Source organism: Carettochelys insculpta, chromosome 22 (genome assembly GCF_033958435.1).
Source record: "Carettochelys insculpta isolate YL-2023 chromosome 22, ASM3395843v1, whole genome shotgun sequence".
NCBI lineage: Eukaryota > Metazoa > Chordata > Testudines > Carettochelyidae > Carettochelys > Carettochelys insculpta.
In genome coordinates this window covers 7,557,681-7,658,806 of record NC_134158.1, presented here as the reverse complement: position 1 = coordinate 7,658,806, position 101,126 = coordinate 7,557,681, and the positions used below count along the sequence as shown (strand labels likewise).

The following is a 101,126-nucleotide window of genomic DNA, read 5'->3' as shown; positions in this document are numbered from 1 at the left end:
GGCCAAGACTTCGGTGGTGTTGGGGTCCGGTCAGAGGAGGGGCTGAGGGCTGGGAGTTGGGAGGTCTCAGGGAGTTGACCGGGGCAGCCACAGTGGGAAGGTGGCGCGGGTGGGTTACCATGGCTGAACTTTGAATAAAGGGCAGCCTCCTGAGATGGAGCAGGTCTGTATCTGTAACTTCCAAGGCGCAGCATGTTAACGTGGGAAGTGCATATCTGGTAACCTTGGGGGCTGGGCTGTGGGGTGAGGGTCATGCTGCTCAGCCCTGGCATCTCCGTTGGGGGCCTGGGGGGGACAGCCCATGCAGCAGCCCAGCCCTGGAGGGAGCAAGAGGGGCTGGGGCCAGGCCATGACACTGGGCTGAGGCCCAGGGTGAGTTTGGTGGGGAGGGGACTGGCCTCAGCTTTGAGGTGGGGGGCGGCTCTTGGGGCCAGGTTCATCCCCAGGCTGAACTGGGGGCCCTGGCACTAGCTATGGGGTGGGGAAGGACATAGGGGCCGGCCCTGCCCCCAATTCCCTGGGGGAGCGGTGCTGTGGGGGCCAGGGCCAGGCCAAGGCACTAAGCTGAGCTCCAGCTCTGGGGTGTGGGGCCCTCTCCAGCTTCAGGGGGTGGGAGGTGTTAAGGCCGGTGCTGGGCAGCAGTGCTGGGACCAGCCTGCCACAGCCTGAACTCCTGGGGGCCAACAGCCCTGAGGGGATGGAACGCTCAGGGAAAAGGGCGGGAAAAACCGGTTCGTTCCGGTTCCAACAGTCAGCGCCCGACCACCCCGCACAGCTGCACCAAAATGCAAAATCCCCTGACCCCAGGAGGCAACTGCCACGTGCAAAGCCCCCCTTGAATCCAAGGAAGAGACACTTGGCTCTCTCCCTGGGGGTAACCCCAAGGTCTCCCTTTTCCTGAGGAGATTGCTTGGAAACAAAGAACAGGAGTGGGCTGCCGAGTGAGAGCTGACCTTGCTTTCGGCAGCCATCACACAGACACGCCTCCAGCACACAGAATTGAAATTATTGCCTTACGAATGTAATTTATTCAGCAAACACAAGATGGAGCAATACCAAGCCAGTAAACAGGCGTACTTCGCTGCTGGATATAATAAAACAACTGAAACCATTCTGGCTGGAGCACAAAGAATTACTTCTCTGGTACTCAGCTTAGAAGTTACAGTGTACAGAGGAAAAATACATCAACCAGCCTAGGAAGTGCCACGCCAAATCCAAAACAATATAAGCTGATTGTACTTAACTAAACATTTCCTTTGTGCTTCCATATCTATGCTCTAATTAGGAGATGGACAGGGTATTTACAGGCTTTACTCATCCTGCGTTAGCATCTTGTCTGAGTCTTTCTGCTTCAGCCCAGCACAAAAGACTCTCCTTCAGCAGGCCCCTGCTTCAATTCAAAAATCCCCGTCTTTCTCCATTGGCTCTCCTGCCAGCTCCCCACAGAGAAACCGCTGAGGGCTTAACTCTTTACCAGCATTCTTTATGTCATGTTGAAAACGGGACAGGCTTTGAGTCCTTAGTGTCCTGTAGCATTTCCATATACAGACATTTTGTCTTGTGGGTGAGGGAGAAGTGGTGGATGCAGTATTCCTGGACCTTAGTAAGGCATTTGATACAGTCTCGCACGATCTTCTTATCAATAAACTAGGTAAATACAACGAGATGGGGCTACTATAAGGTAAGTGCATAGTTGGCTGAATAACCATTCTCAGAGAGTAGCTAGTAATGGTTTACAATCATGCTGGAAGGGCATAAGAAGTGGGGTTCCACAGGGATCTGTTTTGGGACCAGTTCTGTTCAATATTTACATCAGTGATTTACATATGGGCGTAGAGAGTACGCTTATTCAGTTTGCAGATGATACCAAGCTGGGAGGGGTTGCAATTGCTCTGGAGGACAGGACAGGACAGGGTCAGGATTAAAACAGAGCTGGACAAACTGGAGAAATGATTTGAGGTAAACCAGATGAAATTTAATAAGGACAAATGCAAAGTACTCCACTTAGGAAGGCACAATCAGCTTCATACGTATAAATCCTATTCTTCTTCCTCTCTCCATTTCCCCGTTCCCTCCGAACCCTGTCATCCCCCCCAGCCAATCCTGGGGTGTGTCCCTCCCCCGCCCTCTCTCCTCCCCTCTCTTTTCAGTTCCACTTCCACATTTTCATCCCTCACCTTCTGCCGCCCCCTTCTTCTTCAGTGTCACCACAAGCTGCCACATGCAGAGCAAAGGGCCAGGAGAACAGAAAGTCCCCCGACGGCCATGGCCTCCACAGCTACCACAGAGGACATACGAGACGATGCCATTTGTTCCATCTGCCTGGGATACCTGCGCCAGCCAGTGACTATAGCCTGTGGGCACGACTACTGCCGAGCCTGCCTCACCCGGTACTGTGCGGAAAGGGGCGCAGAGAGATGCCTACCCTGTCCCCACTTCCAGACAGGGGAGTTCGAGCCCAACGCCCGGCTGAACAACATCCTACAAAAGCTCGAGGAGTTGGGGCTAAAGGCAGGGAAGGGGCCAAAGGAGGATCAGTAAAAGAGACATGAGAAACGCCTCACACTCTTCTGGGAGGAGGATGGAGAAGCCTTTTGCTTGGTGTGTGAGAAATCCCCGGAGCAAAAGTCCCATTCGGTGGTTCTCATCGAGGAGGCTGCCCAGGAGTACAAGGTGGGAAATGCTCTACACTTTGCTTCATTACATCCCAGCAGGACCCAGGTTTATCCCCCTCCTGAGCACAAGGATGGACATTCACAGCTGGCTGCTTCCAGTTCTCTCGGGGCCTGGTTTCCAGGGGGCGAGCACTGGGGCTGTGGGCAGTGGGGTGGTTACCAGAGGGCGAGCACTGGGGCTGTGGGCAGTGGGGTGGTTTCCAGAGGGGGGAGCACTGGGGCTGTGGGCAGTGGGGTGGTTACCAGAGGGCGAGCACTGGGGCTGTGGGCAGTGGGGTGGTTACCAGAGGGTGAGCACTGGGGCTGTGGGCAGTGGGGTGGTTTCCAGAGGGCGAGCACTGGGGCTGTGGGCAGTGGGGTGGTTACCAGAGGGGCGAGCACTGGGGCTGTGGGCAGTGGGGTGGTTACCAGAGGGGCGAGCACTGGGGCTGTGGGCAGTGGGGTGGTTTCCAGGGGGCGAGCACTGGGGCTGTGGGCAGTGGGGTGGTTTCCAGAGGGGCGGGCAGTGGGCTGGTTTCCAGAGGGGCGAGCACGGGGCTGTGGGCAGTGGGGTGGTTACCAGAGGGGCAAGCACTGGGGCTGTGGGCAGTGGGCTGGTTTCCAGAGGGGCGAGCACTGGGGCTGTGGGCAGTGGGCTGGTTTCCAGAGGGGTGAGCACTGGGGCTGTGGGCAGTGGGGTGGTTACCAGAGGGGCGAGCACTGGGGCTGTGGGCAGTGGGGTGGTTACCAGAGGGGCGAGCACTGGGGCTGTGGGCAGTGGGGTGGTTACCAGAGGGGCGAGCACCGTGCGCAATGAGACACTATCCAGACCTTTTCTTGCCCCATCTTGGCCATCTTGCTGTAAAAGGGTTTTACCACCAGATTACAAAGGGAGACATCTGAATTGGAATTCATTTGCAATTTTGACACCTTTGGGGGGCGGGGGGGGAGTTTAACAGGGGCCTTGATTTCCTTCTGCATCACAAAACTAAACAGCAGAAATGCAGCATTTTAAAGACTAACAAAATGATTTATCTGGTGATGAGATTTTGTGGGACAGACCCACTTCATCAGGTCAATCTCATTTCTAACACAGACGGACGTCTCGAAGTACAGAGTTCCAACATAAATTACAATAAAAACTGACAAATCAGGTATATAGGACTTCACCCCCTCCTCCAGGAAAAAATAGATTAGCCAATACTCAGCCAGTTCCTCGCTCACAACCCCCAGGCAATCCCCAGTGCAGAAATCACTAGATACATAAACACAGCGTTTCTCAAACTGTTCCGAGGAACACTGGTGTTCCGCCCTGTGTGAATAGGTGTTTTGTGACAATATTTCAGTGCTAGTGACACATGTCCTTCTAAAATGTAAACTAAGAAATTATGCATGTGTCAAAAATACTAAGGCATTTTAATAGTATTTAGATTAGATTTATTAACATTTATTATGCATTCATAATAATGTAGTTATTACACTACTCACGCTGAAACAGAGATGCAAAAACACTCTTCCCATTTAAAAAAACAGTCAGACGTGACTTATTTTTATTTTGCAGAAGGTTTCTGAAAAAATAACAAATTTATAAAAAGAAAATATTTAAAAATAATTATCCATATCTAATTTGTTTTGTGTTTCTTTTTCATAAAAAATGTTTTTTAAGTATAAAGGAAGATTGGTCGTTTTTTGAACAATATTGTCCTTTCAGTTTCTGTGGAAAAGAATGACATTCATTGTCCTTCTTTCGGCTGTCATGTTGATGTTTTTTCCAGTTTGTACTTAATTTTTAATTTTTATCCTTAATTATAGTGTTGCTGCCTATGCTATCAGAAGGACATTAGTTGTTCATTCAAGAGATTTTCTCTTGCTATTTTTTGTTTTTTATAAACTAAAAGATGTAAAAAAACCCTCCTTTATATCAAATTTTGAGTATTGCCTGCAGTAATTTTCTGGTATCAAATACCATCCCCCTCCCCCTCCCAGCATATATGTGTTCTGTCAGTATATTCCAAACCCAAAAGTGTTCCATGGCCAAATTATGTTGGGAAACGCTGATATATATGTTATAGCTCCATCTATCTCTGTACATCTGTATCTCCGTATAGAGGTGCAGATCTCCTGTATTCTCATTTCTGTTCAGGCTTGAAGAGGTGTCCCTTACCCTTCTATGAAAGCTCATTACCTAACCAATAAAACTGTTAGTCTTTCAGGTGCTACAAAACTGCTTTTTGTGCGGCTAGAGAGTAACACAGCTCCCTCTCTGAAACTGATGGCTGTTTATCGCACAGGATGCCCCTGCAGGAGAAGCTCCGGGGGGCCCTGGGCCCTCTCAGGGAGCAGCTGGAGGAGGCCCTGGCGCTGACATCCAAAGAGGAGAATAAAACCGTGGAGTGGCAGGTGGGTGTCTGGGTTTATCTGCCCTGAGCCCTTCCCCCCGCAGTGTTCCCAGGGACAGGGGCTGTGGAGCTCCAGGATGAGGTAAGGAACCTGCTCCGGTTGGGCGGCCCGTGACCCAGGCGTGCTGCCAGCAGGATGAGGCTGTGTACTTGTGGGGATCTGAGCACAGCAGCTCCCTGGCCCCTCTGCAGTAGCGCACACTTACCCCGTGCTCTCCCTTAGCGGTAAATTCTCAGTGGTGGGTGCAGCATTTTCACTATCACAGGGATCCTGTTTCCCGCCTGCAGCTGGCAGGATTCAGAGGCCTGTGAAATTACTTCACAGCATCTCTGCAGCCTGGAGCAAATGGGCTGTTCCCTCCCGCTCCGTCCTCCAAAGCCCTTACAATGTGTCTGCCCCACTCCCATATCAGACACTGGAGCTGGGCACTGAGCAGAGGGGTTCCCCCAGGGGTGAGGTCCAACACCTCTCAGCGGCTGGGCTAGGGGCTGAGCTCTTGTGCACATGGAACCAGAGGCGGGAGTGGAGCTCTGTGGAGAATCCGCCCCACGGCTGCGCCTGCCCGGCACCAACATGCAGCTGGGGCTGTGCACCCGTCATTGCACCTGAGCCGGCCAGATCAAAGCTCGCGGGATGTGTCTGTATGTGGTGCTGTGACACCTCCATGGCAGGTGGACACCCCTGAGCCAGCAGATCCAGGGTCCGTCTGTGTACAGCCAGGCAGAGCCCGGCCACCTCACAGCCTCTGGTGCCCCCCTGTGGCCACCCCATCCCGGTCACCTGCTGCTGTGCCTGTGACCTGCCCTGAGCTGTTGGTAGCCGGGGGATGAACCCACAGGGGAAATGGCTGTGGGTTAGGGTTAGCACAGGGCGAGTGAGGCAGACACTGGCTGGGCACTGGGCACATGGGAACAGAACACGTGGCCAGGCTGGGTGAGGCCACAGCCAGCTCTGACAATACACTGGGAGCCCAACACCCATGAGAGCCCCAGGCTGGCACCCAAAGGGCTGTTGGCACCTGCCCCTCGGTCCTGCCCATCGCAGGGCTGGGCAGGGTTGTCAGAGAAGGAGCATCACCCACACCCTGCTGCAATGGGTCCCCTGGGTGTGTGCAGCAGTGCCGACCCCTTTTGCACATCCTGCATCCCACTCATGTAGTGAGAATACCTATGATCTCTTGCAAAGCTTGTTGCTTAGCGGCATCTTCCACTTTTCAGACAGTGGTGAATCTCCGAAGTCAAATCTCTCTGGATCTATCGTTGGGGCCGGAGTACCACACTGAGGCCTTACCACCGATTCGGGCTCAAAAAGGTCTGCTATCTTTTGTCCTTGCTTCACAACAATGTCATGACTTGTTTCATTAGCAGTCAGTACAGTCACCTTCTCCTGGGCTTCAGTGGGTAACACTGTGATTCCTCTGGGAACCAGCCTTCCTTCAGGCAGACCTCCTTCAATTGGCTGCTCTCCCCTCGGCTAGAGTTCCTCCACCGCTTGTCAGCCAGGTACTCCGGGCGAGCACCTCTCGCTCTGTCGTTGCAGGCACTACTAAGGGAGTTGTGCCCGCGTACCTCAGAGCACCCACTGGTAGTGCAGGTGACTCCTGTTTCGCATCCTCAATCTTCTTGTCTGCTTCAGCACAAATTGTATGAATCATCAGGGTGGTCAGGTATTGGTCCCCAGCCCGTCACCTGCAGTATTCCGCCAGTACCTTAAAGAGACTGGAGCTGGTGCCTATTAGTACAGACACATCATGGATCCCCTTGGGGTCAGGGCATATTAAGGCTGCTGTGTCTACCTCCTGTTTTACCCTGGCCACCTCCTCCAGGAACTCAAGGTGCACTATGATATATCCCGCATTCATGCTGAGTCCACACAGACCTAGACCCATCAGTGGTTGAATAGGCAGGTGCCCAAGCCTTTGTTGGTAGAATGACTGGAATATAAAAGTCATTTGAGATCTTGTATCCAGCACAGCTCTACATTCCATCCTTTCTATATTCACAGTGACCTCCGCTCGTGGCCCTATCAGTCCTTGTGAGATTGTCATGGGTCTGTCTCTTCTAGCGGAGCCTCCAGTTCCTGTGAGCTTAGGCAGCTCTTTTTCCTAACTCTGTGGCCGTTTCCCAACTAATCCTCAGCTTCCCATAAACTAAGCCGAAATTTTCCTCATTTTGGCAATTGGCAGCACTGTGCCCATCTTGACAACACTGGTAGCAGAAAAACTCTCCTCTCCTCCTCCGCCTGGGTGGGGTGGTGGCTCCAGATATCGACATCTCCATCACCACAGCCTGTGGCTTCTCATCCATGTAAATCCTAGCCTAGTCAATCATGCTTTGCAACTCAGCCATCTGTCCTGTCAGGACCTGAATTTGTTGAGCAAGGTCTTCTCTGGTGTTCACCATCAGTAAACTGGCTGTTGGTTGGGGTGCTGTGCCGGCTGGCTCAAGCACTTGGACTTCCAAAAACTCACTGGCAGCTTCCCTAGTTTCCTCCTCTCTGACCTCTTTAATCAGCTGGGAGTAGCTTGGGGGGTGCTCCCGTTGTTCTCTTAACCCGAGATGACGTAGAATCGGGCTGTAATACTGAGTTCCTCTTACAATTTGAGCCAGTCTGGCCTGGTCCATCTGCTCCACAGTAACTGCTCCCCTAATGATATCTCTGTAGCAGTCTCTCCAGCCTTTGGTATAGACCGAAAGCTTCTCTCCCTGGTGTTGCTTAGCATTAAGGAAGGTACAATAACTGTCTTCAGGGTTCTCCACACTCCCAAAGGCAGGAGTGGGGCAGCTAGACAATCCTTTACACTGGCCTGAGGTTTAGTGGGTTTCAAAGTGCAAATGACATCTAACGCTGGGCCCCGAGACTCTCTATTAAACATCTTTGCTTCTCTCTGTCTGGTACAGGCCACTGCTCTAGCATTTCAGTGGTGTGTTCTGGCCAGGGTTCAAACTCCTCTTCCCCAGGAAATCATCTGAGCTTACAATAGAAGCTCTCCATGACATGGGGTAGCACACACTGTCCCAGTGTCTGCCCCATCCAGATCGATGCTCCAGTGCTGACAAGATGAGACCCGGGGTCCCCCGCAAGATGCCTTAGATTGAGTGTCCTCCCTCCCGTGCAGGTCGACACCAGTTAGCCATCACATGAATACGCAAGTAGACATCTGTGGTGCCTTCTTCTGGGTGGTGTCTGCTTTCATAACCAACCCTCAAGTAACTGTCCCAGCTCAATTGCATTGAGCAATGTCCTTGGCCTCTCAGGCTCACCAGTCCAATACTGTAAACAGCCAATCCACACACCCAGCTTTCTCTTCACCCCCAATTCAAATGCCCCACTCACAACTCGGTCCAGTGTGTGTGGGCTCTGACACGTCCCCTCATGGAACCTGAGGCAATGCCGCCTTTGCGCTGGTCAGGCGTTCTGCTTGCTCCTTGCCAGCTGCCACACTGACCAGCCGCCCCAGCCACCCACTGCTCCTACCAGCCATCTGCCAGTCACACTGTCCACTGTGGGTTTGGCCTGAAGCACAACTGAGATTTCAGCTCTTAGTGGCTTTAGCTGCCATCCTGGGATTTCAGCTCACACCATCTACCAAAGTTGAGTCTCATACAAGATAGAAACACGAGCATCCAGCTCTACTTTTTAATAGATGAAGAGTACAAATCAAACCAGGCTTATAGCTAGATGGCCAAAACCCAAGCAGGGACAAAACATTAAACTTGCTGATCCAACCCATATCCCTCCTCTTTTGCTTTACAATGCTTTAAACCAGGGGAGTCCTGTGTAAAACATGTCTTATCCAGTTATGAGGACTGCCCTGTCCCCCACAAGGACTTGGGGCATTGGTGAGATTTCACAATTCTTATACTGAGTGTAGCATAAATTGTGATTTTGCAGCAGTGTGTTTACAAAAGACAAAATCTCACTGCTCCTTGCTACCCATCAGGCTTTGTTTGCAAGGTACCACATATCCACACCATTGCATTCCCATGCAAACGATCTCTGGGAGACACATTCCTCCCAGTCTTCAGCAGCATTGAGTTCCTTCTGGCACATTCCTCACATCTGTAAGATGGGAGGAGCTCGAGGGCAAGAGCTCTGGCTGGAGCTGGATAGTGTGTGTAGGACGAGTGCAAGATTTCCACCCTATCCCTCTGGTATGGCCTCTTCCCCTTTTCCCTCCTTCCCCACCCAGTCACCCACCCACAGACACTCACCAATTGCCCAGAAACGGGACCCAGCACATGGAGAAGAGGATGGTGATAGGCACTGAGACCCAGGAGGCAGTGTCCTGAAGCTCTCTGCCCCTCACCCAAGGAGAGGCCCACAGAGAGCCTCAAGACAAAACCCATCCCTTGTTTTTAAACTTTCCCTCCCAGGTCAGGTTTTGTAACTCGCATTTCCCCTGTTCTAATTCTCATAAGTGCCTGAACCGTTTTTGCTGAAATTCTCCAGTAATGCTCAGCCTGAGGCAGACACCCAGCAGGGAGATTTTTCAACCTAAAGGTAAACGTTTGTGAGGATTGTCAGAAATCGAAAACAAGGTCTAATAATGAGCACTGCGAAGCAACCCAGCAAGCATCACTGCCTGTAACCCTGGCTGGCCCTGGGAGTCAGGCTTTTCAACAGCAAACTCTAAAGTACTTTCACAGGAGGATGAACATTCTAATCCCATACTTCAGAAGGGGAAACTGAGGCACAGAGGGGTTAATGGCCTGTCTTCAGCGTTCCCTGGGCTTTCTTGATTTGGTGGAGGCTTTCTTTCCCTCACACACAGGAGCTGGAAGCCTTACAGATGTGGTGCCCAACATGCCAGCCACTGGCCACAGGTGGCTACTTGGCCAGTGGCATGTGGCTAGCTGGCTAGAACAATAAATATAATTTCAGAGTAATGTGAGGTGTAGAATAAGTGGGAGTGGCTATTGCTTCCGAACTGGTTGAACTGGGGCCTGAGCGCTTGATGATTTTAAATACCATGTCTCTTATGTCACTGGAAAAGCAATGAAGGGTCCCGTGGCACCTTATAGACTAACGGAAATGTATGAGCATCAGCTTTCTGCATCTGACGAAGTGGGTCTTCGCCCGTGCAAGCTTATGCTCATACATTTCTGTTAGTCTATGAGGTGCCACAGGACCCCTCGTTGCTTTTGCAGATTCAGACTAACACGGCTCCCCCTCTTATGTTACTGATTCTTAGAGAGCAGGAGAAACAGGGAAAAGCTGAGCGAAAGCTGCCCAAAGGAGCGGGTTGGCACCATGTTTGTCGCTGGCTGTCACTGCAGAGCAGGTTTCTTTAAGAGGGCTTTGGTCCCTGCTGCTTAGTCACTGTGTGAGAAGGGCTCCTCCCATCCTAACCCCACAGGCTGTGTTGTTACTTTCATTTCTGAAGCTGCTGGGTGCAGCAGAAATAGCAGGAAGCCCGTTCAGCTACAGACAGACAGAAACGAGGAGGACAGAGTCCCATTCCTTGGCTGTGTGACCCCTGTGCCGAATGGACAAAGCCGCCTCAGCAAAGCAGAAAACCCAGGAACTTTCCCCAGGGGATGTCTGTGGATGAATGAAAACCTGAGATCACACCTGGGCCCTGACCCTGCTTGGAAGTGGCCCTGCAGGGTACAGAAGGTAGGGGGCCTCTGTCCCTGCACACAGAAACCTTCTGTTAAGTCTTTTTACACAGAAGTGTTGTGTCTTTAGGATAGGTCCTAGAAATCAGTAAGGTAAAGAGAAGTCTTGCCCCACTGCAGCCTGCCTTTTCCTTTTGTCTTTTTTTTGCTCGATTGCTTCCCCTGCTGAGAGAATGAGGTTTGAATGGATGAGTTGTGGAAGGCCAGCACCTCCAGGGACTTGCAAGCGTTGGAGAGAGGGCGACCATCCATCCCGTACTGGGCTGGACACCAAAAAGGCCTCCCAACTTATTTTTAAAAAGGGCCTAATTGTCCCGTACTTCGGCCATCCGCCCTGACCTTTTGCGCCAGCAGCTGTGCAAAGGCAACTGCTGAGTCTTGGGGAAGTGGGAGGAGTGTGGGTGGGTGTGGCTTCCCTGGGGCTCTCAGGCAGGGCCGGTGGCTGCCACTTCCCCAGGGCTCCTGGGGGTGCTGGCAGCTGCCGCCTCCTTCCCGGCTTCCCAGGGATTCACAGAGCTGCCCCTCCCCCCACATCTGCATGTCATGTATTTGGGACAGGGAGAGATGGTCGCTCTAGCTGGGGAAGGGGTGAAAGCCAGATCGAAAACCAATGAGAAGAGCAGTGGGACCTGTGACGCAGCCCCACTGAGAGAAGACTGGACGTAGGGACGCCTTGGGAGTCACCAGCAGGCGCCTGCTTTTGGAAGCAGCACACTCGCTGAGGGTGAAGGAGACACCACCCAGAAGAGGACACCGCAGATGTCGACTTGCATACGCATGTGATGGGTAACTGGTGTCGACCTGCACGGGAGGGGGGACACTCAATCTACAGCATCTTGCGGGGGACCCCGGGTCTCATCTTGTCAGCACTGGAGCATCGAACTGGATCGGCCGGAACCTGGCTCCACCCCTCCCCCATCTAACTCACCTGACCAGTGCAGGCAGGGGGGAGCAACTATTGGTAACAGCACCAAGACTGAGTGTGTGTGTGTGTGTGAGTGTTTGTGCAATATCTCATCTCCGCAGGATACGTGCTGATTGCTATGTGGTTATGACCAATGAACGTGATGTTTTGCCGTTTCCCCCAAAGAGATCCCGTGCAGGACTTCTCAGTACAACACTGGCACCGCCTCCCGCTCACACACTGTCTGGTTTGTTGTTTCTCCTCTTCCCCAGCCCCAGTGACAATGACGGAGACGGTTCCCTCCTTCTCCCCCGGCTCCGCGGGGAGCTCTGCTCTGTGCGGCTACCTCGCCCTCTGCCTCGCACTGCAGGTTCCCAGGCTGGACTCAGGTAGGCGCTCCGACCTCCTCACTGGGTTTGCTGCCTCCTCTCACACAGAGCCCAGCTGCCCTGCAGCTCCCGGCCCGTACAGAGAGCTAACCATACCGCCCCTTCCTGGGACACCCCCACCCCCCGGCACACCTGCTGCTCAGGTCACACCTGGAATATTCCTTGGCAAATAGATGAAACTCTGAGTGAAAACTACCATGGACTTCAGTGGGGCCTGGGTTGTTCCCCTGGATTTGTTGTCCTTTTTCTCTTGATTTAATCGAGCTCCAGTCACCTCTCTGCCCCTTCTGCTGGTGGGAGAGCTTCCCCTGTGCTCCGCCTGCCAGCTAGCACAGTCACTGACGAGAGCCAGCTTTGAGACAGAGCTACAGTTACGGGTGTATTGCCTGCCCTTCCAGAGCATCGAGTTCGGTAGCACTCGGTGCTGAAAACCAGGACAGGCTGATTGTCCTTACACCCTTACCCCTGCGCACTGCCTGCCTCCTCCCCAGAGCTGGGCACGGGGAGTTCCGGGCCGGCCCCCTGCTGCGAGGGGTAGCGGGAATGAGTGGGGAGATACGTGTGACGGGGCTGTGAGGAGATGTGCATCTGAGCTGCCCCTGGAGTGCGGTGAAACGAGAGAGGCCCCAGTGCACTGCGAGGGATTCTGCACCCCTCAGGGCAGCACGGCGCTCTGTGGCTACGTCCCTAGCAGGGCTCAGGGGCTGTCTGTGGTTACTGATGGGTAAGGGAGCGACTTGTGCCAGAGGGGATGCTGGGAGTGGGAGTGAGGGGGCTGCTGAAGGGGGTGAAGGGCTTGTAATGTGGGGCTGTGGGAGGGCAGCCCCTCAGTTCAGTGGGCATGAGGGGGGGTAGATCCTCACCAGTGGAGCTCCCTCAAAACAAGGGTTGCCGCAGCCAGGAGCAGGCGTGTGACTCTCTACACAGGTCCTTTTTCTACGACATTCAGTCTCAGCAGGCGACATCCCAGGTTTATTGCAGAGCAGGGACATGTCCCGTCTGGGAAAGGGCTGGTTGGTGAGGCACTGATGCCCTCCAGTGTCACCGTTGCTGAGAGGTACGTGGGTTCTGCAGGATGGACATTCTCACCTGTCCGTCATTTGCACTGACTGTCACTTACACCAAACTGTCCCTTAGGGCAGCTTTTCCGCCGCACAGCCCTGGCTGAGCTGTGTGTGAGTTTGCTCCCAGCTTGCTGCCTGACTGTTTATCCTGGTGCATGCTGGGAGAGCTTGGGCAGCTCTGGCAGGGATCAGAGCGCCTGGGGCCCTGCACACATCCTGCAGCACCAGTAGCCCAGCGGTCCCTGTTCTGTGGGGTAGTTTATAGCACAGACCTGGGGGGTGGGGAACACCCAGGGCAGTGACACCAACGCCACTGGGGGTCCTGGGAGCGTCACCACCTCGGAGGTACAAAAAGCCCAGAATATCTGCATGCTTCGTGTCCAGTGCCTGTTCCCCCCACCCAGAGCACATCCCCCCCGCCCCCGCCCCACATAGCGATGGCACAACACGGGCTTCTGTTCCTAGGGCTGCCTCAGGCACCATCCTCACCAAGCAGGGCCTGGTGCCAGGTCTGCCCCCACATCCCCAGCGGTGAGTCCCACAGCCGGTACCTGATCAGTGTGACTGGGCTGCCCCAAGCTCCCCATCTCACTCACTGCCCACAAGCTTCCCTATCCTAAGAGCTCCCAGACACTCTGGAGCCAGAGCTCCCTGTGTGTATGCACCACCCCCGGCAGCTCCCCTGCTACAGCCATTGACACACCCAGGGTTGCAGTGGGCTGGGCAGGCTCACAGAATTCCCAGGACAGTCACCTGAGGAAAGGGACCATCCTGAGAAACCTGGGCAGGTGCCAACCCAGGTCCTGCCCACACAGGCCCGTAACACTCAGCCGAATTGGGTACAGGCAGCCACATGCCAGCCCTCACCACTGGCAGGGAGTCAGAGCTGCCAGCTGCCACGTCCTGAACAGTGTTAACTCAGTCGTGTGGCCACACACCATGCTTAGAGCCCCAGGGAACTGGCCCAGGCCCAGAACAGCTGCGTGTGGCAGGTTCCTGGGTCCCAGCAAACCCATCTCTAGGTTTCTGGGCAGATACTGACATCCTGTAGCCCTTCCCAATGCCCCTTGTTCCCAAAGCCCTGGGCTTGTTCAAGTCCTTCCTCTTCTGGGTCCCAGGCAGCTTTCCTCTTGCCCGGCTCATTTTCTGCCTTGGCGACCTGGAGACTTTCATTTCCCATCTGCAGGAACCAGCAATGGGGCTGCCACTCTACAGGCTGGCTCCAAACTCCCCACTGCCCTTAGGCACCTTGGACATGGGTGGGGTGACGCTGCCTCCCAACACACGCTTCTCGGGCTTCTGGGCTGAGCTGGCTCCTTCTGCTGCCGGCCAGTCAGTAGTGCTGGAGCCTGGCTGCTTTCTCCCCCAGCTGAGTGTTACTTCCCTGGGCAGTGCACCGCCTCCTGCTAATGGCTGAACTTCAGCTGCATGCAGGAGGCTCTGCGCTGAGCAGGGCAGGGCAGTTCAGCAGGGGTGGGGCGGGGGGTGACGGAACATGCTGGACAATTCACCCCTTTTCTAGAAACAGTGGGGACACTTAAGACCTGAGCACAGGCCTGTCCCACGACCAATGGAACTGGAAGGGACCTGGAGAGGTCATTGAGTCCAGTCCCCTGCCCTCATGGCAGGACCAAGCACCCTATAGATCATCCCTACTGGATATTTATCCAACCTGCTGTTAAATATCTCCAGTGATGGAGATTCTGCAGCCTGCCAAGGCAATTTATTCCAGTGTTTAACCACCCTGGCAAAAAGCTTTTCCTAATGTCCAGCCTGAACCTCCTCCAACCTATTTTTCTCTCTCCTCCTTGTAACGTCCTTTTAAATACTTGAAAGCTGCTGTCATGTCCCCTCCCAGCCTTCTCTTTTCCAAACTAATCAAGCCCAATTCTTCTCATTTTTTCTCAGAGGTCATATTTTCTGGAGCTTTAATCGTTTTTGTTCCTCTTCTCTGGACCATCTCCGTTAGCACAGCCTGCCCGTAACTGCACTGCTGGGGATGCAGACAGTCACTCCCCGCCAGTCACTGGGCTTTGGGCTCCTTAGGGGCTCAGAGAGGTTTGGGTGGAGCTGGGGGACAGTTTGAGTTTCTGTGTCACGTTTACTGCTTAGTTTCAATGTGTCACCGCTTCCCCTGCCCCCTTCAGCCCCGTGGCTGAGCCTCGGCAGGGGGGGCCTCAGGTCCCCCTCTCTCCCGTATGTGAGTTGGGGCAGGAATTAGGAGGTGGTCTCCCTGCCCTCCACCCCCAGTGAGGACTGGAACCACTGGGCTGTGGGGACTGATTTGGGGCTCCTTCAATGTGTCTGGCTGATGACACCCCCATGCCCTGGGCCCAAGCCGGGGAGTGAGACTGGCTCTGCAGCCCAGTGGGTCTGGCCCCACATGGGAGCCAGCATCCAGCTCCTTGCCCCAGTGACCCTTTAATTACTAATTCACAACTCCACTGGGGGCGGGGCCCAGGGCTGGAAGAGACAAAGATCTCTGGCAGACTACTATTGGGAAAGAAGGAGTCAGCAACAGCAACTCCCGTGGAGTTCTCCCCCTTACAAAATGTGCGGAACATGAGCTTGTCATCACGAACACCCTGTTCCGGCAGAAAAACAAATTTAGGACCTCACAGCAACATCCTCGATTGAAGCACCATCACCTCGTAGACCAGGTCATCGTCTGCGCTCAGGATGGGCCTCATGTGCTTCCCACACGTGCAATGACTAATGCGGATGACTGGGCTGATTACCACCTTGTTCAATCCACAGGGACAATTAGGATTGTCACCAAATGGAGAAGTCAGAGGAAACAGATCCGACGGGGCTCGAAAGACCCCATCAGATGAAGTGACTTCCACATAGCGCTTCAAAAGAAGCGACCGACAGCACACCCTGAAGATGTAGAAGAACACTGTTGTCAATTGAAAAATGCTGTAATTGTAGCTTATGGAGAACCCATTGGCTACCAGGCCAAGAAGCATCAGAAGTGGTTTGATGAGAACAATGTGGAAAATGAACACCTGATTGAGGCTAAAAGGAAAGCCTTTAGGGCCTGGCAAAGCGACATCAATTGCACAAGAAAGGGGAAAAAATAACTTTAAACAGGTCTGGAGACCCAAGTCAGAGAAAAGATCATCTCTGTCTTATAGCTTATTACCTGAAACAGAAACAGCTGCACAGGGTCAGAATTTGCTGTAGTATGTACTTAAGTGAATTCAAACAAGTTATTTGTTTTTCTATTTAGTAACTTACTTGGATCTGTTTTCATTTGCTTCCTATCAGGCCCCGTGTAAATAATTGTTTCCTGGGGGGAGCAACCACTATGCATATCTCTCTTTCATTGAGAAAGGGAGCTTACCTGCTGAACTGTCAGTGTCTTTTACCCAGAGAAAGCTGCATTTATTTGGGGGTTTGATTCCTTTTAGGGGTTGGTTTGGGGGGTGTTGAGCCCTTGATCTGAATCTTTCCAGAACTCAGGTGGCTCAAGTGTGTGTTGCTTTGCCAGGAGGTGGCAACTCCAACTTTGTGCCTTGTCTGTGGGAGACCAGAGGATCTGGCCCAGTGGGACAGGGTTGTTGGGAGCCCCAGAAAGCAAGTAGGTGGACATCAGTGTCCGGATCATAATAGGGAACAATCCCAAGGGGACTTCTGTGATACAACCTGTCACACTGGGATCTTGGGTTACAAACGGACAGAGCCTGTTACTCAAGAGAGCAGAAGCTTAGAGCAGTGGTTCTCAAAGCAGGGTCCACGGACCACTAGCTGTCCAGGACAATCTTGCAGGTGAGTCATGGGCTTGGGACTCATTTCCCACCATGCAGTGTGGAGCTTCACCCTGGCTGCCCAGCCCCGTGGTCACCCTTCCATGTTACAGCGGTATAGCTGTGTTTTTACGCGTCAGAAGATGAATAGGAGCAATTTAGTGTGTAAGGTATTTAGAAATGCACAAATGCATTTTGTCGTCCTGAGTGTCTGGCTGGTGGTCCATGGAAAGGTTTGTGTTCAGCGGGGTGGGCTGTGAGCCAAGACAATTGAGAACCACTGTCTTCGGGAAAGGTCCGACAGACTTTGGACCCTTCTCCTTACCCGAGAGTCTCTTGTCCCAGATAAGAATCCAGAATAAGAATGTAATGGGACCAGATCTTCAATGGGTTTATGGTAACGTCTTCTTCGAGGAGTGTCCCCATGGCTGCCCCACGTAGTTACTGTAGTACTGATGCGCCAGGGTTGGAGATTTACTGCAGCAGTTCCCTTGGCAGGCTGCAGCTGTGCAGTGACTGACAGGCGCCAAGCGTGACACCTACTGCACACGCACAACCCACCAACCCCTCAGTTCTTTCTCTGCTGCCGTTGGCACTGGCCGGAACCCATTGCTGTTCCCTTGAAATCCATTTCTCTATCGTAGTTAGTTTACTGGTTTTATAGTTACAGGCAGAGTTCAGTTAATTAGTATTACTTGTTACTCTACACCAGGTGTGTCCAACCCGCAGGCCGCATGCAGCCCTGGACAGCTAGTAATGCAGCCCCACAAGATCGTAAACTTTTAACATTATTATATGATTTATATACATTCACTGTATTATATATTTTATATGCAGCCGAAGACAATTCCTCTTCACTCAGTGCGGCCCAGGCAAGCCAAAAGGTTGGACACCCATGGTCTACACTAAAAAAACACAAAACAAAACACTTTTGCTTGAGGTTGTCATTTGGCAACATGCCCAGATCTGGAGGCTTTAAAAGCTGCGCGACATGTAGATTGTCCATGCTGGTTTCGGATGGACATTCTCAATGTGTGAGGGAGCTTGGGAGAAGGACACTGCACCTCCAGAGGTCCCCACTTCAGACAGGCCACGGCCAGAACAAGGAAGGCTAGAGCGCTCCACCTGAAACTCTCATTGAAAACTCTACGAGGCCTGTATCAGACCCTGAACGTTTCCTCCCACCTCTAGAGCGTTCTCCTAGGGCTTCGCTGGAATCACCCGTCCCACTTGATAAGCCTTCACCAAACCAGCTCCAGGTTCCTCAATGGCCAACAAGAGGCCGTCAGAATCAAGGGACAAATTGCCTCATCAGAAGTCATCCTACTGAGATAAACATACCCTGGTACCAGCGTATATCACTGGGCCAGGAGACTCTGGGCACCTCTGGCACTGAGGTTACCCAAGCAGCTACAGCCCAGGCTAAAACTAGCTCTAAGCATTTGGCACAATCAGCAGTGCCAGCACTAAAAACTCTGGCACCACCAAGCAGACCATTGGCAATGACTAGAACCATTTTGGCCCTGAGCACGCGGGCAGCACCAATGCTCCTAGAGGTTTCTATGCCCCCTTTGTCAGCACCAGAACTGCAGAGCAAATCACCTGGAAAGCCAGACACGGCACCAACGGTACCTACCATAACACCAAGAGCTACGTTTCCTCCTCACAGTGGTGGCAGCTGACCTCCCAGCCTTGGGGGTACGAGGCTTCTCCTCTGCTGTACACGGTGTGCCTTGTCTCCTGTATCGACTAGAGCATAACAGTTTCTTAGTACCACGGTGGGAGGGTTGGGAGCAGGGGTGGAGCACTGCCTAGTGCCAGAAGTAACCAGCTGCCAGTGTCCACCCTGAGCCATCTCCTCCTCCACCAGTGGTGTGTCAGCAGTCCTGTGTAGTGGGACAGCTACCTCAGCTGTCTCCACATGAATACTGCCCAGGAATTGCTCGTGGATTCAGATAGTCTTCAACCTAGTCACCTCCTCCTGTAGCTCTCCCACCTGCCGCCTGAGGGATTCCACCAGCAGGCACCTTTCACACTGGATGGTCCCCCCAAGCCTGGATATCAGTAAGTGGGAATTGCTAGCCACAGTCTGTGGAAAATGACACCAGGATCTGGGTAGAGGCGTCCATGGTCAGGCAGTCAGTGTGGCTACAGGCAGAGGAGACAGTAGTAGTGCTGGCACAGGTGTTGCGAGTCTTCCTGGCCATCATAGGCCTCCCTCTGTCAAACTCCCTCTTAAACTCCCCTGTCTGCAGCCCCCTATTCGCTTCACTCCTCTGGTCGCTCTGCCTTGACGATGTGCCGACCTACTCCGGGTCCCGTGGATGCGCGTGGGGTGTGATATAGCTGGGGGAGTCGGGTGGCCCGGGACCGACCACCCCACCTTTATAGCAGCCTGATATAGTGTAGCAGCAATATGTAATTCAGTGTATCCACTTTAAAACCTAGGTTTCCACAGTATTATGAGTAACAGGAACAATAACACTCCGATTGTGAGCACCACAATGCCCTGTGGCTGTTCTAAGTCCCAATAATTCTCGATACAGACCCAGCTAGTCCAGCTAGTGGTATTTACCGATAGTGATTTATTCATTTATTCGTAACTACTATTACTTAACACTTGTTATATCTATATATATATATATATATACATATATAGTTATTTATTTGGCATAGGCTAAACACTAGGGCTACGTCTACACGTGCACCCAACATCGAAATAGCTTATTTCGACGTTGCGACATCGAAATAGGCTATTTCGATGAATAACGTCTACACGTCCTCCAGGGCTGGCAACGTCGATGTTCAACTTCGACGTTGCTCAGCCCAACATCGAAACAGGCACAGCGAGGGAACGTCTACACGCCCAAGTAGCACACATCGAAATAAGGGAGCCAGGCACAGCTGCAGACAGGGTCACGGGGCGGACTCAACAGCAAGTCGCTCCCTTAAAGGGCCCCTCCCAGACACACTTTCATTAAACAGTGCAAGATACACAGAGCCAACAACTAGTTGCAGACCCTGTATATGCAGCACGGACCCCCAGCTGCAGCAGCAGCAGCCAGAAGCCCTGGGCTAAGGGCTGCTGCCCACGGTGACCACAGAGCCCCGCAAGGGCTGGAGAGAGAGTATCTCTCAACCCCCCAGCTGATGGCCGCCATGGAGGACCCCGCTATTTCGATGTTGCGGGACGCGGATCGTCTACACGTCCCTACTTCGATGTTGAACGTCGAAGTAGGGCGCTATTCCCATCCCCTCATGGGGTTAGCGACTTCGACGTCTCGCCGCCTAACGTCGATTTCAACTTTGAAATAGCGCCCAACACGTGTAGCCGCGACGGGCGCTATTTCGAAGTTACTGCCGCTACTTCGAAGTAGCGTGCACGTGTAGACGCAGCTTAGGTTACATATAGCTGTATATAATTACATGTGACTTACCAATAACATCCAATGCTCCCACATCTCACCAACAACTACGTTACAGCAGCCCTTCAAGTCAGAGATACGGCTGGGTTGGGACCTTTCGTGGTGGTGACGTCCGGGTGATCAGGCCGGGGTCTGCTTTCTGGACTGGAAGTTGCTAGCTTCCGCCTTGTGTCCAGGAGCCCACACCCTTATAACTGCTAAATCACCTTTAATACTGTTTCTTACTTGGGGGTTCGATACCTGGCCAATTAAAGCGTTTGTTACCTAATTTGGGCTTTCTATCCTCCCGGCCTGTCAGAACGTGTTACGAGATTTCCTCTGTCCTTGGTCTTTTTCTGAACCTCCCCTGGGACCCTCTGACGTTGTACAACCAAGATGTTCTCTTTGGGGGGCTTCCAGCTACTAGCCCCAGCTGTTCTCTTTGGGGGCTTGCTATCTGCTTGTCAGGATGTTCTCTTTGGGGACTCTCCAACTACTTGTCAACTTTCTGATTTCTTTCTCCTGGCCTGACTTCAGACCTTCCCGCCGTTGTATGATAGCGTTCCAAGATGGAGTGTATGGTCATTCTGCCTTGTGAGTGAGGCCCGGCCACCAGGTGCTCGTGCTCCCACATGCCTCAGTGTTTCCCTCCAGGTCATACATGTTCTCTCATGGTGGCTATCACCCCACAACCTACTCGGGGCCTACCTTTTCGAAAACTGACTCCAGCTAGAACGTTAACAACAGTTGTATCCCTCCTCGTCTGGGAAGCTCACCTCCCAGAACACACTGCCCCAGGCCTGTGGACTCCAGAGGACTCTAGGATCCACATAAATCTCCTGGTGCGCAGAGCATGCCAGCATTTCTTATCCCTTACGTCTTAAAAAAAGATGGTACAGGTGTTAACCAACAACATTTCTAAAGTGTTTTACATCAACAGACAGAGCGGAGCCTGATCCTTCCCACTGTGCATGGAGATAACCTGACTTTGACCATGGTGCATCCCGTACCACGTTACTCTCTTTGCCAACTACCTTCTAGGCAAGGTGAAAACTCTTGTTGATAATCTCAGCTGTAGTTTCCACTTCTTCCGGTGGGGGATCAACGCAAGCTATCTCAAACCTGTGTTGAAGAGGTGGGGATACCCCACCACAGACCTGCTTGCATCCTGCTACAATGCCAAATGCTGCCTCGGCTGCTTGAGAGCAGGATTGGGCCTGGGCTCCCGAGGGGATGCCTTCTCCATTCTATGGGCAGCCCCATTGTTCTACGCATTTTCTCCAATCCCACTCATTCTCTGCAACCTTCTAAAAATAAGGCAGGAGGCAGGCAAAGTTATCCCCAGAACTCCCACCTGGCCCAGACAGCCCTGATACTCTTACATTCTAGAAATAGACCATTCTGGAGGTTCCTTCCAGTCACTGCTCTGCTCCTCTTCCCAGCATCCAATCCACAGATTCCAGAGGAGCACAAGTTATACCTCATGGCTTGGCTCCTAGATGGCTCATTACACAGTTCATTCTCACCCGAGATGCAGCAAATTCTTCTCAACTCTTGTAGAGAACCTATGAGAAAAAACCTATAATCAGAAATGACTTTGCTTCACTACCTAGCACACTTCTCGACATCTCTCTCCTGCGTTTACTTCAATATCAGAAATCCTACAGTACCTCCTCCATCTAAAGAAGTCAGGCCTCTCCCTCAGCTCTGTAAAAGTTCATTTAGCAATATCAGAGCATGAGACCCTCCAAGCACCAGCTCTTCCATTTTTAAGCACTGAGCTGTTAAATTCCTGAAGGGACTACAGAATACCTTCCCACCTATTAGATCCCCCACCTCAGCATGGGAACTAAATCTTGTTCTAATAGCTCTCACGGGAAAGCCATTTGAACCACTGGCAATGTGCTCCCTTTTCCACCTGTCAGTGAAGACGGAGGTTCTCATGTCAATCCCTTTCATGCGTAGGAGCTGTTTCCACACTAGCATTAATCTGACATTTTAAAGTTGAACTTGGTGTTACGCCTTATTGGGTGGTCGATGCAAGAATGTCAGCCTTAGCTCTCCTTAAAATTGACCTCATGGCTTTTGCAGTGAAGAGAGTCCAATTTTAAAATCAAGCTAAGTGCCTTAAAATTGACTTTATGCTGCAGTATAGACATAGTCATAGATGAGAAAAATCAAATGCCACGCACTCTCCCGTTGACTCTGGTAGCCCACCAAAATGAGAAGAGTCAGCAGAGTCAACAGGAGAGCCTCAGCCGTTCACTTACCACTGTAGAATCATAGAACACTAGGACTGGAAGGAATCTTGAGAGGTCATCGAGTCCAGCCCCCTGCCCTCATGGCAGGACCAAGTACTGTCTAGACTATCCCTGATAGACATTTATCTAAGCTGTTCTTAAATATCTCCACAGATGGAGATTCCACAACCTCCCCAGGCAATTTATTCCAGTGTTTGACCACCCTGACAGTTAGGAACTTTTTCCTAATGTCCAACCAAAACCTCCCTTGCTGCAGTTTAAGCCCAGTTTAAGCTGCCTTGCTTCTTGTTGTATCCTCAGAGGCCAAGATGAACAAGTTTTCTCCCTCCTCATTATGACACCCTTTTAGATACCTGAGAACCGCTATCATGTCCCCCCTCAATCGTCTCTTTTCCAAACTAAACAAGCCCAATTCTTTCAGCCTTTCTTCATAGGTCATGTTCTCTAGACCTTTGATCATTCTTGTTGCTCTTTTCTGGACCCTTTCCAACTTCTCCACATCTTTCTTGAAATGCAGTGCCCAGAACTGGACACAATACTCCAACTGAGGCCTGACCAGCACAGAGTAGAACGGAAGAATGATTTCTTGTGTCTTGTTCACAACACACCTGTTAATGCATCCCAGAATCATGTTTGCCTATTTTGCAACAGCATCACACTGTTGACTCATATTTAAGTTATGGTCCACTATCACCCCTAGATCCCTTTCTGTCATATTCCTTCCTAGACAGTCGCTTCCCGTTCTGTATGTGTGAAACTGATTGTTCCTTTCGAAATGGAGCACTTTGCATTTGTCTTTATTGAACTTCATCCTGTTTACCTCAGACCATTTCTCCAATTTGTCCAGATCATTTTGAATTTTGACCCTATCCTCCACAGCAGCTTCAACCCCTCCTAGCTTGGTATCATCTGCAAACTTTAATAAACCTATTTTCTATGCCAATATCTAAATTGTTGATGAAGATATTGAACAGAACTGGTCCCAATACAGACCCCTGCAGAACCCCACTTGTTATACCTTTCCAGCAGGATTGAGAGCCATTAATAACTACTCTCTGAGTAAGGTTACCCAGCCAGATTTGCACCCACCTTATAGTTGCCCCACCTAAGTCCTATTTGCCTAGTTTATTGATAAGACTATCATGCGAGACCGCACCAAATGTCTTAATAAAGTCGAGGTACACCACATCTACCGCGTCTCCCTTATCCACAAGGCTCATATTCCTATCAAAGAAAGGTGTCAGATTGGTTTGACATGATTTGTTCTTTGCAAATCCATGCTGGCTGTTCCCTATCAGCTTACCACATTCCAAGTGTTTGCAGATGATTTTCTTAATTACTTGTTCCATTATCTTTCCTGGCACAGAAGTTAAACTGACTGGTCTCTATTTCCCCTTTTTATAAATGGGCACTATATTTGCCCTTTTCCAGTCTTTCGGAATCTCTCCTATCTCCCATGATTTTCCAAAGATGATAGCTAATGACTCAGATTCTGCCTCCCTCAGCTCCTTGAGTATTCTAGGATGCATTTCATCAGGCCTTGGTGACCTGCAGATGAGTAAATTTTCTAAGTGATTTTTAACTTGTCCTTTTTTAATTTTATCTTCTAACCCTACCCCTTTCCCACTAGCATTCACTATGTTAGGCATTCCTTCTTCAGACCTCTCGGTGAAGACCAAAACAAAGCAGTCATTAAGCATCTCTGCCATTTCCAAGTTTCCTGTTACTGTTGCTCCCCCATCACTGAGCAATGGGCCTACCCTATCCTTGGTCTTCCTCTTGCTTTTAATGTATTTTTTAAAAGTCTTCTTATTTCCCTTTATGCTTGGAGCTAATTTGAGCTCATTTTGTGCCTTTGCCTTTCTAATCTTGCCCCTGCTTTCCTGTGCTGTTTGCCCTTCGTAATTTGTGCTAGTTTCCATTTTTTATATGATTCCATTTTGATTTTGAGACATGCAAGGTCTCCTGGTGAAGCCAAGGTGATCTTTTGCCACATTTTCTATCTTTGCTACGCAGTGGAATAGCTTGGTTTTGGGCCCTTAATAATTTCCCTTTGAAAAACTACCAACTCTCCTTCATTGCTTTTCTCCTCAGTCTTGCATTCTATGGGATCCTACCTACCAGCTCTCTGAGTTTACCAAAATCCGCCTTCCTGAAATCCATTGTCTCTATTTTGCTGTTCTCCTTTCTACCCTTCCTTAAATTGAGAACTCTCTGATTTCATGATCACTCTCATCCAAGCTGCCTTCCACTTTCACATTCTCAATCAGTTCCTCCCTATTTGTTAAAATCAAATCTGGTACGTCTTCATCAGCTATATTGTGTGTGCAGCTGAAGTTGTGTAACGTACGCTAACGGCCGATGGTAGTATAGACATGGCCTCACTGTGGCTGTGTCGACACGGACTGAAAACTTTGAAAAGGCCATGCTAATGGCCATATCGAAGAATATTAATGACATGCTGAAATGAATATTCAGTGCCTCATCAGCATGCCGCCAGCACCGGCACTTAAAAGTGCCATGGTTTGCTTGCGCATGGCTTCTTTACACTGAGGTCCTTTTCGAAATGACCCTGCGAACGTTGAAATCCCCTTATTCCTATCATTTGCCCCCAGACTCTCGCTGATTTTATTTCCATTGTATATTTCACAGCACGATTCACAGTGATTGCACCTGACCGTCCAGTCGTTGCCTTTGTAGGCGTGGAGGCCGTCCTGCCCTGCCACCTCTCCCCCAGCATGAGCGCTGAGACCATGGAGGTGAGATGGTTCCGATCCAGGTATTCACCAGTTGTGCACCTCTACAGTGAGGGGCAGGATCAGTACGGAGAACAGATGCTGGAATATCAAGGGAGAACTGAGATCTTGAAAGACGACATCACCAGTGGGAGAGTTTCCCTGAGAATACGCAACATACGACCATCAGATGATGGGCGGTACACCTGTTTTTTTCAGTCCAGTGACTCTTATGAAGAAGCTTTATTGGAACTGCAGGTGGCAGGTCAGTAACTTGTTCTGATACTTTGACATCTGCAACCGGGTAATAAGTGGATTCAGAGGGTTCATTGTGAGATGACACCTGATTTTTCTCATCCTGGGGCAGTAGCTCTGGTCAAGTTTGATTCTAGTTTATTGTTTAATATCCATTTTTTCTCAATTTTCTAAGCTCCGGTTGTGTGCTCGATTATCCTAAAAACTGCTGTGACTCATTGGAGTCGGGTGGGGTTAGTGGCCCAAAGGTGAGGTCATTTGAGCAAGGGGTTAAAGAGACACACAAATACCTCCAACAGTCAGGTGGCATGAATATGTTGGGGTAATTACAACTGTTTTGTGTGCACTTGGGGCTCAAGCAGTGGCTGTGATCCCACCCGCCCTGACAGATTGATCTGGGCTCACCTCTGGCCCGTTGAGGGTAACAGATGTTGATACACAGAGCCCTGGTCTGTGTGCGGGACAATTGAGACATTCCCACCCCCAGGACAGGTAGAGGCAGGAGGCCTGAGCCCTGCAGGTGCTGTCAGAGAGATCAGGAGAGGCACAGCTAGTTCTGTAACCAGGACATGAGGTTTAGAGCCGGTGAAGCGAACAGCTGCCTTATGCTCAAACACTGAGTTTGGTCCACACGAACCATCTCTGACTTCCCAACTGTTCTCATTCCATCACCCTTGTTCTGTGGGTGGCCTGGGCTGTCACCTTCACACACCCAGGTGATCACTGCCATGTCTGACCCCAGGGTTCTGTCAGTCTCCATGGCAAGGAGTCTGTTCTCTGCTCCTGACACAACCTGCTGTAATAAGGGTGGGGCGACAACGCACTGACCTCAGGGCACATCTGTGTCCCAGCTGTACATGGCTCCTAAGGTGGCAGCTGCTGCTGGAGGACAAAGGTGAGGAGGCAGGGAGGGAAAGTGAGTGACGGGAAGAGGCGTCAGCCACACCCAGCAGGAGGCAGCTCAGGTGACCCTGGTGCCTGCTTCCCCCTCACGCCTGCTGCACAGATTGGCACCCAGCAGCTGGGAGAGCTTCATCCTGCCCCCCAACATGGATCAGGGCAGGGAGCAGTAGCCAGGGCAACAGGTAGCAGAGATAAAGAGGAGGAAGGGGCAGGAGGCAGACTGACCCCAGCCTGCTCCTCCCCTCTACGTCCACCCCAGGCCCTCAGACAGCCTCACAATCCCAGCTGGCAAGTTCCCAGGCAGGGGAGGGGGCACTGCATGAGCACCCACAGCAGCTGCAGGGGTGTAATTAGCCACATGCAGCTTATTCTGTGTTATCTCCCCGCGGCCCCCGCAGCAGCAGGAGCAGCAGCTGCCACTGCCAGCAGCTAAATGAGCCGCAAATGGCTCTTAAAGGACAACATGGAGGTCAGAGGGAGCTGCTCAGCTGTCTAACCCAGTCAGCTTTGAGGTGTGGCACCTCAGGTGAGCGCCTCATTTTCCTCACTCTCGTTATGGCCCTGGGATTGCCTGCTGCTCTGCCCTGCTTCGGGGCAGCCACTGGTGTACTGTTTGACAGCTGAGCCATGCGAAAGGGAGCTGGACCTCATTAACGGATGCCCCATCCTGCCCTAGGGCCAGGGCTTATACCCAGTCTGCAGCCCTGCTGAAAAGCACTGAACTTACAGACCACGGAGACTTAAGTTGGGTGCTGTGACCTTCCCCCCGGCTCAGACCACTCCATGCACACACATGGGATACTTACAACTTGGAAAACGACGCCTTCTGAGAGCATCTAGTACGAAATGCATCGTGATTGTGCCATCCTGTCATAATCGTACTGTGGCCAACACAGGCGCAGGGTCAAGAAATGTCACGTCCGTCACCAAACGTTCTGCCAGTGACGGAGAAGTGCTGTGGTAGCTTCGGCAATGCATTTTCACAGCACGCGCCCTCTGGCAGCAGGAGGCATGCACAGCTGGTGCTTTCGCATCAGTCATTCAAGCAGTGCAATGGGGGTAACTATCCCACTGTGCTCGTCATCACCCTCTGTAGCTAAGCGGAGTGAGACGGCCGAGTCGGTCGCAGAGTATCCGTGGTGTGGTGCCAACATCACATGATGCATTTTTTGCCTCAGCGGTCCATGGGCTCTGGACTGCAATTCAGGGCATTTCTGAATGGCCCCAGTTTACTGAGTGTCTCCCATCTCGGCCGGAAGGGATGGAACCTGCATTGCTCTGCTCTGCTGAGGCCACTCTTGTGGACAGTCATGCAGTATGTCCTGAGCACCACATCTGAGCAGGAATCAGAGCTGCCAATGTTGTGCGTGCCAGTGTAAGAAACACCAGATTACTGTTGGCGTTCGAGGAGCAGCAGTGCTGAATGGGCCGGCGTTTTGGGGTTCGGGGAACAAGCACTCAGTGGTGGGGTCACACTGCTGTGCACTTTTGGGATGATGGGCAGTGGTTGCTGAACTTTCAGATGGGGAAAGCCACCTTGCTGGAGCTGTGTGCGGAGCTCTCCCCAGAACTGCAGCGCAAGGGCACCAGAGCCGTGTCTACACGTGCACGCTACTTCGAAGTAGCGGCACTAACTTAGAAATAGCGCCCGTCATGGCTACACGTGTTGGGCGCTATTTCGATGTTAACATCGACGTTAGGCGGCGAGACGTCGAAGCCGCTAACCCCATGAGGGGATGGGAATAGCGCCCTACTTCGAAGTTGAACATCGAAGTAGGGCACGTGTAGCCGATCCGCGTCCCGCAACATCAAAATAGCGGGGTCCGCCATGGCGGCCATCAGCTGAGGGGTTGAGAGATGCTCTCTCTCCAGCCCCTGCAGGGCTCTATGGTCACCGTGTTCAGCAGCCCTTAGCCCAGGGCTTCTGGCTGCTGCTGCTGCAGCTGGGGATCCATGCTGCATGCACAGGGTCTGCAACCAGTTGTCGGCTCTGTGGATCTTGTGTTGTTTAGTGCAAGTGTGTCTGGGAGGGGCCCTTTAAGGGAGCAGCTTGCTGTTGAGTCCGCCCTGTGACCCTGTCTGCAGCTGTGCCTGGCACCCTTATTTCGATGTGTGCTACTTTGGCATGTAGACGTTCCCTCGCAGCGCCTATTTTGATGTGGTGCTGCGCAACATCGATGTTGAACGTCGACGTTGCCAGCCGTGGAGGACGTGTAGACGTTATTCATCGAAATAGCCTATTTCGATGTCGCTACATCGAAATAAGCTCCTTCGATGTCGGCTTCACGTGTAGACGTAGCCCAGAAGGCCAAGGCTATGAATACAACACAGTAGAGCACAAAGCAAAGATGAAGGAGCTGAGGCAGGTATTCCAAAAGGCACAGGGGGAAACCATGTCTCCAGTGCTGCACCAAAGACCTGCCACTTCTATTAGGGGCTAGGCGCCATCCTCAGCAGTGGCCCCGCTTCCACCTGCAAGTGCCTTGTTCTTACTTTGGTGGGGCTGGAGACATCGGACACCAAGCTCAAAACATGGTGACAAGGTCATGGTCAAGGAGGCGGAGGACGATTTGGAGCACACAGCAGGGTTGCCAGTGACATGGCAAGAAAGCTTCTCTTTTTCAGAGATTCAGCCAGTCCAGCAGGTTGTCTCTGGTGTGCATGATGCAGGAAAGGAAAGCCCTGGCAACTGATCTTCTGAGGTCGTGCCGCTCCATTCTGTGCTGTTCAGCTCTTCTTTGGTCTGTGTATTGTAGAAGTGGATGAAGGGATACAAATCTGCAAGATTAGCTGTATTTCAGTGGGCTCCATATTTCCCAGTGAAGCGAAGAAGTGTGGTACAGGAGTATGTTAATTCACACTGAGATTTCACAGGAACCCTCTAGAGATATGTACCAGCAGGTGAATTTTTCTGAAGGGATTGATGCTGTGTGTGAACTAATCATCACACTTTTTGGTACTGTTTCCTGTGCTAATGCTGACGAGGCCTTTCGGGGGATTCCTTTTCACACTGGCAGCACACCAGCACCAGCTAAGGAAATGACCGAGGCGTAGCGAGGAGGACGTGTTCCAGGCAGTGCTCCAGTCGTCAGGAGCAGAGAAAAGGGAAGGCAGGAAGTGGAGTGAAAGGGAAAGGCAGGAGAGAAAATAAGGAGGACATCCTAAAGGGACAGGAGTGAGCCATTAATGTGATGGAGGAGCAAATGGAGATGCTGAAATCCCTACTCACACTTCAGTTGGAGCATGTGCATGCTTGCCTTCCCCTGCTGCCAACGCAAAATGACTCTCCGTGCCCTCCACTAATTCTGCTCACACATTCCTTCCAGCTTCCTGCATCTCTCTGTGCCCTGTTCACCCCATCCATTTGCACAACTTTCAGAAGGACATCTGGACTTACGCAGAGCTCTGAGAGTCTCCACTGCCCTTCCCTGTTATCTCCCTTCCCACCAATCCTTCTGTGTGTGTTAATTGTTGTTTAGTAAAAGCAGTCTCTGCAGAAGAATGAATCTTCATTTGCATCCTACTTGAAGTCATTGATGCTGGTAGAAATACCACAGAAGTAGTTTAATCTAGAATGTTGAGACCAAACAAGATAACTGAAATGAGTTAATCATGGCAGTGTGATGTATAATACATATTACTGTTGTTCATTGCTCAAATATTGCTTCAAAACCTCCCTGATTCCCCCAGTCCTTCCTTGTGCCCCTCTACTAGCAGTTGTCTCTGTTACTCCGATTCAGCACTCGTACGATTTGTGTCAGTGCTCCACCCCAGGGAAACTTTTTACCCTTGCCTTCACAAATATTATGGTGCACACAACAGTCTGCCATGACCATGGGAATATTTTCCTCATTTATGGCTAAACTGCCACAAAGGCAGCACCAGCACACCCTTGATCTGCCAAAGGCTCATTCCAGGTCATGCTGCAGCTGATAGCCTTAGTGTCAAATCCTTGTCTACTGCTGTCCAGGTTTTCCATGTAAGGCTTCATGAGCCTTGGTAGAATGGGGAAGGCTCAGTTTCCCAGGCTCCTATAGGCCTGTCGGCATTCATCACTGGAATCATCTGGTGCAGAAAGAATGTACTTGTTTTTCAGTCACTTTCTGTATGGACCAGCATTCTTGATGACACAGTTTACAGGGTAAACATCTCTGATCCTGCACACTCTGGTCTGGCAACATCTATGGTCCAGCATAGTTTTAATTAGCCAGATGCCCACTTCTCCTGGCTGTGGCCAAGTTTCCAGCAGTCCCATAAAGTTTGTTGACAGCCACCAGTCCTGACTCCCAGTGCCCTTTGCTGTTACTTAGCTCTACTTTTCCTCTAAATGTCTTTTAAGAGCCCAGGAAGCAGTGGAAGTGTTGGTAATGCTGCTAGACAACATTGATCCCCTATGGTTTGGCAAATTCTCTGGTTTAGCACCAGTCAGGTCCTGAGGGTGCCTGACTAGAGAGATTCAACCTGCAGTGTACAGTAATCTCCTTGTTTGCTTCGATTCTATTCTCCCTTATTTATCTGTGTAGTCAAGTAAGCATCGATGAACATCCCTCCCCATCAGCCTTGGAGTGAGGACACGTCCCCTGCTACCATGTGTCTGTAAAGGTTAATTCCCTTAATGAGAATTGAGCAGTCACTGGAGCTCAAGCCGTCTGGGAAGGGCAGAACATAAGTATCAGGGGCTTGGGCCCATAGGCAGGATGGAAGAGTCTGTTGCCTGTTGTCATGGCTGAGGCTGAGGCCAAGCAAACACAGGCCTCTTGACATAAGATGGGTAAGTGGCCACCCACCTTTATCCTGTGGGTATCCTCCATCTTCCCAGGCTGCCCAGCTATTGGCAGTCCCAGCAGCTCTTCAGTGTCCTTGTTGGTTGGCAGCCCTGGCAGTGACTTTCAATCCTCAGTGCTACAGAGGACCCTCTTGGGCACAAGTCCCTGCAGAGAACGGGAGGCATCTGTCTCCTTTGCTGGGTCCTGCCCCAGTGAAGTGAAGGCCCATCTTTTAAACCTCCTGTCCCGCCGCTCTTCTTCCAGTGGGGTGAGCATGGCTTTCCTGGCTCCACACACCAAGGGGGTATGTTGCAGTTCTTTTCTCTCTGGCCTAGCAGACGGCCATATCCCCTATGCTATGAGTCACTTTCATAACTGATGCTCTGTGTGACTTCTGTGGGTCAGGCTTTTTGTTTATTTCTGTTTTGCTTTTGTTCTGGTTTTGATGAGAATGCATGTTGTATTTTGTTATTTACATGCAGCTTCAATGAAGTGCATGTTTTTGCATCATTTACATGCATATGTTTTGTTCATTATGTGTTTATATTTTATATAAAAACAATCAAAACTGAGTTTTTAAAACAGAATCCTGACAAGAGAAGGCTCCAGACAGCCGCCCCTTCTCTCCCACCCCATGGAGGATCTTCAGTGTTAAATTGCCAAACAGTGTAAGGCCTTCTCTGCATAGCAGCCACAATCAAAATAACAATCACTTTGACTTCACAGACTGGGTTAAATTGACGCCTCTTTTTCCACATTAAGTTCATTTCATTTCAGTGTAGCTCATCAGTAAAGGTGTGGCCTGCTGTAGAAGGCATTACCTTAACCCTGGATTCTTCTTCGAGTGTCCCCGTGGGTGCTCCACAATAGGTGACGGGCTTGCCCGGCGCCGCAGATCGGATCTTCCAAGCAGTTTCTGCCGGACCGCGCATGCGCTGGCGCGCACCGCTCCCTTGGGCGCTCCTGGCCACGTGCGCGATCCGGTCCCCGCCAGTTCCTCTTTACCGCCGTCGGCTGCAGACGGAATCCGACTAGGCTAAGACCAAATAGCGTATTCAACGACTTTATCTGTTTTCTTTCAAAGTTTTTCAGGTACTTAGGCTACTACGAGTTAGCCGGTTGTTATTTTGCAAAAAAAAAAAAAAAAGAACAAACAACAACAAACAAACTACGAGCGGGACAGCTTCAGTCCAGTCCCAGTAACAAGCGCCGGAGGCCAGGAGCTACGGCCATCAGGCCTCCTGCTGAGGCAGGCCATCGGACGGGGAAAACAGCACAAAGAAGGTGCTAAGTACCCACTTAATAAAACTCAAAGACTCACCAACAATGTCCTCTTCAGGCTTTAAAAAAATGTGAGTCCTGCCGAGAGGCAATGCCAGTGTCCGATGGGCACAGCCTATGCATAAGGTGCCTGGGGGAGTCCCATGTGGCACAAAAATGCGCCTTCTGTGCAAAATTAACGACCAGAGCACGGAGAGACAGGGAGATGCGCATTAAAATGCTGCTTCTTGATAAGGCCCTCCAGCCAGACGTGCCGGAGCGGCCACAGCAGGAGGGACCCTCCGGGGCCCTTAAAAGGAAAGCTGCCTCCCTCACTCCATCAGCGCAGAAACGGAGGAAAGTCTCTCCAGCCCGATCCCTGCCGGCAGCAACAGTGAGCGGGACGGGAGGAGCACGCAGCCCCCAGCCGCAGCAACAGCTGATCGGCGGCGGCACGGAGAGCCACGTGGAGACGGCTCAGCCTCCGATGATCAGCCAGCCGCCCCGCACCGCAGGCAGGGCGGCGGCTAAACAAGCGCCGGCACCGGCGGCACTGCAGGCAGCGGCACCGACCCCGGCGGAACCAGCGGTGCAGAGCGCGCGGGCACGTAGCCTGCAGGCGCAGAAGGACACCGCACGTGCGGCACCGCCTTCGAGCGTGCCTAGCACGGTGCCGACGGGGCCGGGATCCCCCGTGCGTCAGGGGGCGGAGTCACCTCCTCCAGGGAGGGGGAAGGCTGCACACAAGAGGAGGCATTGCAGCCCCTCTCCGGACAGGGTTGTGGAGCTGCTTTCTCACAGCCCTCCGCTTACGTTGCAGACTCCAACCAGAAGGCAGGGGTCCCCCCTAGCCTACCCAGAGCCCCCTTCTCCATTTTTGCAACCAGCCTCACCCTGGATGGCACCACCTTCACCCTTCCTGGGGTTTGAACCACTGGACTATTATGCGAAGTCGCTCTCTCCAGTGTCTCGGCGATCTCCCTCCCCCAGATGCAGAGGGTATGCACCAAGGGAGTGGTCTAGGTCACCTTCCCAAGAACAGTGCCTATACTGCCATGGTCGCCCCTACCACGCGGGGCATACACACCATCGGCAATCTACTAGGGACAGATCCCCACAAACTATCTCGTACCCCCGAGGGCAATCGCGACCGGGGACAGAGACTCAAGCATCTCAAGGGGGACTGGTCATGGAACCCCGAGATTTTCCCTCGCAAACCTCTAGCGAGAGGGTGTACCATCACCAGCAGGAACCGGAAGGGTCCAGAGAGATGTACCCCAGCGGTTCCTCACTCTCTTCCCCGGACGAGGCTACGGACCTGGGGGACGTCCATCCTACGGACGATCTCAAACAGTTTCAGGAGCTGTTTAAGAGGGTGGCCTTCACGCAAGGCATCCAGACAACAGAGGTGCAAGAGAAACACCATAAGCTCCTCAAAAATTTGAGACCTCCGGCCTCTTCCAGAGTAGCAATACCGCTTGATGAAGCGATCTTAGAGTCCACCACTACGATATGGCAGACCCCTGCAACTATTCCGCCTGTCCAAAAGAGAGCGGATAAGAAATACTTCGTGCCGGCGAAGGGCATGGAGTTCCTGTTTAGCCACCCACAGCCAAACTCCCTGGTGGTGGAGTCCTCGCAACAAAGATCAAAAACATCTCAATTTAAAACAGGGGGAACGGACAAAGACGCCAAAAAGCTAGAGCTGTTCGGCAGAAAGGTCTACTCCTCCTCCACTTTAACGTTGCGAATGGCAAATTACGCAGCGCACTTAGCGAACCATAATTTTGACAACTATTCCAGGTTAACGTCCCTCATGGACTCGCTTCCAGAGGACAAAAAGCCGGTCCTCAAGGCCATAGTGCAAGAAGGCTACGCGGCTGCGAGGATGGGAGTTCAGATTGCTTTGGACGTTGTGGACACGGCAGCACGTTCCACAGCAACCGCAGTGGTGATGCGAAGGGAGTCCTGGCTCCAGACCTCGGGTATACCGAGGGATCTGCAGGCGAAGATAGTTGACCTTCCCTTCGACTTGCAGAAGCTGTTTGCTGAATCAACTGACTCGGTCCGTCATTCCAGTAAAGATTCAAGAGCCACACTCAGGACCCTGGGGATTTACACCCCCCCATACACAAAGAAAAGGTACTACCCTCAGCAAAGGCGGTACCAGTACCAGCAACAGCGCCCCCAGTATCACAGGGGTTACGAGCAAGGGCGACATCAACAGCACCAGCAGTACAGAACTCCCAGGCGACGCTCACAACAGAGCCGGGCGTCCTCGGGGCGGGGCCAAAGGCCACAAGTTTGACATACAGATCCAGGGCTGCGCCATCACTACCATCGCACAAGGTCATCCGAAGCAGCTGTTTCACCATCGCCTCCGACCATTCTACGACCAGTGGCAAAGGATCACCACAGACAAATGGGTGCTGGAGATCATAGCCACGGGGTACGCCATCCCCTTCCAGTCGCTCCCACTGTCACGACCTCCACCCAAGCCCCACCTCCAGGAGGCCTCCCACGTAGCGAGGCTCAGGCAGGAGGTGGACCATCTCATGCTCATAGGGGCGGTGGAAAGAGTGCCGGAGCAACTGCACGGGAAAGGGTTCTACTCCAGGTATTTCCTCACGGAGAAAAAGACAGGAGGCTGGAGGCCCATCTTAGACCTTCGCGGCCTCAACAGGTACCTGCGCAAGCAACGTTTTCGGATGACCACGATCGCCTCCATCCTTACAGCTCTGGACGATGGAGACTGGTTCGCAGCCCTCGATTTACAAGACGCGTACTTCCACATAACCATCCATCCGGCTCACCGGCGATTCCTCCGGTTCATGGTGGGCAACGAACACTTCCAATACAAGGTCCTACCGTTTGGCCTTTCCTCGGCCCCCAGAGTCTTCACCAAGACCTTGGCAGTGGTGTCAGCCTACCTGCACAGACAGGGGGTATTCATTTTCCCGTATCTGGACGACTGCCTGCTCAAAGGGGCCTCGAAAGGAGAGGTTCTCCGCATGATACGCGTCACAGCAAACACGTTCTCACTTGGCCTGGTTATCAATCTGGCAAAATCACAAATAGACCCCACACAGGACATAGAGTTCATAGGGGCTCGCATAAACTCGGTTGCAGCGAGAGTATACCTACCAGAGGCTCGCTTTCGAGCCATCGGTTCCCTCATGCAAGTCATCACCTTCAGCCCTACGGTGCCGGTCTTGACGTGCCTGCAGCTGCTGGGCCACATGGCAGCGGCGACGTTTGTAGTGCAGAACGCCAGGTTACACATGCGCAGCATGCAGCACTGGCTGGCGAGTGTATACAAACCGGCAGTACACACTGTTCACAAGGTGGTGTCGCCCACAGCCGGGGTGCGAAAATCCCTGCAATGGTGGGTAAACCCCAGGAACTTGCTAACAGGGGTACCCTTCCACCAGCCGCAAATATCGGTTTTTCTCACTACAGATGCCTCCCTCATAGGGTGGGGAGCGCACATGGCCGAAGAGGTGACTCAAGGACTGTGGTCACCCACGGAACAGTCACGACACATCAACGTACTGGAGCTCAGAGCAGTGTTCAACGCCTGCAAACACTTTCGAGACCACATACAAGGCAAAGTCGTCGGGATCAGTACAGACAATACCTCCACCATGTTTTATATAAACAGGCAAGGAGGAGCTCGATCCCGTGCTTTATGCGCGGAAGCAATCCCCTTATGGAACTGGTGCATCGCCCACGATATAATTTTGAAAGCCTCATACTTGCCGGGTGCGCACAACGTGAAGGCAGACCAGCTGAGCAGGCGTTTTGCGCTCACACATGAGTGGCAGATCCGTCCCGATCTGCTACGGTCGATTTTCCACGCATGGGGTTTTCCCCAAATAGATCTGTTTGCCACTCAGGACAACAAGCAGTGCCCACGATTCTGCTCCAGGGCAGGACTGGGATGGGGGTCCCTGGGGGACGCGTTCGCGATCCCGTGGGGGGGCCCCCTGCTTTATGCGTTTCCTCCCACAGTGCTGATCCACAAAGTGTTGCAAAAAGCCAGGAGGGAAAGGGCCCGGATGATCCTGATAGTCCCAACGTGGGATCGCCAACAATGGTTCCCCCTACTCCTGCGCATGTCGGACCGTCCACCGATGCCTCTTCCGGTGGCGCCGGATCTGCTCACGCAAGCCCAGGGGTCTGTAGTGCATCCGCACCCCCACAGCCTGCGACTACAAGCGTGGTTAATCCATGGCTCAGCTCCCTAGAGAGCACATGCACAGTGGCAGTTCAACATGTCCTAGAAAGTAGCAGGAGGACTTCCACTAGGAAGACCTACAAACAAAAATGGACTCGCTTCACGGCTTGGTGTTCTACCAAACAGCTGGCCCCCCTTTCGGTGCCTATACCTACAATTCTAGAGTATTTACTGGACCTCAAGAGAGGAGGACTCTCGCTATCCTCGTTAAAGGTCCACCTTGCCGCCATCTCGGCGTTCAGACATGAGGAGGAAGGGCACACGGTGTTCGCCCACCCTGTGGTTACCAGGTTCCTCAAAGGGTTGATAAACCTCTACCCCCCTCGGAAACCGATTCCACCTTCGTGGAACTTGGACCTAGTGCTTACCACACTGATGGGACCACCGTTCGAGCCCTTGGCCACGGTTCCCCTCCGCCTCCTTACAATTAAGACGACCTTTCTTCTCGCAATTACGTCAGCTCGTAGGGTGAGCGAGCTCGCGGCAGTCATGGCAACGCCACCCTGCACTGTTTTTTCCAAGGAGGCGGTAACCATACGGCTGCATCCAGCCTTTGTCCCCAAAGTTTCTTCCGAGTTTCACATCAATGAACCTATTGTTCTACCCTCGTTTTATCCAAAACCTCATAACTCCAACGAAGAGGCGCGCCTACGCCTCCTGGACGTGAGGAGGGCACTAGCCTTCTACGTAGACAGGACCAAGTCCTTCCGGAAAACGGATAGACTCCTAGTCTCCCTCGCTCCCAAATCGAAAGGAGAGGGTCTCTCCGCGCAGAGAATCTCAAAGCACATTGTATCCTGCATAAAAATGTGCTACGAGCTCAGAAAGACTCCTTTATCCGCCACTCCCAGGGCTCATTCCACCAGGGCGGTGGCGGCATCAACAGCCTTTTTCAAGGGCGTTGCGTTAAAAGACATTTGCAGAGCGGCGACCTGGTCGTCCTACGACACCTTCGCCAAACATTACGCCCTTCACAGGGTATTCCAAGAGGATACCCGTCTCTCCGCAGCGGTCCTCTTGGGGACAAGCTGCACATAATCCGATTACCCACCTCCTATCTTGGGTTACTGCTGGGTAGTCACCTATTGTGGAGCACCCACGGGGACACTCGAAGAAGAAAGAGAAGTTACTCACCGTAGTAACGGTAGTTCTTCGAGATGTGTCCCCGTGGGTGCTCCACTACCCGCCCATCCTCCCCGCTTCGGATCTCTTGTAGTGTTTTGCAGGGGCACCCGAGGCGGTTGGTCGAGGAACTGGTGGGGACCGGATCGTGCACGTGGCCAGGAGCGCGCAAGGGAGCGGCGCGTGCCGGCGCATGCGCGGTCCGGCAGAAACTGCTTGGAAGATCCGATCTGCGGCGCCGGGCAAGCCCGTCACCTATTGTGGAGCACCCACGGGGACACATCTCGAAGAACCACCGTTACTACGGTGAGTAACTTCTCTTTTCCTTGTTAGCTAAGCTCTAGTATTTTCTGGGTGTAGATGTATTTCCTGGCTCTCAGAGGAGTGAGATTTTTTTGCTGCCACCCTCGGCAGGCGTATATCATTATCATCAATAACCGTGGGCTTAACGCCCGTTGGTGTCTGATGCCTCTCTCACTATTTCCTTCCATCTTTCCCTATCCAGTGCAGAGTGGCTTAGTTTCTGTAGACTAGCTCAACGCCAATCTACTACATCATCTACCCATTCTCTGTTTGGTCTGCCTCTCCTATTCGAACCATCCATTATGCTGAATACCAGAGTCTTGATTTTTCGCACGTCGTTCATTCTGCAAATAGGCCCCAATAGTTGTAGCTTCCGTTTTATAATTCCTCATTGGTGACCTTCTGCAGCCATCCTATTCTCAGAATCTTTCTGTAACAACTCCTTTCAAACGCCAATATTCTTCTTTTTCAATCTTTCGTTATCATCCACGTCTCACACCCGTACAACCTGCTGCTGAACACACGCGTTTTCAAAATGCCCAGCTTCATTCTTAAGCAAATCGCTTTGCTTTTCCAGATCTTATCCATCGCCTTCAAACTCGCTCTTGCTTTCGCTATTCTAGTCGGTATTTCCTTCTTACAGTCTAGATCATGGGTGTCCAACCTTTTGGCTTGCCTGGGCCGCATTGAATGAAGAGGAATTGTCTTGGGCCGCATATAAAATATATAATGTAGTTAATGTATATAAATTACATAATAATGTTAAAAGTTTACGATCTTGTGGTGCTGCATTACTAGCTGTCCAGGGCCGCATGTGGCCCGGGGCCCACGGGTTGGACACGCCTTGGCTAGATCATACTTTATGTTGCTCCCCAGATACGTGAACTTCTCTACATTTTCTAGTTCAATACCATCGACACTGATCTTCCTTCCTATTTCCTTATCTCCAAATACCATTGTTTTTGTTTTATCAATGTTCATAATCAGTTCATCCTGCTTCACTTCTTCATTTAACATCCGCACTCTTTTCGCTAGCTTCTCTTTATCTTCCTCAATGATAACTATATCATCCGCGAAACTCAAGTTGTTAATTCTTTTCCTGTGCACAGATATCCCTTCTAACTCTTCCTTGATCTTGCCCGTCGCTCTCTCCAGATGTGCGATGAAGATACTTGGCGATATTGGATCTCCTTGTCTCGTACCTCCACTTGTTTTAAACCAACTTCCCAACTCCCTGCATGTTTTCACCACTACCTTCGCATTATCACTGATATATTTCAACAACCATATTAGTCTGCTATTCACTCCGTATGACTCCAACACCACCCAAGTCACTTGCTGATCTACACTGTCAAATGCCTTTTGAAAATCAACGAAGCAAGCGTGTACGTTTTTGTTCTTTCGTCAACCTTTCTCTGCTATCAGTCTGAGTGCCAATATCTGCTGTATGGTACTTCTGTCTTTTCTGAAACCCACTTACTCATCTTCTATCTGTTCTCCTATCTGCGATCTTAATCCTTCAGTCAGTATGATCATCAGCACCTTACCTAGATGACTCGTTAGGGCAATCGTTCTGTAGTTCTTGCACTCCAATGTACTTCCTTTCTTAGTCATTTCACTGCTTTTTCTACTTCCTCCTTTGAAATATTCGTTTCATTCTCGATGCTCGGGGGAGATCTCTCTTTCAATTCTTCGGTCAGTCTCTTCTGAGTCACTCGGGTCCAACTGTTCTTTGTATAGATCAGTGCAATATCTCGTCCATCGCTGCACAATCTTCTCTCTGTTCATGAGCACTTCTTCGTTCTCATCTTTGATTGCCATCTGCTTCGGTTGCCATTTCCTCTTAATATTCCTAATTGTCTTATACACCTCCCTGCTCTTACACTCGCCGTAATACCTCTCGATATCTTCGCATTGCTCCTCTAACCATTTCTTCTTATCCTTTCTGGCTGCTTTCCTTACCTCTTTGCATTTCATCCTATATTGATGTTCTGCCATCTCAGATACATCTCTTCTGATCTTCAACGTTCTTTTCTCTTGAACCAACTTCAGTGTCTTCTGGGTAATCCACTTCTTATTGATCTTTTCTTCCTCTGGAACAGTCTGCTCAATTGCCTCTTCTATAGCAGTGACTATCCCTGCGACTCTCTTATGTAGCTCTTTCTGTGTGCCGATATTCTTTATCTTCTCTTTGAGCACTGCTCTGTATGCATTCCCTGCTTCTTCCTCACGTAGCCTCGCCACATCTCTTCTTTTCTTGAACTGTGTCTTACATTTTCTTTTGAGTTTTATCTTGATGTTTGCGATCACTAGACTGTGGTCTGAGTCTATATCCGCTCCTTGAAAAGTTCGGCACTGCTGTACTGATGTTATCCATCTTATCAAAATCCTACCTCTCATGTTCTTGGACTTCCCGTCATTCGATCGCTATGTCCACTTCCTACAGTCCTTTTGTTGGAATCTCATGTTGCAAATCACCCATCTCATGCTCTGTAGCAAACTCTAACAGTTTCCCACCTGGTTTGTTTCTTTCTCCATATCCAAACCTTCCCGTGACTCTCTTGCAACCTTCATTATCTGTTCCAATCTTCGCATTCCAATCTCCTTCGATGATCAGCACATCTTTCTGCGGTATCTCCTCCACCGTCTTTGTCAAGTCTTTATAAAATAGCTCAATCTCTTCCTCCGTCCTATCTGACTTGGGTGCATACACCTGAATGACTGAGATGTTGAATGGTTTTTGCTTCGAATTGCACAACTATCATTCTTGCACTCTCCGGTTTGTATCTTAATAATGCTCTTCTAGCTGTTTTGCTAAGAGGGAAACCAACTCCTGCTTTATGCTGCGTTTCGTTTCCTGACCAAATGACTTTGCAACCACATATCTCTCCTGATGCTGTCCAACGCATCTCTGCCGGTCCAAGTGTATCACATTGGTATCTCTCCATATCCTTCCGAAGCAGCTCTACTTTCCAGGTGCCCACAGTGTTCGGATGTTCCATGTTCCAATGGAGATGACATTGAACTCCCTAGTGTCTGCTTTTCTTTGTGAATTAATTTATGATTTGTCTATAGGTAGAAGTGCCATAGCTTTCATGAAATAGTGCAGACCCTATATGCACAGTATTAAAAGGTTTGCAAATAACTTACCTTAATTTTACTTGAGTCGATTGCTTGAATTCAGAGTGTCTTCACAGGAGTTTGCACTGGATTTACTGAACCACTCAACTAAATTGACCAAGTTTGTGCATACAACAGCCCCAACATTAAGATTAATTCTATCAGATTGGAACCCACCTAGTGTAACTAATCAAACACATGCATGAAATAACATTCAGGTCTCTGTTTAACAGGAAATGGCTTTTGATAACAGTATAATAAAGCTTTTGGCTCAACACTGGACACTGTAGAATTATCAGAAGTTTATTTATTTCTTCCATAGGTTTGGGCCCTGCTCCTGTCATCTCTGTGGAGGGATATCAGGAGGGAGGGATCCGGCTGGTGTGTCGATCATCCGGATGGTACCCAGAGCCTGAGGCTCAGTGGAGAGATCACCAGGGGCAGCGCTTACCATCGGCCTCTGAAACTATCTCCCCCAAGGACAGCGGCCTGTTTCAAACAGAGATTGCCATTGTTATAGCAGAAGAGTCCAATCAGAAACTCTCCTGCTGTGTGAGGAACCACCGTGTCAACCAGGAGAAAGAGTCAGCGATTTCCATAGCAGGTCAGTTGCCATCTGCGCTGTATATAGATAGACTGAGATGCTGCAGACAGGAGCCGAGAGTACAGGTTGCACCTCCCTGGTCCAGCACCCTTGGGACCTGCATGGTCCCAAGCCAGGTGTTTTGCTCGACCAAGGGAGGTTAATGCCCTCTGATTCCCACTCCCTGGCTGCCCTTGCGGTCACAGATCCTGGCTCCCACTGGCTTCCCAGCCCTCTGAACCCATGTAGCTGCTGGCTCTGGCTCTGGCTGCAGCCCCAGCTTGCCCTCCTGCCTGGGCTCTCTGGTGCAGGAGCAATGTTGTCAAACCAGAACGTGCTGGTTTTAGGGGGTGCAGCCTGTATTTATCATCATGTCTCCTTTTTATTAGCCTGAATCTTCAAGGTGCTGAGCATGTCTGGTAAAGTTCTGAGCAAATCTGCGTCTGTTTGATTCCAGCCAGCGCTGAGGTGTTCAACACTTACTAGCTCACATGCTATAGGCCAGATTTCTGTAACAGTTCAGTACGAGCAATCAGGGTTCTTTGCAGTGGGGGATGGAGGAGGGAATTCTCCTTTGCGGCAGTGAGGAGTGTGCTGGATTTGTGAGCTGGCTCTGTCTGTTTAGGGGTGGGATTTTCAGGACGTGTTTGCAGACTAGGGGGCTCTGCAGCAAAGCGAGCAGGATCAGGGCTGGTCCACTGGTCAATTCATGGCAATTTGGGGTGTAACTCTGCCTCTCACTGGCCTGCTGGGCACTGCTGTCTGCACCGACAGTTCCATCGTGTGCTTCAGTCCACCCTGCTTTGAAACCGGAACTGATCAACGTGCACCAGCGAAGTGTTCGATCACTACTGCAGGGTCCCTGCACCCAGGTAGTGCACAGCAGACTAGTGCGAGGTACATTTACACCCAGCCTGTCCTGCACTAACCCTTCCTGTGGACTCACCAGTTAAAGTAGGGGGGTTTGAGCAGAGTCATCCCGTCACCCCCTGGAACTCCCACGCCGGTCACCGCTGGGTACCGGGAGACAGGTTGCAGCTCTCTGATTCTGAGGGCCAGTCTGCGCTGGCTGCATCCTGGGGCCGGGGACATCAGTTATTTTTTGTCAAATTCCAAATTTCTTAGTCAAGGAGGAGTCACGGTCCAGACTCCAGAGAATATAATAAGGTAAAATAAGTAAATAAAGAGTTTGGGGTATATTCAAAAGTTTCTGGTCACCCAGATTTGGTTCACACTCCACTTACTGTCTATCCCTGGCCTCGGGGATGTTCGAATTGACACCAGTTGGAGGTAGGTTTGGCACAGCAGAGTCCTCTCCTGTCCCCCTAACATGCCCCCGGCCATTGAGTAACCATGTTGGATTAACAACATAAAGGTGTCGCATCTACCTGTGTATTTTCCTGTGTAGTCAGAGTCCCCACTGGCCCAGTGTCCTGCCTTCATGCTGCACATATTTGCTCCCAACTCAAGGGCACTCTCTCTTGCAGGGCTGTTTTTCCCAAGGATCAATCCCTGGCTGGTGGCTCTGGCTGTGATCCTGCCTCTGCTGGCTGTTCTCATCCCCCTGGCCAGTTACTGCTTCTGGAGACAGCACAGAGCAAAAGGTGAAGTAAGGAGAGTCGGGCAGGCGGGAGGGTGAACGTGTGGGGGGCGAGAGAGATTAGTAGCGGCGCTGGGATTAGTGGGTTTTGATGTTGTTCGGAGGAGTTGCAGGCAGCAGGAGCTGGGCTGAGGGTGACGGGGGACCTGAATAAATTATGACTTTGTCTGAATTGAATCAAGTGGTTTCACCCCTCAGCTCTCACTGGAGAGTCCAACTGAATGTGAGTGTGAACTGTTCCCTGGGGATCAGCATTGCTGAGCGTGAAATGCCGTGCTGGGCCCAGTGGGCTGGGCTTGGAGGTGGTGTTCCCTGTGTGCTGAGCACTTGGGTGGCCTCTCAGGTGAGAGTTAGGTGCCACACAGCTGATTAGCAGAGTGCTCACAGTCACCAGCCTGTGCTTGTATGGGTGGTGCACATCCACTCACACCTTGGTGCACAGAACAAAATTTCTTCCACCCAGGGATGGAAAAAGTCAGCGGAAACAGTGCTTGGAGCACTAACATGTGGAACTTAAGTTCTTGCAGGAAGCCAGAAAGTGTAAGATGTGTTTCTTAGGGCCCAGCCCCACTCCCCCATTTGGCTTGCAGCTAGGAGCTGTGAGTGGGGAAGGCAGTGGCTGTGCCCATGCAAATGTTAGGAATTACCTGGGTTACACCTGTGACAGGAGCAGGACAATGAACTCTCTGCTGTAGCATAAGTGCTCAGATGCAGGTTTTTCAACTCAGAGGCCAGAAATTGGCCTTTAGTGATCTGGGTGTTTATAGGGAGCTGGGGGGATTTCAAAGCTGGCTTAGGGGTCTGGATGCAATTTCTGTTTAACTTCATTGGCACTGAATATAGAAACTCCCTAAGGCAGCTGGGAAAGTCTTACCCAGAGGATTCTCTTTCCTGAAGCACTGTGAGCTTTATGTCCAAGGCTACGTCTACACGTGCACCCAACTTCGAAATAGCTTATTTCGATGTTGCGACATCGAAATAGGCTATTTCGATGAATAACATCTACACGTCCTCCAGGGCTGGCAACGTCGATGTTCAACTTCGACGTTGCTCAGCCCAACATCGAAATAGGCACAGCGAGGGAACGTCTACACGCCAAAGTAGCACACATCGAAATAAGGGAGCCAGGCACAGCTGCAGACAGGGTCACGGGGCGGACTCAACAGCAAGTCGCTCCCTTAAAGGGCCCCTCCCAGACACACTTTCATTAAACAGTGCAAGATACACAGAGCCAACAACTAGTTGCAGACCCTGTATATGCAGCATGGACCCCCAGCTGCAGCAGCAGCAGCCAGAAGCCCTGGGCTAAGGGCTGCTGCCCACGGTGACCACAGAGCCCCGCAAGGGCTGGAGAGAGAGTATCTCTCAACCCCCCAGCTGATGGCCGCCATGGAGGACCCCGCTATTTCGATGTTGTGGGACGCGGATCGTCTACACGTCCCTACTTCGATGTTGAACGTCGAAGTAGGGCGCTATTCCCATCCGCTCATGGGGTTAGCGACTTCGACGTCTCGCCGCCTAACGTCGATTTCAACTTCGAAATAGCGCCCAACACGTGTAGACGTGACGGGCGCTATTTCGAAGTTACTGCCGCTACTTCGAAGTAGCGTGCACGTGTAGACGCAGCCCAAATGTACCACTGTCGGCAGGACTGGGAAGGGGAAGTTGCTGTTACAAGGATTTCCCTGTGAAGACGAAAGCAGGTAATTCAGAGGAGCAGAGATGAGCTGTGCTTTGTGCCTGTGAACAGGGGAACTGGGTTTGGTACCTTTAGAATTGTCACCTATTCATCCTGTCAGCACCAGAATTGGACAGGTTTATTGGAGGCTTCACAAATACAGTATTTGAGCTGAGTCCAACTGTAGGTACCAGGACTCACTCATTTTGAGTGGTGTGTGAAGTTTGTGTCTGTGCCTAGAGAACCAGGTTGGGCTCATTTCTGAACACTAAGCACTCAGAACAATTCACTGTCACTGTCTTGGTCCCTGGACCTTTCGGAGAATTCTCCACCCCACCTGTACTGGTGAGCGTGGTGGCTTGCATTGCGGTAACACAAACACACATAGGAACTGCACAACTGATCGGGGATGCTGGTCAGTCTGGATACGCGATGGTTTAGCTCAGGCTGTGCTCACTATCTCCATTTCCTGCAGTGTTTGTGACGGTCGGGATCACTCCTTGCTGAGTATGACTATCAGTGCTCATACACCAAGGGGATGAGGAGGGAAAGACCTGATCATCTATCAGTTAGGACAAATGCAAACTATTCCACTTGGGAAATTAAAAATTAGCTGCACTCATGTGAAATGGGAAATGACAACGCAGGAAGGAGCACTATGGAAAGGGATCTACGGATCAGTGAGGATCACAAGCTGAGGAAGAGTCAGCGTGACACTTGCAAACATTGCAAACACCATTCTGGTGTCGATTAGCCGAAGTGCTGTAAGAAGGACATAAGAACATAAGAATGGCCATACTGGGTCAGACCAAAGGTCCATCCAGCCCAGCATCCCATCTGCCGACGGTGGCCAATGCCAGGTGCCCCAGAGAAGGAGAACAGAAGACAATGATCAAGTGATTTATCTCCTGCCATCCATCTCCTGCCCTTGTTATGAAGGCTAGGGCACCATACTTTATCCCTGGCTAATAGCCATTTATGGCATCAGACGTAGCTCTGCTCTGCTCTGCATTGATTAGGCCTCAGCTGGAGTATTGTCTAATTCCGGGCACCTCGTTTTGGGAAAGATGGGGACAAAGTTTCTGTGGCTCGGGAGTGTGTGTTTTTTTTAACAATGCTTAATGAGAAAAGTGCAAATAGTGACAAAGTGTCCTGGGAAAGGTTTCAGTGTCACCATCCCAACCCCACCGTGCTGAGTGTGAGCAGCCAGCGTCACTGCCTGCAGACTCAGGCAGATCTCCCTGGGCTGGTGCACTGGCCACACCCAGATCACTTGCTCAGTGTCCTCCTCAGACCCAGAGAGGCTGCACACTTTTGTGTTGGGTTGAAGGCCCAGAGCAGTGTAACAGGCTCCAGCCGGGGGCAGACTCCTCCTCTGCAGGCAGAACAGAAAACTGCTGCCGGCTGCCCTCTGAGATCCCCCTCAAGCCCTTTTGTAGCTCAGGGGTCTCAAACGTCAGTCCTGGCACCACTAATGGTCCACAGCCACCTTGCAAGTGGGCCGTGAGCTCAGGGATTCCCCCTGCCCCCAACAATGGAGAACCTGCGCTGGCACTTCAGCCTTGGGCCCCGGCCCTGTGAGCTTAGAGCGCCAGCAGTGGCCTCCTGCTGGGGTGTGGGAGGCGTGTAAACAGCCCTGAGCCTGGCTGGATTCAGGTCATGGCGGGAGCAAGCAGCTCTGTGCACTGCCAGTGCCCCTCACCCAGCTAGGGGAGCAGCAGGCACAGATGTGCAGCCTGGAGGCTTTCCCCATTGCTCCCATTGGCTGCAGTTCTGGACTCACAACCAATAGGAACAGCGGGAGTCCATGCCTGGGACACGGTGCCTGGGAATAGCAGGGGGGTGTGATGCCAGGTAGGTGCTCCCCCATCCCCCTTGTGCCCAGACCCTGCACCTCCATCCTCCTGATGTACACCCCTCCCACTGAGCCCCTGCCTCCCAGCCCGTGTCTGTACCCTCCCCCCACCAGACTGTGCTCCCCCCTTACTCCCACAGCCTCCCCTCCCCCCGCCAGACTGTGCTCCCCCCTTACTCCCACAGCCTCCCCTCCCCCTGCCAGACTTGCTACCCGTCTGCTCCTGCACGTGCCCACCCTGGCCAAAGCCCCGACCTCCAGCCTGCTCCTGCACCCGCCCACCCTGGCCAAAGCCCCGACCTCCAGCCTGCTCCTGCACCCACCCACCCTGGCCAAAGCCCCGACCTCCAGCCTGCTCCTGCACCCACCCACCCTGGCCAAAGCCCCGACCTCCAGCCTGCTCCTGCACCCTCCTCCTGCCATACACCCTCTACCCAGCCCACAGCTGCACATTTCTCCCCTTCCCACCCTCAGTGCTCTCCTGCGCCGGCCCTTCTGGCCAGACACCCCCTGCAGCACTCAGCCTCCCTCCCCATTCCACTCCCAGGCACTGAACCCCTCATTGCTGGCCTCATCCCAGAGGCCCACAAAATCTAACCTGGAACCCAAAGAGTTTCAGGCCTGCGGGAAGCCATGGACCTTGTTCTTCCCTCCTCCTGTCCCTGCGTCCCCTCCCGTGCGGCTGGAGCACCAGGGAGTGAGGTGTATCAGAACTAGGCCACATCAGTAGAGAGCAGTGGCCCCCAACCCAAAAAAGATTCCCCACCCCTGCCATAAATAGAACATTGAAACCTGGTTTGGGGCACATGTTAATATTTTACTTTAATTAAAAAGGAAGTTTGGTAGCCAACAGGATGAAGTTAAAGCTCTTACTCTGTTTAATCATTTTGCTGAACAATATTTCCTCTCTTACCGGTTATGTGTGTTTCCTTACGTTGTAACTCCAGTAACCCAATACGAGTATTTAGGTATTTAGAGGTAGGAGGAGGCATTTTTGTCATCTTGAGCGGGCCACCGAAAGGTTTCCATGGAGCATGTTTGGCCCACAAGTTTGAGAACCACTGTTGCAGGGGTTATACAAGGAGATGGTCTGGGAACAAAGAGGATATGTCAGGGCAGGGCCACACATGCCAGCACTGCTGAGATTCTGGTCTGGGCTGCTGCTAACAGGCGCCCAGGGAAAGACTGCTGTAACTAAAGGCATCAGCTAAATGAGGAAAACTCACTGCCCTCATGGAATGTGTAACTACAGGTTCACACGTTGCTTTCCTTTCATACAGCTCATGCTGTATCCAGCAGGGATCGCAATCACCACCACTTTCAAATGCCCCCAGCCCCGTTCCTTCCCCCCCGACTCCAAACACGTATTCTGGCTATTCACCCAACTGACCCAACAGGGTTCTGACCAGACTGGGGCTGGCCTGGGATGGGATGGGAGGGTGAGAACCCTGATGGCAGCAGCTGGCTGAAGAGGAAGCAAGAAGCCTGGCTCACTGAAGCGTGGCGAGGGACTGCTAACCCCGACTCCAACCACACCCTTACCCCTAAATCCTCTGCCTGAGATCACTGCCTCGGCCTGGGTCCTGAGGGATCAAATGGAGATTGCAGGGGCAGTCAGGCTTCAATACTTGTCACAAAGTCAGGAGGTTTCTGCCCACTGACGTCTAGAACGTGCCTTCAAATGCTGGGGCTGAGGTACCTGATTGTCAGTAGCTATCCTGGTGCAGACAGAGGGACAGGAACATCACTGAGTTCAGTTGTGGGGGGGGGGGTCCCCTTCACTCAGGGGAAAGGGAAGGGAGACAGCCCATTTAGCTTACTCAGGATTTCTATGTCCCCAGTACAACGCTGGCCATGAAAGAGCTCAGCCGAGTGCCCCAGTGTGTGTGTTGCTTTCTGCCGGTAGAACAATGACTCCGACGAATTTGCAATAATCGAATTAAATCTTCTTCCTTGAAACTCCCCTGTGCTGTCATTCACTTCCAGCCGCACACCGAGCTGTGAGGCCCCTGTGTTCATGCACTGGAAGGGAGAATCCCAGATTTTATAACAAGTAGACCCTGTAATGGGGAGAACTCACCAGTGTAGCATCTCTAGCTGGTGGCATGGGAATCAGCTCACCCAGCTTCTGAGAGCCTTCTTCTGGCCCGCAGCTCACCTTCCATTCAGACCCACGTCCTTCCCTGACCACAGAGCCTGGCTCTCTGCTACTGCCTCACTCTGGGGTCCTCCCCTCGCAGGGACCCTCAAGCCCCTTTTCCTCACTTTGTCTCAGTGACCCACAGATAGTCTTCATCTAGCCCTTACCTCCGGGGCACACTGCAGTGTGAAGTGGCTGCTCATGTGGGCAGAGAGTTGGCCTAGAGCTCGCCTGATCAGAATGCCCCCGGCTCACCTGCCCTTCCCCAGCACTGCTCTGTCCACAATACCCAGCTCTAGCAGACAGGTAGAGGCCCCTCCAGCCAGGGCTGGAGCCGAGAGCGTGTTCACCCTGGCCAGCCATCCCTTTTATACGGCCCGCCTGGGCTCCGATTGGGGCGACCATCCGTCCCGTCTTCAGCGGGACAGCCCCATAATTCAGGTGCCATTCTGGCGTCCCACTTTATTTTGCACAAGAGGCTAATTGCCCCGTATTTCACAGGGTTCACTGGCTTCCCCCGCTTGGGGGAGCTGGGAGCCAGACTGCGCGGTGACTCCGCTGCTGCTGGGCTTCCGCCAGCGGGGGCTGGAGCTGAGCCGAGGCTGCTGGAGTTGTAGCAGGAGCCGCGGGGGGCGGGGTTAAACTGGGGCTTCAGTGTGTTGGATCCAGGGCCTGGGTGTCAGGGGCTGGAGCCGGAGCTCGGAGTGGAGTAAGAGCCATGGGGGGTTGAGGGGGCTGTGGAGGTTGGAGCAGGAGCTCAGGGCGGGGGAGGTGGGATTGCAGTGGGGCTACTGGCGCCGGGGACAGGGATGGGGTCGGGGGGAGGCAGAGCTGGAGCTACGGCGGGTTTGAACCAGGCTGTGGAGGTTGGAGCAGGGGCCAGAGCCAGGGGTCGGGGCTGTGGAGCAGGGCTGCCAGAGCTGGTGCCAGGGCCCGGGGGGCTGGAGCCGCAGCCTCGGGGGTCGAGTGTGGGGGTTGACTGTGCAGTGGTGTGGGCTGCCACCCACAGCTCAGGGAAGCCAGGAGTTTCACTGGTGGGGCAGCAGCCCTGTTGCCGGTGCCCCAGATAGGGCGACCATCCGTCCTGTTTTGGCCAGGATGGGGGTCATTCCCTATGTCCCGTATTTGGCCGGGGGAGATGTGGTCCCCTAGCTCTGATTGGCCGCCACAAGCCTTCCCTGGTTGATTCCCGGGACAGCCCTTGCCATGGCCTGTTTTAACCTGTCTTCACCAGTGCAGATCAACCGCCCTGTCACAGACCCCCATGGGAGATGTTCAGAGCTCTCCCTATGAACCGAGAGTCAGTGTGGGTTGGGTGGGATCTTACTGAACAGCCTCTTTATTCTTTTCACACATTCACTTGTTTCTCGTTTCTTTGCTTTTAGAGAAGCTGCAGGGTGAACTCGGTAAGTCGTCTTTTATTGCTAATGTAAACCTGGCTACAAACCTGTCTCCTATTTGAGGTGTCTGTGTTCAAGTCTCACCTCTCGGTCTGTGTTTGGTTGCAGAGTGGAGAAGAGCCCTACTAAATGCAGGTAAATAAATACGCATTTTCCCCAATTGACAGTTACCGTGTAGATAATATGTTCTGCTGCTGTTATAAACTTTATTAAAAGAGTTTTCTGTTCAACAAGTCTGTGCTCAGGGCAATTCTCACCTCCCATATTTGCTTCATTTCAGGTTGGGAGAAAGTCCGACAATACGCAGGTAACTATGCTGTAAGCTCCACTGAAATGTGATCTGTCAATCCCCACCCCCTAGTCCCTGAAAGCTCTCTGACCCTTGGCATTGGAAAAGTGCTTAGTAGTGAAAGATTATTTCCGATGGCTTCACCTTCTCAGGCACCTGGGTGCTGCCCGATACACTTCATCTCATGTGCCCTTAGTAGGCATTGAACGGCTGAGCCCTCCCCTCCCCACAGCAGGGTCTGCACACCATGAAACGTGCAATTTCCCTCTACGATAACATGAAGGGTTAAGAGCTGTTCAGTGTCTCTATGGAGCTGGGTGAGGAGGGTCCCCGCTGCTGGGGCAGATGGTTCAATAAGGGCGACCCTATCAACCCTTAACACACAGCCACGTAGGACACTGGAGAGCTGGGGCAGCCGGGGGTGTGATGCCTTAGCTACATGCTCAGTGTGCATTTCCCCACCCCCACCCCAGGCTGCTCTCAGCAGGGACATTCCCAGGTGGAGGTGAGACCTGGGACCAGGCTGGGGTTGGCCACATGCGGCTCCAGAGCCGTGTGTGGCTCTTTAAGGAGTCAGTTGCTGATCCTGGTGCTGCTGCTGCCGACTCCTTTTGCAGCTCCTGGCCCGGCCGCACTGAAATAATGGATCTAAATTTAATTGGTTTAACGGCCAGCAGGAGATACCCAGCCAGTAAACCAATTACATTGAGTGCCAGTATTTCAGTGGCTGCGGATGGGAGAAGTGCTAAGCCTGCAGGAGAGCTGGGGGGAGGGGAGGCCGAGTCTGCCCCCGCTGGAGCCCCACAGCCGTGCTGAGAAGGAGGGGGAGAGGGGCAGTAGGCGGGGTGGGAGGCTATTGGTGGATGGAGCAGCAGCAGTGCAGGGAGCTGGAGGAGATCATGGGCCTGGGGGATAAAGCCTGAGGATGGGGGAGGATTTGGAGCTGAGTGGGGTTTAATCCTGGGGATGGGGTTGGAGGAGGGTAGGGTTGGAGCTAAGAGGAGTTAATCTTCGGGCTTGGGGCTGAGAGGGGTTAAGCCTGGAGATGGGGGCCAGTTTGTGGGGCAAGGGGGCAGAATCTGGGAATGCGGGGTGGTGTTTGGAGGGTTGATTCAAACATTGCCCCTTCCCACTTAAGAGCCTGTCCCCAGACACATGATTTGCCTTGTCCTCGTTTGCTCTCCAGTCTAGGGGTGAAAGTAACGTAAACTTTCTAACTGGTACAGATACCTGCTGTTCTCAAAATAGGGGTGATAACGTCAGACCCCCCCATACATTGCGCAGGGGCCCAGTGTTCCTGTAGGCTCCCCTGCATGGGACAAGGGGCCTGCTCCAGCCCCCGGCTCCTTGGCCTGGAGGATTAGTGGGGGGCCCGGTGCCCCTGAGCTCATGTGAAGCTGGGTGTGAGGGCTGCTGCAAAAGTCTCAGCTCTGGGCACGAAAATGCAAGGGAGCGTGCACAAAGTGCTGAACCAGTTTCAAAGACAATAGAGGCCTTAATTGTCTTCCAACCTGGCTCTGTTCTTTATGCACACTCCCTTGCATTTCCCAGCACAGAGCTGGGGCTTTCCCAGCAAGGGGCCAGAGGAAATACTGCAGATGCCTGTGACCAAACTCCCAGCTGCGTAGGGCAGGAGGGGCAGGGCTGAGCTCCCAGTGAAAATCGGATCATGGGCCACTTTTGGCACCCATGCTGGGGTTGCCAACCCTGGTCAAAGGGGCTCCTAAAATCTCAGCAGTTGTGGAGAAATGAACCGGGCAGCGTTCCCCTTCATTCAGCGCACAAAGCAGGGGTCACTGAAAGAAATTAGTAGGCAGTGAGCTTGAAACAAACACGACGGCCTTTCTTCACACCACACGGAGACAACCTGCAGAACGCTCTGCCCAGAGTGTTGTGAAGGCCAAGAGCTTAACATGGCTCAAACAAGCACTAGAGCGAGATGTGTGTGTGGAGGACAGGTCCGTACATGGCTGTTAGCCAGGCTGGGCAGGGATGCAAACTCCTTTTGTCCCCAGCCTCCCTGCACCAGGATCTGGGAGTGGATGACAGGGCATGGATTAGAAGACAGTTCCCTGTTCTGTCCATTCCCTCTGAAGCAGCTGCAATAGCCAGGGTTGGAAGGCAGGACACTGGGGAAGATGGACCATTGGTCTTGCCCAATATGGCCATTTTTGCAAACTATTTAATTATACGAATGAAAAGGTTTAATGGAAAAACTCCCCTAGATAACGACCTCTGGGGACAGGGAGGGTGTGAAAGAACAGTCCTGCCCAATGATGCGTTTTGAAACTCTTGGGCTATAAGGAAACATGTTTATGGGCTTCCCAGTCACAGACCCAGTGCGCTGGAGCGCAGCCACTGGAACATTGTCCAACACACACGTGTCCTGGCCGCTGTTTATTGTGCCACCGTTCACTCCCCTGCTCCGTCCCCAATGGCCTTGAACCCTCCTGCTGCTGCCACCTGCCCCAGTGACCCCTACGAGTCTTGAGGTTCCACCAGCTCCCAGTCATATCAGCTGCGGAGGGGAACTGCTGGTGCTGCTGGGCTGTGTGCCAGAGACCCTGTCCTGCAGCTGGGCTGAGCACTTACACCTGTCCAGCAGGGACCTCAGCTCCAGCGGTCACTGAACAAACCCAGCGACTCCCTGGGGCCTGATCAGCTCCGTCTGTACCCAGGGGAGAGGGGCAGGTCAGACAGTGCCTGTGAGTGTCAGCAAACCCCCCGCGCCCCCATCTCCCTCCTCACTAGGACACGGCCCCCACCCCTCCTGCTGCAGGGGTGCAGCTCAGTGGGGTGACCAGGGCTCCCTTTGCAGTGGCAGAGGCGCCGAGGCTCAGCCTGGCCGGCCCCAGCACAGATTAGCACTGAGGGATCCCCTCACTCAGGCCGGCTCAGTTCAGCTCTGCTGCCCGTTACCCGGACAAGGAGACGACATTTCCTGACCCCCAGCACTACCGCAGCGATGTGTAACCCGGCACCAGCCAGACTGGCTCCCTGGCAGCACAGCTCCATCTGCTGGGTCCCAGCAGGGCAGGAGGGTCCCTGGACGTCCAGTCTGGGCCTGGCGCCTCCCCCAGGCCGGGCTCCTCAGGAGCGGTGAGGGGAGAGCTCCCTCCCCCCTGCTCACCCCCATCGTCTGCCAGGGGCAGGTCGGCCGATGCACCGACCCAACCGCCCGACACTGGCAGAGACACCAGCCGGGTGAGAGCCCCTCTGGGTCCCCCGTCTCCCCTGTCTGCCTCCCCGGCACAAGGGTTTTCTGCTGCTCTGTGACAGGGTCTGACCCAGCCAATTTCCATTCACGTTTCCAGCCCACCACTGAACAGGCAGCGCTGCCTGGGGCTGGGGGTGAGGGGAGTCGGGGGTGTGGGAAGTATAACCCAATTGGGGGGTCTAGGAAATCCCTGTGGGAACCTGCCCCTCCCATCACCGCCCTTCCCCCCTCCCCCATCACCTGCTGCTCCCCATTACCCTTCACCCCTCCCCATCACCTGCCCCTCCCCCTCCACCTTCACCCCTCCTCTTCACCTGCCCCTCCCCCTCCACCTTCACCCTTCCCTATCATCTACCCCTCCCCCTCTACCTTCACTCCTCGCTTCACCTGCCCCTCCCCTCTGCACTTCACCCTCCCTCTTCACCTGCCCCCCTTCACCTTCACCTGCCCCTCCCCGCTCCCCTTCACCCCATACCATCACCTGTCCCTTCTCCCCTTCACTCCCCATCACCTGCCCCTCCCCTCTCCACCTTCACCCCCCCCATCACCTGCGCCTCCACTCTCACTTTCACCCCTCCCTATCACCTGCCCTTCCCCTCTCCACCTTCACCCCTCCCCATCACATGTCCCTGCCCTCTCCACCTTCACTCCTCCCTTCACCTGCCCCTCCCCTCTGCCCTTCACACCTCCCCTACACCTGCCCCTCCCCCCTCCACCTTCAACCTTCCTCTTCACCTGCCCCTCCCCTCTACACCTTCACCCCTCCCCTACACCTTCCCCTCCCATCTCCACCTTCATCCCTCCCCATCAACTGCCCCTCCCTTCTCCACTTCACCCCTCCCCATCACCGGACAATTCCCTTTCCCCTTCACCCCTCCCCTTCACCTGCCCCTCCCCTCTCCACCTTCATCCCTCCCCATCACCTACCCCCTTCTCCCCTTCACCCCTCCCCATCACCTACCCCTCCCTTCTCCCCTTCACCCCAACCTTCATCTGCCCCTCCCCTCTCCCCTTCACACCTCCCTCTTCACCTGCTCATCCTGTCTCCCCTTCACCCCTCCCCATCACCTACCCATCCCCTCTCCACCTTCACTCTTCCGTTCACCTGCCCTTCTCCTCTGCCCTTCACCCTCCCTCTTCACCTGCCCCCCTCCACTTTCACCCCTCTTCACCTGCCCCTCCCACTCCACATTCACCCCTCCCCATCACCTGCCCCTCCCTTCTGCCCTTCACCCCTCCCCATCACCTTCCCCTCCCTTCTCCCTTTCACCCCTCCCCATCACCTGTCCATCCCCTCTCCACCTTCACCCCTCCCCTTCACCTGCCACTCCCATCTCCACCTTCACCTCTCCCCTACAGGTCCCCCTCCCATCTCCACCTTCACCCCTCCCCATCACCTGCCCCTCCCTTCTCCCCTTCACCCCTCCCCATCACCTGCCCCTTCCCTCTTACCTTTACACCTCCCCATCACTTTCCACTCCCTTCCCCCCTTCAGCCCTCCAGTTCACCTGCCCCTCCCCTCTCCACATTCACCCCTCCCCATCACCTGCTTCCCTTCTCCCCTTCACCCTCCCTCTTCACCTGCCCCTCTCTTCTTCACCTCCACCCCTCCCTCTTCACCTGCTCCTCCACTCTCCACCTTCACCCCTCCCTCTTCACCTGCCCCTCCATTCTCCCCTTCACCCCTCCCCTTCACCTGCCCCTCCCTTCTTCACCTTCACCCCTCCCCTTCACCTGCTCCCCTCCCCTTCACCCTCCCTCTTCACCTGCCCTGTCCCTCTCCACCACCTGCCCCTCCCTTCTCCCTTTCACCCTCCCAATCACGTGCGCCTCCCTGCTCCACCTTCACCCCTCCCCTTCACCTGCTCCTCCCCTCTCCACCTTCACCCCCACATCACCTGCCCCTCCCTGCTCCCCATCACCTGTCCCTTCCCTCTCCACCTTCACCCCTCCCCATCACCTACCCCTCCCTTCTACCGTTCACCCTCCCCCTCCCTGCTCCACCTTCACCCCTCCCTTTCACCTGCCCCATCACCTGCCCCTCCCATCTCCACCTTTACCCCTCCCCTTCACCTCCCCTGCCATCTCCACCTTCACCCCTCTCCATCACCTGCCCTTCCCTTCTCCCTTTCACCCCTCCCCATCACTTGCCACCCCCATCTTCACCCCTCCCCTTCACCTGCCCCTCCCCTCTCCACCTTCATCCCTCCCCATCACCTACCCCACCCTTACCCCCTTCACGCCTCCCCATCACCTGACCCTTCCCTTTCCCCTGTACCCCTCCCCATGACCTGCCCCTGCCCTCTCCACCTTCACCCCCCATCACCTACCCCTCCCCTCTCCACCTTCACCCCTCCCCATCACCTACCCCTCCCTTTCCCCTTCACCCCTCCTGTTCACCTGCCCGTCCCCTCTACACCCCTCCCCATCACCTTTCCCCCTTCTTCCCTTCACCCCTCCCCATGACCTGCCCCTCCCCTCTCCACCTTCACCCCCCATCACCTACCCCTCCCCTCCCCACCTTCACCCCTCCCCATCACCTACCCCTCCCTTTCCCCTTCACCCCTCCTGTTCACCTTCCCGTCCCCTCTCCACCCTTCCCCATCACCTTTCCCCCTTCTTCCCTTCACCCCTCCCCATCACCTGCCCCTCCCCTCTCCCTTTCACCCCACCCTTCATATGCCCCTCCCCTCCCCCTTCACTCCTCCCTATTCACCTGCCCCTCCTGTCTCCCCTTCACCCCTCCCCATGAACTGCCCCTCCCTTCTCCCCTTCACCCCTCCCCATCACTTGCCCCTCCCCTCTCCTCTTCATCCCTCCCCTTCACCTGCCCCTCCCCTCTCCACCTTCAACGCCCCATCACCTGCCCCTTTCCTCTCCCCTTCATCCCTTCCCTTCACCTGCCCCCCTTCACTCTCCCTCTTCACCTGCCACTCCCCTCTCCACCACCTGCCCCTCCCCTCTGCCCTTCACCCTCCCTCTTCTCCTGCCCCTCTCTTCTCCCCTTCACGCCTCCCCACCACCTGCCACTCCCTTCTCCACTTGCACCCTCCCCTTCACCTGCCCCTCCCTTCTCCCCTTCACCCTCCCCATCACCTGCCCCTCCATTCTCCACCTTCACCCCTTTCCTTCACCTGCCCCCCTCCCCTTCACCCACCCTCTTCACCTGCCCCTCCCCTCTCCACCACCTGCTCCTCCCTTTTCCCCTTCACCCTCCCCATAACCTGCCCCTCCCTGTTCCACCTTCACCCCTCCCCATCAGCTGCCCTTCCACTCTGCCCTTCACCCTCCTTTTTCACCTGCCCCCTCCTCTCCCCTTCACCTGCCCCTCACCTCTCCACCTTTACCCCTTCCCATCACCTCCCCCTCCTTTTTTCCCTTCACCCCTCCCTATCACCTGCTCCTCCCTTCTCTATTTCACCCCTCCATCACCTGCCCCTCCCCTCTCCCTTTAACCCTTCCCCTTCACCCCTCCCCTTCACCTGCCCCTCCCCTCTCCACCTTCACCCCCCATCACCTGACCGTACCCTTTCCCCTTCACACCTCTTCACCTGCCTCTTCCCTCTCCACCTTCACCCTCCCCATCAGCTGCCCCTCCTCTCTCCACCTTCACTCCTCTCTTCACCTGCCCTCTCCACCTTCACCCTTCCTCTTCACCTGCCCCTCCCCTTCCACCTCCAACCCTCCCCTACACCTTCTCCTCCCATCTCCACCTTCATCCCTCCCCATCACCTGCCCCTCCCTTCTCCCCTTCACCCCTCCCCATCACCGGACCCTTCCCTTTCTCCTTCACCCCTCCCCATCACCTGACCCTCCCTTTTCCCCTTCACCCCTCCCCATCACCTGCCCCTCCCTTCTCCCCTTCACCCCTCCCTTCACCTGCCCCTCCCCTCTGCCCTTCACCCCTCCCCATCACCTGCCTCTCCCTTCTCCCCTTCACCCCTCCTCTTCACCTGCCCCTCCCCTCTCCACCTTCTCCCCTCTTCATCACCTGACCCTCCCCTCTGCCCTTCACCCTCCCTCTTCACCTTCCCCCCTCCACCTTCACCCCTCCTCTTCTCCTGCCCCTCCCATCTCCACCTTCACCCCCATCACCTGCCCCTCCCTTCTCCCCTTCACCCCTCCCCATCACCTGCCCCTCCCTTCTCCCCTTCACCCCCCTTCACCTGCCCCTCCCCTCTGCCCTTCACCCCTCCCCATCACCTGCCTCTCCCTTCTCCCCTTCACCCCTCCTCTTCACCTGCCCCTCCCCTCTCCACCTTCTCCCCTCTTCATCACCTGACCCTCCCCTCTGCCCTTCACCCTCCCTCTTCACCTTCCCCCCTCCACCTTCACCCCTCCTCTTCTCCTGCCCCTCCCATCTCCACCTTTACCCCCATCACCTGCCCCTCCCTTCTCCCCTTCACCCCTCCCCTCTCCCCTTCACCTCTCCCCCATCACCTGCCCCTCCCCTCTCTCCTTCACCCCCCCTTCACCTGCCCCTCCCCTCTCCATCTTCACCCCTCCCCATCACCTGCCTCTCCCCTCTCCCCTTCACCCACCATCTACCCCATCTACCCCTCCCCTTCACCCCCATCCTACCCCTCCCTTCTCTCATTCACCCCTCCCCTTCATCTGCCCCTCCCCTCTGCCCCTCACCATCCCTTTTCACCTCCCCTCCCCTTCACCCTCCCTCTTCACCTGCACCTCCCTTCTCCCCTTCACCCCCAATCACTTGTCCCTCCCCTCTCCTCTTCATCCCTCCCCATCACCTGCCTCTCCCCTCTCCCCTTCACCCACCATCTACCCCATCTACCCCTCCCCTTCACCCCCATCCTACCCCTCCCTTCTCTCATTCACCCCTCCCCTTCATCTGCCCCTCCCCTCTGCCCCTCACCATCCCTTTTCACCTCCCCTCCCCTTCACCCTCCCTCTTCACTTGCACCTCCCTTCTCCCCTTCACCCCCAATCACTTGTCCCTCTCCCCTCCTCTTCATCCCTCCCCTTCACCTGCCCTTCCCCTCTCCACCTTCACCCCCCATCACCTGCCCCTTCCCTCTCCCCTCACCCCTTCTTTTCACCTGCCCCCCCTTCACCCTCCTTCTCCACCTGCCCCTCCCCTCTCCACCACCTGCCCCTCCCTTCTGCCTTCACCCCCCCATCACCTGCCCCTCCCCTCTCCTCTCCAACTGTCAGCCGGTCCCTGCCCCTCCCCCGCTCTCTCTGCCCTCCCCCCTCAGTGTCTCCTCACAGGCAGGGGGGCCCTGACCCCCCTCAGACAACACCCCCAGAGTGATCACTGGGGCGCAGGTTCATTTCCCTCCGACCCCAGGGACCAGCCCTGCCCCCGCACTGACTCTGTGACTCTCCACAGTGGACGTGACTCTGGATCCAGACACGGCAAATCCCCAACTCGTCCTGTCTGAGGATCGGAAACGTGTGAGCGACGGAGGCACATGGCAGGATCTGCCCGACAACCCCGAGAGATTTGATTATTGGCTCTGTGTGCTGGGCGCGGAGCGGCTCACGGGCGGGAGGTGTTACTGGGAGGTGGAGGTGGGAGACAAGACTGAGTGGGAGCTGGGGGTGTGCAGGGAATCTGTGTGCAGGAAGTGGGGGGTCTCACTCTCACCTGGGAACGGCTACTGGGCCGTGCGGCTGTGGTACAGGGGATACTCGGCCCGCACCGACCCCCCGACCCCCCTCCCCGTGAGCGCCAGGCCCGGCCGGGTGGGGATTTTCCTGCACTACGAGGCGGGCGAGGTCTCATTTTACAATGTGACTGACGGGTCCCATCTCTTCACTTTCACCGACACCTTCTCCGGGCCCCTCCGCCCTTATTTCTGTCCTGGTTACAGAGACGGGGGGACAAACGCGGCTCCCCTGACAATCTGCCCCGGCCCAGCGCAGCCGCAGGGAATCTCTGTCCCCGACAGGGACCCTGCGGCACAGACTGGCCCCTCCCAGCGCTGACACCCCCCAGCCCGGCTCCCATGGGGACGTCTAAGGGCATCACCCACCTGCCCCCACCCCCGTCAGTGCCCAGGCCTGTGCGCTGTGGGGGGAGGGAGTCAGGGGAGCAGCTGCAGGGCTGTGGGGGGCAGGGCACTGCGGGAAATGTGTGAATTGTTCCCCCCACCCCCAGCTCCACTTCCAGCTCCCTGGGTGTGACTCAAAGGCAGGTCAGTAAAGGGCAGAGCCTGACGCTCACACCCCCACCCCTCCTGCACCCCAACCTCCTGCCTCAGGTCACCAGCCCCTCCAGCCGCACCCCACACACCAGCCCCTCTGCAGCCCCCCTCCCCTCGGTCATAACTCCCTGCCACACCCCGCACCCCTCCCCCACACCAGCATCCTCTCCTGCACCCAGCCGCCCTCCTGGGCCTGCACCCCAATCCCTGAGCCAGGTCAGCACCAGAACCCTCTGTACCCTCCTCTCCCGGCCCCAGCATGTGAGAGGCCCCAGGAGGAAGAGCCTGTGAGATAAAGGGTGGCGGGAGAGGAGCCCAGGGAGGGGGGAGAGGCCCAGGGAGGGGCCTGGGTACGTGGCACATTTCCTGCTCTGGGGGAGTCTCTGCCTGCGGAGGGGGGAGGAGCGGCCCCAGGGGCAGCGCTGGGCAGGTGAGAGCACCGGGGCCCTGCTGTGCGTACGGCCCCTCTGCGCTGCAGCCTCAGCTGGGTGTGTATGCGGGGGGCTGGGGAAGGGGCTCAGCAGCTGGGCCAGCCGGGGGGGTACGAGCCCAGCCCCAGGGTGTGTGACCAGGGGCCCAGCCGGGCCGTGCAGAACCCACTGGCTCTTCCCGTGGGTTTGCCCCTCCCGTGCGCGGTGACAAAGGGCCCCAGCGCCGGGCGAGGCGGGTGGGAAATACCGACACACACCGAGTGCCTGGTGCTGCCCCTCGGACTCGCCCAGCCCCCAGCCCAGGGGCAGCAGACGGCGCCGGGCGGGGGAGTCGCTCCTGTCCCAATTCCTGCCCTGCGACATCTCCGTGTGACGTCCGGGGGGGACAAAACTGAGCAATTGTTCTACTCCAGCAGTGCCAGGTGCATCCCCAGCGCTCTTCTCATTCCCACTTCACTGGGTTTTACACGCACCCGCCAGGCACGTCTTGTAAACGGGCTCATCGACATTGCTGGTTCACTCCAAACCCCAGGGCCGTTTGCCTGGGCTGTGCAGCGCCACCAGCCAATTTCCGCGGCATCACTGGCGGGTGTTACGTCCTGTTGTGGAAAACGTCGCTGCTCCAGCTCACTGAGGGGGTTTTGGGAAATGCGGGAGCAGAGTTTGTACCAATAAACCCGAGAGTGATCCACCGAGTGTCTCTGTGTGCCTCACTCTCGCTCGTGTGCCGTGTTGGCCTGGGGTTTGGTGTGCGTAGGGGGGAGCCCTCACAGCAGGGGTTGGGCGTGGGGGGTCAGGCCAGGGGTGGAGGTTGGTGGGGTGAGGGTAGGGGTGGAGGACTCAGGGCAGAGAGTTTGGTGCAGGGAAGGGGGTGAGATCTCAGGATTTGACCAGGAGTGGGGCGTCTCCTCATGTGTGTGGGCTGGGGGTGGTCCATGTCGTGGTTTCTGGCACCAGCATCTCTGGGGAGGCCGGCTGGGCCCGGCTGGGTTCTGCAGCCCCAGGCTGAGCTCCTTGCAGGGAGGCGTCTTTCACAGTCTGGGGAAAAGGGACAGGCCACAGCACTGGCCACGGCCCTGGGGTGAGCTGGGGGTGCCAACTTCAGCCCTACTTTGGGGGCCAGCTGGCACCTGCTACGGGGTGGCCATCTGCAACTTTGGGGTGGGGGGCTGTTGGGGCCGGCCCAGCTCTGGGAGGGGGAGGAGGTGGTCTGGGGGCTTGGGCCAGCCTGCAGCATTGAGCCCAGCCCTGGGGTGAGCTGGGGGCCCAGGTTCCAGCTCTGGGGTGGGGGTTGGCCACAGCTTTGGGGAGGGGAGCTGGCCCCAGGTTTGTGGGGGGCTGGTCATAGAATCCTAGAACAATAGAGCTGGAAGAGACCTGAAAAAGCCATTGAGTCCAGCCCCCTGCTCTAAGCAGGACCAAACCCATCAGATCAGCCCCGCCAGGGCTTTGTCAAGGCGAGACTTAAACACCTCCAGGGATGGAGACTCCACCACTTCCCTGGGTGGACCATTCCAATGCTTCACCACACTCCTTGTAAAAAAGCTTTTCCTAATGTTCAACCTGGACCTTCCCAACCGCAACTTGAGACCATTGTTCCGTGTTCTGCCATCCACAACCACTGTGAGCAGCCTCTCTCCAGCCTCTTTGCAGCCTCCCTTCAGTCAGCTGAAGGCTGTTATCAAGTCCCCCCTCAGTCTTCTCTTCTGCAGACTAAACAGTCCCAATTGCCTCAACCTTTCTTCATAAGTCATATGCTCCAGCCCCCTAATTATTTTGATCGCCCTCCGCTGGACCCTTTCCAGTGTACCCACATCCTTCCTATAACTGGGGGCCCAGAACTGGACACCAAAGCCGAATAAAGAGAAATAATCACTTCTCTGGATCTACTGGCAACGCTTCTCATGATGCAACCTAATATGCCATGAGCCTTCTTGGCTACACCGGCACAGTGTTGACTCATGTCCAGCTTCTCATCCACTACAACTCCCAGATCCTTTTCTGCAAAACTACTACCGAGCCACTCGGACCCCAGCCTGTAACAACGCTTGGGATTCTTCCAGCCCAAGTGCAGGACTCAGCACTTGTCCTTATTGAACCTCATCAGATTTCTTGCAGCCCAGTCTTCCAATTTGTCTAAGTCACTCTGGACCCTGTCCCTACCCTCCAGCGTATCTACCTCTCCCCCGAGCTTAGTGTCATCCGCAAACTTGCTGAGGGTGCAATCCAACCCCTCATCCAGGTCATTGATAAATATGTTGAACAGAACAGGACCCAGAACTGAACCTTGGGGCACTCCACTAGAAACCGACCACCATCCCGCCATCCAGCCGTTGATCACTGAGCCTCTGGGTGGGGGGGCCGTGGCTGGGGCATGGTGCTGGCCCTAGTCCCAGGGTGAGCCAGAGGGGTCTTCCCTGGACCAGCCCCGTCTCCAGGGCACTGGCCCAGCCTCGGGGTGAGCTTTGGGGCAGGAGGGGCCAGTCTGTGCCGTGGGGTCACTGTCGGGGACAGAGATTCCCTCCAGCTGCGTTGGGACAGGGCAGATTGTCAGGGGAGGCACGTTTGTCCCCCCCTTGGCGTCGAGGGGTACAGATCTGTCACCCCCTCACGTTCTGCCCCACCCCCAGCTGAAACTGCCCCGCCCCAGGCAACCCCTCCCGCTTGCTGCCCCCAGCCCAGCTCCTCTCAGAGGCAGCTCAGGAGTGGGAGGTGGACGTGTGGGAGTGTGTGAAACCCCCGACTTAGGGTCTGTCCCGGTGGGGCCCCCCCGGCGGTTCCCTCCTTCTCCCGTCCCCAGGAACGAGGGGTCAGACATAGGATCCAGCCAGAATTCAGTGTCCGAAGGGTTAATTTAGTCTATGGCGGGGAAGAGAATTAGCTCCCAACAGTCAATGGAATCAAACAGGGACGTCCCAGTGGGCAGGAAGCTCAGCCCCAGCCCAGCGCCCTGCACACCCCATACGCTCAGCCCCCGGCTGGAGAGCTCTGCCCTCGGGGAGCGCCGGGTGGCGTCCGTCAGGGTGGCGGGTGCTCAGGACCTGTGGCCGTTGGACTGCGGGGAGCCCTCGGGGGCACTGAGGAGTCCCTGGGCGGTGGGAGCTGAGAGAGGTAGCGGCTGGGCAGCGCTGGCAGGGGTGCGGATGGGGCGTGAGGGGACAGACGGGCGGGTGGGAGGTCGATCTCCTCCTTCCCCTCCCTTGGCAGGCAGCAGCCGGCTGGTGCTGGGCAGCGTGACGCCCGCGCTGGCTCTGCCCTGGGCTAGACAGCGCTGCTGCTGCGGGGGGGCAGTGCCGGACAGCAGCCCTGGGACGTCCGTCCGTCCGTCCGTCCGTCTGTCACCGGCTCTGACAGACGCCTTGGGGGGAACCTGCCCCTGGCGCCCTGGGGGGCAAACAGCTCTGAGGGGACGGAATGCTCAGGGAAAAGGGCGGGAAAAACCGGTTTGTTCCGGTTCCAACCACCAGCGCCCGACCTGCCTGCACAGCAGCGTCCCACTGGGGTCCCAGTCACAGGGGCCAACCGACCCCATTGGGTGCGACCTGGGAATGGGCCGGGCCGCCCATGAGAGACTGAAACTGTGTTTAACACCCCCCACCAAAACCCCTCCCCCACTACCCACAGCCGGCCCCTCCCCACTGCTCCCTCACCCACCACCCTGGGATGCTCCCGCACTGCCCTGGGCTTCCTGTCACAGCCCCTGCCCGGCAGGGTGGGACTGGGCCACGGCTGGGGCAGGGATGGCGGCCATGTTCACCTCATGTGGGCCTGAACCCTGACATATTCGTGGGCAATGGAGCATGGCGGGTGAGTTGGTCGCTGGAGCCAGGGGCTGGCCAGGGCGCTGGCATGGCAGGTGAGGCCCCCACCTCACCCAGCTCGGTGGCAGGGCTCTACTTACCCACCAGCAGGTGTCAGGTGCACAATGGCCTGTACTGCCGCTCCCCCGGGGGGGGCACCGCACCACACAGCCCCCCCCACCAGAACGACCCCCCCGTTCCCTCTGGCCTAACAGCCCCACTGTGCCCAGCCTCCCCCCAGACCTTGCCATAAATGTACAGCACCCAGCACCCCGTTCCCACAGCCCCACAACTGCCCAGCACCCCACACAGGCCCTCCACTGCCCAGTGCCCAACACACACAGCTCTACCCTCCCCCCCCCCTCCCCCGCAAAGCCCCACTGCCCCTCACCCTGCCCCTGTAGCTGTGATTTCCCTGGGGCTCGGGGAGCACTGGTGGCTGCCCCTTACCTGGGTGAGGGCCGGCAGCTGCTGATTCCCTGGGGCTCTGAGCTCAGAGCTGAGAAGGTGAAAAAGATCTTCTCTAAACCTCCCAAACCCAAGTTACTCAACCCCTCCGACGCTAACGGCACCCTGAGTGTTCAGTAACCAGGTGTCGTCAGTTCTTAGCTGGTCCCTGTCTCTGTAACACAGCCATGGTTGTGTAATGGTCCATCTAGTGACAATTAACACCAAATGTAAATTGTTATCCCATTAGTCAGTTCAGAACCCAACTCTGCTCTCGACAGCCATGCTGGACTATTATTTTACACATTTTCTTCTTCACCTCCCTGTGTGTCATAGCGCTGGGGGGATATTAGTCTCCCTGTTTTGAGAAATCATCTCTAGGTTCTCTGGTACAGTCAGTCTCATTCCTGGGCTCCAGGCCCTTATTCAGTTCACTGTCCCTAATTAAGGGCCCCATTCCCCTGCGAGGGTGGGGTAGTCTGGGGGGAATCCAGTCCCCACCCACTCATTCTGGGTTCTAGCCCAGGCACCTGCCCAGTTGTAGTTAGAAATGTAAAAGTCAACCTTCCCTGCGCTCTCAGGATGACAGTTTGGGATGTAAACTGTTAGTGATAATATGTAAATATACAAAAAATTAATAGTAAATACCCTAGTGGATATTTGCCAACATACTTTCCTGTGTAACAACGCAATGAGGTTGCATAAGCAATCACAGCAATTATACATCTTTTCGCGAGAAATTGGGACAGAAACAGAAACATTTCTGAGGAAATCGGAAGGGAGAATTTATTCTTATATTTAACATTTCCCTGTGTGTAAAAACTCGGAAAACCACACAGCTTCAGCAGCCCTGCCATCCACACAGCAGCAGCCTGGTAAATACCCAGCTGAGTTCATCACAGGTAAGTTTAGGACTTTTATGTTCAGAGACTCAAGGTAAGTTCAGGACACGTTGTCATGAATGGGATATAGTGAAAACATCTTCAAAATTGAATGATTACATTGGAAACTTTCGTAGAACATCACATTTTTTTTAAAAAAAAAGCAGCCAGAGAAGTGCCCTGTGATGTGACCCCGACCCCTTACTCCACTCAGCGAGGTACTAAAGAAACCAGATTAAATCATTGATTTCAAGGAATTAGACCAACCAGTCACCATTTTTACAGAGCATTCCAGAACCCAGAGGAATAGAGATGAATTTCCTGGAGGAAATTTATTTTCTTTGCATTCTAAACCTCACACGACACCAAAAAAATCTCACCCCTTCGATTGATTTATGGCTGAGAATAAAGGAAGCTTCACCAAATTTTATGTTATGGGTCATTCAGTGCCAGCATCTTTAACGCAAGTAAGTTAATTTGTGATGACTCCATAAAGCCCACAAACCCTCTTTATTTCTGTACAGCTGCGGTATCTTTATAGCCAAGCACATAGCCTGAGTCCACACTGAGATCAGCTGGGGACATTGACAAGCCATTGACTGCAAATAATATTTCTAAAGAAAAACAAACTAAAAAAGGGTATCAAAGAGAATATTTCTATGTCTGTTAATAGCATTCATGGGTGGGGAATGTTGCCAATGCAAGAAGAAAGGGTCATATCTTTATTACCAATTATATGTAGCGAGAAAATGAAAAATCACATGAATAAATGATGGCAGAAGTTCAAAGAGCATTATGTAATCTTGTGATTAATTTCAATATATTGGTTGGTTAATTCTATAACTCTTTCAGCACTGAATTTTCAAAGCTGGAGCGCAAGAGAGGGTGTTTGTGCCTTGCCTTGCAGAGAGAACCAGTCAGGGCAAGAGAACGAGAGAGCAGCTGCACACGTGGTCACTGTGGTGTTTATGACACATATCTTTTGTCCTTGCTTCACAACAATGTCATGACTTGTTTCATTAGCTGTCAGTACAGTCACCTTCTCCTGGGCTTCAGTGGGTAAGACTGTGATTCCACTGGAACCAGCCGTCCTTCAGGGAGACCTCCTTCAATTGGATGCTCTCCTATGGCTAGAGTTCCTCCACCGCTTGTCAGCCAGCTACTCCGGGCAGGCACCTCTTAGTAGTATCCTTGCAGGCACTACTAAGGGAGTTGTGCCCGCGTACCTGAGAGCACCCATTGGTAGTTCAGGTGACTCCTGTTTAGCATCCTCAATCTTCTTGTAGGCTTCAGCACAAATTGTATGAATCATCAGGGTGGTCAGGTATTGGTCCCCAGCCCGTCATCTGCAGTATTCCGCCAGTACCTTAAAGAGACTGGAGATGGTGGTTATTAGTACGGACACATCATGGATCCCCTTGGGGTCAGGGCATATTAAGGCGGCTGTGTCTACCTCCTGTTTTACCCTGGCCACCTTCTCCAGGAATTCTAGGTGCACTATGATATATCCCGCATATGGATATTCATTCATGCTGAGTCCACATAGACTGAGACCCGTCAGAGGTCGAATGTGCAGGTGCCCAAACATTTGTTGGTAGAATGACTGGAATATAACAGTCATTTGAGATCCTGTATCCAGCACAGCTCTACATTCCATCCTTTCTGTATTCACAGTGACCTCCGCTCGTGACCCTATCAGTCCTTGTGAGATTGAAGTGGGTCTGTCTCTTCTAGGGGAGCCTCCAGTTCCTGTGAGCTCTTTGTCCTAACTCTGTGGCCATTTCCCAACTTTTTCCCAACTAATCCTCAGCTTCCCGTAAACTAAGCCGAGATTTTCCTCATTTTGGCAATTGGCAGCACGGTGCCCATCTTGACCACACCGGTAGCAGAAAAACTGTCCTCTCCTCCTCCGCCTGGGTGGGGCGGTGGCTCCAGATACCGACATGTCCATCACCACAGCCTGTGGCTCCTCATCCCTGTAAATCCTAGCCTGGTGAATGGCGCTTTGCAACTCAGCCATCTGTCCTGTCGGGACCTGAATTTGTTGAGCAAGGTCTTCTCTGGTGTTCACCATCAGTACACTGGCTGTAGGTTGGGGTGCTGTGCTGGCTGGCTCAGGCACGTGGGCTTCCCAAAACTCACTGACAGCTTCTCTGGTTTCCTCCTCTCTGACCTCTTTAATCAGCTGGGAGTAGCTTGGTGGTGGCTCCTGTTGTTCTCTTAACCCGAGATGAAGTAGAATCGGGCTGTAATACTGAGTTCCTCTTTCAGTATGAGCCAGTCTGGCCTGGTCCATCTGCTCCACAGTAACTGCTCCCCTAATGATATGAACAGTATGTGTGTAAAATTGGTCCAGTTAATTTTAATGAGACTCTGTAACAGTCTCTCCAGCCTTTGGTATAGGCCGAAACCTTCTCTCCCTGGTGTTGCTTAGCATTAAGGAAGGTACAATAACTGTCTTCAGGGCTCTCTACCCTCCCAAAGGCAGGAGTGAGGGCATCTAGACAATCCTTTACACCGGCTTGAGGTTAGTGAGCTTCAAGGTGTGAATCACATCTAATGCTGGGCCCCTGAGACTCTCTATTAAACATCTTCGCTTCTCTCTGTCTGATACAGCCCAGTGCTCCAGCATTTCAGTGGTGTGTTCTGGCCAGGGTGCAAACTCCTCTTCCCCAGGAAATCATCTGAGCTTACAATAGAAGCTCTCCATGACATGGGGTAGCACACACTGTCCCAATGTCTGCCCCATCCAGATCGATGCTCCAGTGCTGACAAGATGAGACCCAGGGTCCCCCTCAAGATGCCTTAGATTGAGTGTCCCCCCTCCCGTGCAGGTCGACACCAGTTAGCCATCACATGAATACGCAAGTAGACATCTGTGGCGCCTTCTTCTGGGTGGCGTCTCCTTTCATAACCAACCCTCAAGTAACTGTCCCAGCTCAATTGCATTGAGCAATGTCCTTGGCCTCTCAGGCTCACCAGTCCAATACTGTAAACAGCCAATCCACACACCCAACTTTCTCTGCACCCCCAATTCAAATGCCCCCCTTACAACTCAGTCCGGTGTGTGTGGGCTCTGACACGTCCCCTCATGGAACCTGAGGCAATGACACCTATGCGCTGGTCAGGCGTTCTGCTTGCTCCTGTAGAAATATCCTCTTCTGAGGTGATTTATATGTCCCTGTCCATGAGCTGTGGTGTCTGTGTGGTTGCCCTGCATCCTTACCAAACAGGTCTTAAGCTAAGCATTCAAACTTATAATCTGCTTTACCAGCAGTGGTGACATATTTCCCTCACAAACCACATCAAAACTAGATAAATTAAAAAATATATTTACTGTTAAAATGGTGTTTAAATACACAAAATGGCCGCTGGAAAATGACAGTTAGAGAATGACAGTTGCAATTAATATTCGGCGGGCTATGAATATGTATGAAGTTATGGTTTGAAATGTTTCAAACTGATTGGTCAATTTAGAATCCTTATCCATATGTAATAGTCAAATGCCCCTTTGATACATTGTGGCACTGGGGAGGACCTAGCAGGCAGAAGTTGTCAAACAGGTCCACCCAGGCTGCATATATTCAGGAGAGCAGCGCTGCTTGGGGCATTCCAGACCAGACCTCGGAGGAGAGCAAAAGAAAGAAGACTACAGAGAAGGACTGAGCTAAGAGCTGGACATCGCTGGTGGAAGAGCTGAAGCTGACCTGCGTGTCAGTCATCGCTCGGTAGCCACCGTGGGCTGACGAAGAACAGAAGAGTTCCAGCCTATACAGAGCGAAAATCACTAGTAAGGCTCCGGTTCTTTTATCCGGAGGGTTTGCCTGGCAGACCGCACCGCCTAAACAACGGTGCCCTGCACAGGGAAACCGCAGCAGCGACCCTGCCCTTCCAGTTGCCGACCTTAGCTCAGGCCGGTGTCTGAAATATCACGGTCCTTCCTAAAAAACACAGGAGGTTTTGTTAACCAAGCCGGTTTTCCTCCTGGCTCTCTTTTTCTTCCTCCTTTACTATCTGACCTGACGCGGCTGCCGTACAAGCGCGCCGTGAGGGTCATAACTTTCTAGTTCGAAGAGAACTACAGGCCCAGCGCCTGGATCACAGAGCAGGAATTAGGAGGTATTTATGGTCTGGGTTTAAGGTTAATATAAATAATTAGGTAAACAGTTAATGTTTTTATATAGTTTTGTAACAGGAGGTGGATTGGGACTTCCCCAAGTCCATGATCTGCATCTTAAATTTTGTACTCCTTGTCTCTTTGTAAAGGCACAGGAGGCCAATGCTATTGGTCTAGCCTAAAACTATTACATGCACACAAAAGGGTAGTTAGGTAAACTGCTTTATAATTATAATCCAGAGCTATAAGCTCCCCCCTATTTAGGAGGGTAGAGTGGTCAGGGATAACCCTATAAAGGGAAAACCTGATGTTCTTAGTAACCCTTTAAGGGTAATAAAGGTCTGCAATAAAGGGCTACCACAACAAGGTGGTCGAAATAGGCAGTGCCATTTTTGAGGGGATAACCTTTAAGTAGGAAAACCCCACTATTTAACTAAGGGAATAACCTCTCTGAAGGAAACCCCGCATATACTGGGCTCTCCCCTGCTTGGCCAGCAGGGCAACCCACTTAACTAGAGAATTGACCTAGCTTAGCGCAGGCAAATTCTTATTCTAAGTAAAATCTGCTCCCCGCGGTAGTCGGCCAAGGGTTGAGTGACCTGGTGAACCTCAGGAAGATCCAGGAATGAATAAATACAATATTCAGCTCTGAAGTTAATCTTTCCATTTTACAGCACGCATCGAAGGCTGCACGGCCCGTCCCGGAAGCGCAGTAAGTAGCTGAGGGGTTAGATAGCAGTGTTGTTACAGCAGTTACCTATTGTTTAAGGCTATAAGCCAATTAGTATTCAAATCCTGTGCTTATTTCAGAAAAACAAGGGTCCATATATTTTGTGTTGCTTAGCTTACCACAATGCACACTTTGGTGTTATAAAATAAACCCTTTCTCCCTGTTTGAACCTGACATCTTGTTGGTATTTCTTCCTTGGGTAAACACAGCGCAGCAGCGCAGTTCACACACCCTGAAACCCCGTTGTGATTAGACCCACCGTAGACGGCGAGCAGGGTCGCGGGGTAAAATCCTGGGAGCATTGGTAAGGACTCAGTTTTAGTCCAGTCCATTGCTCTGGTGTGACTGACTTGGCCTAATCAATATTCAAATTTATTCTTACGTCACTCACATCCTCGATAGCTCCTTGCCAGCTGCCACACTGACCAGCCGCCCCAGCCACCCACTGTTCCTACCAGCCATCTGCCAGTCATGCTGTCCACTGTGGATTTGGCCTGAAGCACAACTCTGGGATTTCAGCTCTTAGTGGCCTTCGCTGCCATCCTGGGATTTCAGCTCACAGCATCTACCAAAGTTGAGTCCCATACAAGATACAAGTATCGGAGGGGTAGCTGTGTTAGTCTGGATCTGTAACAGCAACGAAGGGTCCTGTGGCACTTTATAGACTAAGAGAAAAGTTTTGAGCATGAGCTTTCGTGAGCACAGACTCACTTCATCAGATGCACATCAGATACATCTGATGAAGTGAGTCTGTGCTCAGAAAAGCTCACGCTCAAAACTTTTTCTGTTGGTCTATGATGTGCCACAGGACCCTTCGTTGCTGAGACAAGATACAAACGCCAGCATCCAGCTCTACTTTTTAATAGATGGAGAATACTAATCAAACCAGGCTTATAGCTAGATGGCCAAAACCTAAGCAGGGAAAAAAACATTAAACTAGCTGATCCTACTCATATCCCTCTTCTTTTGCTTTAAAATGCTTTACACCCTCTATAATCCACGTCTTACTCAGTTATGAGGACTGCCCTGTCCCCCACAAGGACTTGGGGCATTGATGAGATTTCACAATTCTTACACTGAGTGTAGCATAAATTGTGATTTTGCAGCAGTGTGTTTACAAACGACAAAATCTCACTGCTCCTTGCTACCCATCAGGCTTTGTTTGCAAGGCACCACATACGCACACCTTTTCATCCCCATGCAAACGATCTCTGGGAGACACATTCCGCCCAGTCTTCAGCAGCATTGAGTTCCTGCTGGCACATTCCTGTAAGATGGGAGGAGGTTGAGGGCAAGAGCTCTGGCTGGAGCTGGACAGAGTGTGTACAGGACAAGTGCAAGATTTCCACCCTGTCCCTCTGGTACGGCCTCTTCCCCTTTTCCCTCCTTCCCCACCCAGTCACCCACCCACAGACACCAATTGCCCGGAAGCGGGACCCAGCGCACGGAGAAGAGGATGGTGATAGGCACTGAGACCCAGGAGGCAGTGTCCTGAAGCTCTCTGCCCCTCACCCAAGGAGAGGCCCACAGAGAGCCTGAAGATGAAACACGTCCCTTGTTTTTAAACCTCCCCTCCCAGGTCAGGTTTTGTAACTCGCATTTCCCCTGTTCTTATTCTCATAAGTGCCTGAACCGTTTTTGCTGAAATTCTCCAGTAATGCTCAGGCTGAGGCAGACACCCAGCAGGGAGATTTTTCAACCTAACTGTAAATGTTTGTGAGGGTTGTCAGAAATCGAAAACAAGATCTAATAATGAGCACTGCCAAGCAACCCAGCAAGCATCACTGCCTGTAGCCCTGGCAGTCAGGCTTTTCAACAGCAAACCCTAAAGTGCTTTCACAGGAGGATGAACATTCTAATCCCAAACTTCAGAAGGGGAAACTGAGGCACAGAGGGGTTAATGGCTTGTCTTCAGCGTTCCCTGGGCTTTCATGATTTGATGGAGGCTTTCTTTCCCTTACACACATTGGATGCCTGACAGATATGGTGCCCAACATGCCAGCTACTGGCCACAGGTGGCTACTTGGCCGGTGGCATGTGGCTAGTTGGCTAGAACAATAAATATAATTTCAGAGTAATGTGAGGTTTAGAATAAGTGGGAGTGGCTATTGCTTCCGAACTGGTTGAACTGGGGCCTGAGCACTTGGTGATTTTAAATACCATGTCTCTTATGTTACTGGAAAAGCAATGAAGGGTCCCGTGGCACCTTATAGACTAACGGAAATGTATGAGCATCAGCTTTCTGCATCTGATGAAGTGGGTCTTTGCCCGTGCAAGCTGATGCTCATACATTTCTGTTAGTCTATGAGGTGCCACAGGACTCCGCGTTGCTTTTGCAGATTCAGACTAACACAGCTCCTCCTCTTATGTTACTGATTCTTAGAGAGCAGGAGAAACGGAAGAACTGAGCGAAAGCTGCCCAAAGGAGCGGGTTGGCACCATGTTTGTCGCTGGCTATCACTGCAGAGCAGGTTTCTTTAAGAGGGCTTTGGTCCCTGCTGCTTAGTCACTGTGTGAGAAGGGCTCCTCCCATCCTAACGGCACTGGCTGTGTTGTTACTTTCATTTCTGAAGCTGCTGGGTGCAGCAGAAATAGCAGCAAGCCCGTTCAGCTACAGACAGACAGAAATGAGGAGGACAGAGTCCCGCTCCTTGGCCGTGTGACCCCTGTGCCGAATGGACAAAGCCGCCTCAGCAAAGCAGAAAACCCAGGAACTTTCCCCAGGGGATGCCTGTGGATGATGGAAAACCTGAGATCACCCCTGGGCCCTGACCCTGCTTGGAAGTGCCCCTGCAGGATACAGAAGGTGGGGGGCCTCTGTCCCTGAACACAGAAACCTTCTGTTAAGTCTTTTTACACAGAAGTGTTGTGTCTTTAGGACAGGTGCTAGAACTCAGTAAGGTAAAGAGAAGTCTTGCCCCACTGCAGCCTGCCTTTTCCTTTGTCCTTTTTTGCTCGATTGCTTCCCCTGCTGAATGAAAGAGGTGTGAATGGATGAGTCGTGGAAGGCCAGCACCTCCAGGGACTTGCAAGCGTTGGAGAGAGGGCGACCATCCATCCCGTACTGGGCTGGACACCAAAAAGGCCTCCCAACTTATTTTTAAAAAGGGCCTAATTGTCCCGTACTTCGGCCATCCGCCCTGACCTTTTCCACCAGCAGCTGTGCAAATGCAACTGCTAAGTCATGAGGAAGTGGGAGGAGTGTGGGTGCCTGTGGCTTCCCTGGGGCTCTCAGGCAGGGCCGGTGGCTGCCACTTCCCCAGGGCTCTTGTGGGTGCTGGCAGCTGCCGCCTCCTTCCCGGCTCCCCAGGGATTGACGGAGCTGCCCCTCCCCCCACATCTCCATGTCATGTATTTGGGACAGGGAGAGATGGTCGCTCTAGCTGGGGAAGGGGTGAAAGCCAGATCCAAAACCAATGAGAAGAGCAGTGGGACCTGTGACGCAGCCCCACTGAGAGAAGACTGGACGTAGGGACGCCTTGGGAGTCACCAGCAGGCGCCTGCTTTTGGAAGCAGCACACTCGCTGAGGTTGAAGGAGACACCACCCAGAAGAGGACACCGCAGATGTCGACTTGCGTACGCATGTGATGGGTAACTGGTGTCGACCTGCACGGGAGGGGGGACACTCAATCTACGGCATTTTGCGGGGGACCCCGGGTCTCATCTTGTCAGCACTGGAGCATCGAACTGGATCGGCCGGAGCCTGGCTCCACCCCTCCCCCATCGAACTCACCTGGCCAGTGCAGGCAGGGGGGGGCAACTATTGGTAACAGCACCAAGACGTTGTGTGTGTGTGTGTGTGTGTGTGTGTGTGAGTGTGAGTGTGAGTGTTTGTGCAGTATCTCATCTCCGCAGGATACGTGCTGATTGCTATGTGGTTATGACCAATGAATGTGATGTTTTGCCTTTTCCCCCAAAGAGATCCCGTGCGGGACTTCTCAGTACAACACTGGCACTGCCTCCCGCTCACACACTGTCTGGTTTGTTGTTTCTCCTCTTCCCCAGCCCCAGTGACAATGACGGAGACGGTTCCCTCCTTCTCCCCCGGCTCCGCAGTGAGCTCTGCTCTGCGCGGCTACCTCGCCCTCTGCCTCGCGCTGCAGGTTCCCAGGCTGGACTCAGGTAGGCGCTCCGACCTCCTCACTGGGTTTGCTGCCTCCTCTCACACAGAGCCCAGCTGCCCTGCAGCTCCCGGCCCGTACAGAGAGCTAACCATACCGCCCCTTCCTGGGACCTCCGCCCCCCGGCACACCTGCTGCCAGACAATGAGCTGCTCTGCAAGGCTCTACCACCTCCGCCTCTATCATCGGTTTATGTGTAGTTATGACAAGGTCGTGGAGTAAAGATAACGGTGTTTTATTTGACTCTAATACAATACAGTAACAGAAAATAGGATTCCCTAGAGCAGACAAAATATCGGTTGTCAGCTCAATTAACCTTTGAAAGAAAAGCACAGGGTAAGGATGGATCGGACAGGACCTTTCCCAGGTGACAGGAGAGTTCAGGAATTAGCCTTCAGGGATGTTCCAGGCTGCAGACAGGAACTGCCGAGTGAGGACGTGATCTTCTTCCCTCTTCTTTGTTCAGCTCTTGGCTCATGGTCCTGTGTGCAGAATACCGAAAGAAAATGACCTTCCAGGATGGATGTGTGTGTGTATAAATTGTCTCTAACTCGGAAATAAAATATAGTGAATATCAAAGCAGACTGAGCTACGAGGCCTAGCAATCTGCAGGTTGCTGCCCTAGCCATCAGCCAGCCTCTCTCTAGCTCTCCCTTTCAGACTGGCCCACGAGGCCTAGCAGCCCTAGTTACCAGCCCTGACGGGGGGCCCCAGTGAGTGCCCCAGGGCAAGCTGCCACGCTGAGGCAAAAGGCCCTGAAGGGAGGGCTCCTACCCTTTACGTACGCTCTTTTCTCCGGGCTCATTAAAATCACTTCCCTCGCTTAATTTTCGCGCCTTAATCTCCCCGCCTTGCCTGGGGGAAGGAGACGAGCTCTCGGCCATCTTTAAAAATGGAAACCACACAGGGAATCCATTTTGAAACAGAATGCGAAACGGATGTCTGTGTAAAGAGACTGCACGAAGCTGTAACATTTTAACTTAACTCTAACAAAAGGCAGGGAGTTGGTGTTTCTCTGGCTTGGCCATTAACACTGCATCTGCTGGTGCTCAGAACTCGGACTTTTCTGGACAGACCCGAGATACGCTGGGGACCGCAAGGCTGTATTAGCAACAATGTGTTCAGGGACTTCCCTAGTTTCTGGAGCAGCAAGTGAGCGCTGTGTAGAAGGTATTAGCTGCGCTTTTCCCTCCCTCCCTAGTCCCAGCAAACAGGAAGCAACACCCAGGGACTGGTATGTGTGACTTCAGCCCCCACTCCCACCCTCACCCAGCCCCTGCCCTGAGTCCTTCCTCCCCCATGTTCCACCTGCTCTGAGCCCCCAGCTCCTGTCCTGAGCCCCTCCTCCTGGCCCCCTGCCCTGTGCCTTATGCTGCTCCTGGCTCTCTCCGGTGGGTACCTGTGTTAGCTGTGCTCAGACTGTCCTGCTATAGACTGATGAGGTACCACAGCAGCATGAGCATCCTCCTGAAATATGGACCTAGGGCTGATGGGCGCTGCTCCAGGTGAGGCAGGGGCTTGGGGCTTGGGCTTACCTGGGTGGCTCCCTGATGGGGAAGGCAAGGAGGAGCCTCTTTGCCCTGGCTGCAGCGGCTCCATGCTAGGGCTGGCAGGGAGTGGTGTCTTCCTGCCAGATCCAGCAGCTGGAGGGCTGAGGCAGAGCTATCTCTGCCAGCTGCAGCCCTGAGCCCCTGCAGAGATTTAGTGGGCAGCTGTGAACCAGGCAGCTTACGAGGAAGTTGGAACTTAGAATGTGACCCACGTCAACTCTAAAGATTCACACCTCAGAAGGCAGAGAACTACGCCACTGTTATGATTTTTTTTTTAATTTTTTTTCATTCCACTCTCATGATTTGAGGGGAAGGACTGAGGCTGAGTTGTGATACCTTCTGATACCTTTCACAGCACAGTTCACAGTGGCTGGACCTGACCACCCAATCGTTGTCTCTCTTGGTGGGGAAGCCGTCCTGCCCTGCCACCTCTCCCCCAGGGTGAGCGCTGAGACCATGGAGGTGCGATGGTTCCGATTCAAGTTCTCTGCAATTGTGCACCGGTATAAGGATGGACGGGATCAGCGTGACGAGCAGATGCCAGGATATCAGGGAAGGACAGAGCTGCTGAAAGACAACATCACCCGTGGGAGTGTTTCCCTGAGAATACACAATGTTCAGCTTTCTGACCATGGAAAATACACGTGTTTGTTTCAATCTGCAGATTCCTATGAAGAAGCCAAACTGGAACTGCAGGTGGGAGGTCTGTAGCTTGTTTTATCTTCCTAGCAGTGTAATAAATGGGTCAGGAGAGCTCACTGTGAGAGCACCCTGGATATTTCTCACTCATACATCTTGACACCGAATTCTCTTTGAGCCTCCAGTTACTGAACAGCAGGGGCAGGGGCTGCTCTCTGAGAGTGAACTGGAGGAATTTTACACACATACTGTTCATTCTTATTTTCCTAAACTGGCTTTGTTTTAAACAGAAGGGCCGTGTCTAGGCTGGGGGAAAGCTTCGAAATGGCCTTCCTAATGGCCAAATTGGAGAATACTAATGAGGCACTGAAATGAATATTCAGCACCTCATTAGCATGCTGCCAGCCATGGCACTTTGAAAGTGCTGCATTTCGGTCGCGCGTGGCTTGTGGGAGCAGTGGAGGTGAAAGCAATGGTCAGAACAGAGACATTGGGGGACACTGGCGGATAATTCTGGATGCCAATGAAATCAAATTAATTTCTCCTCCTCTTGTTCTCTTTGCTGATTATATGGAATTAATACAGCTTCATTCCATTTTTCTCCAGTGTCAGGCTCTGACCCCCACATCAGTGTTGAAGATCACCAGGATGGAGGGATCAGGATTACGTGTCAATCAGCTGGCTGGCACCCAGAGCCCGAGGCTCAGTGGAGAGATGCCCATGGGCAGCTGCTGCCATCTGCCTCTGAAAAAATATTCAAGAACAACAATGGACTGTTTCAAAGCCAGATTTCTCTTGTTGTAACAAAAGATTCCAACCAGAACTTGTCCTGTTCTGTCAGGAACCTCATCCTCAACGAAAAGAAAATATCAACAATTTCCAAAGCAGGTCAGTGCCTGTCCGGAGATGGAATGGATGTGGCAGAAGTCAGGTGGGGGGAGGTGTATTTTTGAGGCATATTTATTTGCTAGATGTGCTCCTAGGTGGGCTTCAAGTAGTGAATGCCAAGAAACTAAATCAGAACGGCCAAGGAGCCAGGCCTGCTGTCCAAACGTAGGCAACGCTCCCACTGGCTGAGCTGAGAGCTCTGAGTAATCGACTGTCACTATTATATTTGTGACCTGAGGTGCCTAGGGAAGCCCCGGTCAGGGCAGGCTGCAAAAAGGAGATCAGAGTCTTCCAGAACTGGTGGTTAACACTGTAATACATTTCAGTAACCAGCCACCCAGATATGTTCCTGACGGCCCCCACTGGTTATCAAGATTCGGAGATAGGGTGACCATCCATCCCATATTGGGTGGGACGGTTCCGTATTTGGGACACCAAAAACGAGTCACCACTCTTTTTATGAAAGGGACGAATTGTCCCGTATTTGCCCCCCACGAGCCTCGAGGAAGCAGGGTGAGCGTGGGCGGCTGCAGCTTCCCCAGGGGCTCTAGGGGAGCGCCAGTGGCTGCCTCTTCCCTGGGGCTCCCGGGGAGCGCTGGCAGCTGCTGCCTCCTTCCTGGCTCCCCAGGACTTGGAGGAGCTGTCCCTCCCCTGCATATCTACCTGTCCCGTATTTGGGACAGGGAGATGTGGTTGCCCTGTTCAGAGAGGGAGTCGTGTCAGTCTGTCTCAACGGAAACAGAAAGTCCTGTGGCGCCTTACAGACTTACTGATTTATTTATACGCTTATAACAAACATAGATACAAATATATTCATAAGCTTTCATGGTCCACAGCTCACTTCGTCACATGCATGAAGCGAAAGATTCAGGTGGTGGGGAATTATACATACATGCAGAGATGGCAGTGTCACATCAGTGCTAGTGAGGTGAATTCAGACACAAGAACGGCCACACTTTGTCAGACCAAAGGTCCATCCAGCCCAGCATCCTGTTGGCCGACAGCGGCCAATGCCAAGTGCCCAAGAGTGAATGAACCAAACAGGCATGTCAAGTGATCTCTCTCCTGCCGTCCGTTTCCAACCTCTGAGAAACAGAGGCCAGGGACACCGTTCCTTACCCATCGTGGCTAATAGCCATTAGTGGACCTAAGCTCCATGAATTTATCTCGCTCTTTTCAAAACCCTGTTACAGTCCTGGCCTTCACAGCCTCCTCTGGCAAGGAGTTCCACAGGTTGAAAGCATGCTGGGTGAAGAAAACTACTACTACGTAACCCTTGTACTGTGAATGGAGCATGGGTCATCTACAAGTCTCTTCCACTTCACTCTGCCTCTGGACAAAACTTCTAGATGATCCCAGGACAACCTTTCTGCTCTTCATTTGAATGTCAGTTGGTTTTCGTCCTGTTCTGTTCCAAAAGGAGGAAGAACTTCCTTTTATTTGTTTTAAACCTGCTACCCATTAATTTCATTTGCTGTCCCCTAGTTCTTATGTTATGGGAACAAGAAAAAATACGTTCCTTCTTCACTTTCCCCACACCTCTCATAACTTTATAGACCTCAATCATATCTCCCGTTAGCCTCCTCTTTTCTAAGCTGAAAGTCCAAGTCTTGTTAATCTCTCTTCATATGGGACCTCTTCCGAACCCCCAATCATTTGACTTGCCCTTTTCTGAATCTTTTCTAATATCAAGATGATCGCAAGAAGATATCCTGTGTCTTATTCTCGATCCCTTTTTTAATGATTCCTAACATCCTGTTTGCTTTTTGACTGCTGCTGCACACTGCATGGATGTTTTCAGAAAAGTACCCACGATGACTCCAAGGTCTCTTTCCTGATGACTTCTAGCTAAATTAGCCCCTCACATACTGTATTTATAGTTAGGGTTATTTCTTCCAATCTGCATTACTTGGCTTTTATCCACATTAAATTTAATTTGCCCTTTTGTTGCCCAGTCACTCAGTTTTGTGAGATCTTTTTCACGTTCTTCTCAGTCTGCTTTGGTCTTAACTATGTTCAGAAGCTTAGTGTCGTCTGCAAACTTTGTCACCTCACATTTTACCCCTTTTTCCAGATCATTTATGAATAAGGTGAATAGGATTGGTCCTAGGACTGACCCTGGGGGAACGCCACGTTACCCTTTTCCATTCTGAAAATTTACCATTTATTTGTATCCTGCTTCCTGCCTTTTAACCAATTCCCAATCCATGAAAGAATCTTCCCTTTTACCTCATGACAATTTAATTTACATTAGAGCCTTTGGTGAGGGACTTTGCCAAAGGCTTTCTGGAAATCCAAGTACACTACATCTACTGGGTCTCCCTTAATCACATTTGTTGACCCCTTCAAAGAACTTGAATAGATCAGTAAAACATGATTTCCCTGTACAGAAACCATGTTGATTTTCACCCAACAAATTATGTTCTTCTATGTGTCTGAGAATTTTATTCTTGACTATGCTTTCAATTAATTTACCCAGTACCAATGTTAGACTTACTGGTCTGTAATTGCCAGGATTGCCTCTAGAGCCTTTTTTAAATATTGGTGTTACATTAGCTACTGTCCAGTCATTGGGTACAGAAGCTGATATATAGGACAGGTTACAAAGGACAATTAACAGTTCTACAATGTCATATTTGAGTTATTTCAGAACTCTTGGGTGAATGCCATATGGTCCCGGTGACGTTACTCTTAAGTTGGTCAGTCAGTTCCGAAACCTCCTCTAACGACACCTCAGCCTTGGACAATTCCTCAGATTTGTCACCTACAAAGGAGAGCTCAGATTTGGGAATCTCCCTAGCATCCTCAGCCATGAAGAATCAAAGAATACTGTACATACCGCTGGTATTTTATCTTTAGTACGACCCCACCTCCTCCCGGGAATTAAAGAATCAAAGAATTCATTGAGTTTTTCTGGAGGGTGGATCACCTTCTTATCACTGTTGGAAGTGGGCCACATCCACCTGATTCAACCTCAGGAGCATTGATGTAAAACTCCCCTCTCTGAACATGTGCTTTGACAGTCCTTGTCATCTGAATCTTTCACTTCATGCACCTGATGAAATGAACTTCAGCCCACAAACTCTTATGCTCCAATAAATCTGAAAGCCTTTAGGGTGCCACGGGATTTCTTGTTGTTTTTACTGGTTATCAAAAGTTGGAAAAAAGAAATGACACAGGCCCATTTGTTGCCATCCTGTTCTTTGACTTCCAGTCAACACCTCAGGCTAATTAAGTGAGAAGTTCTGTACAACACTATTCAATATGCAGAGGGTTCTTCCAACCCCAAAGTACCAGCCACATCGTCTGATCAATGCTCGTTTGTATCTTACCCAGACCACCAGTCGGACAGCCAATGCTTTGGTATCTAAACCTTAAGATTTGGTTTAAAAGAGCAAGAAGAGAGTTGTGCAGAGTTCATGTATCTAATTACTGTAATCGTCTAAGTCATATATACACAGTGCTTTTTTTTGTGCTGGTACTTGCCAGTACTGAGTACTGGCATCTCGGCAGCTGCAGCTGCAGGTTTGAGAACAGTTCTAATTTGCAGTGGTGCTTAAAATTGGGGTTTAGGTGCCTAAATATCATTGTGAATCTGGGCCTCGGTATCTCCAAACTAACATCATCTTCTCTTGCAGAGCAGTTTTTCCCCAGGGTCAGTCCCTGGCTGGTGGCTCTGACTGTGATCCTGGCTCTCCTGGCTGTTCTCATCCCTCTGGCCAGTTACTGTGTCTGGCAGCAGCGCAGAACAAAAGGTAAAGTTATGAGTGGAGTGAACTGAGTGTGACCAGAGGGGCAATTTAATTAAAAACAAATCACAGGAAGGAACTAATTCAGTTACTTAATTCCATGAGCTTAGAACACTAGGTGATGGGCAGAGGCTGAAGAAGAATAAGGGGTTGAGTTAATTAGTTTTCTAACACCAGACCCCTGCTAGTCCCCTGGGCCGTTGCCCAGCAGAAGAGGAAGAGGCAGGGAAAGGATGGAGCCGAGGCCGTGAGTGACAGAGCAGGGGTGGGAGAGAGGCAGGAGGTGGAGCAGGGGTTGGGAAGAGGATAATCGGGGCAGAGACAGGGCTTGGAGTAGAGGGAGGTTGTCTCGGCCCTCTCCTGGGATAGAGGTGGCATTGGGAGGAATCACACTGGGGGGCAGTGAGATGGCAAGTGCCCCCTTATATCCATCCACATGAGCCGCCCCTGCTTGTGATTGCCAGGAGCACACATTTTGCAGCAGAACCTTTTCCCTTCGCTGGAGATCCTGCAAACATACCCTGGCTTCATACCAACGTTCCTTTCTGAATTCACTTAGGCAGAAGCCACAGCTAAGCAATAACTATTGAGGGGTAGCTGTGTTAGTCTGGATCTGTAACAGCAACGAAGGGTCCTGTGGCCTCATGCTCAAAACTTTTTTGTTAGTCTATAAGGTGCCACAGGACCCTTTGTTGCAGCTAAGCAATAAGTGACTTGCAGATTTTTTCTCTGCCAGAAAGCACAGTGCTGGTGTGTCTCAGCCAGCTCCATCCTGACATCTGCCAAAGCACACACGTCTGTGGGCAGTCTTGGTTCTCATCCAAATAGCAAGCGATACAGGGCGACTCCTGTAGTATCGTTCTTCATGGCGCTGGAGACGTGCACCAGAAAAGGAAATATGAATATTTGGCCTTCACTCTACTGATTTCATTTTAGCCTATAAATTCCCATCAAACACCTCACCCCATGTGCTTTGTGCTCCTTTCTCCTGGCTTGACAGGATTAGTATTTTCCATTCGCTGAAGGGTCCCTGTTTGGCTCTAAGAGCCCCTTGCACCTGGCCAGGTGGGGTTACTGTTTTTCCCCTTACAGTTGCTCAGGAGGTGTCAGGCTCTGTTGTTGATGTAGTTTTTAGGTACTTTCCAGCTGCTTTTGGAGTCACTTGCCTTCGCAGGATAATGTGGCACTGACTCATTTCTCTGTGTTTTATTTTCAGACAAACTCCAGGCAGAGCTCAGTAAGTTCCATCCCCCGGTACAGCCCTTGTGTGACATTGTCTCCTGCTCAGTGGGGCTGTGCTCAGGGGCGTTCTCACCCTTCTCTCTGTGTTTGGTTGCAGGGTGGAGATGTGCCCAGCTGTACGCAGGTACTGTACATACCGCTGGTATTTTATCTATAGTACGACCCCACCTCCTCCCGGGAGCTCTCTGCTCCTTTCCCTGCACAGGTCATTTTCCGATGACCTTCACTCTCAGTCTACGACACCCCAAGTTTATTGCAGCCCAGGGACTGATGTCCTCCGATGTCACCTTTTCAGAGAGGTACGTGGGTTCTGCAGGATGGACATTCTCACCTGTCCATCATTTGCACTGTCACTTACACCAAACTGTCCCTTGGGGCAGATTTTCCGCCACACAGCCCCGGCTGAGCTGTGTGTGAGTTTGCTCCCAGCTTGCTGCCTGACTGTTTATCCTGGTGCATGCTGGGAGAGCTTGGGCAGCTCTGGCAGGGATCAGAGCACCTGGGGCCCTGCACACATGCTGCAGCACCACTAGCCCAGCGGTCCCTGTTCTGTGGGGTAGTTTATAGCACAGACCTGGGGGGTGGGGAACACCCAGGGCAGTGGCACCAACACCACTGGGGGTCCTGGGAGCGTCACCACCTCGGAGGTGCAAAAAGCCCAGAATATCTGCATGCTTCGTGCCCAGTGCCTGTTGCCCCCACCCAGAGCACATCCCCCCCCCATGGCGATGGCAAAACACGGGCTTCTGTTCCTAGGGCTGCCTCAGGCACCATCCTCACCAAGCAGGGCCTGGTGCCAGGTCTGCCCCCACATCCCCAGTGGTGAGTCCCACAGCCGGTACCTGATCAGTGTGACTGGGCTGCCCCAAGCTCCCCGTCTCACTCACTGCCCACAAGCTTCCCTATCCTAAGAGCTCCCAGACACTCTGGAGCCAGAGCTCCCTGTGTGTATGTACCACCCCCGACAGCTCCCCTGCGACAGCCATTGACACACCCAGGGTTGCAGTGGGCTGGGCAGGCTCACAGAATTCCCACGACAGTCACCTGAGCAAAGGGACCATCCTGAGAAACCTGGGCAGGTGCCAACCCAGGTCCTGCCCACACAGGCCCGTAACACTCAGCCGAATCGGGTACAGGCAGCCACATGCCAGCCCTCACCACTGGCAGGGAGTTGGAGCTGCCAGCTGCCACGTCCTGAACAGTGTTAACTCAGTCGTGTGGCCACACACCATGCTTAGAGCCCCAGGGAACTGGCCCAGGCCCAGAACAGCTGCGTGTGGCAGGTTCCTGGGTCCCAGCAAACCCATCTCTAGGTTTCTGGGCAGATACTGACATCCTGTAGCCCTTCCCAGGGCCCCTTGTTCCCAAAGCCCTGGGCTTGTTCAAGTCCTTCCTCTTCTGGGTCCCAGGCAGCTTTCCTCTTGCCTGGCTCATTTTCTGCCTTGGCGGCCTGGAGACTTTCATTTCCCATCTGCAGGAACCAGCAATGGGGCTGCCACTCTGCAGGCTGGCTCCAAACTCCCCACTGCCCTTAGGCACCTTGGACATGGGTGGGGTGACACTGCCTCCCAACACACGCTGCTCGGGCCTCTGGGCTGAGCTGGCTCCTTCTCCTGCTGCCGGCCAGTCAGTAGTGCTGGAGCCTGTCTGCTTTCTCCCCCCAGCTGAGTGTTCCTTCCCTGGGCAGTGCAGCGCCTCCTGCTAATGGCTGAACTTCAGCTGCATGCAGGAGGCTCTGCGCTGGGCAGGGCAGGGCAGTTAAGCAGGGGCGGGGCGGGGGGTGACGGAACATGTGGGACAATTCACCCCTTTTCCAGAAACAGTTGGGACACTTGAGACGTGAGTACGCAGCTGTCCCGCGACCAATGGAACTGGAAGGGACCTGAAGAGGTCATTGAGTTCAGTCCCCTGCCCTCATGGCAGGACCAAGCACCCTATAGATCATCCCTGCTAGATATTTATCCAACTTGCTGTTAAATAGTTCCAGTGATGGAGATTCTTCAACCTGCCAACGCAATTTATTCCAGTGTTTAACCACCCTGGCAAAAAGCTTTTCCTAATGTCCAGCCTCAATCTCCCTTGCTGCAGTTCAAGCCCATTGCTCCTTGTCCTGTCCTAAGAGGCCCAGGAGAACAATTTTTCTAATTTTTCTCTGTCCTCCTTGTAACCTCCTTTTAAATACGTGAAAGGTGCTGTCATGTCCCCTCTCAGCCTTCTCTTTTCCAAGCCAAACCAACCCAGTTCTTTTAATCTTCTCCCATAAGACAAGTTTTCTAGAACTTGAATCATTTTATTTGCTCTTCTCTGGACCCTCTCCAGTTCCTCCACATCTTTCCTAAACTGTGGTGCTGGGCACAGTGCTCCAGTTGAAGCCTAATCCGTGCAGAGCAGAGCAGAAGAACAACTTCTCGTGTCTTGCTCACAACACTCCTGTTAATGCAGCCTAGAATCACATTGGCTCTTTTTGCAGCAGCATCACACTGTTGACTCATACTCAGCTTGTGGTCCACTCTGACCCCCAGCTCCCTTTCTGCAAGGCTCCATCCGAGGGAGTCTCTTCCCATTTTGGAAGCATGAAACTGATTCTTCCACCCCAAGTGGAGCACTTGGCAGTTGTCCTTATTCTGCTTCATCCTGTTTTCCTCAGACCATTTCTCCAGTTTCTCCAGACCATTTTGGACTCTGACCTTGTCCTCCAAAGCAGTTGAAACCCCTCCCGGCTTGGTGTCATCTGCAGACTTACTTAGGGCACTTTCTATGCCAGGAGCTCAATAGTTGATGAAGATACGGAACAGAACTGGTCCCAGAATTGACCCCTGTGGAGCCCCACTTGTTCTGCCATTTCAGCATAGAATCATAGAATCATAGAAGAGTAGGACTGGAAGGGACCTCGAGAGGCCATCGAGTCCAGCCCCCCGCCCTCATGGCAGGACCAAGCACTTTCTAGACCATCCCTGCAAGCCATCTATCTAACCTCATCTTAAATATCTCTAGTGGTGGAGATTCTACCACCTCCCTTGGCAATTCGTTCCAGTGTTTGATCACCCTGGCTACGTCTACACGTGCACCCAACTTCGAAATAGCTTATTTCGATGTTGCGACATCGAAATAGGCTATTTCGATGAATAACGTCTACACGTCCTCCAGGGCTGGCAACGTCGATGTTCAACTTCGACGTTGCTCAGCCCAACATCGAAATAGGCACAACGAGGGAACGTCTACACGGCAAAGTAGCACACATCGAAATAAGGGAGCCAGGCACAGCTGCAGACAGGGTCAGGGGGCGGACTCAACAGCAAGCCGCTCCCTTAAAGGGCCCCTCCCAGACACACTTTCATTAAACAGTGCAAGATACACAGAGCCAACAACTAGTTGCAGACCCTGTATATGCAGCACGGACCCCCAGCTGCAGCAGCAGCAGCCAGAAGCCCTGGGCTAAGGGCTGCTGCCCACGGTGACCACAGAGCCCCGCAAGGGCTGGAGAGAGAGTATCTCTCAACCCCCCAGCTGATGGCCGCCATGGAGGACCCCGCTATTTCGATGTTGCGGGACGCGGATCGTCTACACGTCCCTACTTCGATGTTGAACGTCGAAGTAGGGCGCTATTCCCATCCGCTCATGGGGTTAGCGACTTCGACGTCTCGCCGCCTAACGTCGATTTCAACTTCGAAATAGCGCCCAACACGTGTAGACGTGACGGGCGCTATTTCGAAGTTACTGCCGCTACTTCGAAGTAGCGTGCACGTGTAGACGCAGCCCCTGACAGTTAGGAACTTTTTCCTAATGTCCAACCTGAACCTCCCCTGCTGCAATTTAAGTCTATTGCCTCTTGTTCTATCCTCAGAGGCAAGGAAGAACAAGTTCCCTCCCTCTGCCTTATGATACCCTTTTAGATACCTGAAAACTGCTATCATGTCCCCCCTCGATCTTCTCTTTTCCAAACTAAACAAGCCCAATTCTTTCAGCCTTTCTTCATAGGTCATGTTCTCTAGACCTTTGATCATTCTCGTCGCTCTCCTCTGGACCCTCTCCAATTTCTCCACATCCTTCCTGAACTGCGGTGCCCAGAACTGCACACAATACTCCAGCTGAGGCCCAACCAGCGCAGAGGAGAGCGGCAGAATGACTTCTCGTGTCTTGTTCACAACACACCTGTTAATGCATCCTAGAATCATGTTTGCTTTTTTTGCAACAGCATCACACTGTTGACTCATATTTAGCTTGTGGTCCACTATAACCCCCAGATCCCTTTCTGCTGTACTCATTCCTAGGCAGTCCTTTCCCATTCTGTATGTGTGACACTGATTGTTCCTTCCAAAGTGCAGCACTTTGCATTTTTCCTTATTAGACTTCATCCTGTTTACCTCAGCGCATTTCTCCAGTTTATCCAGATCCTTTTGAATTATGACCCTATCCTCCAAAGAAGTCGCAACCCCTCCCAGCTTGGTATCATCTGCAAACTTAATAAGTGTACTTTCTATGTCAATATCTAAATTGTTAATGAAGATATTGAACAGAACCGGTCCTAAAACAGACCCCTGCAGAACCCCACTAGTTATACTTTTCCAGCAGGATTGAAAACCATTAATAACTACTCTCTGGGTATGGTTATCCAGCCAGTTGTTCACCCACCTTATAGTAGCCCCATCTAAGTTGTATTTGCGTAGTTTATTGATAAGTATGTTATGTGAGACCGTGTCAAATGCTTCACTAAAGTCTAGGTATACCACATCCACCGCTTCTCCCTTATCCACAAGACTCGTTATTCTGTCAAAGAAAGCTATTAGATTGGTTTGACATGATCTGTTTTTAACAAAACCATATTGGCTGTTTCCTATTACCTTACCACCTTCCAAATGCTTGCAGATGATTTCTTTAATGACCTGCTCCATTATCTTTCCTGGCACAGAAGTTAAGCTGACTGGCCTGTAGTTTCCTGGGTTATTCTTGTTCCCCTTTTTATAAATGGGTACTATATTTGCCCTTTTCCAGTCGTCTGGAATCTTTCCCGTCTCCCACAATTTTCCAAAAATGATTGCTAAAGGCTCAGATACCTCTTCTATCAGCTCCTTGAGGATTCTAGGACGCATTCCATCAGGCCCTGGTGATTTGCAGACATCTAATTTTTCTAAGTAAATTTTAATTTGTTCTTTTCTTCTTTCAACTTCTAAACCTACCCCTTTTTCACTAGCATTCTCTATGTCAGGTATTCCTTCAGATTTCTCAGTGAAGACCGAAACAAAGAAATCATTAAACATCTCTGCCATTTCCAAATTCCCTGTTACTGTTTCTCCCTCCTCACTGACCAACGGCCCTACCCTCTCCTTGGTCTTCCTCTTGTTACCAATGTATTTGTAAAAAGCCTTCTTGTTTCCCTTTATGCTTGTAGCTAGTTTGAGCTCATTTTGTGCCTTAGCCTTTCTAATCTTGCTCCTGCATGCTTGTGTTGTTTGCCTATATTTGTCCTTTGTAATTTGTCCTAGCTTCCATTTCTTATACGATTCCTTTTTTATTTTGAGATCATGCAAGATCTCGTTAAGCCAAGGCAGTATTTTGCCATGTTTTCTATCTTTCCTACGCAGCAGGATAGCTTGCTTTTGGGCCCTTAATAATGTCCCTTTGCAAAACTGCCAACTCTCCTCAGCCGTTTTTCCCCTCACTTTCGCTTCCCATGGGACCTTACCTACCAGCTGTCTGAGTTTACCAAAATCTGCCTTCCTGAAATCCATTATCTCTATTGTACTGTTTTCCCTTCTACCCTTCCTTAGAACTGTGAACTCTATGATTTCATGATCACTTTCACCCAAGCATCCTTCCACTTTCAAATTCTCAATAATTTCCTCCCTATTTGTTAAAATTAAATCTAGAACAGCTTCCCCCTGGTAGCTTTTTCAGCCTTTTGGAATAAAAAGTTGTCTGCAATGCAATCCAAGAATTTATTGGACAGTCTGTCCCCTGCTGTATTAGTTTCCCAACATATACCTGGCTAGTTGAAGTCCCCCATCACCACCAAATTCTGGGCCCTGGATGATTTTGTTAGCTGTTTAAAGAAAGCCTCATCCACCTCTTCCACCTGGCTAGGGGGCCTGTAGTAGACACCTAGTAGGACCTCATTCTTGTTTTTTACTCCTCTGAGTCTAACCCAGAGACTTTCAACCTGTCCATCTCCTATGTCCATCTCCACCTCTGTCCAAGTGTGCACATTTTTAATATACAAGGCAACACCTCCTCCCTTCTTTCCCTGTCTGTCCTTCCTAAGCAGGCTGTACCCTTCAATACCAACATTCCAATCACGAGTACTATCCCACCAAGTTTCTGTGTTGCCAACGATATCATAGTTGTATTCATTTATTAGTACTTCCAATTCTTCTTGTTTATTTCCCATACTTCTTGCATTTGTATAAAGGCATCTCAGACATTGATTTGGTCTTGCCTCCCAGTTTTGCCCTGGCCCTCTTTTTACTCTCCCAGTGTAGCCCATACTCCGTCCCATTTCAAGTTCATCTCCCAGGTATCCATGCTCTCCACTTAGTTGCAGGCTTTGCTCCCCTGCCCCCGTCAAACCTAGTTTAAAGCCCTCCTCACTAGGTTAGCCAGCCTGTGTCCGAATATGGTCTTCCCCCTCCTCGAAAGGTGAACGCCATCTCTGCCTAGCAGTCCTTCCCGGAAAAGGATCCCGTGGTCAAAGAAACCAAACCCTTCCTGGCGACACCATCTACGCAACCAAGCATCCACCTCTAGGATACAACTGTGTCTGCCTGGGCCCCTACCTCTGACAGGCAGGATTGAAGAGAATACCACCTGCGCCCCAAACTCCCTGACCCGGGCCCCCTGAGCCCTGAAGTCACTCTTGACCTGCTCAGCGTCACACCTCGCAGTATCATTAGTGTGCATAACTGTGACCTGTTACGAACTACTCTCTGAGAATGGCTGTCCAGCGAGTGATGCACCTTCTACTTGCCCCATCTAAGTTGTATTTGCCGAGGTTATTGGGAAGAAGATCCTGTGAGACTGTATTGAATGTCTCACTAAAGACTCGGTAGAGCACATGCACCACTTCTCCCTTATCCACAAGACTAGTTCTCTCTGTGCCGTGATCCATCATTGATGAAGATCCTTGATCCTTGATAAGATCATCAGTCCGTGACTTACGCAGGTGGTGCAGCTTTGTATTCAGTGTCTGCTGGGCTCCTCCAGAGCTAGAACAGAATTTAATCTGCCCAAGGCTCTGTTCCTTTTTCAGTGCCTTGACCCATTTGCTCTCTGTAGTCACAGCCTGGTGGCTGCTCTCCTGCTCTGCGAGTAGCTCTTTCGGCCTGTCTTCTGGTCGCTGGGCTGCTCCTGTCGCTTGGCCAGTTTCAGTAAGAAAACAGGCACCCGGGCCTGTCCGAGCTCGTGTCACACCCATCTGCTGGGACTCAGAAATGCTGAACCCCATTTAGCTCTGCCCCAGCCCGCCTGGCCCAGACAGCCGGCTGTCCCTAGAGTGGCTGGTGAGATCCTTTGGCAGAGGAGTCCTTTCAGGCTCTCGGGGGAAACAACTCCAATGCCCCAGACTCCCAAGCTAGGGTATCCCTGGTAAGCAGAGCCCGTGGCAGGCCTCTCCCTGTGATGCTTATACCCCAGGGCCTGCTCTCCTAGCTACCCACCATACGCAGCACTAGAAACACTCACTGCCCCATAGCAACAACCCCTGTGCCCACGATCCAAAGTTCTCACAGGGCAGCAACATTTGACATGTCCCTTTTCCCTGCAGATGGAACAAATGACCCTGGCGAGGCTCACTCTTCCCTGCCCCAAAGGGGGTTCCTGCAGTCCTCTGACTGAACAGCAGCCTGGGCCTGATCCCCCTCCCAGCTCCGGCAGAGCATCTCCAATAACCTGTAACAGCAATGAAGGGTCCTGTGGCACCTTATAAACTAACAGAAAAGTTTTGAGCATGAGCTTTCGTGAGCACAGACTCACTTCATCTAATAACCTGGACTCCCCTGTTCTCCAAGTTCTTGTAAACCCGGACAGTTGGCCCATCCTCATCCCGGGAGGCAGCCCCATCTCATGTGCCCGTCCTGCCATTGGCCCAGCCCTGCGCCATCGTCTGGTGCCACTTGGCCGTGGGGGTCTGATTTAGGGCTCCCTCTCTCCTGCTGATGGCACCCTCACGCCCTTCACGCCATCGCCAGTTCACCCCTTCTGCTGCCTGGCAGCCACTTCGCCCCTTTCCCCTCTGCTGCCCTGTCTCCCACCTCCTCCGTCCCCCAGACCCTGGCACAGCCCCCACCCTCTGCCCCTCGCTGCCCCCACCTCCCCTTCTGAGCTGTCCTGGCTCCTGCCCCGCTCCTCACCCCTCTGCCCCATGCTCCCCACTGAGCTCTCCTCACATTTCTGCCCCTGGTCCCACCTCTCTCCTCGCCCCTCCCTACCCCCATTACCAGCAGTGCTGATGGGCACCCCGGGCCCTGGGGCAATGTGGGGGGGACTGGCTCTGTGCCAGGAAGAGGCGGGGCCAAGGGCAGTCAGCCCTCAGTGCCACCCTGACTGTGGTGCTGCCCCACCCTCCCTGACAGCCCCCTTTGCCCCCCATCGGCCTGTCTCTTACCCCCACCCGTGCCCTCCTTGTGTCTGCCCCATTCTCCACCCTCTCAATCCCCCTGACACCTTCCCTCACCCCACTGCGCCCTCCTTGTGTCGAGCCCCTCACCACCAGGGGTCCCTCTGATTTCGTCCATCCATGTGCGGAATGAATTTAGTTCTGTGCACCGAGGTGTGTACGGACGTGCACCACTCCTAGAAACACGGGCTGCCGGCTGTGGGTGCTCTGCCATTCAGCTCGGCGGCACCTGAATCTCTGCTGAGCGGTCGCCCAAGTGCTGAGCTTTCAGGGAACATGGTTCCCCCCTCTGCTCCACTGACCCCGCTCTCCTCACACCCTTCTGTCCCCGTGGCACATCCTGGCTCATCCATCTGCCAACCAAAGTTACTCCCCTTTCATGCTATAAACCCAGGAGAGGCCACATGTCGAATCCTGTGTGTGGTGCTAGTCAGCCGGTCTCTAAAAAGACTCTTTGGAGTTGGAGACGGTACAGAGAAGGCAAGAGAACTAATTCGGGGTACGGACCCAATTCCGTGTGAGGAGAGGTGAAACAGACGAGGACGTTCCAGCTTGGAAAAGAGACAACGAAGAGGGAATATGATAGAAACGTACAAAATCTTGACAGTTGTGGAGAAAATGAACGAAGAATTGTTATTTATCCCTTCCCTCAACACGAGTTAACTCAGCCGGGCTGAGCACTTACACCTTACACCTGCCCAGCAGGGACCTCAGCTCTAGAGGTCATTGAACAAACCCAGCGACTCCCTGGGGCCTGATCAGCTCCATCTGTACCCAGGGGAGAGGGGCAGGTCAGACAGTGCCTGTGAGTGTCAGCAAAACCCCCGCGCCCGCATCTCCCGCCTCACTAGGACACGGCCCCCTCCCCTTCTGCTGCAGGGGTGCAGCTCAGTGGGGTGACCAGGGCTCCCTTTGCAGTGGCAGAGGCGCCGGGGCTCAGCCTGGCCGGCCCCAGCACAGATTAGCTCTGAGGGATCCCCTCACTCAGGCCGGCTCAGTTCAGCTCTGCTGCCCGTTACCCGCACAAGGAGAGCGACACTTCCTGACCCCATCAGTACCGCAGCGATGTGTGACCCGGCACCAGCCAGACTGGCTCCCTGGCAACACAGCTCCGTCTGCTGGGTCCCAGCAGGGCAGGAGGGTTCCTGGACGTCCAGTCTGGGCCTGGCGCCTCCCCCAGGCCGGGCTCCTCTGGAGCGGTGAGGGGAGAGCTCCTTCCCCTCTACTCACCCCCATCGTCTGCCAGGGGCAAGTCGGCCGATGCACCGACCCAACCGCCCGACACTGGCAGAGACACCAGCCGGGTGAGAGCCCCTCTGGGTCCCCCGTCTGCGTCCCCGGCACAAGGGTTTTCTGCTGCTCTGTGACAGGGTCTGACCCAGCCAATTTCCATTCACGTTTCCAGCCCACCACTGAACAGGCAGCGCTGCCTGGGGCTGGGGGTGAGGGGAGTCGGGGGTGTGGGGTGTATAACCCAATTGGGGGGTCTAGGAAATCCCTGTGGGAACCTGCCCCTCCCATCACCGGCCTTCCCCCCTCCCCCATCACCTGCTGCTCCCCATTACCCTTCACCCCTCCCCCTCCACCTTCACCCCTCCTCTTCACCTGCCCCTCCCCTCTCCACCTGCACCCTTCCCTATCACCTACCCCTCCCCCTCTACCTTCACTCCTCGCTTCACCTGCCCCTCCCCTCTGCACTTCACCCTCCCTCTTCACCGGCCCCCCTTCACCTTCACCTGCCCCTCCCCTTCACCCCATACCATCACCTGTCCCTTCTCCCCTTCACCCCCATCACCTGCCCCTCCACTCTCCACCTTCACCCCACCATCACCTGCCCCTCCACTCTCACTTTCACCCCTCCCTATCACCTGCCCCTCCCCTCTCTACCTTCACCCCTCCCCATCACATGTCCCTGCCCTCTCCACCTTCACTGCTCCCTTCACCTGCCCCTCCCCTCTACAGCTTCACCCCTCCCCTACACCTGCCCCTCCCCCCTCCACCTTCAACCTTCCTCTTCACCTGCCCCTCCCCTCTACACCTTCACCCCTCCCCTACACCTTCCCCTCCCATCCCCACCTTCATCCCTCCCCATCAACTGCCCCTCCCTTCTCCACTTCACCCCTCCCCATCACCGGACAATTCCCTTTCCCCTTCACCCCTCCCCTTCACCTGCCCCTCCCCTCTCCACCTTTATCCCTCCCCATCACCTACCCCCTTCTCCCCTCCCCATCACCTGACCCTTCCCTTTCCCCTTCACCTGCCCCTCCCCTCTCCACCTTCATCCCTCCCCATCACCTACCCCCTTCTCCACTTCACCCCTCCCCATCACCTGACCCTTCCCTTTCCCCTTTACCGCTCCCCATCACCTGCCCCTCCTCTCTCCACCTTCATCCCTCCCCATCACCTACCCCTCCCTTCTCCCCTTCACCCCAACCTTCATCTGCCCCTCCCCTCTCCCCTTCACACCTCCCTGTTCACCTGCCCGTCCTGTCTCCCCTTCACCCCTCCCCATCACCTACCCATCCCCTCTCCACCTTCACTCTTCCGTTCACCTGCCCTTCTCCTCTGCCCTTCACCCTCCCTCTTCACCTGCCCCCCTCCACTTTCACCCCTCCTCTTCACCTGCCCCTCCCACTCCACCTTCACCCCTCCCCTTCACCTGCCCCTCCCATCTCCACCTTCACCTCTCCCCTACAGGTCCCCCTCCCATCTCTACCTTCACCCCTCCCCATCACCTGCCCCTCCCTTCTCCCCTTCACCCCTCCCCATCACCTGACCCTTCCCTTTCACCTTTACACCTCCCCATCACCTTCCACTCCCTTCCCCGCTTCAGCCCTCCACTTCACCTGCCCCTCCCCTCTCCACATTCACCCCTCCCCATCACCTGCTTCCCTTCTCCCCTTCACCCCTCCCTCTTCACCTGCTCCTCCATTCTCCCCTTCACCCCTCCCCTTCACCTGCCCCTCCCTTCTTCACCTTCACCCCTCCCCTTCACCTGCTCCCCTCCCCTTCACCCTCCCTCTTCACCTGCCCTGCCCCTCTCCACCACCTGCCCCTCCCTTCTCCCCTTCACCCTCCCCATCACATGTGCCTCCCTTCTCCACCTTCACCCCTCCCCATCACGTGCCCCTCCCCTCTCCCTTTCACCCTTCCCCTTCACCTGCCCCTCCCCTCTCCACCTTCACCCCTCCCCTTCACCTCCCCCCTCCCCTTCACCCTCCCTCTTCACCTGCCCTGCCCCTCTCCACCACCTGCCCCTCCCCTCTCCACCTTCACCCCTCATCACCTGCCCCTCCCTGCTCCCCATCACCTGTCCCTTCCCTCTCCACCTTCACTCCTCCCCATCACCTACCCCTCCTTTCTACCGTTCACCCTCCCCCTCCCTGCTCCACCTTCACCCCTCCCTTTCACCTGCCCCCCATCACCTGCCCCTCCCATCTCCACCTTCACCCCTCTCCATCACCTGCCCTTCCCTTCTCCCTTTCACCCCTCCCCATCACTTGCCACCCCCATCTTCACCCCTCCCCTTCACCTGCCCCTCCCCTCTCCACCTTCATCCCTCCCCATCACCTACCCCACCCATACCCCCTTCACTCCTCCCCATCACCTGACCCTTCCCTTTCCCCTTTACCCCTCCCCATGACCTGCCCCTCCCCTCTCCACCTTCACCCCCCATCACCTACCCCTCCCTTTCCCCTTAACCCCTCCTGTTCACCTGCCCGTCCCCTCTCCACCCTTCCCCATCACCTTTCCCCCTTCTTCCCTTCACCCCTCCCCATCACCTGCCCCTCCCCTCTCCCTTTCACCCCACCTTTCATATGCCCCTCCCCTCCCCCTTCACTCCTCCCTCTTCACCTGCCCCTCCTGTCTCCCCTTCACCCCTCCCCATCACTTGCCCCTCCCCTCTCCTCTTCATCCCTCCCCTTCACCTGCCCCTCCCCTCTCCACCTTCAACCCCCCCATCACCTGCCCCTTTCCTCTCCCCTTCGTCCCTTCCCTTCACCTGCCCCCCTTCACCCACCCTCTTCACCTGCCCCTCCCCTCTCCACCACCTGCCCCTCCCTTTTCCCCTTCACCCTCCCCATAACCTGCCCCTCCCTCTTGCACCTTCACCCCTCCCCATCAGCTGCCCTTCCACTCTGCCCTTCACCCTCCTTTTTCACCTGCCCCCTCCTCTCCCCTTCACCCCCCTTCACCTGCCCCTCACCTCTCCACCTTCACCCCTTCCCATCACCTCCCCCTCCTTTTTTCCCTTCACCCCTCCCTATCACCTGCCCCTCCCTTCTCTATTTCACCCCTCCATCACCTGCCCCTCCCCTCTCCCTTTAACCCTTCCCCTTCACCCCTCCCCTTCACCTGCCCCTTCCGTCTCCACCTTCCCCCCTCCCCTTCAACTGCCCCTCCCATCTCCACCTTCACCCCCCATCACCTGCCCCTTCCTTCTCCCCTTCACCTCTCTCCCATCACCTGCCCCTCCCCTCGCCACCTTCACCCCTCCATCTTCATCTGCCCCTCCTCTCTCCCCTTCACCCCCCCATCACCTGACCGTACCCTTTCCCCTTCACACCTCTTCACCTGCCTCTTCCCTCTCCACCTTCACCCTCCCCATCACCTGCCCCTCCCCTCTCCACCTTCACTCCTCTCTTCACCTGCCCCCTCCACCTTCACCCTTCCTCTTCACCTGCCCCTCCCCTTCCACCTCCAACCCTCCCCTACACCTTCTCCTCCCATCTCCACCTTCATCCCTCTCCATCACCTGCCCCTCCCTTCTCCCCTTCACCCCTCCCCATCACCGGACCCTTCCCTTTCTCCTTCACCCCTCCCCATCACCTGACCCTCCCTTTTCCCCTTCACCCCTCCCCATCACCTGACCCTCCCTTTTCCCCTTCACCCCTCCCCATCACCTGACCCTCCCTTCTCCCCTTCACCCCTCCCTTCACCTGCCCCTCCCCTCTGCCCTTCACCCCTCCCCATCACCTGCCTCTCCCTTCTCCCCTTCACCCCTCCTCTTCACCTGCCCCTCCCCCCTCCACCTTCACCCCTCCCCTTCACCTGCCCGTCCCCTCTCCACCTTCAGCCCTCCTCTTCCCCTGCCCCTCCCATCTCCACCTTCACCCCATCACCTGCCCCTCCCTTCTCCCCTTCACCCCTCCCCTCTCCCCTTCACCTCTCTCCCATCACCTGCCCCTCCCCTCTCCATCTTCACCCCTCCCCATCAGCTACCCCTCTCTTCTCTCCTTCACCCTTCCCCATCACCTGCCTCTCCCCTCTCCCCTTCACCCCTCATCTACCCCTCCCCTTCACCCCCCATCCTACCTGTCCCTTCTCCCATTCACCCCTCCCCTTCATCTTCCCCTCCCCTCTGCCCCTCACCATCCCTTTTCACCTCCCCTCCCCTTCACCCTCCCTCTTCACCTGCACCTCCCTTCTCCCCTTCACCCCCAATCACTTGTCCCTCCCCTCTCCTCTTCATCCCTCCCCTTCACCTGCCCTTGCCCTCTCCACCTTCACCCCCAATCACTTGTCCCTCCCCTCTCCTCTTCATCCCTCCCCTTCACCTGCCCTTGCCCTCTCCACCTTCACCCCCAATCACTTGTCCCTCCCCTCTCCTCTTCATCCCTCCCCTTCACCTGCCCCTTCCCTCTCCCTTCACCCCTTCTTTTCACCTGCCCCCCTTCACCCTCCTTCTTCACCTGCCCCTCCCTTCTCCACCTGCTCCTCCCCCTCCACCACCTGCCTCTCCCTTCTCCCTTTCAACCCTCCCCTTCACCTGACCCTCCCTTCTCCACCTTCACCACTTCCCTTCACCTGCCCCCCTCCCCTTCACCCTCCCTCTTCACCTGCCCCTTCCCTCTCCACCACCTGCCCCTCCCCTCTCCACCTTCACCCTCCCATCACCTGCCCCTCCCCTCTCCTCTCCAACTGTCAGCCGGTCCCTGCCCCTCCCCCGCTCTCTCTGCCCTCCCCCCTCAGTGTCTCCTCACAGGCAGAGGGGCCCTGACCCCCCTCAGACAACACCCCCAGAGTGATCACTGGGGCACAGGTTCATTTCCCTCTGACCCCAGGGACCAGCCCCTGCCCCCGCACTGACTCTGTGACTCTCCCCAGTGGACGTGACTCTGGATCCAGACACGGCAAATCCCCAACTCGTCCTGTCTGAGGATCGGAAACGTGTGAGCGACGGAGGCACCCGCCAGGATCTGCCCGACAACCCCGAGAGATTTGATTATTGGCCCTGTGTGCTGGGCGCGGAGCGGCTCACGGGCGGGAGGAGTTACTGGGAGGTGGAGGTGGGAGACAAGACTAGGTGGGAGCTGGGGGTGTGCAGGGACTCTGTGCGCAGGAAGGGGGGGGTCACACTCTCACCTGGGAACGGCTACTGGGCCGTGTGTCTGTGTTACAGGGAATACTCGGCCCGCACCGACCCCACGACCCCCCTCCCCGTGAGCGCCAGGCCTGGCCGGGTGGGGATTTTCCTGGACTACGAGGCGGGCGAGGTCTCATTTTACAATGTGACCGACAGGTCCCATCTCTTCACTTTCACCGACACCTTCTCCGGGCCCCTCCGCCCTTATTTCTGTCCTGGTCACAGATACTGGGGGACAAACGCGGCTCCCCTGACAATCTGCCCCGGCCCAGCGCAGCCGCAGGGAATCTCTGTCCCCGACAGGGACCCTGCGGCACAGACTGGCCCCTCCCAGCGCTGACACACCCCAGCCCGGCTCCCACGGGGACGTCTAAGGGCATCACCCCCCTGCCCCCACCACCGTCAGTGCCCAGGCCTGTGCGCTGTGGGGGGAGGGAGTCAGGGGAGCAGCTGCAGGGCTGTGGGGGGCAGGGCAGTGTGGGAAATGTGTTAATTGTTCCCCCCACCCCCAGCTCCACTTCCAGCTCCCTGGGTGTGACTCAAAGGCAGGTGAGTAAAGGGCAGAGCCTGATGCTCCTGCCCCCACCCCTCCCGCACCCCAACCTCCTGCCTCAGGTCACCAGCTGCACCCCACACACCAGCCCCTCTGCAGCCCCCCTCCCCTCAGTCATAACTCCCTGCCGCACCCCGCACCCCTCCCCCACACCAGCACCCTCTCCTGCACCCAGCCGCCCTCCTGGGCCTGCACCCCAATCCCTGAGCCAGGTCACCACCAGACCCCTCTGTACCTCCTCTCCCAGCCCCACCGTGTGAGAGGCCCCAGGAGGAAGAGCCTGTGAGATAAAGGGTGGCGGGAGAGGAGCCCAGGGAGGGGGGAGAGGCCCAGAGAGGGGCCTGGGTACGTGGCACATGTCCTGCTCTGGGGGAGTCTCTGCCTGCGGAGGGGGGAGAAGTGGCCCCAGGGGCAGCGCTGGGCAGGTGAGAGCACCGGGGCCCTGCTGTGCGTACGGCCCCTCTGCGCTGCAGCCGCAGCTGGGTGTGTATGCGGGGGGCTGGGGAAGGCGCTCAGCAGCTGGGCCAGCCGGGGGGGTGTGAGCCCAGCCCCAGGGTGTGTGACCAGGGGCCCAGCTGGGCCGTGCAGAACCCACTGGCTCTTCCCGTGGGTTTGCCCCTCCCGTGCGCGGTGACAAAGGGCCCCAGCGCCGGGCGAGGCGGGTGGGAAATACCGACACACACCGAGTGCCTGGTGCTGCCCCTCGGACTCGCCCAGCCCCCAGCCCAGGGGCAGCAGACGGCGCCGGGCGGGGGAGTCGCTCCTGTCCCAATTCCTGCCCTGCGACATCTCCGTGTGACGTCCGGGGGGGACAAAACTGAGCAATTGTTCTACTCCAGCAGTGCCAGGTGCATCCCCAGCGCTCTTCTCATTCCCACTTCACTGGGTTTTACACGCACCCGCCAGGCACGTCTTGTAAACGGGCTCATCGACATTGCTCGTTCACTCCAAACCCCAGGGCCGTTTGCCTGGGCTGTGCAGCGCCACCAGCCAATTTCCCCGGCGTGGCTGGTGGGTGTTACGTCCTGTTGTGGAAAACGTCGCTGCTCCAGGTCACTGAGGGGATTTTGGGAAATGCGGGAGCAGAGTTTGTACCAATAAACCCGAGAGTGATCCACCGAGTGTCTCTGTGTGCCTCACTCTCGCTCGTGTGCCGTGTTGGCCTGGGGTTTGGTGTGTGTAGGGGGGAGCCCTCACAGCAGGGGTTGGGCGTGGGGGGTCAGGCCAGGGGTGGAGGTTAGTGGGGTGAGGGTAGGGGTGGAGGACTCAGGGCAGAGAGTTTGGTGCGGGGAAGGGGGTGAGATCTCAGGATTTGACCGGGAGTGGGACGTCTCCTCATGTGTGTGGGCTGGGGGTGGTCCATGTCGTGGTTTCTGACACCAGCATCTCTGGGGAGGCCGGCTGGGCCCGGCTGGGTTCTGCAGCCCCAGGCTGAGCTCCTTGCAGGGAGGCGTCTTTCACAGTCTGCGGAAAAGGGACAGGCCACAGCACTGGGCATGGCCCTGGGGTGAGCTGGTGGTGCCAACTTCAGCCCTACTTTGGGGGCCAGCTGGCACCTGCTACTGGGGGGCCATCTGCAACTTTGGAGTGGGGGGCTGTTGGGGCCGGCCCAGCTCTGGGAGGAGGAGGAGGTGGTCTGGGGGCTTGGGCCAGCCTGCAGCATTGAGCCCAGCCCTGGGGTGAGCTGGGGGCCCAGGTTCCAGCTCTTGGGTGGGGGTTGGCCACAGCTTTGGGGTGGGGAGCTGGCCCCAGGTTTGTGGGGGGCTGGTCATAGAATCCTAGAACAATAGAGCTGGAAGAGACCTGAAAAAGCCATTGAGTCCAGCCCCCTGCTCTAAGCAGGACCAAACCCATCAGATCAGTCCCGCCAGGGCTTTGTCGAGGTGAGACTTAAACACCTCCAGGGATGGAGACTCCACCACTTCCCTGGGTGGACCATTCCAGTGCTTCACCACCCTCCTTGTGAAAAAGTTTTTCCTCATGTTCAACCTGGACCTTCCCAGCCGCAACTTGAGACCATTGTTCCGTGTTCTGCCATCCGTGACCACTGTGAGCAGCCTCTCTCCAGCCTCTTTGCAGCCTCCCTTCAGTGAGTTGAAGACTGTTATCAAGTCCCCCCTCAGTCTTCTCTTCTGCAGACTAAACAGTCCCAATTCCCTCAACCTTTCTTCATACGTCATACGCTCCAGCTCCCTTATTATTTTGATCACCCTCCTCTGGACCCTCTCCAGTGTATCCGCATCCTTCCTATAACTGGGGGCCCAGAACTGGACACAGTACACCAGATGCGGCCTCACCAAAGCCGAATAAAGAGGAACAATCAGTTCTCTGAATCTACTGGCAACGCTTCTCATGATGCAACCTAATATGCCATTAGCCTTCTTGGCTACACCGGCACAGTGTTGACTCATGTCCAGCTTCTCGTCCACTACAACTCCCAGATCCTTTTCTGCAAAACTACTACCGAGCCAGTCGGACCCCAGCCTGTAACAACGCTTGGGATTCTTCCAGCCCAAGTGCAGGACTCTGCACTTGTCCTTATTGAACCTCATCAGATTTCTTGCAGCCCAGTCTTCCAATTTGTCTACGTCACTCTGGACCCTGTCCCTACCCTCCAGCGTATCTACCTCTCCCCCGAGCTTAGTGTCATCCGCAAACTTGCTGAGGGTGCAATCCAACCCCTCATCCAGGTCATTGATAAACATGTTGAACAGAAGAGGACCCAGAACCGAATCTTGGGGCACTCGACTAGAAATCAACCGCCATCCCGACACCAAGCCGTTGATCACTGAGTCTCTGGGTGGGGGGGCCGTGGCTGGGGCATGGTGCTGGCCCTAGTCCCAGGGTGAGCCAGAGGGGTCTTCCCTGGACCAGCCCCATCTCCAGGGCACTGGCCCAGCCTCGGGGTGAGCTTTGGGGCAGG

General features: G+C 53.8%; 2 protein-coding genes and 1 long non-coding RNA gene across 6 annotated transcripts; all 3 read left to right on the top strand.

Moving 5' to 3' along the window:
* Positions 1-10,459: 10,459 nt before the first annotated feature.
* LOC142024832 (butyrophilin subfamily 1 member A1-like) lies at positions 10,460-61,196 on the top strand. 2 transcript variants are annotated; one of them, XM_075017100.1, is made up of 9 exons: positions 10,460-10,673; positions 11,852-11,968; positions 25,099-25,446; positions 41,470-41,751; positions 43,218-43,334; positions 50,389-50,409; positions 50,512-50,538; positions 50,684-50,710; positions 59,263-61,196. In XM_075017100.1, exons 2-9 carry the CDS (start codon positions 11,863-11,865, stop codon positions 59,859-59,861), a joined length of 1,527 nt encoding a protein of 508 aa, XP_074873201.1. In that variant the 5' UTR covers positions 10,460-10,673; positions 11,852-11,862; the 3' UTR covers positions 59,862-61,196. The 2 variants fall into 2 exon arrangements, with proteins under 2 accessions (XP_074873201.1, XP_074873202.1); XM_075017101.1 differs by lacking the exon at positions 50,684-50,710.
* An 8,132-nt stretch (positions 61,197-69,328) lies between these two features.
* Positions 69,329-72,994, top strand: LOC142025018 (uncharacterized). The gene is made up of 3 exons (XR_012648582.1): positions 69,329-69,428; positions 70,430-70,467; positions 72,869-72,994. It is a non-coding gene; the product is annotated as an uncharacterized LOC142025018 (long non-coding RNA).
* Positions 72,995-73,078: 84 nt separating this feature from the next.
* On the top strand, positions 73,079-99,316 carry LOC142024844 (butyrophilin subfamily 1 member A1-like). Of its 3 annotated transcripts, none has more exons than XM_075017117.1 (8): positions 73,079-73,291; positions 74,492-74,608; positions 76,570-76,860; positions 77,403-77,684; positions 81,323-81,439; positions 82,650-82,670; positions 82,773-82,799; positions 97,392-99,316. In XM_075017117.1, the coding sequence occupies exons 2-8, from the start codon at positions 74,503-74,505 to the stop codon at positions 97,988-97,990; spliced, it is 1,443 nt and encodes a 480-aa protein (XP_074873218.1). In that variant the 5' UTR covers positions 73,079-73,291; positions 74,492-74,502; the 3' UTR covers positions 97,991-99,316. The 3 variants fall into 3 exon arrangements, with proteins under 3 accessions (XP_074873218.1, XP_074873216.1, XP_074873217.1); XM_075017115.1 differs by having other exon boundaries at positions 76,513-76,860; XM_075017116.1 differs by having other exon boundaries at positions 73,079-73,386; positions 76,513-76,860.
* Positions 99,317-101,126: the final 1,810 nt, after the last annotated feature.

What these genes read in the sequence shown, in the direction of transcription:
- LOC142024832 (XM_075017100.1), top strand. Translation starts at nt 11,863, where the DNA reads ATGACGGAGACGGTTCCCTCCTTCTCCCCCGGCTCCGCGGGGAGCTCT. An exon ending in ATTGGAACTGCAGGTGGCAG is followed by an intron (nt 25,447 to 41,469) that starts GTCAGTAACTTG and finishes TTTCTTCCATAG; the next exon opens with GTTTGGGCCCTGCTCCTGTC. An exon ending in GAGACAGCACAGAGCAAAAG is followed by an intron (nt 43,335 to 50,388) that starts GTGAAGTAAGGA and finishes CTTTGCTTTTAG; the next exon opens with AGAAGCTGCAGGGTGAACTC.
- LOC142024844 (XM_075017115.1), top strand. Translation starts at nt 74,503, where the DNA reads ATGACGGAGACGGTTCCCTCCTTCTCCCCCGGCTCCGCAGTGAGCTCT. An exon ending in ATCAACAATTTCCAAAGCAG is followed by an intron (nt 77,685 to 81,322) that starts GTCAGTGCCTGT and finishes CTTCTCTTGCAG; the next exon opens with AGCAGTTTTTCCCCAGGGTC. An exon ending in GCAGCAGCGCAGAACAAAAG is followed by an intron (nt 81,440 to 82,649) that starts GTAAAGTTATGA and finishes TTTTATTTTCAG; the next exon opens with ACAAACTCCAGGCAGAGCTC.